The sequence below is a fragment of the Lissotriton helveticus genome (assembly GCF_964261635.1).
Source record: "Lissotriton helveticus chromosome 1_1 unlocalized genomic scaffold, aLisHel1.1 SUPER_1_unloc_31, whole genome shotgun sequence".
In the NCBI taxonomy this organism is placed as follows: Eukaryota; Metazoa; Chordata; class Amphibia; order Caudata; family Salamandridae; genus Lissotriton; species Lissotriton helveticus.
In genome coordinates, this window is record NW_027611672.1 from 48,823 (window position 1) to 193,001 (window position 144,179).

Below are 144,179 nucleotides of genomic sequence, written 5' to 3' on the forward strand. Positions count from 1 at the left end.
ATTCACAAGGGACAGCACCTGCACTTCTATCTTACACAAGGGACAGCACCTGCACTTCTTTTATTTACAAGGGACACACCTGCACTTCTTTCATTCAAAAGGGTCACACCTGCACTTCTTTCATTCACAAGAGACAGACCCGGCACTTCTTTCATTCACAGGGGACAGCACGTGCACTTCTTTCATTCACAAGGGACACACCTGCATTCTCACATTCACAAGGGACAGCATCTGAACTTCTTTCATTCACAAAGGACAGCACCTGCCCTTCTTTCATTTACAGGGGACAGCAACAGCCATTCTTTCATTCACAAGGGGAGACACCTGCACTTCTTTCATTCACAAGGGGACACACCTGCACTTCTTTCATTCACAAGGGGACACACCTGCACTTCTATCATTCACAAGAGACAGACCCGGCACTTCTTTCATTCACAGGGGACAGCACGTGCACTTCTTTCATTCACAAGGGACACACCTGCATTCTTACATTCACAAGGGACAGCATCTGAACTTCTTTCATTCACAAAGGACAGCACCTGCCCTTCTTTCATTCACAGGGGACAGCAACAGCCATTCTTTCATTCACAAGGGGAGACACCTGCACTTCTTTCATTCACAAGGGGACACGCCTGCACTTTTTTCATTCACAAGGGGACACTCCTGCACTTCTATCATTCACAAGGGACAGCCCCTGCACTTCTTTCATTCCCAGGACACAGCACCTGCACTGCTTTCATTGACAGGGGACAGCACCTGCACTTCTTTCATTCACAAGGGACAGCACCTGCACTTCTATCTTACACAAGGTACAGCACCTGCACTTCTTTTATTTACAAGGGACACACCTGCACTTCTTTCATTCACAAGGGACAGCACCTGCACTGCTTTCATTCACAGAGGACAGCACCTGCACTTCTTTCATTCACAGGGTCCAGCACCTGCACTTCTTTCATTAACAAGGGACAGTACCTGCACTTCTTACATTCACAAGGGACAGCATCTGAACTTCTTTCATTCACAAAGGACAGCACCTGCCCTTCTTTCATTCACAGGGGACAGCAACAGCCATTCTTTCATTCACAAGGGGAGACACCTGCACTTCTTTCATTCACAAGGGGACACACCTGCACTTCTTTCATTCACAAGGGGACACACCTGCACTTCTTTCATTCACAAGGGACAACCCCTGCACTTCTTTCATTCCCAGGACACAGCACCTGCACTGCTTTCATTGACACAAGGGACAGCACCTGCACTTCTTTTATTTACAAGTGACAGCACCTGCACTTCTTTAATTCACAGGGGACAGCACCTGCACTTCTTTCATTCACAAGGGACAGCACCTGAACTTCTTTCATTCACAAGGGACAGCACCTGCACTTCTATCTTACACAAGGGACAGCACCTGCACTTCTTTTATTTACAAGGGACAGCACCTGCACATCTTTAATTCAAAGGGGACAGCACCTGCACTTCTTTCATTCACAAGGGACCGCACCTGCACTTCTTTCATTCACAAGGGGCAGCATCTGCATTTCTTTCATTCATTAGGGACATCTCCTGCACTTCTTTCATTCACAAGGGACAGCACCTGCACTTCTTTCATTTACAAGGGACACACCGGCACTTCTTTCATTCACAAGGGACAGCACCTGCACTTCTTTGTGACGGCACCTGCACTTCTTTCATTCACAAGGGACAGCCCCTGCACTTCTTTCATTCACAAGGTAGAACACCTGCGCTTCTTTCATTCACAAGGGACAGCACCTGCACTTCTTTGTGACGGCACCTGCACTTCTTTCATTCACAAGGGACAGCCCCTGCACTTCTTTCATTCACAAGGGACAATACCTGCGCTTCTTTCATTCACAAGGGACAGCACCTGCACTTCTTTGTGACAGCACCTGCACTTCTTTCATTCACAAGGGACAGCACCTGCACTTCTTTCTTTCACAGGGGCCGCACCTGCACTTCTTTCATTCACAAGGGACAGCACCTGCACTTCTTTGTGACAGCACCTGCACTTCTTTCATTCACAAGGGACAACACCTGCGCTTCTTTCTTTCACAGAGTACAGGACCTGTACACTTCTTTCATTCACAAGGGACAACACCTGCACTTCTTTCATTCACAAGGGACAGCACCTGCACTTCTGTCATTCACAGGGGACGACGACACCTGCACTTCTTTCATTCACAAGACACAGCACCTGCACTTTTTTCATTCACAATGGAGCCACCTGCACTTCTTTAATTCACAATGGAGCCACCTGCACTTCTTTAATTCACATGGGACAGCACCTGCACTTCTTTCATTCACAAGGGACAGCACCTGCACTTCTTTCATTCACAAGGGACAGCACCTGCACCACTTTCATTCAGAGGGGACGGCACCTGAACTTCTTTCATTCACAAGGGACAGCACCTGCACTTCTTTCATTCACAATGGACAGCACCTGCACTTCTTTCATTCACAGGGGACAGCACCTGAACTACTTTCTTTCACAGGGGACAGCACCTGTACACTTCTTTCAATCATAGGGGTCAGCTCCGGCACTTCTTTCATTCATAAGGGACAGCACCTGCACTTCATTCATTCACAAGGGACAGCACTGGCACTTCTTTCGTTCACAAGGGACACACCTGCACTTCTTTCATTCACAAGGGGCAGCATCTGCATTTCTTTCATTCATTAGGGACATCTCCTGCACTTCTTTCATTCACAAGGGACAGCACCTGCACTTCTTTCTTTCACAGGGGCAGTACCTGCACTACTTCCATTCACAAGGGACAACACCTGCACTTCTTTGTGACAGCACCTGCACTTCTTTCATTCACAAGGGACAACACTTGCGCTTCTTTCTTTCACAGAGGACAGGTCCTGTACACTTCTTTCATTCACAGGGGACAGCACCTGCATTTCTTTCATTCACAAGGGACAACACCTGCACCTCTTTCATTCACAAGGGACAGCACCTGCACTTCTTTCTGACAGCACCTGCACTTCTTTCATTCTCAAGGGACAGCACCTGCACTTCTGTCATTCACAGGGGACGACACCTGCACTTCTTTCATTCACAAGACACAGTACCTGCACTTCTTTCATTCACAATGGAGCCACCTGCACTTATTTCATTCACAAGAGACAGCACCTGCACTTCTTTCATTCTTAAGGGACTGCACCTGCACTTCTTTCATTCACATGGGACAGAACCTGCACTTCTTTCATTCACAAGGGACAGCACCTGCACTTCTTTCATTAACAAGGGACAGCACCTGCACCTCTTTTATTCAGAAGGGACGGCACCTGAACTTCTGTCATTCACAAGGGACAGCACCTGCACTTCTTTCATTCACAATGGACAGCACCTGAACTTCTTTCTTTCACAGGGGACAGCACCTGTACACTTCTTTCAATCATAGGGGTCAGCTCCGGCACTTCTTTCATTCATAAGGGACAGCACCTGCACTTCATTCATTCACAAGGGACAGCACTGGCACTTCTTTCGTTCACAAGGGACACACCTGCACTTCTTTCATTCACAAGGGACAGCATCTGCATTTCTTTCATTCATTAGGGACATCTCCTGCACTTCTTTCATTCACAAGGGACAGCACCTGCACTTCTTTCATTCATAAGGGACATCTCCTGCACTTCTTTCATTCACGAGGGATGGCATCTGCACTTCTTTCATTCACAAGAGACAGAACCTGCACTTCTTTCATTCACAAGGGATAGCATCTGCACTTCTTTCATTCACAAGGGACAGCACCTGCACTTCTTTCATTCACAAGGGATAGCACCTGCACTTCTTTCATTCACAAGGGACAGCACCTGCACCTCTTTCATTCACAAGGGACAGCACCTGCACTTCATTTATTCACAAGGCACAGCACCAGCTATTCTTTCATTCACAAGGGACGGCACCTGCACTATTTTCAATCACAAGGGACAGCACCTGCACTTCTTTCATTCACAAAGGACAGCACCTGCACTTCTTTCATTCATAAGGGACAGCACCTGCACTTCATTAAATTCATAAAGGACGGCACCTATACTTCTTTTATTCACAGGGGACAGCACCTACACTTCTTTCATTCACAGGGGACAGCACCTGCTCTGCTTTCATTCACAGGGGACAGCAGCTGCACTTCTTTCATTCACAAGGGACGGCACCTACACTTCTTTTATTCACAGGGGACAGCAAATGCACTTCTTTCATTCACAAGGGAGACACCTGCACTTCTTTCTTTCACAAGGGACAGCACCTGCACCTCTTCCATTCACAAGGGACAGCAACTGCACTTTTCAGTATTGATAGGATACCTGTAATGGGAGAGTACGGCACTTCTGAGCAGCAAGCAGGTAGGCTGGAGAGTGAGTACCTGCAGTTCTGTAGTTCCCTTTAGAGCACTGTCAATAGAGGCAGGAACCTGATAGCATCAGAAATCTGGCTCTGCACTTTGAAGAATGAACGCCATGAACATAGGTGGAGACCAGGAAAAGAAAAGAGCAAATGTAGTGAAGGAAATTACCCCTCTAGTGCCACCCGGGTCAAGCTCGACCTCCTCTAACCTTCAAAGAATGAAGAGTTAATGACATAGTAGAGAATACAAGCAAACTAGTTTATTTATAAAGTACACTGCACTGGAATACAATCTGACCATCCTCCTATGATGGCTGATGAGGGACTGACTCTTACAGTCATAAAGTTACATTATGTATGTTGCGGAGTCCACAAAGACCTGCCTATTATGTAAAAACACTGGTAGCTGTCATAATACAATGGGGGTACAGAACATACGTTTCAATTCCACAGCCTGGCACAAGTTATCCACTGCCCATCCTCCCCACTAGACAGGTGGGAGAAGGCCTCTATGTGACAGAAAAGGCATGCATTAATAAGCACGATTTAACCTTTGAGAAATAAAACTTACCAAGGACCATTTCTGGTAAAGGTTTCAAGTAAAAGTTTTGATTATAATACAAAATGGCGTCTTCGAAAGCTAAAATGGTGGAACAGATGTCAACCTACCTAACGTAACATCTGTACTTAATAATTGCATTCGCCTACAGCAAGAATATATTATGAAATAGCTACTTAAATGCTAACATAATATCAGGTAAAATACGAGTAATATGGCAGTAATACATTTCAACTCTAACAGACCCTCCTTTTAGCATTTATTAGTTAACACGGACATCTTTATTCTTGCTATCAGGTAGAGGTTGTTACAATTCTAAAAGTAGAGACAATAGATGAATACAGGCGATAATATGTCAAATACGAATATATGTATATATGCATAGCATGCGTATGGAAGAAAATGACACTAAACATCAGTAGTACGAGTAACATCAGGAACAGAACCTGCAAGAGAAGTAGTTGAACCAAAAACACCCTCATCTATTTGCATAATAGTATCAAGCTTCTTTTGAAGCATTATAGTTGTATTAATATCATGAACTGAAATCCTTTTGGGAGAGAAATAAGTAGCACAGTATGAGTAGCATAAGGGAAGACACTGAATCAAGACACAGCAACAAATTAAAAGAACAATGATATATATCACCTTTTCTAGAATCCAACCCCAAACACCAAATAAAGATCAACTCAAATTACCGCTCCATTCCTCGAACGTTTTACAAAATGTCTAAAATATGCAGAATGATATTCCTTTCCTTATTCGTGATACCGACCACACACTGCTCTCCTATTAATGCGCAAGCACCACCGCTCTTAGCAAGAATAAAATCGACTGTATATCTCGTTTGCTCAGAGTATATGCACATACTGAAAGCACAGTCCTGGGCACGCATTGTACGAATATCTGTGGTCGACACCAGTATAATATGCAAATGTATTTAATAATGCAACAAAGAAAAACAGGTGTTTTGTCACATAAGGGAAGTAAACTGTGACTTCTTCAGGGCTGGGGAAGATACACAACATATAGTAAAATATTATAAAATCATAGAATTAGTTGTTGCCAAAACCAAGATAAACACAACAATATGGAAATGTGTATCGGGACCACCAATAGCACATGGAAACCCTAGGAAGAAAAGTGGACATACAAATGTAAATGTGACTTAGTATGGAGACAGGCCCCGTGGGGTAAAAATCGTGACTGCGCAACGGAGAGAGCAAAAGAACCATTGTGGAATGTTAATGAGAAACAATACTAACAAGCGGTGAATATTGGTTTTAGGGTGGCATCAAAAGGTGGTAACATGAACTGCAACGTAAATAATATACTTAAGCAAAATTACATGTTAATTCTTAACACAAACACACTAAGCTCGACATTCTATATGTAGCACAATGGAGAAAATAAGAGGAGAGACTCTTGAGCATTAGACATAATCAATGGCAAGCTGAGTAGGGGAACGGATGTAATGGGAACTAAAATTTATAGGGAAGAGACAAGTCATGCGCAATAGCTCTAAAAGGGAATGGAAGCACATGAGCCCAGAAGGGGGAGACTGCCATAGGATCAACTTGTAAAATTATAGTCCCGGACATATGTGTCCCTATACCATACGTGTGAGAATACTAACGTTGAAGGGAGGAGGAAGACAATACTTGTGTGGTGGTGCAGACACTCATACACTCTCATTCATAGTTAAAAGAAGAAGAGTTTCAACCCTATGGGGGGTCCCACAAATGCCTAAAGAAAAAACAGTTCACTACTGGAAGCTCTTAAACATCAGTTGTTTGTGATGTCATGGCCTCTCAGGGGCCGTTTCTCATGGGTGATGTGTTGGTCTACGAGTGTTTCAGTGGCAACACCACCTTCTTCAGGACCAATACTTGGTATAAAATGAGTCTCAAACAACAAACCAAAATGGGTTAATCTGTAGCTACCAAGCCAGTGGGGAAATAGTTTAAATTTCAACAATTCAAATGTGCAGCCTTTAGCAATGCCTCCAAATGTTGAAACAGTGTACTGTCTGTGCAGGGAAGCGAATTATTGTCCTATAACAGGCCTTTTTGTGTCAATTCTTTTGCACAAATGGGAGTAGAATCAAATGGCTGTATATGTTGCGCATCCTCTCGCCAAGGTTCTATCCGTAAAAAACGTTACCAGCTCCACTGTGTTTATTACCACGGACAGATGTCGGCAAAACTCCTACTAATGGGCTCTGTTCCGGTCCGGCATGCCAGTTTGAGCATGCCGAACCGGAACAGAGCTCATTAGTCCCATTTATTTTTTTGTGTGAGTGGCCCAAGAGAGGATCAGATATCTAGACAAAATTAGCCTTTCTATTGCTTAATACACTATAAATGTGATACCCTTTGGGGTATCACATTTATAGTGGAAACAGGAAACAAACGCAAATTAAAAGCACATTTTATTTATTCTCTAAAAACTGTTTAAATATATAATTTCCAGGTTCCACATATCTGTCAAAAAATATTTACACTTTCAGCCATTTAGTTACAAACTGATAGTGGGAAAAACACATGTTGTATAAAAACTGATACCAGAACCTTTTTACATTATTTTATGTTTCTTGTTTTTAAATCAGGCCGTCGACCTTTGAAGTGAAAATTATTATAAGGGCCTGACATCACTTCTTGTGACGTCATTGTGATTTGCATATGATAATGGGGGTATACAACCTTTACCACGCATCTTTTACCACGCAGTACCATTACAACGCAGCTTTTACAACGCAGACCATTACCACGCATTGCTGTGGGTGGCGCTCTAGGATAGGGAATACGTTTAATTTACTATCCAACACCTTCCCTAGTGTCCACGGGGACTGGAGTTGGAATGGTAAATTAAACTTTTCACTATCCAGCACCCCAAACAGAAATGCGTGGTAAAGGTTTGCGTTGTAAAAACCGCGTTGTAAAGGGATGCGTGGTAAAAGGATGCGTGGTAACATCATACATCCGATAATGGGCTCCTTCACTATTTTCCTTACTTGTGCCCTAAAAATAAACTATATACAATCACTGGTATTCAGCCCGTTTTTTCTGGTGATGTCACACTTTGACATGTATTCGGCTGCATCTTCTATTTTTAGGTGAATACAAATCACCTGCCATTCCCCCTCCTTCCATTTCTCTCTTTCTTTTTCTCCCCCTTTCTTTGTTTCTCTTGCTCTCTTTAGCTCGCCCCCTCTCTATCTCCCACACACTCCTGTTAGCTTTAGCTTCATGAATGTCACTTTCACTTCTGGCATTCATACAACATATCCTTCAGAACTTTTGAGGACAAGGGACAATCAGTGTGGAAGACGAGTTACTGGGAGTGCAACTGATTGTCCTAGCACATATATACTTTTGATGTGGGATTTCACTATTTCACCACATTCTTCAAACAGAGTCTGTTGCTTACAGTGGCTCAATTCTGGTAAAAATAAGAGTTTGGCAAGTCACCAAATGAATAGGGAGAGCCAAGTCGGAGAGGAGCCACAGGTCACACTTTGTTTTAAGGTCTGAGGCACGAGCTTATCCATCAATCGAAAACAGTCTGTAAAAGATGCAGCAAACGTTACTTAAAAACAAGGTATATGCTCTTTTATATCTAAAAATAGGTTATTTCTTGAACACCGGTGCTTCGCTTTAGTTCATTACATATACTGCAGTGGCATTTGTTAACAGTAATACATACATATTACCAATGAAGTTAACCATCTCCAGAACCTGTCCACTCTGGGTGTGTTGGGTTTATAGGTTTTAATCCGACAAATTAGCTGAAAGTACCGCTGTTAGTCCCAGTATTGTTCAGTGTTGCTTTTACAGGTAGTGTGATCAGGTGCGATTGAATGTTTTTCTTTGTATCTCTTCTTCACCAAAAAAAAATCAACAATGTTTCTTTTCTTTTAGTCCACATTGTGCTTGTCTCCCACTGTGTATCCTGATACATCATGTCGCTTTGCTATGTGTACGGAAGTGAACAATTACTGGACACAAACACTTTTATAATTCTGTAAATACTGTTATCTGTTTTTCTTCTTTACTGCTAGTCCGGTCTTCTATCATCTGGTATTTCAAGGTCCCACATAATTTGAATTTTATCTTTTTCCAGAATTTATTCCTCTCATAATAACTGCACTGTTCAGCTCGTTTATGTCCTCAGATGGGTCGATATTATTTTTGATGTTTTTAAGATCTTTTTGGGTTCTCTGCATCTCCAGGATTATTTCTATTGAGTTAAATGAAGTAGTGTATTCATTGAGGGTTGTGTGGAATCGAATTTTGATAAAAGCCCTTCACACTTTCAGTGCCCTTCTAGCTTTTCCCCTGTGTGTTCGCTGATGACTTTGTAGCTCTGATAATCGACTAAAACTTTTCCCACATTCATTGCACTTGAATGATTTGTCAGTTCGTTGATGATACCTTAATGCTGAAGAGAAGTTAAAACTACTGTCACATTCGCTGATGTGTTTGGATGTTTGATAAGTGACTAAAGCACTTTGCACATTCTCTGCACTTGAATGGCTATTCCCCTGTGTGTGTTCGCTGATGCACCCTTAATGTTGAGTAACAACTAAAAATGCTTTCACATTCATTGCAATGGTATGGTTTTTCCCCTGTGTGTGTTCGTTGATGTGTTTGTAGATTTTCTAATTTACTAAAGCTCTTCCCACATTCACTTAATGGCTTTTCTCCTGTGTGTGTTCGCTGATGATTTTGTAGGTGTGATGACTGACTGAAACACTTTGCACATTCACTGCACTTGAATGGTTTTTCTCCTGTGTGTGTTCGCTGATGATTCCTTAATACTGAAGATAAGCGAAAACTACTGTCACATTCACTGCAATGATAGGGCTTTTCCCCTGTGTGTGTTCGCTGATGTGTTTGGAGGTTTGATAACCAACTAAAACTCTTCCCACATTCATTGCACTTGAATGCTTTTTCTCCTGTGTGAGTTTTCTGATGACTCCTTAATGCTGAAGAGCTGCGAAAACTACTGTCACATTCACTACAATGATAGGGTTTTTCCCCAGTGTGTATTTGCTGATGACTATTTAGGTATGATAACTCACTAAAGCACTTTTCACATTCACTGCACTTGAATGGTTTTTCCCCCGTGTGTGTTCTTTGATGACTTTGAAGTTGTGATAATTGACTAAAGCTCTTCACACATTCACTGCACTTCAATGGTTTTTCCCCTGTGTGGGTTTGCTGATGTCTATGCAGGCTTGATAACTCACTAAAGCACTTTGCACATTCACTGCACTTGAATGGTTTTTCCCCCGTGTGTGTTCTTTGATGACTTTGAAGGTGTGATAATTGACTAAAGCACTTTGCACATTCACTGCACTTGAATGGTTTTTCCCCCGTGTGTGTTCGCTGATGTGCTTGGAGGTTTGATAACCGACTAAAGCTCTGCCCACATTCATTGCACTTGAATGCTTTTTCTCCTGAGTGAGTTTGCTGATGGTTCCTTAATACTGAAGAGCTGCGAAAACTACTGTCACATTCACTACAATGATAGGGTTTTTCCCCAGTGTGTATTCGCTGATGACTATTTAGGTATGATAACTGACTGAAGCACTTTGCACATTCACTGCACTTGAATGGTTTTTCCCCCGTGTGTGTTCGTTGATGACTTTGAAGGTGTGATAATCGACTAAAGCTCTTCACACATTCACTGCACTTTAATGGTTTTTCCCCTGTGTGTGTTCGCTGATGTGCTTGGAGGTTTGATAACCGACTAAAGCTCTTCCCACATTCATTGCACTTGAATGCTTTTTCTCCTGTGTGAGTTTGCTGATGATTCCTTAATACTGAAGAGCTACGAAAACTACTGTCACATTCACTACAATGATAGGGTTTTTCCCCAGTGTGTATTCGCTGATGACTATTTAGGTATGATAACTGACTAAAGCACTTTGCACATTCACTGCACTTGAATGGTTTTTCCCCCGTGTGTGTTCGTTGATGACTTTGAAGGTGTGATAATCGACTAAAGCTCTTCACACATTCACTGCACTTTAATGGTTTTTCCCCTGTGTGTGTTCGCTGATGTGCTTGGAGGTTTGATAACCGACTAAAGCTCTTCCCACATTCATTGCACTTGAATGCTTTTTCTCCTGTGTGAGTTTGCTGATGATTCCTTAATACTGAAGAGCTACGAAAACTACTGTCACATTCACTACAATGATAGGGTTTTTCCCCAGTGTGTATTCGCTGATGACTATTTAGGTCTGATAACTGACTAAAGCACTTTGCACATTCACTGCACTTCAATGGCTTTTCCCCTGTGTGGGTTTGCTGATGTCTATGCAGGCTTGATAACCCACTAAAGCACTTTTCACATTCACTGCACTTGAATGGTTTTTCCCCCGTGTGTGTTCGTTGATGACTTTGAAGGTGTGATAATTGACTAAAGCTCTTCACACATTCACTGCACTTGAATGGTTTTTCCCCTGTGTGTGTTCGCTGATGTCTATGCAGGCTTGATGACTCACTAAAGCACTTTGCACATTCACTGCACTTGAATGGTTTTTCCCCTGTGTGTGTTCGTTGATGTTTTTCTAGTTTTGATAACTGACTAAAGCACTTTGCACATTCACTGCACTTGAATGGTTGTTCCCCTGGGTGTGTTTGATTATGTCTTTGAAGGTGTGATAACTGACTAAAGTTCTTTGCACATTCAGTGCACTTGAATGGTTTTTCCCCCATGTGTATTCGCTGATGACTTTTTAGTTTTGATAACTGACTAAAGCACTTTGCACATTCACTGCGCTTGAATGGTTGTTCCCCTGTGTGTGTTCGCTTGTGTCTTTGTAGTTCTGATAACCTACTAAAGCTCTTGACACATTCACTGCACTTGAATGGCTTTTCTCCTGTGTGTGTTCGCTGGTGTCTTTGTAGTTCTGATAACCTATTAAAGTTATTGACACATTCACTGCACTTGAATGGTTTTTGTCCTGTGTACGTGTGCTGATGAAGCTTGAGTAGTGATAACAAATGAAAGCTCTTGCCGCACGTGTATGATTCTTCTTTCTTGGTTACTATCTCTGGGTCGGGTATATGTTTGTCTACAGCCCATGACTGTATTTCCTGATGGGCCAACATGGCTGACAAAGCACTTGTGTTTTTCGCACACCCTTTATATGCTTGTAGTATTTTGCACATTTAATTTCTGTTTTAACAGTAAATGCAATAGCCACCAAATATTTGTCACACTCCTAATACGCAGAAGGTGTCTTTGTAGGTGATTGTACCTTTAGATTGGATTATGGCTATGGACGCTTGTGAGTAAAGCTGTATCTTCCTTCTGGCCGGCGCAAATTAGGACAGTCTATTGTATTGTAGATACAAGAACTTATGTTTCCTTTACCCATCAGTTGTCTAGCTCCGCTCTGTTGTGCTTTTCTCTGGTTACTCTTGTTTGTCCAGAAAGAGTTTACAATTCACCTAGAGCACGGAATGATGGCTTGACATCATATTAGAAAACAGAGCACTGCAGTAATCACACCATACAGATCCCATGACCAAAGTTGGTATTGGACACTTGTTTATACAGGAGGTGGTTTGTTATTGTTGTTGCCTTAATTTTCCTAAGGTCATTTCTTCGTCTTGTGGCGTGGAGGTGCACAGCTCAACCTCTTATAATCACTGAACTGCCCTTGATGCTTCATCCGGGATCTGTCGGTTTGTGTGCAGGTTCCTCTGCCGCCGACTGCGCTGATGTTTTCCTGAATACTGTATCTAATTAATTCTGCTATTATTGAAGATGTACAGCATTAGCTTCATTATTGATGGTCATTTCATACATTCAAGGATGGGTTTCTGTTGGATGTAAAGATATTGAAAATTACTAAATTGAAACATAATGGAATGAGAATTCACAATGTTTAACTGGTTATAAAAGACATTTTGGGGGAGATTTACCAAATCTCCACGCAATGCAGAACAGCCTCCCCTGCGAGGCTGCGATGTACGACAGGGAGGGAGCAGGAGAGCACCATATTTATGGCTCTCTCCTTCCCTTTCCCTTGCTCTGGCACTGATTACAATGGGCCTGCACCATGCACACACCTTAGCACCAGAGCGCTAGGGTGTGTGTGTGTGAGTCCAGCATAGGTTTTGTACAGAAAGGACACCCTTCCTGTACAAAATAATTTTCCCGAGACACGAGGGAAAGCTTTTCCCACTTTGTATGCGTGTTGCACAGTGCAGCACGCATGCAAAGTCAGAAAAGGAAGGAGAAATGAAAGCATTTCTCCTTCCTTGCGCCTAGTTTAAAAGGGTGCAGTTTTCTCACGCTAAACCCAATCTACTGTATTTGGTAAATTGGGTTTAGCGTGAGAAACCTTGAGTGGTTGCATGGGAACGCCCATGCACCCACCTTGACAAGCCCTCATGGTGTGAAGTAATGCAAAGCAGTGATATGTGCTGCTTCACATTACTTTTACGCTATTAGGAAAAAAAGATTTTGCGCTGTTTTGTGCCACTTTTGTGACACAAACACGGCGCAAAATATTAATAAATCTCCCCCTTCTTCTTTACCGCCTTTGAAACTTAGCAAGGAATAGTTCATCATACACAGATATTTAACTAAAAGTTCTGTTGATCAGGTGACATCTTATTAATGTCTGAAAAGGAGGTGATTTACCAGTTTTTACAGACTAACTTAGCAAAGTAGAGGCGCTCTCGGAGCACCCAAGTGGTCGAGGTATAGCTTAAGATAGACGCATATGGTCAGGATTTCATTTAAACAACAATAGAGTTTAGAAAAAGAGATGGATCAGGCTGTGCTGCAAAATTTCCAGTAACTTTTTCACGAGGTATACAACAAAAGTAACTCCAGTCACACACTTCTTCTCGTTCTTTTCCTTTTTTTTCTTTTCTTTTTTATTGAGAATTCCTGGTACAAACATACATAAATACATTATATATTGTATCATTATCGAAAAAAGTGATAAAACCACATAAATATATTATGTATTGCATTATTATCGAGAAAAGTGATAAAACCGCATACAGTATAAATAGATTCAAAGCAAGAAACCAGTCCTTAGAGGCCCAAAATATACGAACAAACAGGAATGTTTCGCATTTCATATCAGCGGATAAAAGAAGCATAATTCATAATTTGCACCTATGAAAATCCGAGTTTTAATATTTCAACAATTCATTTTTATAATCTAGAGTCCCTCCACCTTTTGAGCGGAGCCCAAATATTCAAACCCATTTCCCGGACTTTCCTGCCCTTGTGCTTGTATAGGCAGGATTCAATATTATGCATCCCCAGAAGTCTGACTAACCACATCTGAAAGGAGGGGGCTGTGATATCCTTCTCACCAGCTGATAGGAGAATCCGAAGTATGGCAACAGAAATAAAACACCAGAGCTTCATCCTCTTTTTTCAGCCCCAGCTTACAATCAGTACCTAATAGCATCAGGGTAGGGGATAGAATAATCTTAACATCTAACAGCCCCTCCCAGAATTTCTCAATTTCCCCGCGGATTATGTTTAATTTCTCACAATGAAAAAATATATATAATATATCCGCAGGTCCTTCACTGCATCAAGGGCATCTATAATTTTCCCTGATACCCCACTCAAACATGTGCTGGTGTAAAATACAGATTAAAATGTTTTTTAGAGTACTGTGCCCTCAGGTTGGAAGAACAAAATACTTTTTGATTTAATAGCAGGGCTTTACCCAGATCTACATCTGGGTCTTCTAATTTTGCAGCCCAAGAGGTCTCAACTTTTTTCAGGTCATCATGAATACCTATCAACAAAAAGTTATATACCATTTTAATCTTTTTACCCCCTTTTAATAAGTAATCCAACAAGGTCTTACTGGCACCTAAGCAGATGTGTGGTCTTATGGCCAGCAGTGTTTGAGAGATCTGTACAAATTTAAACCATTGGTTGGGAGGGATGCCATACTGCTCTTGGATAACTTCAAACCCCATCATGGAGTCCCCTTCCATAACATCTCCTAGTTTTTTAACGGCATGCTGCTCCCAAAACCCCCAACTACTATCAATACTAAGCTGTGGAAACAGACTGGAGTTCCATATTGGCAGGTAGTGATTAATTTTAGGGATTGCCAGTGTCTTTTGCACAAGTTTCCAGACCCCCAGGCACTTTCAAGAACCTTGTACCGTGTTTTCCTATAATAGCGACGCTCTGTTTTCCGCAATAGCAGTCCCAAAGCCTCTCTGCCCAGTAACAATTCATATATAGAGGGTAGGTCCTGATTACCCCAAGGTGTATTAACCATGTTCATAGCTGGTTCAAAAAACATGGCCATCTGGGTCAACAAGCGTGTCCAATGATAAAACCTTAAATTTGGAAGTGCCAGCCCTCCCCTTTCCCACGGAAGAGACATATATTTCAGCGAACGTCTGACTTTACCGTACTGCCAAACAAACCTCATAAAAATTGATTCTATTGACTTAATCACCCCCTCCTCTATAAGAATCGGTATAGAGCGTAAAAGATACAAAACCTTGGGGAACATAGTCATTTTCAATACGTACACCCTACCTATCAGGGACAGATGCAACACATCAATTATTTTCAACTCTGCCGCTATTGATTTTATAAGTGGGTTAAAATTATCTTTGATAATTTGGTCTACTGCAGCATTTACCCTAACCCCCAAATATACTGCTGCATCCACATATCTTGTATCTACTTTGATTATATTGTTAGTGCAGATTATTTGAGTTTTACTCTCATTCAATAAATACCCCGACTGACTGCCATACTCTTTCGCTATTCCAACAAGATTTGGCAAAGCGTGATCAGGTTCTGGGGTAATTATGGCCAGGTCATCGGCGTATGCCAATCAAAAAATACAAAAAATATCCTGCGGTGAACATACAAACAGACAAAGAACAACTAACGGCTGCCTAGACTGATCAAAGAAATACGCAAAATTTGTACGGATTCCCATCACTCACCGGTCCCGGTGACATGCTTCATCATCTGGGTCTCCTTTATAGGGCTAACACTCCACCCTAGTGATGGAGGAGCCCAAGGATGTTTTCAAGGTATTAATAGGTACAGATGTGAGCAAGTATGATGTAAAGAGTGTATGGGAAAAAGATGCAGTGCAAAAAAAGGTGTGATGTGAATCTAAAATTGAAGCGGAATCAGACTGCAACTTTATTCGTATCTGAACCGAACAAACATTAAAAACCGTGCAGAAAGGGGTGGATTCAATAGATAACCGTCCATTCAAAAGAGTTGGTCAACATGTTTCAGCACAGACAGGTAGAAATGAACCTAGTGCTTTCGTCAGGACCTCTTGAATATAGAATGCTACTGAAATTCAACACATTGGTGTGATCAAGAGATAAACAAAAAAGGATACGCTGTGAGTGTAGCTTCTCACAATCAACATTCCTCTTGCCTCTTGGAACAATCTCAAAGGTATGGAGGAAAAGCCTCACCCCGCCTGGCAACAGGTCAGGGCGAAGGAGGCACCGCTCTAACCGTTGGTACCGTCGGGGAGGTCGGCGTATGCCATCAATATATTTTCAAATCCTTTAAAAACTACAGGCCTAATCTCTGCACAGCCAAGGATCCTACGTATCAAAGGAACGATATATAATGAAAAAAGTATCGGTGAGCAGGGACACTCTTGGCGCGTCCCCCTCTTGATATACATTTTTTCCGAGCTTTCTCCCATAAGTTGGACTCTGGCCACGGGATCATGATACATAGCCATAAAAGCACCCATAATTTTGGGGCCAAAGCCCCTGCCTTCCAGTATTCCCCACAAATATTTCCATGCAACGCGATCAAAGGTCTTTTCCGCGTCGAGGAGGATCATGGCCATCCGCCCCTGAGGCAGCATGGGCATCAAATAGTGTGATAGCACGCCTAATGTGGTCAGTTGTACCACGGCCCGGGATAAACCCATGCTGCCACGGGGAGACCAGACCGCCAATGTCCCCCCCCCAACCTTTTTGCCCAAACCTTTGCATACAGCTTAGTGTCCGCATTAATGAGGGAAATCGGTCGATATGACCCAGGGCACTCTTTTGGTTCCCCTTTTTATGGAACACTATTATGCTGGTTTCCTTCCAGGAGTCTGGTATTACTCCGGAACATATTATCCTGGTAAATAAATCCAGTAATAATGGGGCAATCTCCTTCTCGATGCTCTTATAAACCTCCAGCGGGATGCCATCCGGGCCGGGAGCCTTACCCACGGCTAACTCCTGTAGCGCTTCACAGATCTCACTCCTTGTCTAGATCTTCTCTACCCAACTTATCCAGCCTGGGGGTTTCCTTCCCCAAACTCTCCCCTAGATACAAACGTGTCAGCCTCCTCATTATATAAGGTTTGGTAAAGGTTTTTTAAAACTTTCAAGACGTATGCAGGTTCTGTGTAATTCCGTCCACCTTCCTGTATACTAGAGATTACATTCTTAACATTACCTTGCCATATCCGTAGTGCCAATGCTTTACCCACCTGCTCCCCTGTTTCATAGTACTTCCCCCTTGAAACCTGTCACTCACTGGTTACTTTCTGAGCTACCAATTTCTGAAGCTCTGCTTTAATAGCCACCATCCTCTGTTGGCTCTCCACGCCTTCCTTTCCTTCACCAATATCCCTAACGTGCTGTTCTTCTGCTTCTACTAACTGCCCAGTTAGTCTCTCACTATCAGCCCGATCCACTTTCCTCAGCCTTGCAGAGAAACTAATTATTTCCCCTCTCAAAGGGGGTTTGAAAGCATCCCAGACATTATTCCTCAGAGCACTAAAGCTGTTTGCATCAAAATACTCCCCCGTCCATTTCTTTAGATGTTCCACATACCTAATGTCTGCTAATAACCTTCTCTCGAAAGTCCATCTTGACTGGTTCCTAAAAAATAAATCCAGATCATAGTACAGTATCAGTGGACTGTGATCAGATATTACGTTCTGCAGTTTTCTGATGCTCACCTTTTTTTGTTCTGATAAAGATATTAAAAAATAATCTACTCTTGTATACTTCTGGAAGGGGTTTAAAAAATATGTAAAATCCGGATTATTGGGCTCCTTATCTCCCCAGATATCTGCGAACTCTTGTGATTTATTAAAGAGCTCAGAGCGGGGGCGTGGCTTGGCTTGGCGAGCGATGTGAGCGGACGTGCTCTGAGAGGGCTCCCGCTGCTGCCTGCTATCATCGATGATTTAAGCGGAGCCGGGGTGAACAACTGCGATCCCTGACCCACAACAGGGTTGTCAGAGTGCCAGGACCCTGGGGGCACGTTCCGGGATCCCTGACGGTTAGCTGCTTAGAGGAAACGTAGGGAGAGCGGTGCAGCGGCCAAGAAGCGGAGACCCGCCATTTTGTGTGCCCCTGCCTGAGTGACTCCGGCAGCCGATGACCAGACGCTAAGCCTGGCACTGGAGCAGGGCGAGTGAGAGCACCCGGGCTGGGGTGTGCGATCCTGTGGGCCGAGGGGCTGTGGATGTTTACTGGCCCCCGGGAGCTGATGGTGAACGGGGCCGGTGTGAACTGCTGGCGGACCAGAGGAGACGGCCCGCCATTTTGCGTGAGGGGGCACGGAGAGGCCTATGCGCAGGAGCCGGTAGGCGGGCGTCCCCCCAGAGCGTACAGCGACATTCTTCCTGCAGCAGAACGGCGGATGATAGGGTCTGTGGAGGCTTTGCAGCGGCGGCCCGCCACCCTGGGGAGAGCCGGGCCTCGGTGTCACGACTACATGGGAGATGCCGCCACAGATTAAGCGGTCTCCCTCCCTACAGCAGCGGCAAGGGGTAACAGAGACTCGGAGCGGGTGAGGTGCAGTGAGACCCCGGCGGGGGCAGCCACCTCCCGGGAGCTGGAACCAGAGGTGTCCTGAGGCCGGAGGGGCCTTGCAGCGGGACTACCATGTCTCTTGCAAGTGGCAGGTGCCTGTTGGCCTGTCCCTGGTCGAGCCCTCACTGGATCCGGGGGCTCCTGGGTGGCAGGCTGCTTTGTTGCCCTGTGAGCTGCTCCGGAGGACGGCTCGGCGGCGGAGGGACCCGCGACTGCAGCCTGGACGTGCCCCTGGTGGCCTCCCAGTGAGCGGAGCGTGGAGAGGCCCTGTAGTAGACGACGGCGAGGGACGCTGGAGCTGGGGCTGCTGCACTGCGGACGAGGCGGTCCTGGACGGGACTGGGACCGAGTTTGAGGCAGCGGATCCTGGCTGAGGGTGAGAGCCTGCTCTCTGGTGGAACTCTGAGGCGGGGAGCTGGGCTGGAGCGGATACGGACATTAAGGTGAGCGGTGTCAGTGGGCGGTGCGGCCTGCTGTCCTTGGGTGTGGGGCTTGCCTTGCGACGCCTGCTTCTGTGACAATTGGCCCATTGGTCGGGGAGGGAATAGGCAGCTTCTCGACCCTGGTGTGAACTTTTTGTGCTTTTGGGGGCTAGCTGGCCTGCGGATGGCCTGAAGTGAAGTGGGCCTTGCTGTGGGGAACTTGTGTACCTCGTTGGGGTGCTCCGCCCGCCCTATCACATAGACTTGCACGCTAGCGGTGGGACTCGCCACAACGGCCTGGATCGGTCACGGCCTGACCTGCAGCCGGACAGTAGGGGTGTGAAATCCGGGGACTGGGTGCTTTGACAGGAGGCGCTCTTGGAGGGGTTGGTGGGCCTCTTGTGAATGTGCAAACGCCTGATTATCGTCTGTGTCCCTGGGCTTGACTGCAGCAGGAGAAGAGTGTTTTTCTACGTGTTGGGGTGAGGGTTTACGCGCAGTGCACTGAACCAGGGAGGAACCTGCTGTCCCGTTGTGCCCCCCCCCTGCTTTCCCCGCCCTGGATAGTGGGAGTTATCTGGGTACTCTGAGCTGCGTCCTGGCCCTCACGGTGTTGGTGCGTCGGGTTCCTGGTGGCGGCTCGGGTGACCTCTGCACTTGATCTAGCATCCCGCGGGTGGTGGGGAGGATCTGCTGGGGCACTGAAGCGTGGAGAAGTGTGAAAGTGAGAGGGGGCCCTAGCCGGGATCCGTGCTGAAGCCTGGTGCCCTGGTCCGATACCCGGAGAGCTACAGAGATCACCCATAGATCTTGACTGGAAGCACGTGCAGCTGGCAATGACGCGCTCCAATAAAGGGAACAAGGCTGACCCGACTGCGACCCCCAAGGACAACAGGGTCATGGCAATGTGGGGGAAGGCTGGAGCTCCTGCCGCCGGCGAGGGCCCGCCTCCGGCCACGGGAGACTCCTTGCCGTCCCCACTCAGGCCTTTATGTCCACCTTCATGTCGGAACTGAAAACAGAAATAGGCTGCCTGCGGACTGAGGTGCATACCTGTGTGAAAGAATTGCGGAAGGAGGTCACGGACCTTGGGGACCGCATGGACGGGCTGGAGCGAACGATGGACCAGCGCACGGAGGACCAGGAACACCTGTGGCAGCGCCTGGCGGCCCTTGAGGAGCAGAACATTGAGCTCCAAGTAAAGCAGGAAGACCTCGAGAACCGCAGCCGCCGCAACAACCTCCGCATCCGGGGGGGTTCCTCTCGGAGAAGAAGGGGAGGACATCATGGGGTATGTGGCGCAGCTCCTCCACGAGGTCTGGGGTGATGAGAACGCCTCTCTGCCGGCTTTGGATCGCGCCCATCGTGTATCCGGGCCCGCGGGGAGGCCGGGGCTCCTGCCGGACATTCTGACCAGGGTCCACTTCTTCACCGAAAAGGAGGCAATCTGGAAGATGGCGCGGGACAAGCCAGGCCTGCGCTACAAGGGCCACAAGATTCAAATCTTTCAAGATCTGGCGCCCAACACCCTGAAGAGGAGACGAGCATTTCGGCCCGGGATTGAAAAATTGCGCAGTATGGGCATCGCCTATCAATGTGGGCACCCGTTTGCGCTAATATTCCAGTGGGAGTCCAAGCGTAGAGTCATGCGGTCCTACACGGAGGCGGCGCAACTCCTCCGCCTACCGACCACGCCGCCGGCGAGACCATCTCAACCCCATAGACGGGAGATGATACCGGCTGGACCGTCATGGACCACAGTGCACCGGCCACAGCGGGTCTCCCCTAAGCCCGAGCGCTCACCCTCTCAGACGAAACAGGACATCATTGCCCATATCAGATCCCTTGAGGGGGATAGGGAAGAATCGGGCGGGCGCTCCCCATCGCCATGACACAAGAGGTGCTTGCTTATCGCCCCCTGGAGAGGAGGTTTCGCACTCATTTCCCGGAGGGAGGGGATGTGCTGCAGGCCCTTGTGCACCATCTGGCTCCTGGCTTGAGGGTTGGGGTGGTAGCAGGAGCCCCCTGGATGTTAGATCCTTAGGACAGCCACAAACCCTCTTTCCCAAGGCCTACCAGGGGCTGCAGCATAGCTTTTGCCACCCCTGGCTGGTTCTTAAATTGACACAACTGGCTGATCACTCAGCTGGGCAAGTTGGTGTAATCACCTCTTGCTTAGATATAGTATACCTATGTCTAAACCTATATCTGGACACATATAAGCCTGTGAGCCACTCCTATGGAAGGCCCTATCAATTTTGAGGGCAGAGTGCGTTGTTTAATGTGAGATGGAGCTCGAGCATGAGCTGAGCCTGTCTGCAGCTGTCGGGAACAACTCCCTAAGCTGTTCCAGGATAATGCCATACCATATACTCTTAAGTGCATTATAATCCTCGCGGTTATATGTCATCTTCAGTTTGGCTTTATCAAAACATGTCGTGTAAGGTGTCATACGAATTGGAATACTATCCCCTCGACAACCCTGTCAATGGGGATAGCATCCCATCCCTCTAGAGGGAGAAGACATGTTACTTTGCTTAAACGCGGTTGATTTTTAAAAGAGCCTCAGATCCACAAAATGGATGCTTCTGCCACAGACACAAGTCTGACCCCCTGAAGCTGACCGAAATTCAGCCAAGGGGGCCTGGACAAAGGGTTTCCTGTCGCAGGGCGGTGTCACACCACCCCAGACAGGAGATAGTGGATTGTAGCAGGGAGGTTTGAAAGAAACCAGACACTGCCTGGGGAGCACAAGGCATCCCCTTGCATAATCCGGTCAAACCGGTTCTGGGGCACACCAGCCCCAGTCCCAGCGCGGCCAGGATCAAAGGAAAGGGGTGTAACCACCCCCTTCCTGGGTCCCACCCATAGGAGGGGACCTAGCAGGTAATCCAGCCCCCTAGATTGGTATAAGAATGGGAGCAGTGCCAATGCACTTCAGATTATCCCGATGAAACATAAGAAACAAAACTCTGGACCCTTCGACATCCTACTCGACGTAGAAGACTGAAGAATCTCCCTTGTGGTCAAGGAGTGACCACCCTGTGCAAACAGGTACCACCCAGCACCTCGATGTCTGCTTTGTTGCAGTTCCCGCCGGTACTCGAGCGACAGAGATCGACGAGATTAAGCTTGCCTGCCTTCCTACAGCCTGATCCACAGTCCCTGCAGAGCTGAGACCCGTGGAGGCGACCAGAAGCGTGGGAGCCGCCATCTTGAAAAGACCACGAGACGCTGACCGTGCAGCCCACGAGTGACCCTCGAAGCTGTACTCCGGGGTTTGAGAAGCCCCTACCCTGAGCCACTCTTGCATCGAAGCTCACCCCTCCACACTCGACGAGTGCTGCGTGGGGCCCTTCTGCTTATTTAGGCTCAACGCGTTGGCCTGGTCACTTGCCATCTGGCTAGTGGCCCCTGTGCCAACGAAAACCTAAAACCGACTTGCGATTCTGGTTGCTCCAGACTTGCACCAGCTCCCCTGAAAAAGAGCCCCCGCTCTGACCCTCCTGGTCCGAGTGAGAAGCAATCTCCCAGTCCTGCGTGGATTGCTTTTGCCAAGTGTTGTTTGCTCCAATCTTGAAGCCGACTGCGCCGACAGCGAGAGCCTACGTGGGACAGATCGTGACCTGCTCCTGGACGTCGTAGATGCCCCAGAGCCCACGTGGCAGCGGAGAGAAGCTCCTCGACAACCACCTGATTGCGCCCGACATTGCCTGGTTCCTTCCTGGTTCCACCCTGGTCACTGCTGAGTGACCCAGACTCTGTCCCCTCTGCTTTCAGGTACTTTTCTACTCTGATCCACCCTTGTATCACACCGGACACTTCCCCTTCACATCGCCTGCAGCATCTCCAGCTTCAAGCACCAAGAGCCTGTGTGACAAAACCCGACGCCACTTCGACCCTGTGCACCCACTTCCTGTGGGTGAGGTAACATTGCAACGCCGGTGTTCCCACACTGGTACACACCTCTAGGGTCTGTGTCTAAAGTTTGGTCCTTCTAGGTTCAGCGGAAGTATCTTTAAACTCACTTTGTGTAACTTTTACGCACCATTGACATTGCATTGGTGCAAGCGCACTTTACGTGCTGCACCCGAATCCCGCTGGCTTTTCCCGACTTCAGCATTGCTAGTCCTGACTGCTCCCAGCGATTCCCCAGGCCCTAGGCCTGACCATTGTTCGATTGGTATCTCTTATACCACTTTTTTAGTATATGGTTTGGGTGGCCCCTAGGGCTCATCCAAAATTGTGCAACTTCTATATGTTATAGTGTGCTTTTGTTTAAACGCTTGTGCCTCTCTACTCATAAAGAGTATTGAGGATTACTTTGAGTAATAAATACATATATTTTTATAATATATACTTGTGTGGTGTCCTTTCATTTGATATTACAGGATTGTGATTGGTAAAACAGCTCGCTTAACACGACCTCTTGAGTTAAAGCCTTTAAGGCTGCTTAGTCCATGCTACCATTAGGATAGCTTGTCTATAAGGTTGACTTACAAACTGACACCATAAAGATTGTTTGGACTGATACAAGGTGCCCTCAGAACTGAGGACATCATATATCAAGCCAACTTCTCACATTGGTGTGCAGCGGTGCGGATTTGAGCTTGCTGTTGTTTTACCATTGCAATCTTTTTATCAAATTGAAAGATCACATAAAAGTACTTAGGTACATATAAACAAAAGCTTAGCATATTTAAGTTCTACTGAACTTAGTAGTTGTAGAGTAAAGAGCTTAGCACACTTTGACTACAACTCACTAGCAAGGTACAGTAGGAAAACACTTAGTGTAGGTAAGTGCACCACTTACACCTCACTAGCAGTCATGTCTGATGTAGACCAAGCCACTGGCTCTCAGTCTGCAACGGTTGACCCCACCAAGGCAACTTCCAGCTATGACAAATTTAGCCATAAAGACTTGTCTGCCTTGTGCATTTCAAGAGGGCTAAAAAGGGGCAGAAACCCCACCATTCCTTCCCTGATAGCCATCCTAGAACTGGATGATTTGGAGACAGCAGATGAGGTGTCCCCAGAGTCAGGAGATGGAATAAAACACCCTGAGAATGTAGACTCCCAAGAGAAAGGTGAGGAGGAAGAGGATTCTGATACAGATCCTGAGAGGAGGGGTGACCAGGCAATAATAGGTAGGCTTAGCCAAGCCAATTTGAGCCTACATGGGAATGGAGAGGGCCAGCACCTCCCCAGATCCATACACCAGATTTTCCCAGGCAATAGGAGAGTGAGATCCCCTTCACAGGACTCTCACATTTCTAGTGTCTCAAGAGAATCACAAAGGGGAATGACACCAGCCCAGAAAAAGGAGCCTAGGGCCAGAATGAGGGCTGTCCAACTCCAGATAGAGAGGGAAGAGGTAGCCTTGGCCCAGGCTAAACTTGCTTTGGCAAGAGAGCAGAAATTAAGTGGATTAGACTCCACTGGTGGCAGCATAATTCCTAGAGAGAAAGACAGGTCCTATGACAATAGAAACCTGACAAAAATTGTGCCCCCCTACAAGGAAGGGGATGACATCCACAAATGGATGACTGCTCTGGAGAGAGCCTGCATGGTACAGCAGGTTCCTCAGGAACAGTGGGCTGCAATTTTATGGTACTCCTTTTCTGAGAAAGGGAGGGATAGGCTCCTCACAGTTAGACTTGAGGATGCCAAAAACTACTCTGTCCTGAAGAGTGCTCTTATTGAAGGGTTTGGCCTAACCACTGAGCAATACAGGTTGTTGTTCAGAGATACCCAAAAAGCACAGAACCAGGACTGGACTGATTTTGTTGATTGTGCCACTAAGGCTCTGGAGGGTTGGCTGCAGGGAAGTAAAGTCTCAGACTATACAGGATTGTACAATCTATTAATGAGAGAACAGATCCTTAATAACTGTCAGAACCAGCTATTGCATCAATACCTTATTGACTCTGATCTGACCTCTCCCCAAGAATTGGGAAAGAAGGCGGACAAATGGGTCAGAACAAGGATTAAGCAGAAACCCCAGAACCAAGGTGGTGACCAGAAGAAAACAGACCAGAAGGGTGGGAATCAGAAAGATAAAGAAAAGGACCAGAAGTCTTCATGCCCCCAAACTAATAATAAGGAGGGTGGTTCCCAAACTGGAAACAAAAAGAAGAAGAATGATGGCCCAAAGAAACCTTGGTGTAATACCTGCAAATCAGTTTCACACTGGGGCAGTGAATGCACCAAGAAAAATCCAGTCCCCACCACTGCAGCTCCTAAAGCACCTGCACCCCCTAGTACAGTCAGCAGTGGTGGTACACAGCCCAAGGGTTTAGTAGGGTTGACCCTTGGTACTGAGATGGATTTTGGCCTAGTCAGAGTCCCCACTCAGGCTGTTCTCCTATATGATGTGGACTTAGCTTTGTCCACTACTGTGAGTCCCAGTAACCTGGGCAAGTATAAGCAGACGCCTTTGATTAATGGGAAACTGGCCCAGGCCTACAGGGACACTTGTGCCAGTGTCACTATGGTGACACCTAACTTTGTGGACCCTGGACAAATTGTACTAGGTGAGAATTACCTAGTGGTCAATGCAAGCAATACCACTACTACTCATAGTGTGGCTGTTGTGAACTTCTCCTGGGGAGGGGTAACTGGCCTAAAGAAAGTTGTTGTGAGTGCAGACCTCCCAGTAGACTGTCTGTTAGGCAATGATCTGGAAAACTCAGTTTGGTCAGAAGTGGAGTACAGGACTCATGCATAAATGCTAGGGATTTCAGCTCATGTCCTTGCAGTGACAAGGTCTCAGGCTAAGAAGTGCCTTCCTGAACCAGTGGTGGATCTTGAAACAATAGACCAACCACAACCCAAGAGAAGGAGCAAAAGGGTTAAGGCTGAGCATTCCCACTTGCCCCAGATTGAGGATCAGCCTTCACAGGAAGCTGGTTCTGCAGTCCAAGAGGAGACTGTCTCTGAGGAGCTTGAGCCTGATCAGGTTGAGTTCCTGGGGACAGGGGGACCCTCAAGGGCAGATCTGGGGCAGGCCCAATTAGTTTGCCCTTCCCTTGAACCCCTCAGACAGCTAGCTGCTGCTGAGGCTGCAGGGAATGCTCAAGGTTCCCATAAAGTATATTGGGATGATGGCTCCTTTATTCAGAGGCTAGAGACCTCAAGCCTGGTCCAACCAGGAGGTTGGTCATACCTTTGCAATTCAGGGGCTTCCTTCTAACCTTGGCCCATGATATTCCCCTTGCAGAACACCTAGGCCAGAATAAGACTTGGGACAAGCTTGTTCCACACTTTCACTGGCCTCATATGTCAGAAAATGTCAAGGAGTTTTGTCGCTCCTGTGTCACTTGCCAAGCCAGTGGTAAGTCAGGTGGCACAACAAAGGCCCCCCTGATACCACTACCTGTGGTGGGGGTACCCTTTGAAAGAGTTGGAATAGACATTGTGGGTCCCATGGATCCTCCAACAGCATCTGGGCACAGATTTATACTGGTAGTAGTGGATCATGCCACCAGGTATCCAGAAGCAATTCCCCTGAGGACCACAACAGCTCCTGTTGTGGCAAAAGCCCTCATTGCAGTTTTCTCAAGAGTGGGCTTTCCAAAGGAGGTTCTTTCAGACAGAGGTACCAACTTCATGTCTGGATACTTAAAAGCAATGTGGAAAGAGTGTGGAGTAAACTATAAGTTTACCACACCCTACCATCCGCAGTGCAATGGGCTTGTCGAAAGATTCAACAAGACCCTAAAGGGAATGATAAAGGGATTACCAGAGAAGCTTAGGCGGAAATGGGACATCCTTTTACCCTGCTTGCTCTTTGCTTACAGAGAGGTCCCACAGAAGGGGGTTGGCTACAGCCCTTTTGAACTTTTGTTTGGCCACCCTGTAAGGGGTCCATTGTCTCTGGTGAGGGAAGGATGGGAGTTACCTCTCAAAAAGCCCAAACTAGATATAGTGGATTATGTACTTGGTCTCCGCTCCAGGATGGCTGAATACATGGAGAGAGCATCCAAAAACCTGGAGGCCAGCCAAGAACTTCAAAAAGCTTGGCATGACCAAAAGGCTGTTTTGGTTGAGTACCAACCAGGACAGAAGGTGTGGGTGTTGGACCCAGTGGGCCCAACAGCACTCCAGGACAAAGGGACTGGACCCTACCCTATTGTAGAGAAAAAGGGAGAAGTCACCTATGTGGTTGACTTTGGAACCCCCAGGAGCCCCCACAGGGTGCTCCATGTAAATCGTTTGAAAGCATTTGTGGACAGGGAGGAAATGAGCTTGCTCATGGCCACAGATGGGGAACAGGAGGAAGAGAGTGACCCTCTCCCAGACCTGCTTTCTCAGAACCCTGATGATGGTTCAGTTGATGGAGTAGCCTTGGCAGGCAGCCTCACTGAGCAGCAACAGGTGGACTGCAAACAGGTGTTGCAGGCCCACAGGCATTTGTTTTCACTCACACCCAGTCAAACTAACTGGTGCACCCATGAGGTGGACACTGGTGACAGTCTGCCTGTGAAGAATAAGATCTACAGGCAACCTGACAATGTCAGGGATTGTATAAAGGCTGAGGTGCAAAAGATGTTGGAGCTTGGAGTGATTGAGCCATCAGAGAGCCCATGGGCTAGCCCAGTGGTCCTTGTGCCAAAACCTCATACCCAAGATGGAAAGAGAGAAATTAGGTTTTGTGTGGACTACAGAGGTCTCAATGCTGTCACTAGGACAGATGCACATCCCATTCCAAGAGCAGATGAGCTCATTGATAAATTGGCTTCTGCCAAGTTTCTGAGCACATTTGATTTGACAGCTGGCTACTGGCAGATCAGACTAGCTGAAGAGTCAAAAGCCAAAACAGCATTCTCTACCCCCAGTGGACATTATCAGTTTGTGGTAATGCCCTTTGGTTTGAAGAATGCACCTGCCACTTTCCAAAGGTTGGTGAACCAAGTCCTTGCTGGGTTGGATGACTTCTGTGCAGCATATCTAGATGATATTGCTGTCTTTAGCTCCACCTGGGAGGATCACCTGATCCACCTGAAGAAAGTTCTGGAGGCCCTGCAAAAGGCAGGCCTGACTATCAAGGCTACCAAGGGCCAGATAGGGCAGAGCAAGGTTGTATACTTGGGCCACCTAGTAGGTGGGGGCCAAGTTCAGCCACTGGAGAGCAAGATCCAGACCATACAGGACTGGGCTCCTCCAACTACCCAGACACAAGTCAGAGCCTTCTTGGGCCTGACTGGGTATTACAGAAAGTTTGTGAAAAACTATGGGTCCATTGTGACACCATTAAATGACTTGACATCCAAGAAGATGCCAAAAAAAGGTTCAGTGGACAGTTAGCTGTCAAAAGGCATTTCATGACCTGAAGAAGGCCATGTGCTCTGCACCTATCCTGAAGAGTCCTGACTACTCCAAACAGTTCATTGTACAGACAGATGCTTCTGAGTTGGGGGTGGGAGCTGTGCTTTCACAACTTAATCAAGATGGTCAAGACCAGCCCATTGCTTTTATTAGCAGAAGGCTGACCCCCAGGGAGAAACGTTGGTCAGCTATTGAGAGGGAGGCCTTTGCTGTGGTTTGGGCCCTGAAGAAGTTGAGGCCATACTTGTTTGGAACTCACTTCCTAATTCAGACAGACCATAAGCCCCTCTTGTGGCTAAATCAGATGAAGGGTGAAAACCCCAAACTACTCAGGTGGTCCATTTCCCTACAGGGGATGGACTTTACAGTGGAGCACCGCCCAGGGACTGACCATGGTAATGCAGATGGTCTCTCCAGGTACTTCCACTTAGAACATGAAGAATTATATGGTCAAGGTTAAGTTTAATGTCCCTGCGTTTGGGGGGGGGGTTGTGTAGGAGAGTAGGGTCTGCTATCCTATGGTCACCCCAAATTTTTGCTTTTTGCTTCACTGGTTTTGGACTTACTGAGGCTGTGGGCCTGCTAATCAGACCCCCAACCTGCTGTTCTCTCTCTAAATTCATAATACATGTGCTATAGGCACATACCACAATTGGAAATGGACTCCTTGTCAGCCCCTTTACCATGCACTATAGGTGCTCAGGGCATAGGTGCCACCAAGGCCTACCAGGGGCTGCAGCATAGCTTTTGCCACCCCTGGCTGGTTCTTAAATTGACACAACTGGCCGATCACTCAGCTGGGGCAAGTTGGTGTAATCACCTCTTGCTTAGATATAGTATACCTATGTCTAAACCTATATCTGGACACATATAAGCCTGTGAGCCACTCCTATGGAAGGCCCTATCAATCCTGAGGGCAGAGTGCGTGGTTTAATGTGAGATGGAGCTCGAGCATGAGCTGAGCCTGTCTGCAGCTGTCGGGAACAACTCCCTAAGCTGTTCCAGGATAATGCCATACCATATACTCTTAAGTGCATTATAATCCTCGCGGTAATATGTCATCTTCGGTTTGGCTTTATCAAAACATGTCGTGTAAGGTGTCATACGAATTGGCATACTATCCCCTCGACAACCCTGTCGATGGGGATAGCATCCCATCCCTCTAGAGGGAGAAGACATGTTACTTTTCTTAAACGCGGTTGATTTTTAAAAGAGCCTTAGATCCACAAAATGGATGCTTCTGCCACAGACACAAGCCTGACCCCCTGAAGCTGACCAAAACTCAGCCAAGGGGGCCTGGACAAAGGGTTTCCTGTCGCAGGGTGGTGTCACACCACCCCAGACAGGAGATAGTGGATTGTAGCAGGGAGTTTGAAAGAAACCAGACACTGCCTGGGGAGCACAAGGCATCCCCTTGCATAATCCGGTCAAACCGGTTCTGGGGCACACCAGCCCCAGTCCCAGCGCGGCCAGGATCAAAGGAAAGGGGTGTAACCACCCCCTACCTGGGTCCCACCCATAGGAGGGGACCTAGCAGGTAATCCAGCCCCCTAGATTGGTATAAGAATGGGAGCAGTGCCAATGCACTTCAGATTATCCTGATGAAACATAACAAATGAAACTCTGGACCCTTCGACATCCTACTCGACGTAGAAGACTGAAGAATCTCCCTTGTGGTCAAGGAGTGACCACCCTGTGCAAACAGGTACCACCCAGCACCTTAACGTCTGCTTTGTTGCAGTTCCCGCCAGAACTCGAGCAACAGAGATCGACGAGATCAAGCTTGCCTGCCTTCCTACAGCCCGATCCACAGTCCCTGCAGAGCTGAGACCCGTGGAGGCGACCGGAAGCGTGGGAGCCACCATCTTGAAAAGACCACGAGACGCTGACCGTGCAGCCCACGAGTGACCCTCGAAGCTGTACACTGGGGTTTGAGAAGTCCCCACCCTGAGCCACTCTTGCACCGAACCTCACCCCTCCACACTCGACGAGTGCTGCGTGGGGCCCTTCTGCTTATTTTGGCTCAACGTGTTGGCCCGGTCACTTGCCAGCTGGCTAGTGGCCCCTGTGCCAACGAAAACCTAAAACCGACTTGCGATTCTGGTTGCTCCAGACTTGCACCAGCTCCCCTGAAAAGGAGCCCCCGCTCTTACCCTCCTGGTCTGAGTGAGAAGCAATCTCCCAGTCCTGCGTGGATTGCTTTTACCAAGTGTTGTTTGCTCCAATCTTAAAGCCGACTGCGTCGACAGCGAGAGCCTATATGGGACAGATCGTGACCTGCTCCTGGACGTCGTAGATGCCCCAGAGCCCACGTGGCAGCGGAGAGAAGCTCCTCGACAACCACCTGATTGCGCCCGACATTGCCTGGTTCCTTCCTGGTTCCACCCTGGTTCCACCCTGGTCACTGCTGAGTGACCCAGACTCTGTCCCCTCTGCTTTCAGGTACTTTTCTACTCTGATCCACCCTTGGATCACACCGGACACTTCCCCTTCACATCGCCTGCAGCATCTCCAGCTTCAAGCACCAAGAGCCTGCGTGACAAAACCCGACGCCACTTTGACCCTGTGCACCCACTTCCTCTGGGTGAGGTAACATTGCAACGCCGGTGTTCCCACACTGGTACACACCTCTAGGGTCTGTGTCTAAAGTTTGGTCCTTCTAGGTTCAGCGGAAGTATCTTTAAACTCACTTTGTGTAACTTTTACGCACCATTGACATTGCATTGGTGCAAGCCGCACTTTACGTGCTGCACCCGAATCCCGCGGGCTTTTCCCGACTTCAGCATTGCTAGTCCTGACTGCTCCCAGAGATTCCCCAGGCCCTAGGCCTGACCATTGTTCGATTGGTATCTCTTATACCACTTTTTTAGTATATGGTTTGGGTGGCCCCTAGGGCTCATCCAAAATTGTGCAACTTCTATATGTTATAGTGTGCTTTTGTTTAAACGCGTGTGCCTCTCTACTCATAAAGAGTATTGAGGATTACTTTGAGTAATAAATACATATATTTTTATAATATATACTTGTGTGGTGTCCTTTCATTTGATATTACAGGATTGTGATTGGTAAAACAGCTCGCTTAACACGACCTCTTGAGTTAAAGCCTTTAAGGCTGCTTAGTCCATGCTACCCTTAGGATAGCTTGTCTATAAGGTTGACTTACAACCTGACACCATAAAGATTGTTTGGACTGATACAAGGTGCCCTCAGAACTGAGGACATCATATATCAAGCCAACTTCTCACAGCTCTTTTCCTTCTTTTCTTGTTCTCTGCTACCTTGCCTTTTTTCTTTCTTCTCTTCTCCCGGGAGTGTGTGGGGGGGACTGTGGGTGGTGGATGGGTGTGGGGCGGGTCGGGTAACTGCTTACTGTAAGTGTGAAGTGGGTGGGGCGCATGCTCGGGGGCGCAGATGATCCACGACACGACTCAGACATGACGACACACACACCTAGCCCCCTGAAGGTGGTGACGCTCAATGTGAAGGGCCTGAATTCACCCAATAAGCGTAAGCAGGCGTGGCACTACCTCCTTGGACAGAACCCGACATCATATTCTTACAGGAGACGCACCTCATGCAAGCCGACACTAATCTCATGGCGCACCCTAGGTACCCTCTCCAGTTCTGGGCTGCAGCAGACACAAAGACAGCAGGCATGGCGATACTGTGCAGGGCTGGCATCAGGAGGGGAGGTGACAGGCCCTTTCAAGGTGGAAATGGACACTTCCTTAGAGTGAGAGTGGAGGTTGGGCACCGCCGTTTCAATTTGTGTACTATTTATGCCCCTAATCAGGCACAAGACCGCTTCCTCCAGGATCTTCTAAGGGAGCAGGTACCGCAGGGAGGCTCCTCACTCATCATGGGGGGTGACTTTAACCTGGTCTGGAACCCAGAGTTGGATCGCCGTGGAGGCTCCTTCAGTGATGCAGGAGCGATGTCCTCGGCGCTGTTCAAACAGATAGCGGATTTGGGGCTGTTTGATGCGTGGCGTTACTTCTCCCCGGACCAGAGGGACTATTCGTTTTACTCACATGCACACCGATCCTATTCCCGCATCGATTATTTATTCATTTCCCATTATCTCATCCGCGAGGCCCTCGGGGCTACTATGTCTGATATCTCACTTTCCAATCACGCCCATGTTGGGTTGGTCTTGCAGGACCCGTCCGCTTAACCGGCCTGGGAACGGAGATGGCACCTGCCGCCGAGCATTCTTCGGGATGCGGCGGCCGTGGAAGACATCAGGGGGGGCCATTGTATCCTACTTCGAGTGTAATTACTTGCCGGAGACGCCCTTCCCTGTAGTCTGGGACGCCTTCAAGGCCACGATACGGGGGCACATCACTTCTCTCTTGATTGCGCTGGCCCGCGAGGCGCGAGAGATAGAGGATAAGCTAACGGGTGACATAAAGGAGGCGGAGTGGCAAGACCAGGGTGGTTCCACCCTACGGTCGAGACGGCAACTGGCTAACCTTAGAGGACAGCTCCGGATGTTGCGCACGAATAGGGCGGAGAAGTCCCTCTTGACATTGAAACAGAGGTACTTTGAGGACGGGGACAAGGTGGGAAGACTACTGGCGAGAAGGCTAAGAGTCCGTGCTGCTAAAACGCATATAGCCAACATCCAACTGCCAGATGAGGGCAGAGTCATGACTGAAAAGGACAAATGTAGGGCTTTTAGGGACTATTACGCTGCACTATATAAGGAGGAGAAACCTCCCCCTAAGTTGGTGGAGGAAGTCCTAGGGCAGTATGAGGGGACGACGTTACACCCTCATTATGCGAAGAGCATGGAGGAACCGATAACTATGGAGGAGATGGCGGCTGCCGTTCGGGATCTCCCTTTGGGGAAAACTCCGGGGCCGGATGGGCTTCCACTATCCTTCTATCGCATGTTCCAGGTACAGCTCTGCCCCTATCTTCTCCGGCTCTATAACTCGGTTACGGAAGAGGAGGGGCCGTCCCCTGATATGGGATTGGCGGAAATCGCTTTAATCCTGAAGCCTGGGAAAGACCCTACAATGTGTGCGTCGTATCGCCCGATCGCCTTATTAAACACCAACCTCAAAATATACACCAAATTGCTGGCGAGGCGATTGGATCCTCATATGCCGGGCTTGATCAACCCCGACCAGGTTGGATTCATCCGCAATCGGCAGGGGGCGGACAACGTACGTAGGGTCGCACATCTCGAGGGGAAGGCGCGTCATTGGAAGATCCCAGCCTGTCGCCTGTCCTTAGAAGCGGAAAAAGCGTTTGACCGGGTGGACTGATTCTTCCTGCGAGCGGTACTTCACAAGATAGGGCTAGGCACAAAGATGATCACTAGGATAATGGCGCCGTACCTTACGCCACGGGCCAGGATCCGAGTTAATGGACAGCTAACTGAGTCGTTTGACATCGGTAAGGGGACCAGGCAGGGCTGTCCGCTCTCGCCCCTATTGTTTGCCCTGGAAATTGAGCCTCTGGCAGACCTGATTCGCCGGGCCCGGGACATCCACGGTATTTCCCTGGGCGGACAAAACAATAAGGTGGCACTCTTCGCGGACGATCTTATCCTCACGCTTACAAAGCCCCGTGAGTCCCTACCAGTAGTACATTCTGTGCTGTGCCTCTTTGAGCAAGTCTCTGGCCTGAGAATCAACCATAGTAAGTCCTGGGCTCTCAACCTCAGCATTCCGCAGACTGAAATCCCACATCTGGAACGGTTAGCCCCCTACCGGTGGATGTCCCAACATATTCGCTATCTTGGTCTACAGGTGACCCCCTCTCTGGACGACTGGACGCAAGTTAACTGGAGGGAGTGTCGGCGATCGGTCCTCGAAGATTTGCGGCGGTGGAGGCCACTCGTGCCGTCCTGGTTGGACAGAATCAATGCCATTAAAATGTCTGTCCTCTCCAAGGTTTTATATTTATTCCAGTGCCTCCCTACCCCCATCCCGCTTCACAGCATCAGAGGCTTGCAGCGTGACCTTACTACTTTCATCTGTGGGGGAGACGGCCCGCTTCTCCCAAGCTCTACTGTTGACGCCACGAGATAGGGGGGGACTGGCCTGCCCTGACCTGGTGGAATACTATTGGGCAGCACATCTTCGGTTTATAGTGGAATGGGGTGTGACCGAGAGTGAGCAAGGATGGTTGCACATGGACAGAGCAGTGACCGGGCGCACCATCTGGGATGTGGCATGGAAACATGAGACGGGGCGTCCCCCGAGTGCATATTTGGCGGTGCCCACGAAAACGGTGCTGGAGATATGGGACAGGGTGGCAGTACGATGGGGCCTCACGACCCTCCCCTTGCTGCACACCCCCATAGAGGGGAACCCATGTTTCCCGCCGGCCCACCATACTAGGGCCTTCCATGCGTGGACACAGGGCAACTGTGGAGTGCTTACAGATTTGTTTGATGGGGGCAGTATCAAGACCTTTGCCCAATGCAGGGAGGAATTCAAGGTTCCGCTCGAGGCTGGGATGCAGTATGCCCAGCTGAGGCACTGGGTGTTTGCAGATGGCACGTATCATTGTGGCGGGACATCCGCAAAATATATCATAGCATTCCACAGCAGGAAAATGCATATAAAGTCATGGCCCAGTGGTACTATACTCCTCAGCGCCTACACAAAATGTTCCCTGCTTCTTCCCCTGAGTGCTGGCGATGTAGATCGGCGACCGGAGGCTTCCTTCACATATGGTGGACCTGCCCCGCACTAACCCTCTTTTGGATGGAGGTTCTAAGCCACATCAGGGGGGTACTGGGGTTTCCTTTGCCTGAAGCCACTAGCACGCTGCTGTTGGGTGTTCGCCCTGCTGACCTGAAAGCTCTGACTCGGAGCGACTGGATGCTGACACTGCAAATGCTGGGGGCGGCCAAACAGCTCATTGCTCTATTTTGGAAAAAGACGGAAGCGCCGCCCATTACTGCATGGTTTGTCAGACTCTGGCATGTCATAACCATGGAGCTCTTCACAGCTAGACTGCAGGCTCGCGACACATGCTTTAAGGCGCTATGGCAACCTTTGGTGAAATATTTGTGTGAAGTAGAACATGCGCGCTACATACTTCCCAAGCTCCGGGCACTACGGCTTGTAGAAGATGCTGTGCCCCCCCCGACCCGGGCAGGCTCCTACTGTAACAGCTCCAGCGTGTAAGGCCTTTAATACCGCAGGTGCTACCAGTTGACCCGCTGGCCTAGGTACTAATACCCCCCTCTCCACTCACCCTCTCAGCCACACTCTGCACTTTCCTTCCTCTTTGGTCTCATCTCTTTGCTTATTCCTACTGCCTTCTCTGATCTGTTGCTATCTTCCCTGACATTTTGTTGAGGTTCGGACTCTGGTGGTCTATTTGTTCTGACCCCCTTGGCTCTCAGGCTACACCTGGTCCTAGAGGCCGGGTTTTCTTAGGCGCTGACTGTTTGATGTGCATTTGATACCATATGACGCAGCCGGCCCTGTTAGGTTGTAGGCGGAACGCTGTGTACAATGTAGTTGAATGAGGGACATATAACTGTTATTTATTGCATCACACTCTAACGCGGCCGGCCCAGAGTGGGTTGTAGTCTTAACGCTGTGTAAACAGTCAGCCTCTTGCCTGCCCCTTGTTTAAGGGGTAAAATAAAAAAAGATTTGACTTTAAAAAAAAAAAAGGCTCCGAGCCCAAAATACCCGGGGTTTCCGACCTACATAAGGGGACTGGCTTGTCAGATCAGCAAATATATTTAAATCTCCACACACCATGATTGGGATAGGCCAGCCGGCCAATTCCCTTTCCAAAAAATCGAACACCTCCGGATCATCCTGGTTAGACCTGTAAATCACACAAAGTGTACATCCCATTGCTAGCTCAACAACTGCCCATCTCCCTGAACTGCCTGCCTTATGTCGCTTAGCTCCACCCAAAGATGATTTAGCTAAGATTGCTACACCCCTAACTTTAGAGGCTTGCGTGGAGCAGGTCAGCATCTCAAAGCCTCTTATATTTAGCAGGTGTCTCTTTCCCCAGGGTAGATGGGTCTCCTGTAGACATAGCACGTTAATACAGTTTATGTTCACAAAGTGAGCTAGCCTTTGCCTCTTCCTCCAGTCATTTAGACCCCGGATGTTAATTGTACACATTTTAATGTTGCCCATGTAGTCGATTTATATTATCACCTTCAATCTGTTGTATCCGTACATCATATATATCATGACCAGATCCTACCACACAACAATCCCAAGCTATAAGGCACTAGGTTTTCTCATTTTTCCCATTTCCCCCCTCCAACCCCTCCATCCCCCACCCTCCCTCAGAGCCCCCCCCTCCCCTTCCACCCTACACCCACCACCCTTGTGAAGCACTCAGACCTAAGTCTGTGCATGTGATGTATACAGAAATAATGGGCTGGTCATTCTTAACGTAATCCAAAAAGATTAAAAGACAGAGGACCCCTTGCCTTCCTTTCTAGTTGACCACACCAAGCAAGCCATCAGCACAAATAGTCACATAAGGCAGCTAATCTTCAAATTCTCTAACCAATATATATTCAACAAACCGCCTATACATACGACATACCCTTAACTTTACCCTTTCAGCACCATCATGATTACTCTCTGTGGTTACCCACAGTGTCCAGGTATTCTTTTGCTTTTATTTCCAAGGAAAAGTATTTTATCTGATCATTGTGAATCACTTTGAGCTGCGCCGGGTTAATCAAATACACTTGGATATTCTTCTCCTGAAATGGTTTGATTAAAAGTCTTAACCTCCACCGTCGTTCTACTGTTGCATGACAATAGTCCGGTCGGACGAAAAAAGAGACCCCACCACTTGTCCTCCTTGACTCAGGTCTAGCCTTCTCTGCGATTGCCTGCCGCAGAAGAAATTTCCACAAGAATATCAAGATTGCCCGAGGTTTATCCTCCCCTCTTGATGCTCGAGCCTTGAATGGGGTACGATTATATAGGCCCTGGTGTCCGACCCTTCCGCCCACTCCGGAACCCCCAACACCCTGAGATTATTTTTCCTCTGTCTGTTCTCAAAATCTTTCAGTTTCCACTGGATATCCTTAATTTGTGCATTTTGAGACTCTACTTGAGTAGAGTCAGCGGCCGCTTCTGACTCTGTTGCAACAATCCTTTCCTCAAGGTTCGAAACCCTGTCCCCCACAATAGCAAAGGCTTTGGATAACTTTCTTACAACCACCTGCATCTTTCTCATTGCTGCCTGTGCCTTTCGGCTATCGTGTCGCATTTCCTCCCTATGTGAAAGGATGGCCTGGTGAATTATTTCCAGAATGGGAGGGGGGTTGCCACAATTTCAGTAGAAAGTATACCAGTAATTGGGGTGGCGAGTGGGGTAGTAGAAGAATAATCCCATTTTAAGTCTTTTCCTCCTCAGCCGTATGCACCTGGCTGATTATTGGATCTCAGAGTGGTTACTGGGCGGTCTGGATCGCTATCCTCAGGGTCTGTGTCGAGATTGCTATCCCCTAGAGATGAACTCCTGTCATCTTCGGACCACTCGGCCCTTCAGAGACAGAAAAGAAGCAGTCGCTAGGGTCTTTATCAGGCTCCAAGCCCTCTTTATCTTGATCACCAGGTAATACAGCCAATAAACTCTTAGCGCTGGTGCACCCTCCACTGCAGCATTCTGGAGCTCTTCTATGTCTTCCAACACTTCTGTTACAATCAGTGGTACACACATATTTTCAGCATTTTTAGCCAGCTCCCCCATATTATCTGGGTTTTCATCTCTTTCAGGGTTTGCCCTAGTGGCATTTCAGGAAGTTCCAATGCAGCCTTTAGAAAAAGTGGTTAATTTATAGCGTTTGTAACGTTTGTACCATTTTGGGGAAGGGTCTGGGCTTCAACAGAGCTCACCTCAATTTCTTGGGCCTTACTTGCAGTTTTCTGTGGAGGGGGCGCCTTCGTGGTCATCTCTTCTTCAGCCCCCATTGACTCTGCTTGTGGGGCCTTGCTGCGAGTCAGCAGCTCTGCTATCGTTGGGCCGGCTGGCCGGTTCTTACTCGCAGCCCCGCCTCTGCCGTTTCTCTGCGGAGTTGGAGTCGGCGTTTGCACTTCCTGTACATCGCCCGGCGTTTTCTCCGTTGCTGCTGCTCCTAAATCACTCGAACTTATGGCCGTCTCTCCTCGCTGCTTACAGGCTGCCGCCGCTGCCTTCGCCTCCGTATTTGCTGCTTTTTGAGCCATTACTTGATCTTCACACCGCTGAGCCCACAGGTGTAGCAAGTACCTGCAAACAGAGTATTCCAAGTACCGTCGCCCAGATCCAACCACGGCCGCCCAAAGAGAAAGGTGACTCCTCCGGCGTCCCAGCATATGAATACAGGGTAAATCTTAAGGTTCCAGCTTTAAAAAAAGCCTTTTGTTTCCTTGGTTTAATTGGGCGATTTTCAGTGCCGCACTGGTATGTTCGGTTTTCGCCGATTTTTCCTTCAGCGGGGTGTAAACATTTCCTTAACCTGACCAGCCCGCCAGTGCTGTAGTCGACCTCTTACATGGTCGCCATCTTGCTTCCGCCAGTTAGCCCGGCCACTGACCCGTCCTTCTCGTTCCTTTCCCATTCACTTAAGATCATCTCAAATACCAACTCCTGTCTTTACCTTGCTGTTCAAAAGCCACCTTAGACACTTTCAACACCTTCCTTGGTTCAAACATTTCTGTTTTATTCTAACCTGTAAGATTGGAACATTATTGTGAGTTGAGCGGGGTTTCCTATCGCCATAGCATCTGTCCTTCTCCCTGAAACTAGTGCAGCTTACAACGCTCGGTCCTGGCCCTGAAAGACAATTTAAAAAGCAAGTCTTTATTTCTTCCTAAAGTAGATAACGTTCTGTAAGATGCAGCTCCTTCCGGGCCTTTTGTGTCAAACGGATCAAGGGGTTCACTGTAAGGCCATCCTTTACATTATAAGCGCAGATAAGGCAAACAAACGTTGATTCATATAATTTAATATTCAATGATATCAGTCATTTAGTACTTATAGACCTCCTGGCGAGATTTCTCATTGCGGGAGGTCGCGGCAGGTTGCGACCATTCGAGTGTAGAAATCTGCCATTCTCGTTGATGAAGCTGCCACTCGATTAGAATGTCAATTCGAGCAGCAGAAAGCAGCAGCGCCCTCTGGTGCAACGCCTAGTGCCGTTTGTGCTGATTTTACAGTGCAGGACAAACTCCTGCCACAAAAAATCAGTGCGAGCAGTGCAACTTAACAAACTCTGCCACTTGTGGAAGTCCGCAGAGTGCGGCAGAGTTTCCCTCGCACTTCCTGGAGTTCTGCGGAGTAAAACTCTGTGAACTACACCAAAACATGACAGATATCCTGTATGCCTTATTATAATTGCCACAGGATGTAATGCATTTTTATTGGGGCGGGCACGATACCTGTCACGTTTGTGTTGGAATAAACCATCCGCTGAAATCTAAATCAGGCCTTTGGTGTACATTGTGTCCAGTGTGGCTAGCTGTGCCTTGTGCAGGTTGTCCTTCCAACTTTTTTCTGGGTTTATAGAATCTCAGAAATTAAGCGCACTACCTCGTGTAACCGTTGTGGGAAATTATATAGGAAGTAAGTTATGGTGCGTAGGAGCGAACGGTAAAACCCTTAACCGTTCAACAGTAGAGTCTAAGGGGCTCCACAACACATCAACACAGCAATGCTCCCGCACACAAATACACCGGGTATAACATAGGTAAAATCAGGTAATATGTGTATACAGATAAAGCCAAGTAAACAGTTGCAGGAATTCCAGTAAAAACTTGAAAGTGGGTAGTTTATTATGGTCCACAACCAGCCGTCACGTGTTTCGTCGTGTGTGGTGAGTCACACGACTCTTCAGGGCTGGGAACAAAAAACAAAAAGTGTGGGTCTAGACAACGTCTAGAGTACATCAGTGTGTACAGCACATCATTATAGCGACCATTAGTGACTGTAAGTGTTGCATGCCACCATCTACATTGTGCCGCTATTTACCTCTGATCATAGAAGGGATAGAAGTGATTCATGGTGTCAAGCGTGACTTGCTATACGGGAATGGAGACAGTTACAGCTATGCATGAAATCACTAACCTCTCTTTTTTATATCTAACATATAGTACAACAAATTTACATTTCGGTAGTGAGTAGTTGGTCATGAGACTGAATTTAGAAGATAGAACATGTGCTGTAATTAAAAGAAGACAAATCCAACTCCTAAGCGGTCTCACCCTAGATGTAACAAAGATTGTGATAGTGGGGTGAACTTCCTTCTAATACAAATGTGCCAGGTCAAAAAATATAAAAAGGGTGGTTACATGCAAATTTAATGGTGCACCTATGTACTGGAACGAAAATGGTGCACAAAGCGGCCAAAAACATGAAAAGCCACGCGCCTACCTTGTGGCACAGCCTATCGATACGTAGGCCCAGTCAAGAAGGATATAATGTGGGTAACATTCTAGGTAAGAAAAAGAGTATGTGGTGGAAATAATGAGAATGCGAGAAACATATGTCAGGGGCAACATGTTTCTAATTATTTTAAACGAAGTGTTCTTACCAGTAGAATTCTAAATAGAACGCGTAGACGAGAATTTTCGTGGTCGGTAAACCACCAGAATACGATTAATTGACGTCAGTGGAACAACACAGCCAAAGTGTGTGGCTGTGCAGTGAGAAAACTCTGTGTGAGAAAGAGAAATTCTCCGTGTCACTAGTCTGTAAACGTGCTAGTCTACCATGGGAAGACTCTTCAATATCCTGTATTGCAAAATTGAAAGAAAAAAGTACCTTAACACATGTTAGTGTGTCTCTGTACCGGGAGGGGATCAGCTTTAGTCAGCATATGACTTATAATACTGTGGCGTTTCCGTTAGAACAATCTAGGAAAAATAGGGAATCAGAGCGATTGTTAGTTTAACGTTCCCTCATTCAAAACCGGAGGTGATTGTGAGTTATACGCTCCAGTCTGCAGATAACGTAAAGCTTTAGGTAAAAGGGGGTTCTAGCTAGGAAAACTCACCAGCTACGTTGTATTCCCCCTCTTGTGATTCCCGGTCGCCGTCTACCACGTTACGGACACGTGACCGGGCACAGGAATTCATATTTCTATAGTAGAACTCATGGAAGACTAGACCGCAGTCCTACATACGCTCTGTGAGAAAGCGTCCGCCATGATGGAAGACTGGGTTACTGGTTAACGTGAAGCCTGAATAATTTAAGTAATTCAAAAGCGCCTATTCTCAAGGAAAACCCAAAAGTTCTGCGAGTAATGCATGTAGGAAGGGTTAGATTTATGATATACAATGGTGGAACCAATTGCGATAAGGAACGTTCAAATTCTTAAGTCTACGTGAAAGTGTGTATTATAAAGCCCGAATTACGCAAAGAGTTACCAGCGTGCGTCGGTTCTTAGTCTTAAAGTAGGGGTGTGCAGAAGCTACAAGAAATACATGTCTGTATTTGAACAAACGCTGGTACTGTTTAATGTGGCGTTGCGTCGATAGGTGTTTGTCATACATAGTGTACTGTGTTGTAATTGTCCACGCCTTACACCCTGGGGACTCCAGTGACATTATTCCAATTCAGTAAATAATACAGTTCGAGTACAATAAAAGTTTTTCATACATCACAGTTAACCCAATAGCACCCCAAGGACAATATATTACTCCTCCTTGAGGGCAGCTGGCCTAAGGGATACTATGCTCATATTATGTCCGTGTATAATGCAATTCTTAAATAGTAAGTAGACTAAATATATCCTTAAGAGCCATATGTGGCTGTATGAATCGTCAATGAATGCTTCCTGAATACAATTACATATTATTCACAGTGGATACAGAGATTTGAAAAATGTACGACCACCCTCCCAGAGAAAGGTAGACTCAGTTTCCCAAAAAGAATTGTAATTCTTGATCATAATTCAGCCCGTGTTCCACGTACTGCAAGCGCATGATCCACATAGCTTCTTTACGTCTTAAAGTAAGTTCCCTGTTCCCACCTCTAATATTCGGTGGAATGACATCGATACCAAAGAAACGCACTTTGATGTCGTCCTCCAATGGTTGGCATTCCGCTATATGCAAAGCCACTGGGTATTTAGGGTCTCTTTTTTGTATCGCCCTCATATGTTCGGCCAGTCTATCCTTCTGAGCCCTGATGGTGCTGCCAACATACTGTTTACCACAGTGGCATTCTATGATATATACCACAAACTTGGTCAAGCATGTGATGTTCTGTTTGATGTCATGGGTGGTGTTGTCAAAACCTTTAAAGATTTTAGTTCCGTGTTTCCCCCATCTGCACATAGAACAGAAGCCACATCGAAAGAAACCCATGCTTTTAGTTGTAAGCCAATTATGGGCCGTTGTGCTAAGGGGAACTGTAGGACTAAGTTTGTTCCTTAGTGTATGTCCCTTTTTATAGGTGATTGCGGGTGTGGTAGGTAACCAGTCCTTCAGAACCGGATCAGCTATGAGGAGGTTCCAATGTCTGTTGAAACTCTTCCTCACAGTTTGATGCAGAGCGTTAAATTCTGTGATTAATCTTATTTGTCTGTTGGAGGATACAGGCTCCGTGCGTTTCTTCAAACAACCTGGTCTGTCTATACGTCTTATTCTCTTTTCAGCACTCACTATTGACTCAATAGGGTAACCTCTTCTCAGAAATCTATTCTTCATGTTGGTAATGCATTTGTCAAATTCCGTCTGTTCGCTGCAATTCCGTCTGGCTCTGAGGTACTCGCCATACGGAATTGATTTTATTTGGTGTTGTGGATGAGAACTAGATGCATGCAGGATGGAATTGCAGGAAGTAGGTTTTCTATATAGTCTACTATGCAGTTTGTCATTGAGGTAAATGGACTTTCTCTATCTGTCCTAACTTAAGATGTTAATCATTGGTAACATCAATCCCCTTCGGACAAGGTCCTCCATTTTGCTATGAGAATGTAACTCATCCTGCGCAGACACAAACCCTCTAGTCCGTATTGCATGAAGCTGGATGGTTCTCACCCAAAAGAAGGCCCTCCACAAATTGCTGACATTTTTTTAAACCCCCTGGACAGCCGTGACAACACACAGACCAACTACACTCCCTCAGGGATCACCAGTCCATCTGCCAAGATCAAGACTCAGATCTTTCAACCTTCTCTGTTACTATCTTTGGAAGGGTCTGTCTCTGAGATTCGTGGAAGCTCCACACTCATTGAGATCAGAGTTGCTTTGTAAAACCATCTCATGGAAGAAAATAACAATAAGTGACACGCACTGCACAGACGTGTAAATAAATCTATCATTTTCATTCCATGTACCATTGTCTTACTGCTGATGTTTTGACATGGATGTTTTGCTGCCTATCAAAGCAGCTTCTTCCTTCAAAATCTTACTCACAGTTTGTTTTCCATCATACCTACTTACCTATGTACTGTTTCTGACCCTACGACATCTCTGGCTGACATGCTGTGCTGTCTGTTGCTACATAAATAGGAAATAGATTGCTCCTGCAGGAAGAGTGCAGTATCCTTGCAGTCAGATGCACTTGATTGGAATAAAAGGTGCCATGTTTTTTAGAAAAGCTGCAACTATTAGAATAATAACATACCAAAAGCAGCACATACAATGCGATAACACAGACCGGGTACTAGAAAAATGTGACGCAAACAATGCAATAATACAGGCCAGGCGTTGGGACAAATCGACGCAAACAATCCAATAACACAGACCAGGCACTTGGATTGAAGCAAAAAACATAGGCCAGGCACCGTAAGAATCTGACGCATGCAATAACACAGGCCTGGCACTAGAAGAACCTAATGCAAACAATGCAGTAACACAGGCGGAGTACTAGACACAAGCAATGCAATAACACAGGCTAGGCAGTAGGATCGATGCACACAATGCATTAACACAGGCCGGGCACTAGACGCTAACAATGCAATAACATGGGCCAGGCACCAAGAGAATCTGATGCAAACAATGCAATAACAAGGGCCAACCACTATGAGAATCGGATGCAAACAATGCAATAACATGGGCCAATCACTATGAGAAAATTATGCAAAAATGCAATAACACGGGCCAGGCACTGGGACAATCTGGCGCAAATGCAATAACCCAGGCCGGGCACTAGACGCAAACAATGCAATGACACGGGCCAACCACTATGAGAATCTGCTGCAAACAATGCAATAACACACGCCAGGCACCAGAAGAATCTGATGCAAACAATGCAATAACACGGGCCAGGCACCAAGAGAATCTAATGCAAACAATGCAATAACAGATGCCAGGCACTAGAAGAATCTGATGCAAACAATGCAATAAGACAGGCCAGGCACTAGAGGAATCGTGTGCAAACAATGCAATAACACAGTCCAGGCACTAGGAGAATCAGATGCAAACAATGCAATAACACAGTCCAGGCACTAGGAGAATTTGATGCAAATAATGCAATAACACAGTCCAGGCACTAGGAGAATCAGATGCAAACAATGCAATAACACAGTCCAGGCACTAGGAGAATTTGATGCAAATAATGCAATAACACAGTCCAGGCACTAGGAGAATCAAATGCAAACAATGCAATAACATGGGCCAGGCACTAGGGTTGAAGCAAATAATGCAATACCACATGCCAAGCAGTAGGAGAATCTGACACAAACAATGCAATAACACGGGCCAGGCACTAGGAGAAGTTGATACAAACAATGCAATAACTCGGAGCAGGCACTTGGATTGAAGCAAATAATGCAATAACATGGGCGAGGCACTAGGAGAATCTGATGCAAAAAATGCAATAACAGAGGCCAAGCACGAGGAGAATCTGATGCAAACAATGCAATAAAACAGTCCAGGCACTATGAGAATCCGACAAAAACAATGCAACAACACAGGCCAGGCACTAGGATTGATGCAAACAATGCAAGTACCCAGTCCAGGCACTGGAAGAATCTGATGCCAACAATGTAATAACACAGGCCAGGCACTAGGAGAATCTGATGCAAACAATGCAATAACACAGACCGGGTACAAGAAGAAACTTATGCAAACAATGCAAAAACACAGGTCAGGCACTAGGAATGATGCAACAATGCAATAACACAGGCCAGGCATTAGGAGAATCTGATGCAAACAATGCAATAACACGGGCCAGGCACTTGGATTGAAGCAAATAATGCAATAACACGGGTGAGGCATTAAGATAATCTGATGCAAACAATGCAATAACACAGGCCAGGCTTTAGGATTGATGCAACAATACAATAACACAGGCCAGGCACCAGAAGAATCTAATGCAATAACACGGGCCAAGCACTATGAGAATCTGATGCAAACAATGCAATAACACAGGCCAGGTACTAGGGGTCAAAGTAAATAATGCAATACCATGGGCAAGGGACTAGAAGAATCTGATGGACACAATGCAATATCACAGGCCAGGCACTAGGAGAAGTTGATACAAACAATGCAATAACTCGGAGCAGGCACTTGGATTGAAGAAAATAATGCAATAACACACGCCAGGCACTAGGAGAATCTGATGCAAACAATGCAATAAAACAGTCCAGGCACTATGAGAATCTGACATAAACAATGCAACAACACAGGCCAGGCACTAGGATTGATGCAAACAATTAGTCAAAGGGGAGATCCCTGGAGTCGAATTGATGCAAACAATGCAAGAACCCAGTCCAGGTACTGGAAGAATCTGATGCCAACAATGCAATAACACAGGCCAGGCACTAGGAGAATCTGATGCAAACAATGCAATTCCACAGGCCGGGTACAAGAAGAAACTTATGCAAACAATGCAAAAACACAGGCCAGGCACTAGGATTGATGCAAACAATGCAAGAACCCAGTCCAGGTACTGGAAGAATCTGATGCCAACAATGCAATAACACAGGCCAGGCATTAGGAGAATCTGAGGCAAACAATGCAATAACACGGGCCAGGCACCAAGAGAATCTGATGCAAACAATGCAATAACGCAGGCCAGGTACTAGGGGAATCTGATGCAAACAATGCAATGACATGGGCCAGACACTAGGGTTGAAGCAAATAATGCAATAACATGGGCAAGGGACTAGAAGAATATGATGGACACAATGCAATAACACGGGCCAGGCACTAGAGAATCTGATGCAAACAATGCAATAACATGGGCCAGGCACTAGAATTGATGCAAACAATGCAATTCAAACAACAGTGGTCCCATTAAGCAAGAATAAACACAATGAATAAATATAGACACAGTCATAGCTATATTGATTGTGACTAGGCACTAGGACTGAAACAAAATAATGCAATAACACGGGCGAGGCACTAGGAGAATATAATGAAAACAATGCAATAGCACAGGCCAGGCACTAGGATTGATGAAAACATTGCAATAACACAGGCCAGGCACTATGATAATCTGATGCAAACGATGTGATAACACAGCCCAGGCACTATGAGAATCTGACACAAACAATGCAATAACACAGGCCAGGCACTAGAATTGATGCAAACAATGCAATTCAAACAACAGTGGTCCCATTAAGCAAGAATAAACACAATGAATAAATATAGACACAGTCGTAGCTATATTGATTGTGACTTGTCCAGCCGGACAGCGGTCTAGTATTTACTTATAGATGATTATTAAGAATGTTACACAACAGTTCACAACGTAGGGTACAAGCCTGCACCCAACTTAACACATGTGTAACTGACATACAGTGACAAAACTAGAACAAAAGGGCTTGTAGGCAAGAGCGTGAGGTTTGAGGTACCAGAATTTGCACAATGTCATGGTACATCAGAACATAACTTGACATGTAACTCTCAACACAGCAGAATCAATATAGCTTTTTAATCTTCAAAATCTTTGTGCAGTGTCAATAAACTGTGATATAAACAATAAATGACATTTCACAAAAAATCTACATAATCTTTCTTAGTAGTATACAGTTGCAGTAGCCCTTTTGGTAGCCCGATGCATTTCGAGTCCCTTAGGACTCTTCCTCAGGGGCATCAATGATCCACACAGCACACCCTGCCTCGTTACCATAGAAGACGAACACAACCGCGTTTCCGCCTCTTTGCCAAAATACCAAGTTATATCTCGGTGATCGCGCTCGTGCTTCCCGTCTACTCCACTTCTTTCCAATATCAGATATTCGTACAGATACTCGATGTCGTAATAGATCAAGGACTTGGCTTTAGTAGCGCAGTATCGAGGGTGGTGAGTCTGCAGAGAGTCAAGGAGTTAATGCAGGTCGAACAGGGCTGTAGCCTGTTGATACAAAGCTAAAATTGGTCGCTTACCTATTTACGGAACAAGGAGGCACAGAGCCGACAGTGCGGGCAAGTGGAGTTCCTGTGTTCGTTCGCGCTGGCGTGATAGCCTGGAAGGCAGAATGGGAAGGGGTTAGGATGGCATGAGAGGGAAGGGGGGAGGAAGAGGGGGATACCACTAGGAGGTAGTGGAGCTTACCGGGTTCCGGGTGGGAGCAGCGGTGCAATCGCGGTGTCCGTAGATGAATTCTCTACATTGAGGTGGTGCGCGAGGCATTATATTGCCAGTGATAGGTGCCGGGAGACCCATGTGATCCGGAGTAAAAAGCGGAGAGGGACTGGCCAGGGTGTATGAACCAACGGTGGTGGCCATTTTGGAACAGTCAGAGGTAGGCAGCCAATGAGAACCACTGTAGGGAACCTAGAGGGGGTTGGTGATGAACCCGGGGCTTGGATTGGAGGTAGTGGTGCAAGTGGGCATGCCTGGATGAGTGGGTGGCCATCTTAGGGTGGTGTCCGGATGTGTTGAGTCCTGGGACTCGTGACATGAATTTCAATAATACATACATTCCGAACAGAATTAAGGAGAGGAAAACGGTTATCGTAACCTTGCACAACCTACAGTGGTAAGTACACAGCCTTGTAAAATTATAACCGGTGTTGCCATTTGCTTCCTGGGATGATGGTAGCTGTTCATATTGCTGCCGAGTTATAGTCTATTAGATGCTCACAATTGGTATACTTGTAAAAGTTCAGAGTCATAGGCTAGGGAGTCTAGAGCAAAGTGTTCCAATCTTCAAGTAGGTTTAGACCTGTGTTGAGGCTATCAGTCTTCAAAATCCATTTAAGTTCCTCTTTGTTAAGGATTCTTGACTTATCATCACCTCTGGGCGGCAATTTGATAGCAGTGATCACAGTCCATCTGATATCATTCTCTGAATGTCCTTTTTGGGTGAAGTGCCCGACCAAGGGAGCATTGGCCGTCTTGCACCTTAATCTGCTCCGGTGTTGTGAAATGCGCAGTCGGATTTGCTGTGACGTCTGACCTATGTACAGCATGTTACATGGGAAAAAGATGGCATACACTACATTACATGTATTACAATTAGTTAAGCCCGTCAATACATGTCTCAGATCTTTATACACACATTCCTTGCATTCAATAGTGAATTCACAGGCCACACAATTTCCACATTTGGCATGACCTGTAAGGGGTGTAAGGGCCCAGATGTCATTGAGAGTGCAGTCAGGGTGGTTGGTGACGGGCAAGGCAGCGTGAACCAACTGATCTTTGATATTTTTACTTTTCTTAAAAGCAAAGAGGGGCGTGCCTAGTTCTAGAACGCCTGCATTCAAGACATGCCCGTTTTTTTGATTGACTTGCGAATTGCATTAGAGACTGGAGAGAAAGTTGTAACACAAACCAATTGTTCAGTGGCAGTTTTAGGTTTCGGTTTGTAACTCCCCTCTTGTTTCCACAGCCATCGGCGAATACAGCGAAGCAGCCCGAATGGTACCGGACGGGTGAGGTGTTTAGCTGCGACGAAGAAGAGGGTGACTACACCTTTAACTGGGAGTGTCCTGCAGGTACTGAAGAGGTGGAGTCCGGCTCTTTAAATACCGCCCTTGACTCAACACAGGTGTGTCTGTACACCGGAGGAGCGGACAGTGAGAAGAGAGGCGGAGGAGCGGTGGGAAGCGATCGAGGAACAGAGTATGAGTATCGAGGAGGAAGGTGCGACGAGAGCGGGAGAAGAGGAGGCGGAGAGAGTTGCGGGGAACCCGAGGAAAGGAGAGGAAGAGGAAGGAGCGGCGAGAGCATCGGAGCGGGAGAAGAGGAGGCGGAGAGAGTTGCGGGGAACCCGAGGAAAGGAGAGGAAGAGGAAGGAGCGGCGAGAGCATCCGAGCGGGAGAAGAAGAGGACCAAGGCGACTACAGACCCGAACCACCAGCTGAGAGGGAGCATGAGCAGAGGAGAGATCCGCAGGCAACACAGGAGCCAGGAGGCCACCGGCACCGCGATTCGCCCAGCCGCTCGCCTGGAGGCGTGTGGCTACTCGAGGTGCGTAACTGTTTCTCGGGCCGGGTTGGGAGGAGGAGGGGTAGGACTGCCCCGTAAGTCATCAAGCCATTAAGGGTCATCTGTGGGCTGTCTCGGGCCACATTCACTGCCCTCTCCCTTTTAGTACTGGGTTATCGTTTCTCCTCACCCCCTCTCCTGTCAAACTACGTACAAAGAGTCTGTACCTGATACGTGCCTCTCTTTTGCCTTGCATGCGGCGACGCTGGAGCCCGTAGATAAAGTCCGGGGAAGGTGCCTGAGAGAGAAGGAGGTGTGTCCAGCAACACGGCATCGTCGTTCCGAGAGAAGCCGATCACCTCGACGTACATCCAGTCGTCCTACCTGCACTGATCGCTTGTTCATGAAAATAAAACCTTCATTAACAAAAACCCGACTGTTGCCATTTCCTATCGCCCAGAGTGATCCGAGCCCAAGCCTTACAGTGGTGGAGAATGCAGGCAGCAGCGCCATCTGTTTAACAAAGATGGACGAATTACTACAGCAACTGGTCAAAGGGCAGGAAAGACTAGAATGGGTGATGGAGCAGCAAATACGGTCCGCGGACGCGGACAGGGAGATCATCAAGGCTGCGGTGACGGCCCATGCCCTTGACCCCACGATAATCAGCACACCGGTAACAGGAGGAGGGGCTCACCAAAACCCTAGTGGCGTAGCTTTATAGAAGTATCAACCAGGAGAAGACGCCGATACATTCCTCCTCAATTTCGAAAGAGCAGCGAGAGCGTGTGGATGGCCCGTGGTGAAATGGCCATTCTTTTTGGCACCTCAGCTTGTGGGAGAAGCTCAGGCAGCCTATCAGGTAGCCAATCCCAATGGAGATACCTCATACACAGACATTAAGAGAATTATCCTCGATCATTTGGGATTGGACCAAGAGGCTTATCGTTTACGATTCAGAAAGGAGAAAGGAGTACCTGGCGAAACCCCTAAGACACTTTTCGTCAGACTCAAGATGGCTGCCGATAAGTGGCTTACCCCCGCTGTGTGTACAAAGAAAGAGATAATGGACAGGGTATACCTTGAGCAGTTCTTGGAGTCCCTTCCCTATGCCTCTCAACGGTGGTTGAGACAGCACCGTAATCTCACGACCGCACAAGCAGTGGAAATGGCAACCACCTTCTCACGAGCCCAGCCTCCCCCATGCCCAGTGGGAACCCGAGAAACCAAGACTTCCTGCCAGAACAGAAAAAAAAAACCAAGGATACCGGAACCAGTGAAACAACGCACCTGGAGATCAGATGCTCCTGTCCACCAAGGACCGCAGTGCTTTGATTGCGGCAACTGGGGACACATAGCAAGATTGTGCCCCCGGAGAAAAAACTTAGAAGAACCGATGGAGGTCGGATACTTACCGAAGACCGTGCTATACTCCGCCGAGATGGGACAAGCATTCAGAGTGAGTGTGGGGGTGAATGGGATTTCCATCAAAGCTCTACTCGACTTTGGCTGTAGGCAGTCAGTGGTGCAGACCTCCCTTGTAAAACCCGAACAGTTCCTACCCAGAGAGATCGTGAACATAAGATGTGTTCACGGTGATGTGAAGCCATACCCTGTTGCCCAACTACCTCTCGTTCTCAAGAAGGGTGGGCCTCAATCTGTCAAAGTCGGAGTGTTGTCTTCCCTACCCGAAGACCTCATCATAGGGACTGACAACCCTGCTTTTCTAGAAATGTTCGATAATAGCCTACCTAAAGAAAAGAGACGGCCCAAGCCCGTGTCAGCACTGTTGTCCTCCGATCCATGGGTGTTAGACAGAAGTTTTAGATTTTCGCAAACAAACGATGCCACATTATTCAACGCATGGGAAAGTGCACAGCAAAACCAAGGTCGTAGTCCTCCAGTATACCCCAGGTTCTACATAAAGAACGATTTGTTGTACAGACAAGGGCAGAAGGATGACCCAGAACAGCTTTTGGTTCCTGTAGCCTTCCGGGAACAAGTGCTCTTTTTCTCGCACGCTCACCTAGTAGCAGGACATACAGGAGCCGAGAAGACCACACAAAATATTTTGAGACATTTCTATTGGCCAGGCATATACAAAGATACTATGATATACTGTCAGACATGTGAGACCTGCCAAAAAAGGAACATGACCCGCCCGGCAGCCATCCCTTTGCAACCCTTACCAATCATCGGCACCCCGTTCGAGAGAGTAGGCATGGACATTATAGGTCCGCTACCGAAAACCAGAAAAGGCAATCAATATGCCCTGGTCATGGTCGACTATTCTACCAGGTTTCCAGAAGCATTCCCCCTGTCTAGTACCATCACCAAGCAAGTCGCAGATAAGATGTTGGAATTATTCAGCCGAGTGGGATTCCCCAAGGAAATCCTTACTGACCAGGGGACCCCATTCATATCACGCCTTATGAAACAAGTATGTCAGTTGTTGAACATCCACCAAATACGGACCGCTGTCTATCACCCGCAAACAGATGGGCTAGTTGAGCGATACAACCGCACCTTGAAAACGACTCTGAGAAAGATGCCAGAAGTGAATGGTAATGAATGGGACCAAATCCTGCCTCTAGCACTATATGTTATCCGCGGACAGAAACAAAGTAGCTTGGGGTGTTCCTCTTTTGAGCTCCTGTATGGGAGGCAACCTCGGTCTCTACTCGACATGACCAAGGAGGCGTGGGAGAATGAAACACCAGAAGAAACAATGAAAACGCTCGAGTGCGCACAGAAATTACGATCCAAACTGGGCAAATTAAGAGACCTGGCCTATACAAATCTAGAGAAACAACAACAGAAACAAAAGGGATTCTATGACAGAGGAAAAAGATGGAGAAAACTGCAAAAAGGAGATTGGGCATTGGTGCTGTTACCATCGACCACTCAAAAATTTAAGGCAGAGTGGAGCGGCCCATATCTAGTAGTGGATACCATAGGGAACACCAGTTACAGACTTCAGGTACAATCCAGGAAACAGCAAGTATATCACATAAATATGCTGAAGAAGTGGTCCGGGCCCCTCCCACCAGAATACACCTGACCTCAGTCCCCGAACTGCCACAACAAAACACTCTGGAACAGCTGGTAATAAACGAAGAGCTCATGGATCACGAAAGGAAAGAGTTACAGGACATGTTACAAAAGCACGCTAAAATCTTTTCGGACCTCCCTGGTAGAACCAACCTAGCGGAACATAGAATAGAGACCATACCGGGAAAGATAGTTAAAATAAGGCCATACCGTATCCCTGAAGCGCGAAGGAGAGCAATACAACAAGAAGTTAAAGATATGTTGGACCTAGGCGGCATCAGACCTTCCAGAAGCAATTGGTCCAGTCCGATTGTTATGGTTCCAAAGCCGGATGGCTCACGCCGATTTTGTATGGATTTCAGGGCCCTGAATTAAATATCCACCTTTGATGCGTTTCCCATACCACGCATCGACGAGCTGATAGAAAAACTCGGAGAAGCCAGATACATAAGTACCATAGATCTCACTAAAGGATACTGGCAGGTGCCGCTGCGTGAAGAGGATCGGCATAAAACGGCTTTCTCCACAGAAAACGGACATTACGAATTTACAGTGTTGCCCTTTGGGCTCCATGGGGCCCCGGCCACATTTCAAAGATTAATGACCCAAGTGTTGAAAAACATTTCATCATTTTCATCAGCTTATTTGGATGACATAGTGGTGTTCAGCCCCGACTGGAATACCCACCTGGAACATTTACATCATGTTTTTGACACCCTCGAACATGCAGGCCTCAAGATCAATGCAAAGAAGTCGCGGATGGCATACCAGAAAGTGAAATATCTGGGTTATTTCCTTGGCCATTGGCTCATAGAGCCGCAAATAGAAAAAATCAGAGCAATTGCTGACACGCCATTTCCATGTACCAAGAAAGAAATTTGTGCCTTCCTATGCCTGGTGGGATATTATCGTCGCTTTATCCCACAGTTTGCGCAGATAGCAGCCCCTCTTACGGACTGCCTGAAGACGGAATTTAAACAATCGGACCTTTCAAAACCCAACGTTGCTGCTAGAGAGGCATTCCATAACCTGAAGAAGATGATAACGTCTGCCCCTGTATTGTCCTCGCCGGATTTCGTACGTCCCTTTTCCCTACATACCGATGCCTCGGATTATGGGATTGGCGCGGTGTTGTCACAAACAGGGAAGGATGGGCTGGACCACCCCATCCTATTCGTCAGTCGCAAACTGTTCCCTAGGGAACTCAAGTATCCCACGGTGGAGAAGGAGTGTCTGGCAATCAGGTGGGCCGTGGACAAACTGGCATACTATCTGGAAGGTCGCACGTTCGACCTATACACTGATCATGCCCCCCTCCTATGGATGGCACATAACAAATCCAATAACGCCCGTGTCATGCATTGGTTCCACGCGCTGCAGCCGTACGCCTTCAACATACGGCACAAAAAGGGTCTATGTAACACTGGGGCGGACTACTTGTCACGTCACCCGCTTCCCGACCGGAAGCGTCCAGGGGGGGAGGTGTGTAACGGGGTTGCGGGGTCTGAGTCCCTGAAGCCTCGAAGGGAACACTCATGGTATGACCCTCCCCTCTTGTTTCCACAGCCATCGGTGAATACAGCGAAGCAGCCCAAATGGTACCGGACGGGTGAGGTGTTTAGCTGAGACGAAGAAGAGGGTGACTACGCCTTTAACTGGGAGTGTCCTGCAGGTACTGAAGAGGTGGAGTCCGGCTCTTTAAATACCGCCCTTGACTCAACACAGGTGTGTCTGTACAACGGAGGAGCGGACAGTGAGAAGAGAGGCGGAGGAGCGGCGGGAAGCGATCGAGGAACAGAGTACGAGTATCGAGGAGGAAGGAGCGACGAGAGCGGGAGAAGAGGAGGCGGAGAGAGTTGCGGGGAACCCGAGGAAAGGAGAGGAAGAGTAAGGAGCGGCGAGAGCATCGGAGCGGGAGAAGAGGAGGCGGAGAGAGTTGCGGGGAACCCGAGGAAAGGAGAGGAAGAGGAAGGAGCGGCGAGAGCATCGGAGCGGGAGAAGAAGAGGAGCAAGGCGACCACAGACCCGAACCACCAGCTGGGAGGGAGCGTGAGCAGAGGAGATATCCGCAGGCAACACAGGAGCCAGGAGGCCACCGGCACCGCGATTCGCCCAGCCGCTCGCCTGGAGGCGTGTGGCTACTCGAGGTGCGTAACCGTTTCTCGGGCTGGGTTGGGAGGAGGAGGGGTAGGACTGCCCCGTAAGTCATCAAGCCATTAAGGGTCATCTGTGGGCTGTCTCGGGTCACATTCACTGCCTTCTCCCTTTTAGCACTGGGTTATCGTTTCTCCTCACCCCCTCTCCTGTCAAACTACGTACAAAGAGCCTGTACCTGATACGTGCCTCTCTTTTGCCCAGCATGCGGCGACGCTGGAGCCCGTAGATAAAGTCCGGGGAAGGTGCCTGAGAGAGAAGGAGGTGTGTCCAGCAACACGGCGTCGTCGTTCCGAGAGAAGCCGATCACCTCGACGTACATCCAGTCGTCCTACCTGCACTGATCGCTTGTTCATGAAAATAAAACCTTCATTAACAAAAACCCGACTGTTGCCATTTCCTATCGCCCAGAGTGATCCGAGCCCAAGCCTTACACGGTTCCAACAAGGCTTCACATAGACAGTACCATGCCCTCTTCAAGGCATTACGTACTAAGCGTCTGGGATATCCTATGGACATTAGTTTGGTGCTTAAGGTCTTTGCCTCATTAAAGTAATCAGTTTTTAGGAAGCAGTTCCTCCTGATTCTTAAAAATTGTGAGTATGGAAGGCTGTCCCTCAGGGCACGTGGGTGGTTGCTACTGTAACTGAGTAGTGTATTGCGTTCCCTTGGTTTACGGAACAGGCTGGTGATTAGCTTCCCATCAGTGTGTTTAATCAATAGATCGAGAAAAGGGATGCATGTTTTATTGTGTGCGATAGTGAAGGGCAGACCATTACAATTGTTATTGAGCCAGTGGAGAAAGGGTGTGAGTGATTCCACTGTGTCTTTCCAAATAAGAAAAATGTTGTCTATGTAGCGTTTCCAGTGACTTATGCCTGAACGAAATGGGTTGCTGTCAGATAGAATGGTGTCATGCTCCAATGAGTCCATATAGAGGATAGCCAGGTTTGGTGCAAAAATAGCCCCCATGGAGGTGCCACGCACCTGTTGGTAGTATTGTTCTTCAAACGTGAAGAAGTTACGAGTCAGACGGATCTCTAAAAGTTGCAAAATCAATAGTGTGGGGATCGAGTGTGGTCCGGGTCTTCGTCAAGTATACGTTCCATAACCATGAGAGAGTCTCTCTGGGGAATGTTCGTATACAGGGATTCCACGTCCATGGTACATATAGTTTCAGAGGAGGGGACAAATGGTAGGTTTTCAAAAAGATTGATCATGGACATAGTATCCTTGATATAACATTCAGTGACAGGTACGAAGTCCTTCAGAAAGTAGTTGACGTAATTACCCAGTGGTTCGAGGACCGAACCACACCCGGAGACAATGGGGCGTCCCGGAGGGTCTTCCAGTCTTTTATGAATCTTAGGGAGAGTATAAATGACCGGGGTTCCGGGAGTTTTTACATTGAGAAAGTCGAATTCATGTTTGGAAAGGAAGCCTTCGTGGAGTCCTTCATTAGTAACTTGTCTTATTAGTGTTTGTAACTCTCTAGTGGGGTTGGTGGGGAGTTTACAATAATGATCTGTGTTAGATAATTGACGTAGTAGCTCTATTTTGTAAGAGTCAATCTCTTGGTGCACAATGCCACCTCCTTTATCTGCCAGTTTAATAACAACTTGGGAGTTTTCACGTAATGAGTTGATGGCAGATTTTTCTTCCAGAGAAATGTTGTAAGGGATAAATAAATGTGACTTAGCTAGGCGTGATGTTTCTTTCAGGATCAGTTTTTCAAAAGTAATAATTTCATTTGGGATCATGCTTGCAGATGGCGAGAAGGTCGATGGTGGTCTAAAGGGAGTGTTGGATTGTTTGGGGGTGCCTGGATGTAATGAAAAAAATGTTTGGAGTCTGATTTTACGGAAAAATGTAAGTAACTCTGATTGTAAATCTAGAAAATTTGGGTAAGTGGTGGGGACAAAAGAGAGTCCCTTGCTCAAAATAGATATCTCTTGGCTAGAAAGTGTGTGTGAGGACAGATTGAAAATGGGAATATTCATGGTGTTACTTGTGGAGACGGCAAAGGGGTCTACCACTGGTAGAATTTGTGTCTCGTCTGTCTCTCTCCAGGTGGGTTGTACCATCTGGGTTGTTGCTTCAGCCTGCTTCGTTTTGAGGGTATATTATGCACTGATTCACTTCTGCCCTCACAATTCTTCGTTCAGGTTGTCACCTTCTATTACTAGATTATTGTTGCGCCGCAATTTCTTGCAACATAATTGCTGCACCATGTATGACTGGTACTTTGCTATGCCGAGTATTACAGATTTGTTCATAGCTCCACTTGACAACTTGACAACGGATATAAAACCTCCTTTGTGGGCCTTCGTTACCAAATTCCCTCCCCGTATGTATGTGAATCCAACACTGCTATGCACCGACTGTGCATGGAATGTATCTTAGCACATATTATTATCGTTTATGCACAGTCCGAATACCCACAACTGTGTACCTCTGTCACCCACTTTCAAATAATGTAGGCATTACCATCAGCATGCAAGTTAGCATTGTTCTGAAGAGAGGCCAATGATTGGAAGAGCATCTAGTCTGCAAACCATTATATCTACTGACTCACTGTGAGGAATGCGTACTTCCATGAAGTTGTCGCCTGTAATCACACAGAATGTAACTAGTAGCCATGCCATGGTGCCAATAATATGCTGTGGACAAGTACAGAAAGTCAAGACAATCAGAGTTAGAGGTAGACAGTGGGGTGGGGTGGGGTGGAAGATTTATAGAGAAAAATAGAAGCAAGTAAGAGAGAGAAAGAATACCGGGACTCCGCTACATTATGCTCCCAAACAGAGCATTACACGTCCGTGATTGTTCAACAACTTTGAGCAATGTTTGAAATTTTTAGGACAATAAGGGCATGGTGAAATTACGCACCTTCGGCCACTGGAAGTGACAGTGACTGACTCATTCAAGTGTATTGCATGATTTTATTCACTTTATCTGTTTAGAGTTATTCACAACATTTTGGTTTCTTTTGTCACACCAGAAAAGTTATATCTTTGAACTCATAGACTCTGTTGTAAAAATGGCTTACTCCAGCATTGGCCTTTCCCCAAACCAGCACATAGAGCACTGAAATTGTCCCTTTTCAATGCAGTAGTGATTTTAGCTAATTCATTCCAAAATTGTGCTTTAAATGCACTTTTGAATTAATCTTTTTCTAAAATTTCACAGGGCAGGGGACTCTCCTATCAAAACCTTACTATGAGGAAGGCTCCCTTGCTGAAATTCAGATCGGGTAGTACACCTGACTTGTAGCAGTGCCAGTTGAGGATATGGGTGGAGCTAGTAGAGTAAGCGGGTGTATCCAGTGGAGGAAGCGGGTGGAGCCGGAGAAAAGTAGGTGTCGCCCCGACAAACATTTGAGCACCTGCACTTCATATTTTACAAATTAAGCACTGTGTACACCTAATGTGTGAGCATCAAGGATAATACATACAATTTGAATTAAGACTCGTAGTATCTGTTCCAGGAAGAAAAACAGAAACAAATGCAAGTTTGTACATATTGCCTGCCTACCTTTCATATGGGCAGGTGATGTCAAATCGGCGCTGAAATCAAAGTACTCCTCGCAAGTGATGCAGGTGCCCTTAAAGGAAATATTAAAATAGTGCTTACATCTAATGTGGCTAAATAAAACACATCAGTTATCTCACTTATGAGAAAGCATCATTAAATGGTAAAATAAAATGGTAGGAAACACTCGTGAGCTATGGACAATACAGGACAGACAACACATTTAACATAAAAAGTATCCCACTACAAGAAACTACTTATTTTTAGGAAATAATAAGCCTCCTGATCAACCCGGGTGGAGGGGATTGTAGTAACCCTACAGAAAAGAAGCATACAATGTGTTGTAGGTAGGAGGGAAAGAATTGCCATTAACAGACCCGAAGACACGGAGGGGAGATTGTGTTAAAAAAATGCTGCAAAAGTGGCATTTCAAACACCTTTGTCGATTCCTGTAAGGAAAACATTTTTTACTTGGCTTAACACTCTTACGGCATGGTGACCTACTCGTTCCCAGGGCAGACCGAATCTTAGCATGTCTGTTACCCGTTGCGAGTTGAAATAGTGAAACTAAAGCTGAGTCATGCTCACGTGTAGTAAAAGGCTGGAGCGTGACCTCGTTTTTTAACATGGCCGTTATAATACGGCAATAAACGTGCGCCATGTTGGATGTATCGCCCAGTTCTTTTGAATTACGCCTACATCCCCCAGAGGGCCAGGCTCCTGCACAGCTGACATCGCACCAGGGGCACGATAAAAAGCCAGCGGCCCTCCCGCAGCTCGGGACGAACACCGGACAGGGGGCTTTCGCAGTGCAGCCTCCGCTGCTGCCGTGAGGTGAACTGCTCTTTCCACGGCACTTTCCACCATTCCTGGCCATGAGGGCAACGGCCCAACAAACGCCTACATCCCCCAGAGGGCCATGCTCCTGCACAGCTGACATCGCGCCGGGGGGTGCAATAAAAAGGCAGCGTCCCTCCTGCATCGCGGGATGCGCGCACGCCAAGGGCGGGCCCGTCTCTGCCCGTCACAGGCCGGAGGAGGCTGGGCTGGGCCACTCTCCTTGGCAGATTCCACTGGCTCCAGCGAGGTGAAGAAGATAGTGGGTGAGCCTTTTAATACCGCATGTACCCCCACGGACCTGGTGGTATAGACTCTGAGATAGCAACCAGCTGGACCCCGACACAGTGCTGTGTGACTGAGATGGTGATAGGCAACTATTGCACTGCTCCACCCATGTTCAGACTGAAGTGGGCCACAAAGTAACTAAAATCTCCGGTCTGTTAGGGGGCACGACTAAATAGGGGACTGCTGTGGACAGTGAAAAAAAGGCATAAATTGTGTTGGCTGGTGTCCCCCCCTTTCACCTCTAGTCTTAACTGGGTGTAAGAACCAAGTGACATGTAGGGGGGAAAGGGAAGGTCCCAGCAGAAACAAAACAAGCTGTGCTCCTCCACCACCACAAACATCAATAGACAAAATGCTGCAGAGGGCTATTCGGGTGGTGAATACTGAAATTCCTCGTCACCCCCTGGACAGGCCTCACCTCCTCTGGACCCCTGGACAGGCCTCACCTTCTCTGCACCTTTATACAGGCATCCCTTCCTCTGCACCCCTGGACAGGCCCCACCTCCTCTGCACCCCTGGACAGGCCTCTCCTACTCTGCACCCCTGGACAGGCCTCCACTTCTCTGCACCCTGGACAGGCCTCGCCTCCTCTGCACTTTTGGACAGGCCTCCACTTATCTGCACCCCTGGACAGGCCTCTCCTCCTCTGCCCCCTGGACAGGCCTCTCCTACTCTGCCCCCTGGACAGGCCTCTCCTACTCTGCGCCCCAAGACAGGCCTCGCCTCCTCTGCGCCCCTGGACAGACCTCGCCACTTCTGCGCCCCTGGAGTGGCCTCTACTCCTCTGCTCCCCTGGACAGGCCTCACCCCCTCTGCACCCCAGGACAGGCCTCTCCTCCTCTGCACCCCTGGACAGGCCTCACCTCCTCCGCACCCGGAGCCTCACCTCCTCTGCACCCCCTGGACAGGCCTCGCCTCCTCTGCACCCCTGGACAGGCCTCTCCTCCTCTGCACCCCTGGACAGGCCTCACCTCCTCTGGACCCCTGGACAGGTCTCACCTCCTCAGGACCCCCTGGACAGGCCTCACCTCCTCTGCACTTCTGGACAGGTCTCACCTCCTCTGCACTTCTGGACAGGTCTCACCTCCTCTGCGCCCCTGGACAGGCCTCACCTTCTCTTCCCCTTGGACAGGCCTCTCCTACTCTGCACCTTTATACAGGCATCCCTTCCTCTGCACCCCTGGACAGGCCCCACCTCCTCTGCACCCCTGGACAGGCCTCTCCTACTCTGCACCCCTGGACAGGCCTCCACTTCTCTGCACCCTGGACAGGCCTCGCCTCCTCTGCACTTCTGGACAGGCCTCCACTTATCTGCACCCCTGGACAGGCCTCTCCTCCTCTGCCCCCTGGACAGGCCTCTCCTACTCTGCCCCCTGGACAGGCCTCTCCTACTCTGCGCCCCAAGACAGGCCTCGCCTCCTCTGCGCCCCTGGACAGACCTCGCCACTTCTGCGCCCCTGGAGTGGCCTCTACTCCTCTGCTCCCCTGGACAGGCCTCACCCCCTCTGCACCCCAGGACAGGCCTCTCCTCCTCTGCACCCCTGGACAGGCCTCACCTCCTCCGCACCCGGAGCCTCACCTCCTCTGCACCCCCTGGACAGGCCTCGCCTCCTCTGCACCCCTGGACAGGCCTCTCCTCCTCTGCACCCCTGGACAGGCCTCACCTCCTCTGGACCCCTGGACAGGTCTCACCTCCTCAGGACCCCCTGGACAGGCCTCACCTCCTCTGCACTTCTGGACAGGCCTCACCTACTCTGCACTTCTGGACAGGCCTCACCTCCTCTGCGCCCCTGGACAGGCCTCACCTTCTCTTCCCCTTGGACAGGCCTCTCCTACTCTGTACCCTTGGACAGGCATCCCTTCCTCTGCACCCCTGGACAGGTCTCCACTTATCTGCACCCCTGGACAGGCCTCCACTTATCTGCACCCCTGGACAGGCCTCCACTTCTCTGCACCCTGGACAGGCCTCGCCACTTCTGCGCCCCTTGAGTGGCCTCTACTCCTCTGCTCCCCTGGACAGGCCTCACCCCCTCTGCACCCTAGGACAGGCCTCTCCTCCTCTGCCCCCTGGACAGGCCTCACCTCCTCTGCACCCCTGGACAGGCCTCTCCTTCTCTGCACCCCAAAGACAGGCCTCACCTCCTCTGCACCCCAGGACAGGCCTCACCTCCTCTGCCCCCTGGACAGGCCTCTCCTACTCTGCACCTTTATACAGGCATCCCTTCCTCTGCACCCCTGGACAGGCCTCCACTTATCTGCACCCCTGGACAGGCCTCCACTTCTCTGCACCCCTGGAGTGGCCTCTACTCCTCTGCTCCCCTGGACAGGCCTCACCCCCTCTGCACACCAGGACAGGCCTCTCCTCCTCTGCCCCCTGGACAAGCCTCTCCTTCTCTGCACCCCAAAGACAGGCCTCACCTCCTCTGCACCCCAGGACAGGCCTCACCTCCTCTGCCCCCTGGACAGGCCTCTCCTACTCTGCACCTTTATACAGGCATCCCTTCCTCTGCACCCCTGGACAGGCCTCCACTTATCTGCACCCCTGGACAGGCCTCCACTTCTCTGCACCCCTGGAGTGGCCTCTACTCCTCTGCTCCCATGGACAGGCCTCACCCCCTCTGCACACCAGGACAGGCCTCTCCTCCTCTGCCCCCTGGACAAGCCTCTCCTTCTCTGCACCCCAAAAACAGGCCTCACCTCCTCTGCACCCCAGGACAGGCCTCACCTCCTCTGCCCCCTGGACAGGCCTCTCCTACTCTGCACCCCTAGACAGGTCTCACCTCCTGTGCACCCCTGGACTTGCCTCTCCTCCTCTGCCACCTGGACAGGCCTCTGCTCCTCTGCACCCCTGGACAGCCTTAATCTCCTCTGAACCCCTGGACATGCCTCACCTCCTCTGCACCCCTGGACATGTCTCTCCTCCTCTGCACCCCTGGCCATGCCTCACCTCCTCTGCCCCCTGGACAGGCCTCACCTCCTCTGCGCCCCTGGACAGGCCGCTCCTCCTCTGCACCCCTGGCCATGCCTCACCTCCTCTGCCCCCTGGACAGGCCTCACCTCCTCTGCGCCCCTGGACAGGCCTCGCCTCCTCTGCGCCCCTGGACAGGCCTCGCCTCCACTGCAACCCTGGAGTGGCCTCTCCTCCTCTGCACCCCTGGACAGGCCTCACCTCCTCTCAAACCCCTGGACAGGCCTCTCCTCCTCTGCCTCCTAGACAGGCCTCACCTCCTCTGCACCCCTGGACATGCCTCTCCTCCTCGGCACCGCTGGACAGGCCTCTCCTCCTTGGTACCCCCGGTCAGGCCTCACCTCCTCTGCACCCCTGGACAGGCCTCTCCTCCTCTGCGCCCCTGGACAGGCCTCTCCTCCTCTGCCCCCTGGAGAGGCCTCACATCCTCGGCACCCCTGGACAGGTCTCTCCTCCTCGGCACCCCCTGGACTGGCCTCACCTCCTCAGCACCCCCTGGACAGGCCTCACCTCCTATGCACCCCTGGGCAGGCCTCACCTCCTATGCACCCCTGGACATGCCTCTCCTCCTCGGCACCCCCTGGACATGTATCTCCTCCCCGGCACCCCCCGGACAGGCCTCACCTCCTCTGCACCTCTGGATAGGCCTCACCACCTCTGCACCCCTAGACAGGCCTCGCCTCTTCTGCACCCATGGACAGCCCTCTCCTCCTCTGCACCCCTGGACAGGCCTCACCTCCTCTGCACCACTGGACAGGGCTCATCTTCTCTGCACCCCCATGGACAGGCCTCATCTCCTCTGCACCCCTGGACAGGCCTTACCTCCTCTGCACCCCTGGACAGGGCTCACCTCCTCTGCACCCCTGGCCATGCCTCACCCCCTCTGCACCCCTGGACAGGCCTCACATCCTCTGCACTCCTGGGTAGGCCTCACCTCTTCAGCAACCGGGGAAAGGCTTAACCTCCGCTGGAACCCTGGACTGGCCTCACCTCCTCTGCACTCCTGGACAGGCCTCACCTCCTCTGCACCCCTGGACAGGCCTTGCCTCCTCTGCACCCCTGGACACACCTCTCCTCCTCTGCCCCCTTGAAAGGCCTCACCTCCTTTGCACCCCTGAACAGGTCTCTCCTACTCTGCACCCCTGGACACGCCTCACCTCCTCTGCACTCCTGGGTAGGCCTCACCTCTTCTGCAGCTCTGAACAGGCCTCAGTTCTGCACCCCTGGACAGGCCTCACCCCCTCTGCACCCCTGGACAGGCCTCACCTCCTCTGCACTCCTGGGAAGGCCTCACCTCTTCTGCACCCCCCTGGAAAGGCTTCTCCTTCTCTGAACCCCTCTGGACAGGACTCTCCTCCTCTGCACCCCCCATGGACAGGCCTCTCCTCCTCTGGACCCCTCTGTACAGGCTTCACCTCTTCTGCACCACCTGCACACACCTTACCTCCTCTGAACCCCTGGACAGGCGTCATCTCCTCTGCACCCCTGGACACGACTCACCTCCCCTACACCCCTGGACATACCTCGAATCCTTTGCACCCCCTGGAATGGCCTTGCCTCCTCTGTACCCTTGGACAGGCCTCACCGCCTCTGCATCCCTGGACAGGACTCACCTTCTCTGCACCTCTTGGACAGGCCTCACCTCATCTGCACCCCACGACAGGCCTCTTCTCCTCTGCCCCCTAGACAGGCCTCTCCTCCTCTGCACCCCTGGGCAGGCCTCAGCCCCTCTGCACCCCTGGACAGGCCTCACCTCCTCTGCCCCTGGACAGGCCTCACCTCCTCTGCGCCCTTGGACAGGTCTCACCTCCTCTGCACTCCTGGGAAGGCCTCACCTCTTCTGCACCCCCTGGAAAGGCCTCTCCTTCTCTGCACCCCTCTGGACAGGACTCTCCTCCTCTGCACCCCCATGGACAGGCCTCTCCTCCTCTGGACCCCTCTGGACAGGCTTCACCTCCTCTGCACCACCTGGACACACCTTACCTCCTCTGAACCCCTGGACAGGCGTCATCTCCTCTGCACCCCTGGACACGACTCACCGCCACTACACCCCTGGACATACCTCGAATCCTTTGCACCCCCTGGACAGGCCTTGCCTCCTCTGTACCCTTGGACAGGCCTCACCGCCTCTGCACCCCTGGACAGGCCTCCGCCCCTCTGCACCCCTGGACAGGCCTCACCTCCTCTGCCCCTGGACAGGCCTCACCTCCTCTGCACCCCTGGACAGGTCTCACCTCCTCTGCACCCCTGGACAGGCCTCACCTCCTCTGCCCCCTGGACAGGCCGCTCCTCCTCTGCACCCCTGGACAGGCCTCACCTCTTCTGCACCCCTGGACAGGCTTCAGCTCCTCTGCACCCCTGGACAGGCCTCACCTCCTCCGCACCCTGGAGCCTCACCTCCTCTGCACCCCTGGACAAGCCTCACCTCCTCTGCACCCCCCTGGACAGGCATCACCTCCTCTGCACCCCTGGAGAGGCCTCACCTCCTATGCACCTCTGGACAGGCCTCACCTCTTCTGCACCCCTGGACAGGCTTCAGCTCCTCTGCACCCCTGGACAGGCCTCACCTCCTCCGCACCCCGGAGCCTCACCTCCTCTGCACCCCTGGACAAGCCTCACCTCCTCTGCACCCCCCTGGACAGGCATCACCTCCTCTGCACCCCTGGACAGGCCTCACCTCCTCTACACCCCTGGACAGGCCTCTCCTCCTCTGGACCCCTCTGGACAGGCTTCACCTCCTCTGCACCACCTGGACACACCTTACCTCCTCTGAACCCCTGGACAGGCGTCATCTCCTCTGCACCCCTGGACACGACTCACCGCCACTACACCCCTGGACATACCTCGAATCCTTTGCACCCCCTGGACAGGCCTTGCCTCCTCTGTACCCTTGGACAGGCCTCACCGCCTCTGCACCCCTGGACAGGCCTCCGCCCCTCTGCACCCCTGGACAGGCCTCACCTCCTCTGCCCCTGGACAGGCCTCACCTCCTCTGCACCCCTGGACAGGTCTCACCTCCTCTGCACCCCTGGACAGGCCTCACCTCCTCTGCCCCCTGGACAGGCCGCTCCTCCTCTGCACCCCTGGACAGGCCTCACCTCTTCTGCACCCCTGGACAGGCTTCAGCTCCTCTGCACCCCTGGACAGGCCTCACCTCCTCCGCACCCTGGAGCCTCACCTCCTCTGCACCCCTGGACAAGCCTCACCTCCTCTGCACCCCCCTGGACAGGCATCACCTCCTCTGCACCCCTGGAGAGGCCTCACCTCCTATGCACCTCTGGACAGGCCTCACCTCTTCTGCACCCCTGGACAGGCTTCAGCTCCTCTGCACCCCTGGACAGGCCTCACCTCCTCCGCACCCCGGAGCCTCACCTCCTCTGCACCCCTGGACAAGCCTCACCTCCTCTGCACCCCCCTGGACAGGCATCACCTCCTCTGCACCCCTGGACAAGCCTCACCTCCTCTGCACCCCCCTGGACAGGCATCACCTCCTCTGCACCCCTGGACAGGCATCACCTCCTCTGCACCCCTGGACTGGCCTCTCCTTCTCTGCTCCCCTGGACAAGCCTCACCTCCTCTGCACCCACTCAGGCTCAGCAGCAGGAAGAGACCATGAATGCCAGGGGGGGGGGAGGGGGAATCTGATCCTTGGATTAATACATTGCAGCCACCTGAGCAGAACACTGTCCAGGCTCTCTCCTCCTCCTGGGGGGGCAGATCTGGGGTCTGTGAGGGGGGGGATCTGTGATTGTCTGTAGATGGCGGTAACTGCTCACCAGACAGGGCTCCTTCCTCCTCCGCTGCAGGCTGCACACACCAGGAGAGGCCGGAAATGATGTCACCACGGTTGCTGTTGCTGTCTCTGCCGCCGCTGACCCGGAAGAGGAAACCATTCTCCCTTTCATACAGCGTGCAGCTTAGTGGATTTCACCAGCAGGCGAGGAGCGCCCTCTGGTGGCCGCTGATGGAACTGCCACCCAGGCTCCAGCAGTGAACATATTTCACGCAAACAAGCATTTATACCTGTAAAGACCTGGGATTTCAGATGTCACAGATGTGAATGTTTTTAAGGGTCAGACACTTCAAGAACAGGGCCTCACAATTTGCTGCTGTAAAAAAGTATTTATAGCTTCTCTTCAGATTGCATCTTCCAAACACTGACGTAAAGGACTAATTTAAGTCTGTCTGTATTTCAAAGAATATATCTGTATTTCAATGAATATATCTGTATTTTAAAGAATATATCAGAATATCAGTCAGTTTTCCAATTAAACTGGGCAGCTTATTTATTCTTTTAAATCATTTATTTGCAGTTTTTCAAATCCCCAACGTACTAGATATCAAAGTAAACAGAGGTAAATACCATGGAGTTTTAAACACCAGATCAGTGACAATGAGGCATAGATCATGTGTCAAAGCGACAATTGAAGGAACAGCTTATTTCCTATTTTCCTGCGTCTGTGGCTTATTCCTTATATTTAATTCGGTTTTATATCCTCAAACAAGACTAAATTGTAGGTTCTAATTAGGTTTTGAGTTCCTAGTTTAAGAGCACAACTGTCTCCTAAAATATTAAGATGGCGGCCTCTTCCAGGCTTTGTTTTTTTGTATCCAGTAACCACCATCCTCTCATCAAAAAAGATTCACTGACAAAAAATAAAGCAATATATCTTTGAAACAATGAATTCCTAAGATAGGGCAACCAAGTATGAACCAGACATTTCTCACACAGTTTACATTGTATCATAAACATGAGTGGGTATTACTGGCCTGAAGAACAGGGCAGGGACATTTCACTACTCTAAAATATTCTACTCCTTCACATAGACCCCTATATCATAGTACGCTCGTCATCAATACACCGCTGATTAGTGAGTGCGTCAACTCTTTGTAGCATTGTCATTCAAGCAACCTTGAGTGCCTCGACAGCGACATTAATTTGGACGTGCATATATCAGAGCCTTCAAGCGTCACTCATCGCGAGTGACACTAACACATTTGGAGGTCATGCTGAGGTCTCACACACACCTGGCCCATTCTTCCAAACTATGGGGATTAACTAGAACTTCACACATGACTATTCGGCACAGAGCAGACCCTCTGTCACACATTTTGGTGCAAAACTTTTCTCATATTTCACCATGAGTACTGCACACAGTTCAGTAGAATGTTACATTGAATGTCTATTTTAGTGAGACTTGGTTGTAATTTTATCACTTTACATGTGTGCTGATCATGTCTATAAATTCAGTAATGTGTCTTCCTTTGGAATTGTCAAAGTCAAATGTTAAGTGACACCACTCCCTGTGTCTTTTTTAAATACCTCAATTCTCTATTGATTTTTCATATTCAATGAGCATATTACAGGGATGGAAGTTTATCGATCCAGTAGAGTCCAAGATACTGTGTAAACTAGAACTTGTGAGAAGACATTGAAAACAGGAAAAACAATAAATGAAATAACCCCTCTAGATAGAGGTGATGTGGCTCAGAAAACCCCCAGATGATCAGGGAAGGAGGATGAGGGAGAACACGAGGGGAAGGGACACGGGAACAGGAAAAAAAATTGTCAGGGTGCCAAGCCCCATGGTCGCCCCCAAAAAGCCAACTCCCACTACGAAGGCCATAGCCAGCTAACTGTTACAGTGGTGGGTTAAATCCTGGAATACTGACATTTTGTGAAGCAAGGTCAGTTGCGGTGCCACCCCTAGGTTGGTCATCAAGGTATCCCAAATGGAGCCCCAGTAGCACAAAGCACTGTACAGTCTGCAGGAAATGTAAAATATCACAGGCGACTGCGCCACACCTTCAGCACGTCCAGTACTTGGAATCGTCTGCCGTATGTGCTTTATAGATCCACTCCGGCGTCCAGTTCCAGTGGTGTAGGGACTTGAAATAACTGAATTTCAACCTGACCTCCTGGAGGAAACTGCCATGGTCTTTCCAAAAGTCGTGTCCGTCCTGCTCGGACAGTGAGAGGCACAGCCTCTGCTCCCACAAACAGCATACAGTGTGGGCAGTGGTGCTCGAAAAAAGGCTGTCCATAGTGGTAACATACAATCCCACCATAGTGTCCTTGAATCCTTTCCTCATCACGATATAATGCAACATTGGGTCAGTCTCTAGATCGTAAGGGGGAGAACCCAACATGTGTCGCAGGCTCTGCATGAGCTGTCGGTACTGTCAGTGATGCGATTGTGGCATCCCATAATCACGCATGAGTGTAGCAAAGGGGGCCAACTCACCGTCCCCTACTATATCGTCCACAGAGCGTATCTCTCTGGCCCTCCACTGTGTAATCGGAGTTGAGATCATACTTGGCCCCAAGCAGCTCCTTGAGAAAAGCAGGTGTCAGCAATGCGTTATACGTCTGAGCCAGGTGAAGCAGGAGGTCAGTCAACCAACGCTGTTATGCCTCACAGTGGCACTTATAGGCAGCCAAATCATTCATCAAATTACCTCTAAAAGGCCTTCCTGCCCTCCCACAACACCTGTGCAGAGGACATGGACCCAATGTTTTCCTCCATTACTGACACCATCTGTGCTTGTTTTCAGGGGCTTTATACCATGCTGTGTACATACGTCAAAGGACCTGAGGGGTTTGCAACAATCGAAGTTTATGGTCGAGTAGCAGAAGATCATGATCAGAGGTACTGTTTGGGAGGATCAAGGTGTAAACGTTTGCAATGGATGCAGGAGGTGAAAGTATAGTCTGCGTCCCTCAGGTGAGTCAACCACCATGGCTCCATCAAGGCATGAACATCAATAATGTCAGAGAGGATGAACCGGTCGCAGGGCTGCCTGGTGGTATGGTTTCTGGACTTGTCAAGGTGCCATATTCCCGCACCCCCCTCATGAATACCCCGGCTGTCCAAAGGAGAGCAGGAGTTTGGTCAGCCGCCGGGGCATAGATAAAGCCCACACACAAAGACTCTTGACAAAAATATATCTGCCCTGGGGGGTCCCGCCACGTCCACAGTGTGCAAACCCCCAGGGATTTGGGAAATAAGATGTCCGACCCACTCTCTCTTTGTTCTAAAGGAGTAGATGGATGTGGAAGGGTAGTTTGGATCCTGCTGGCATGTAGTACCGTACTCATCCAATCCCTTCAGAGTTTATCATGTTCAATAGGTGACAGGTGTGTGTCCTGGAGCAATGCTACGTCAAGGCCGTGCATCTTCTGAAATGAGAGGAGTTTCTGTCTCTTGATAAAATGGGTCAGGCTGTTGTCATTAAGGGGCATATTTACAAGGAAGTGGTGGAGCACTGTGTTGGCCTCCTTGGCTTAACGCCACGCTCTCCACTTCTGAAATGCAGGACTACACCGTATTTACAAGAATACGGTGCAGCCCTACATTTCTCCCTGTGCTGGTGCTGAATTTAGCTGCCTAGCGCCAATGCAGGCAGCCTTGCACCATACTGCAAGGTTGCCTGTGTTGAGGGGAGCAGGCCTGCCAAGTACCACGCATCAGGGGTTAGAGTAACACATTTCAATGTGGTGGTCTGCATCACCGTACTGAAATGCAAAGTCACACATTTTTATGGCTTTCTGAGCTGTCAAGTGCTGGAGCGCTGCTATAATAATTAGAAGTCAAACTGAGCAGAGCTGGCAGCGCACATTTAGGGGTCCTGGTTTAGCTACATTCAGGAATGGCACTCCGATCCGTCACGTGGGACATCCTGTGATTCTGGACAAATCATTCAATATCCCTGTGCCTAACAAAAGTGGATGTGTGCATCTGTAACGCAACTGGGGCTCATATAAAGCACTATGATCTCCGATACCTTCGGGTCGAGTGCGAGGTTAATAAAACTCCCCAAAAAATGCAGGGGACATTCCTATTCCAACTCTAATGCTAACCCTATAAAGCACCCTACAACTTAAGGGCTCCTTACACAAAGACGGACGGTAATCCAAGTCACAGGGTTTCAAACCCACTACTTATTGAAGTAAGCCTAAAGGAGGTTCCCGCGGTGCCCGACCAAAAGAACAAGTGGAGGCCAAGTTGCGTGAAGTTTGGGTGGTTTCCTACGGTCAGCTCTAACTGCAGTGATTTAGGGAACACGACTCTTCCCCCTTCAAGCGTTTGATACCAGCCGCTGTACTAGTAGTGTATGAACTGTCTATAAATTATTTTAAGGGACTGTGCAACCCCCGGTCATAAGCACTTAATGCCCATGCTCTTCCAGAACAAGGGCTGCCTGTCCCCTGTGGACACTCAGCATTTCTGGACAGGAACCGGTTACATTTCAGCTCCACGCGGGACCAAACTAGTCCTCGTGTATCTCTAGGACCAAACACTCTGGTACCGTGATCGGGGTAGATCAGCAGCCCTAGTTTTGTTGTTTATGCCTGAAGTGCTCCCCCTCATGTCTGCTAAAGGTGGGTTTATGAGAGAGAGTGTATTGTTCACTCGCCATTCTTTTTTTGCAGAGTTTTATATAGTGCGAACTTGACCCGAATCAGGTATCAGAGCGCTTTACATAGCACCAGTCACGTTACATGTGGACACACATTAATTTTTGTTAGGCATAGGGAGATTAAGTGATTTGCCCAGAATTACAGGATGTTGGCCGTCGTTACCGAGACTCGAACCCAGATCCCCAGGTCTGAGGTTGAGCGCCCTAGCCATTAGTCCAACTCCGGTCCCCCACACCCTCTCCATTCACCTACAGATGATGCGGGAGAGGGTGTAGAATAGGTTGGGTTTGACAGGTATGAGGTATGGCTGACCTTTTCCATGGAGCAGCACTGTTAGCTGATAAATGTACACACTCTTGCTAGCAGTACTAACACGGCCACACAGGGCTTGGCATCCCTTTCACCGTCACCATTCCTTTGTAAAGTTTACATGTTTCCATTACTACAATGTTTTACATCTCAAACCTTGATTTCCAAACCTGTGCTGAACATACTCAGCCAGCAGCCCATCTGGACATGGGAGGAGGGGGCCTGATCCAGTCACTTATTGCAATTGTGAGGATGATTAAGTGGTGATAAACAGGTTTGACATTGAAATCCATCGGCTTTGAGTCTATGTGCCCTCCCCTTTAAGATTTGACTAACCAACAGTGTTACATCAGGCCCCTCACACCTCTCCCATGAGGAACACCCTAGACCAGTGGTCTTAAAACCTTTTAATGCCACGCTCCCAACTCCACAGCGATCGTCGGGCTCCCCTCAGAATTTTTCAAACTTATTCTATTCAATTGACAATGTTTAAATATGTCTAGACTCATTTAAACATTGCAGTTAAGTACTGTTTTAAGAATGCAATCAAACACATGATTGACAAACATACTATTCTGGTCAGGCAGGCTTTAATATAGCCTTATGGCGCACTGACGAGGGCATGCGTCTCAGGCCTGTAACAGGGTCAGGGCCTTTAACGACCGGTGTATCCAGAGGCAGAAGGGCTATAAGGCAATTAGAAGATTACACCCACTAAGGGTAGAATGTTCTAAATTAAAAAGAGAAAAACATGAAGACAAACATTGGGATGATGGTGCTCCGGACTTATACCAGCCATTACAAGCCCGGCGCTGCTTTAACGGAGCTCCCAACATTCCAATGTTCTAATAATGGGTACAAATACCCACAGTGTGTTTATTCGAAGTGGGGGTGGGGGTTTTGAAAAAAAATTGGAGTCCCGTCCCTTTTGACACATACTCCTAGCTAGGATATAAACAACAAAACAGCTTAAAACATAGCACTCTTAGCAATATAATGCTTCTTTTGACCAGAGCCTAGAGCCCCACCTGGGTTCATCTCAGCACCACCTAGGAGGGCCCACCCCCCAGTTTGAGGCCTCCTGCCCAAGACATACATTTCAAGCATTCTCAGATCCTAACAAAAGTGGATGTGTGCATCTGTAACGCAACTGGGGCTCATATAAAGCACTATGATCCCCGATACCTTCGGGTCGAGTGCGAGGTTAATAAAACACCTCCAAAAATGCAGGGGACATTCCTATTCCAACTCTAATGCTAACCCTATAAAGCACCCTACAACTTAAGGGCTCCTTACACAAAGACGGACGGTAATCCAAGTCACAGGGTTTCAAACCCACTACTTACTGAAGTAAGCCTAAAGGAGGTTCCCGCGGTGCCCGACCAAAAGAACAAGTGGAGGCCAAGTTGCGTGAAGTTTGGGTGGTTTCCTACGGTCAGCTCTAAATGCAGTGATTTAGGGAACACGACTCTTCCCCCTTCAAGCGTTTGATACCAGCCGCTGTACTAGTAGTGTATGAACTGTCTATAAATTATTTTAAGGGACTGTGCAACCCCCGGTCATAAGCACTTAATGCCCATGCTCTTCCAGAACAAGGGCTGCCTGTCCCCTGTGGACACTCAGCATTTCTGGACAGGAACCGGTTACATTTCAGCTCCACGCGGGACCAAACTAGTCCTCGTGTATCTCTAGGACCAAACACTCTGGTACCGTGATCGGGGTAGATCAGCAGCCCTAGTTTTGTTGTTTATGCCTGAAGTGCTCCCCCTCATGTCTGCTAAAGGTGGGTTTATGAGAGAGAGTGTATTGTTCACTCGCCATTCTTTTTTTGCAGAGTTTTATATAGTGCGAACTTGACCCGAATCAGGTATCAGAGCGCTTTACATAGCACCAGTCACGTTACATGTGGACACACATTAATTTTTGTTAGGCATAGGGAGATTAAGTGATTTGCCCAGAATTACAGGATGTTGGCCGTCGTTACCGAGACTCGAACCCAGATCCCCAGGTCTGAGGTTGAGCGCCCTAGCCATTAGTCCAACTCCGGTCCCCCACACCCTCTCCATTCACCTACAGATGATGCGGGAGAGGGTGTAGAATAGGTTGGGTTTGACAGGTATGAGGTATGGCTGACCTTTTCCATGGAGCAGCACTGTTAGCTGATAAATGTACACACTCTTGCTAGCAGTACTAACACGGCCACACAGGGCTTGGCATCCCTTTCACCGTCACCATTCCTTTGTAAAGTTTACATGTTTCCATTACTACAATGTTTTACATCTCAAACCTTGATTTCCAAACCTGTGCTGAACATACTCAGCCAGCAGCCCATCTGGACATGGGAGGAGGGGGCCTGATCCAGTCACTTATTGCAATTGTGAGGATGATTAAGTGGTGATAAACAGGTTTGACATTGAAATCCATCGGCTTTGAGTCTATGTGCCCTCCCCTTTAAGATTTGACTAACCAACAGTGTTACATCAGGCCCCTCACACCTCTCCCATGAGGAACACCCTAGACCAGTGGTCTTAAAACCTTTTAATGCCACGCTCCCAACTCCACAGCGATCGTCGGGCTCCCCTCAGAATTTTTCAAACTTATTCTATTCAATTGACAATGTTTAAATATGTCTAGACTCATTTAAACATTGCAGTTAAGTACTGTTTTAAGAATGCAATCAAACACATGATTGACAAACATACTATTCTGGTCAGGCAGGCTTTAATATAGCCTTATGGCGCACTGACGAGGGCATGCGTCTCAGGCCTGTAACAGGGTCAGGGCCTTTAACGACCGGTGTATCCAGAGGCAGAAGGGCTATAAGGCAATTAGAAGATTACACCCACTAAGGGTAGAATGTTCTAAATTAAAAAGAGAAAAACATGAAGACAAACATTGGGATGATGGTGCTCCGGACTTATACCAGCCATTACAAGCCCGGCGCTGCTTTAACGGAGCTCCCAACATTCCAATGTTCTAATAATGGGTACAAATACCCACAGTGTGTTTATTCGAAGTGGGGGTGGGGGTTTTGAAAAAAAATTGGAGTCCCGTCCCTTTTGACACATACTCCTAGCTAGGATATAAACAACAAAACAGCTTAAAACATAGCACTCTTAGCAATATAATGCTTCTTTTGACCAGAGCCTAGAGCCCCACCTGGGTTCATCTCAGCACCACCTAGGAGGGCCCACCCCCCAGTTTGAGGCCTCCTGCCCAAGACATACATTTCAAGCATTCTCAGATCCTAACAAAAGTGGATGTGTGCATCTGTAACGCAACTGGGGCTCATATAAAGCACTATGATCCCCGATACCTTCGGGTCGAGTGCGAGGTTAATAAAACACCTCCAAAAATGCAGGGGACATTCCTATTCCAACTCTAATGCTAACCCTATAAAGCACCCTACAACTTAAGGGCTCCTTACACAAAGACGGACGGTAATCCAAGTCACAGGGTTTCAAACCCACTACTTACTGAAGTAAGCCTAAAGGAGGTTCCCGCGGTGCCCGACCAAAAGAACAAGTGGAGGCCAAGTTGCGTGAAGTTTGGGTGGTTTCCTACGGTCAGCTCTAAATGCAGTGATTTAGGGAACACGGCTCTTCCCCCTTCAAGCGTTTGATACCAGCCGCTGTACTAGTAGTGTATGAACTGTCTATAAATTATTTTAAGGGACTGTGCATCCCCCGGTCATAAGCACTTAATGCCCATGCTCTTCCAGAACAAGGGCTGCCTGTCCCCTGTGGACACTCAGCATTTCTGGACAGGAACCGGTTACATTTCAGCTCCACGCGGGACCAAACTAGTCCTCGTGGATCTCTAGGACCAAACACTCTGGTCCTGTGATCGGGGTCGATCAGCAGCCCTAGGTTTGTTGTTTATGCCTGAAGTGCTCCCCCCATGTCTGCTAAAGGTGGGTTTATGAGAGAGAGTATATTGTTCACTCACCATTCTTTTTTTGCAGAGTTTTATATAGCGCGAACTTGACCCGAATCAGGTATCAGAGCGCTTTACATAGCACCAGTCACGTTACATGTGGACACACATTCATTTTTGTTAGGCATAGGGAGATTAAGTGATTTGCCCAGAATCACAGGATGTTGGGCGTCGTTACCGAGACTCGAACCCAGATCCCCAGGTCTGAGGTTGAGCGCACTAGCCGTTAGTCCAACTCCGGTCCCCCACACCCTCTCCATTCACCTACAGATGATGCGGGAGAGGGTGTAGAATAGGTTGGGTTTGACAGGTATGAGGTATGGCTGACCTTTTCCATGGAGCAGCACTGTTAGCTGATAAATGTACACACTCTTGCTAGCAGTACTAACACTGCCACACAGGGCTTGGCATCCCTTTCATCGTCACCATTCCTTTGTAAAGTTTACTTGTTTCCATTACTACAATGTTTTACATCTCAAACCTTGATTTCCAAACCTGTGCTGAACATACTCAGCCAGCAGCCCATCTGGACATGGGAGGAGGGGGCCTGATCCAGTCACTTATTGCAATTGTGAGGATGATTAAGTGGTGATAAACAGGTTTGACATTGAAATCCATCGGCTTTGAGTCTATGTGCCCTCCCCTTTAAGATTTGACCAACCAACAGTGTTACATCAGGCCCCTCACACCTCTCCGATGAGGAACACCCTAGACCAGTGGTCTTAAAACCTTTTAATGCCACGCTCCCAACTCCACAGCGATCGTCGGGCTCCCCTCAGAATTTTTCAAAATTATTCTATTCAATTGACAATGTTTAAATATGTCTAGACTCATTTAAACATTGCAGTTAAGTACTGTTTTAAGAATGCAATCAAACACATGATTGACAAACATACTATTCTGGTCAGGCAGGCTTTAATATAGCCTTATGGCGCACTGACGAGGGCATGCGTCTCAGGCCTGTAACGGGGTCAGGGCCTTTAACGACCGGTGTATCCAGAGGCAGAAGGGCTATAAGGCAATTAGAAGATTACACCCACTAAGGGTAGAATGTTCTAAATTAAAAAGAGAAAAACATGAAGACAAACATTGGGATGATGGTGCTCCGGACTTATACCAGCCATTACAAGCCCGGCGCTGCTTTAACGGAGCTCCCAACATTCCAATGTTCTAATAATGGGTACAAATACCCACAGTGTGTTTATTCGAAGTGGGGGTGGGGAGTTTGAAAAGAATTTGGAGTCCCGTCCCTTTTGACACATACTCCTAGCTAGGATATAAACAACAAAACAGCTTAAAACATAGCACAGTTATCAATATAATGCTTCTTTTGACCAGAGCCTAGAGCCCCACCTGGGATCATCTCAGGACCCCCTAGGAGGGCCCACCCCCCAGTTGGAGGCCCACTGCCCTGGACATACATTTCAAGCATTCTCAGATCCTAAAAAACAAATCACATAAGAGCTGACAGAATGTGAGTGAATGAATGAATCAAGATTTATTCAGGAATTAATTAATATTTCACGAAATTGATATAGCAATAGTACAGAAGAACAAGTAAACAACTCAAATGCAGTTTAACAACAACTAATCAATTCATAAGCACTGGTAGGAAACAAGGAACTGGTGGATCAAAGGATAAGATACGTCCAACGTCTAAAACTCATTAAAAGTTTGATTAAACATTCAAAGATACATAAACTGACTAAATAGATTCCATGGTTAATCACGCCGCTAGTTAAATCAAACTTGCGGAAATAGGCTACCAGCAACATCCTCCAACTTATGGGTGATAGGAATTTTTAGGCTAATGAAGTCACTTTTTGACCTAAAACTCTATAGTTTATTTGTGTCATACTGTTGGCCATTTACTACAGAACGTCCAGATCATCTGAGGTTAGGAGGAAAGTTAGAGTCTCACAGTAGCTTTCTTAAAATTCTTTTTTTTTCATTTTAAGGGCTTTAATACAGTGAAAATGTATCTCAATACATAACTGTTGGCAAATTGCTGCTTTGTTATCATTTTATCCGTCCCTTCAGAGTAAGCAACTAGGTGTTTCAGAAATGTATGACCTTTTTATTCTGTACACTGCAGTAAAAGCTAGGGACAGTTGTCGTGTTCATCAACCAAACTACCTTTTAAATTAGTTTGAGCATACTGAGTGCCCTCCGCCTAGATTGAGAAACCAGTTCTCGGTGAACACCCACCATGCCATACAGGACAGGTAGGGAGTCATCTTTCTTTACTTGAATATCATTGGTTCGCAAAGCCTTCCATACCAAAAGTGCCATGGTGGATGGAACTCCGGCTCTGTGGCTGTGCTATGCTCTTTCTAGCATTTTACGGTAACTAAAGGTTTAATTTCCAAGTTCTGAAAGTGACCTCGTCCTAGTATACCGGACATTGACCGAGTGTGCTAGCCTGTATCTCAAACCAGCTTCATAGGTATATCAGCTAGCACCTGTTTTAAAGTGAACCAGGGTCAGAAAAAGGTTTACGCAATCAAAAGACCCAAATACAATAATTTTCATATCACAATTTTTTGTGTCAAATGTTTTGGTTCTCTAAAATTTCTAAATGACTCGGCCTCACTAGTAATTATATTCAATTGTATGAATATTTAGATATGGTGTCCTGGCTTTAGAAGTACTGGAGTGAATATGTGCACAAAATGAGGACATTTTAACACAATTCCTTACACAGATTTGAGCTGGATACACTGTGTGATGACAGCGATCCTCGTGCCATTCATCCACACTCGAGCTCATCAGGTAACAAAGACAATCATCAGTACAGACTACTTACTTATCCCTATCGTGGCTCAGTCCAGGAGGGCTTTCAGTTCCATTATAGTCAATTATACATTTAAAGTTAAGCTTCCGTAGGACTATGGAATGATTATTCCCCAGAGGAACCCACAGAATTCTCTTTTACAAGTTACATACGACAACAGTTCAAGCAGGTGCTGCTCAGTAACACCAGCGGAGGGCGCCATAGATTGCTTTTGCTCGAACTTTAGCACCGTATGTTCTTAAAGGGGCTTTGAGGAACAGCCTTCCTTCCATACTATGAAAAAAGCTTGAAACAATCGGTTAGTCCTGGACACAGGAAGACCAACATTCTGGATATGATTGTGGCATAAAGATTTCGACAAAAAGCCAACCCTTAAATAACCATAGCTTTATAACTGTTCACCCTTACAAGGTGCTCACAGCTTTCTGAGAAACTCTTTGTACTTTGGCTCCTTTATTCCACGTCCATCACAGATACGGTGGTCTAGATATAACACAATCTAACACCCAGTATATAAAGTTGCACTAAATAAGACCCTTAAAAAAAGTCTCTTTGGAATATGACAAATCTATGTCTACATCCCTCTTGTAGCAGAATACTTACAAGTACTGAACATTTTATGACATTTTTATGAATTGTTAACAAGGGGAGTGCCAAGCCACAGACATATTTTTAACTTTCCTAAGAGATGATACATTGGTTGGACAAAAATGACTGAATTGAAAGAAGTGAAGCCCAGGTCTTTGAATCACAAGTAGCACTTATCTCTCTATTAACACACAAGAGCTAGTCCCATCTCAAAAAAACCTTGTCAGTCATGTGAACACCGAAAGCAGAGCCATTCTAAGAGCAGTCACACTGTTGAGACAGGACCCCTTTCTAATGGCACCTCTGCCAGACTCCCTGCTGACAGCAATCACGCTGTCGAGACAGGACCCCCTTCTAATGCCACCTCTGCCAGACTCCCTGCTGACAGCAGTCACACTGTCGAGTCGTGAACCCCTTCTAATGCCACCTCTGCCAGACTACCTGCTGACAACAGTCACACTGTCGAGACAGGACCCCCCTCTAATGCCACCTCTGCCAGACTCTCTGCTGACAGCAGTCACACTGTCGAGACAGGACCCCCTTCTAATGCCACCTCTGCCAAACTCCATGCTGACAGCAGTCACACTGTCGAGACAGGGCCCCCTTCTAATGCCACCTCTGCCAGACTCTCTGCTGACAGCAGTCACACTGTCGAGACAGGACCTCCTTCTAATGCCACCTATGCCAAACTCCATGCTGACAGCAGTCACACTGTCGAGACAGGGCCCCCTTCTAATGCCACCTCTGCTAGACTCCATGCTGACAACACAAATTATCTTGAGTTTAGGGGCGCAATATCATTTCTTTACAATCAGCAGTAAAATGCCAAAATCCAAATCATTTTTTTATTCTATTACATATCTTAAACACATGCCTTTCTTTTTAATATGTAAAACGTACTCATTATTGTGTACATTTTATAGCATCGTGATTGGTTCTACCTTTATATTATTTTTATACAATCAATTTTTTTTTCATTTCTTTTGTGGAACAATCATGTCAAAATCGAGCTCCATTAGCCATCAACAAATCGTCGTCCAAGAATGTAAAATGGTAATTTTGCTTAACTATCACACAAACAGTGTCAACTATCAGTGACTTTTATAAATGATTTCTCACACTCCTGAAGAGAAGCCGCGTGCTCACCCTGTCTATCACACAGCATGCAGGTTGGAGACTTTCATTAATATTCTGTATCTGGTGAACAGACACCGTGTGCTCAGCCTGGCTATCTCACAGCTGCAGCTCTGAGACCTTCATTATTGATCCTGCACTCTTCTGAAGTGAAGTACTCAGCCTGGCTATCACACAGCTGCAGCTCTGAGACCTTCATTATTGATCTTGAACTCTTCTGAAGTGTGCTCGGCCTGGCTATCACACAGCTGCAGCTCGGTCACCGTTATTAATGATCCTGCACTCTTCTGGGGTGAAGTACTAGGCCTGCCTATCAAACAGCGGCAGATCTGTGACCTTCATTATTGATCCTGCACACTTCTGAAGTGTGCTCGGCCTGGCTATCACACAGCTGCAGCTCCGTGACCTTCATAATTGATCCTGCACTCTTCTGAAGTGAAGTACTCGGCCTGGCTATCACACAGCTGCAGCTCAGTGACCTTCATAATTGATCCTGTACTCTTCTGAAGTGAAGTGCTCGGCCTGGCTGTCACACAGTTGTAGCTCTGCAACCGTCATTATTGATCCTGCACTCTTCTGAAGAGAGGCTGACGTCTTTGTAGCTTTGAAAGTTGACAAAAGATCTTCACACATTTACTGCAATGACATGGCTTTTCACGTGTGTGTTTGCTGGTCAGTACTTATATATACATAACATCTACTTCTACATTCACTGCATTTGAATGATTCCTGTGTGTGTTTTCTGATGCCTTTTTTGACCTGAAATATTTATGAATAGTAATAAAACCCCCCCTTTTTTTTCTTATCTTTATCTTTTTTAGAAACTTGGCTGTGAATGGAGCACAAATGTATATCACGGATAGAAGATATTGTTACGAGCACAACGCAATCCACAAAACTATATACACTAGAGATATGAGCACGGATCTATATCGAATCTTAATATAGATACCACATTTCAATATTGATTTCCCATCGGTAAAACGAGTAGAAGGGGTGATACTCTGTAGGTAAAGAGTACATTATTTTCGAAGGCCGTAGAGTTTACAACCACTAGTCTCTTTAGTCTCTGCTTTCAAATGTGACACTCTCAGACTACTGACCGTAGAAAGGAATTAGGATATATAAGGATATGGGAGTAGTGGCTAGCTAAATAGCATGCAAGACGGGTTCGTCATGGGTACTATACCTGACCGGATTCGAGCTCTCTCTCCTTCCTTTCTTATCTCTTACTATTCTTTTTCACTTAATAATTCTTTTTGTTCCACTACTCAGCATCTACTGTCTGTCACTTATGAATCGTTTCCTTCACCAGTCGGACATTGTCTCCTCCATGTTCTTTAAGTTCCTTTGAACGCAGTATGGAATTGGGGTACTATACCCTTCATTGTCTTAAAATGTAAACATTAATGTAATTTGCTGCTTTATACCACACACCTTGGAAATGTGCCCTACACTGTTAAACACAATGTTCCTTTTACATTAATTTATTTTTGTAATGGCGCATTTGGGAACTCTGTGTGGCGTTAAACACAGAGTCTCTCTTCCCTTGTTATTATTTTGCTCACTATATTGCTTGCAAAATGTCCGTGGTGGTCATGTGACCAAAAGCCCGTGTGCTCGAAACGCGTCTGTTTTTGTGCCCAATAAAGAAATTCTAAATCGTACCTGGCTGGTGTGGCTTGTCGTCCCTTCGTTCAGCGGGAGGATCGAGTGGATATATATATATATATATATATATATATATATATTACCTACTGGCGGTCGCCAGTAGGTATATATAGTTAGGATTTTTTCCCAATGGGATTTTTGAAAATTCTATGTCTAATAACTTTGGCGTTTGTGGACGGAATTGGCTGAAATTTTCTGGAAAATGGAACATTTTGTTTCTGAGCAGCCCCTGAAAATTTGGGGGGGGTTTGTCCAGGGGGGGCCGAGAAAAAAGGGGGGTCCCAAAACGTGTTTTTAACATTGAGTTTTCCATAGGGCGGTTAGCCTCACTTTTAGCCCGAACGGCTGAATGGATTTGCACGATACCTGGCTAAATTGTAGGGACTGGTAGCCCGATGTGCCTTTTGTAGGTCTCAATATATGTGCTGCAGTGGATTTTGAGAAATTAACGTTCAAAAAAAGATATATATCTGTAAGCGCGGACCGGGCAGCGCCCCGGTTCGCGGACCTTAAGCGTACCGGAACTTCGCGTAGCGAAGCTGATTGGCTCTCCGGTGTCTGTCAACATTCTAAACAGTCCGGAGCGGCCGCCATCTTGTCTCTCGGTAGGATCGAGAGACAAGAGGAGGCCAAAACAAAGGGGGAAATAACTATAAGGGGGCATAGTAGATCCTCGCTGACCCCCTAGGTTTAATGTGGAGGTTTTAAAGGGGCCTCGCGGGGCAAAAAAAAATAAATTTTTTTTTTGTTTTTTTTCGTGGTTAGCGCCCGGTCCGCGAACCGGGAAGCGTTCTGGGGAGCGTACTACAATGAAAAATGAATGATAGTCTTTTCAAATGCTGTATGTTAATTGATTGTTGGATTTTTTGATTATTTTTTATTTCCTTTATCTTCCCAGGGAGCGACCCGGTACGCGAACCGTTGAGCGCCTCGGTTCGCGGACCTTAAGCGTTCCGGGAGTCCACCATTTTGTGTTTCGGTCGAATTAAGATACAAGATGGAGGGCAAATAATGTTCGGAATGGGTAGAAGGGGGCACGGTAGAGTTATCTTGACCCCCTAGGTTTTCTGAGGGTGGCTGAGGAGGTTTATATGTGCGAAAAAAAAACATTTTTTTAAAAAAAATTCGCGAGGTTAGCTCCCGGTACGCGTACCGGGTAGCGCCCCAGGGAGCGTACTTTGTTGAAAATTAGTGAAAAAAGTTAGAGTAAAATAATAATTGTGAGTGATTAGATGTAGGGTAGCTCTGAGAAGAGCTTTTGGGTTTATGGTACATTTAGGTACTTATAAGTAGGTACCAATGCACATTCTTAAATTCAGAGTGAAAACTCTGTTGCCCTCATCTGAGAAGTGAACTCCATCTCCTCTGTAGATATCTTGCATGTAGTAACGCAAGTTATTGTTGTACAGGGAGCCCATTCCATGGTCTCTCATGTAAGCTGAAACAGATTTGTTTACATGCTTCCTCGACTTCTCAATTTGTGGACAAAATTGGTTTGACCACCTCCATTTCTGTCTTTGGCATATATTTGAATATACCAAGGCAGTCTGAGGAAAAAGTGCCATTAATTGCTCAAAGGTGTCCTTTAAAAGCATTTCCAGACCTACACCAGTCAAAGTGCCCAAGTCATTACCTCCACAGTGCACAATTAACAGGTCAGGTTTTGGCAAATGCATAAAGGTTTTCACCAATGGTATCAATTGGTGACATTTTAATCCTCTGTGGCCAAACCACTTAATTTCCACATCTTGTAAATTGAGGTTAGGTAAATTCCTGCTTTCAACGTACCTTTGAGCCCAGTGAATATAACTATGACCAACAATCCAGACAGAAAACATGGTGAGAGAAGGTTCTCCTGCAGTCAGATGAAGTGTGGCAATGAAATGGCAGTTGAAAAAATGAGAGTGTAAAATGAAAAAAAAACTGTGGAGTTTCTGTGTTCATGAAGCAGTAACAGTGATTGGTGGATTTTGATTGATGAAAACAGAAAGTTAGGGTGCACAGATGTGTTCTTTGAAAGATGTATTTTGAGTGGTCAATAAAAAATCATTAAATGAAAGAATGCACTGGATATGCAGGTGCACTGAGAGTTCAGAGTTCAATTGCAACATTGTTGTGTGAACTTGCAAACACCAGAGTTTTTCCAAGAGGTGGTTGCTATGGAAAATAGGCAGAAAGGGCAGAGGGGGAAGGGTTTTCATTTGAAAAAAAGTGAGGGAAGAGTTTTGATTGGGTGACATGAGAAATATGTGTGAAGAATTACAGCATTTCTGTGCTTTTGATAGCTGCAGACTGTGGAGTGCATACCTTTTGCTCTGCTGAAGACAAATTGGTGTGTTTCTTAGACTGTTTTCAAACTCAAAGTATTTGCTAAGGTGAGAAAATATTTCTTTAATTTAGATAGAGAATAGTGTGCTTTAAGGAGAAAATTATGATTTATGTGGCGCAAATTGCTTGTAAATATGCTCTCACATGTGTATGGAAAATTTTGATTTTGAATGTTTGTGTTACATAGCCATGTTAAAAGTGACCCAACCATGCTGGAAAGCCAATCAAAAAATGCTTTCATGTGTTTTAATGACATTTTAAGTCATTTTCCCATGTGCAGTGTTTAGAAATTATGATTTGAAAATCGTTTTTGGGGAAAAGGAATTGTTTTTAAATTCATGACAAGGACATAATGGTGTATGCTTCTTTATAAGGCAATTGACTGTCCCTGATGTTATTTTTCTCATTTTAGTGTAAGACCTTTCTCTGTGGCGCAAATTGCTTGTAAATATGCTTCCACATGTGCATGGAAAATTTAGATTTTGAATGTTTGTGTTACATAGCCATGTTAAAAGTGACCCAACCATGCTCGAAAGGCAATCAAAAAACGCTTTCATGTGTTTTAATGACATTTTAAGTCATTTTCTCATGTGCAGTGTTTTGAAATTATGATTTGAAAATCGTTTTTGGGGAAAAGGAATTGTTTTTAAATTCATGACAAGGACATAATGGTGTATGGTTCTTTATAAGGCAATTGACTGTCCCTGATGTTATTTTTCTCATTTTAGTGTAAGACATTTCTCTGTGGCGCAAATTGCTTGTAAATATGCTCCCACATGTGCATGGAAAATTTTGATTTTGAATGTTTGTGTTACATAGCCATGTTAAAAGTGACCCTACCATGCAGGAAAGCCAATCAAAAAACGCTTTTATGTGTCTTAAGGACAATTTAAGTAATTTTCCCATGTGTAGTGTTTTGAAGTTATGATTTGAAAATCGTTGTTGAGGTAAAGGAATGTTGTTAAAATTTATGTGCGCCATATGCCCCCAAATTTCTTTTTTAGGGTTGCAGCAGGGTGTTCTTGAGACACCCCTGCACCTTTGGAATAAATTCCTAATTTGTGATGAGCAAATTGTTAATCGCAAATTGCACCTTCATTTATATGAGCCTCCTAGCCCATGGAAATGAATGGGTAAAATAGCAATTAGCAATTTTCTCATCGCAAATTAGGAATGGTAAAGAATCGCTAATTATTCCTTAAAATTTGCTTTTTTGGAAATGCAAAATAGTTATATGATACATATGGCGGTTGATGTCTAACAAGATAAGAAGCTTATGGATTCATTTATGGTGACTGGCGCAATGAAGTAGACATCACTTACTTCATTGGTAGAGCTTTACATGTATTATCTCCTCTGTATTCTTCATCAAGCGTAACTTTAATCTGCAATCCTGAGTAGGCCTCACTTTAAACAAACCTCTGGATAGGCTACATCTTATTTTTATCCTGTATTAATCATTTAAAATGCTAGGGACAGATTTATGATAGGTGTATACCTCTTTTGTGCCACTTAGAAAACATTGTCCATGGGGAAATGACTTAAAATGTCCTTAAGACACATGAATGTGTTATTTTAAAACGTTTGCAATTTTTTTGGGTCACTTTCAACATGGCTATGTGACTGAAACAGTCAAAATCTAAATTCGCAATGCACAGGTGGGAGCATATTTACAAGGAATGTGCTCCATGGGGAAAGGTCTTATAATGTAATATGGGAAAAATGACATCAGAGACACTGAAATGCCTTATAGAGAAGCATACACCATTATGTCCTTGTCATAAATTTGCAAACCATTACTTTTCCCCAAAAACGATTTTCAAATTATATTTTGAAAACACTGCACATGTGGAAATGACTTAAAATGTCAATAATTCAAAATTTGCGATTCCTTAAATGCAATGTATCAAAAAAAAAATATGTCAAAAATGATATTAAGGATTTGGAAACTACCACCAACTTCTAGTTTGTGGTAATTTGCGAATTCTTTTCAAAAAGCATTTTTTTCAACAAAAAAAAAAGGTCCCATATGACGCCCATACATGCCCTTAGGGCATGTAGGTGTGCCATATGCTCCCAAATTTCTTTTTCAGGGGGTGCAGCAGGGTGTTCTTGAGACACCCCTGCACCCTTGGAAAAATTCCTAATTTGTGATGAGCAAATTGCTAATCGCAAATTAAACCTTCATTCATATGAGCCTCCTAGGCCATGGAAATGAATGGGTAACTTGCAATTAGCAATTTGCTCATCGCAAATTAGGAATGGTAAAGAATCGCTATTTATTCCTTAAAATTCGCTATTTAGAAAATGTAAAATATTTTGATGATACATATGGCAGTTCATCTGTAACAAGATAAGAAGCTTAGGGATAGATTTATGATGACTGGCGCATCACCAGGGATGTGACAGTCATCCTGCGCCGCTGTTCCGCCACCCATGTTGTGCTGCATTTACAATGCGGCGCAGCATGGGACAAAAACGGCACAGATGCGTGACGCATCTGTGCCGTAAAGGTGGCGCATTGCTGGAGTTGTATCGCAAGTGCGATGCAGCTCCAGCAAGGCTCAGGGGTGCCCCATCTCCACAATGCTGCGTCAAGACCTATGCCAGCTTCAAGCAGGCGCAGGGTTTTGACGCAGCTTTCTCCTATCTGATTATAAATGCGGCACACCATGGGTGGTAAAGCAGTGGTGCACATTAACTGGTGCATGCCTGGGGATGTGCCATTTAATATAAATCTGCCCTTTAACATTTAAGTATGTGCAGGGGACACAGAGTCGGTGAGGCTTATCCAAGGTTAAGAAGAGATGAGTCCTGTTCAGTTAAAAATTAGACATAGGCTTCACCTGCTCAGCATTGCTGGACATGGCTAAATAATAGCTGCAAAATGTTAATCTTGTTAAACAATTTTACTATTATAATCTCTGAGATTTGTTTCTTACTCTGCAACATCTCATTGTTGTTATCTTTCTTTAAAGATAAAGACAACCTCAACATGAGCGACAATCTGCAATCAGTTGATTTTGACCTCATCATTGAACTTGTAATTGAAACATCAGTGGATGTTGATCCTTTGGATGATTTAAATCCTGAGGATGAAGAAGAGCGTGATGAGGATGCAGATTTGTCCGAATTATATGATATAGGATGGGAAGCTGACCTGCTTGAGCCTTTGGAAATATAAACATTTATTTTTAAAATTTATAATCAATAAAAAGTAAAAAGGTAAACCGTTTAATTTAAAAAATAAAGACACCTTCAAAAACAGGTTATGTGTAGTGTCTTCAATAAAATATTAAAATATGCTCATAAAATTAGATCAGATTCACATATAAAATAGCATAGGTAACATAAATATAAATGTCATTTCTTTTCTGGTATTTCTGTATTGTAAAATTGCCAATGACTAAAAAATCTTCAAATTAAAATGTCAAGTAGTGTGTTAAGTTTTTGATCACTGTTACTGATTTACTGTTTGGTAATAATGTTTATTAACATTTTTTATTATATTTTTCCACAGATTCAACTGCAGATCATTTCAAGATTTCACCATGCCTACAATACAAAGACAGATAAAGGCTGCAAAACGTCAAAGACAGCAGGTGAAAAAAAAAACGCAGCAGTCCTCTAACAAAAAGATTTCTCAAGCCACGAAGAAAGCACCGGGTAAGAGCTCTAAATATTTCATAAGAAATATTTGTAATAAAAAAAATATTACTACAGAAAATGTTTCAGTCCATAAAACGAGAAGGAAATCAAATGGAAAGAAAAGGACAATGAAAAATGTTACTGCTAGAGCAAGAGATAAATCTGTGCATGATAGTAGAAGGAAACAACAGTTTAGGGAGATTCGTAAACGAATGTTCCGCAACAGGATAATTGGCAATTTGTTAAAAAATATTAAGAAAGGTCAACAGAAACTAGTTTTTTATAAGAGAAAAAAAAAAGTTGAGAAAGTTATTGATCAGGCATTTGAAATTAAACGTAAGTTATTTATTTTGATAATCAATAGAATTAGGAAGCTAAACAAGGCAATTTTTGATTTCAAAAGAAATAGTAGATGGAAGAGAATAGTTAATCGTAGTAATTTTTGTGAAGTTTTTTCTGGAGAATGGATGCATAGTTCAAGCTGTGAGGCATTTTTTAATGAGGAGAGTTATTTCCAGGATAATGATTTGGTGCATGCAGTTGACACCAGTGGTCGTGCTTATGAAGTGAAAGATGGTTGTCCAGTTGAAAAAGAAAAACTTGTGACAACAGAGGCAGAAGAGTTGTTAGGTAATGAGGTTTTAGGAAGACGTGCTAAGGGTCCTGTGTACACCTGGAAGTGTAGTAGTATTTGCAGTGTGCGACAGGATTCCATCAATTTGCTTTGTGATTTTGTACGGTCATTTAACAAAAAAAGTTTGAAGCAGAAAATGATGTTGTTGCAAGAATTAGATCCTTGCAGAGTAAGAGAAGTGACAGGTTTGCATGGTCATTCACTGGCTTGTCTTTCCAGGAGAGTATGCCAGAGTGTTTTTCATCATTTCAGGATGCTAGCAGTGCATCATAACAAAGTGAGGAAATTAGTTAGAATGTTGTATTATGCTAAGAGTCCAGCAATTATGCTGAAACAATTATGCGCTGCTCTTTTGCATGGTTCTGAAATAGATGTGAAGAATATATGTGAAGAAATTGAGTTTTGTTACTTTGGAAGTAAAGAGGAGAATGTTGAAATTGAGCAAGAAGTAGAGGGTCATGTGGAAGATAGTGTACAGGTTTCCAGTACAGATAATTTCCAGAGGGAAATTGCGACGTTTGACGTGAAATCAAGTGAGAGGCCTAATTTCACTTGTGTGTGTTGTAGACGCACTTATTATAAGAATCAGACTAAGTTAGTGGATTTATATGCAAAAAGTGAAAGGGAAAATAATAGTGAATGGAAGGATTTTGCAACATACTTGATGGTAGAAAATTGTTTTGATTTGGGATTGGATCAACGTGTGTGTACTTATTGTTGTAACAAATTAAAACAAAACCAGATGCCTGCTAGAGCAGTTCATAATAATCTGGAATTGGTTGAGATTCCTTCTGAATTGAAGGACTTAAATACTTATGAATCTATTTTGATTCAAAGTATCCATCCCTTTCAGGCTATTGTAAGAATGGAGCCAAAGACAGGGAAATTGCCTCCATCAGATTTACAGAGAGGATTAAAGGGAAGAGTTGTTTATTTGCCTCTAGATTTCAAGAAAAACATTAACACAATTGGAGTAGAAAAAGTGGAAGAGGAACCTCTGGTTATCTTAGTTAATGGGGTTCCGACAAAGAATAAGAAAATATGGCAAGATTTAGTAGATGTTAGGAAAGTTAAAAAGGCAACATTGTATTTGAAAAAAAAAAAAAAATACTATAAGAATGTATATGTTGCAGAAGAGGAAGTAAGTGAGGAAGAGGATAGCGATTTGTGTGCTGGTCAAATTGAGAAAGTAGAACCCTCTACTAGTGAAGAAATATATGAACATTATAGTGTTCATCCTTTGCATTCCAAGGAAGTCATGGGGAATGCTATTGAGTTGTTTCAAATGAAACAAGCCAAAGGGAGTCCCATTAGTGTTTGGGAGGAAAGTTTGGAAGCTCGGTGTTTCCCACAGCTTTTTCCAACAGGTCAGGGAGGAAGATATGATGAGCGACCTCATCAAATTCCTGCTTCTGAATACCGGACTTTGCGATTGTATGCAGGAGATGCTAGGTTTCGACAATGCATTCCTTATTTGTTTCATCTCCTGTTTGAAAGCGATCTGTCTGGACTGTCATATGCAGTGAACCACATCTTGAAAAGTGGTATACACATGCAAAACATCTCGGCAAGTGATTTTATGGATAAAGTCAATGTCCAAGATAGTATTTTGGATTCTCACCTGATTAATCTCATGGCGTGTCAGCGTGGTACTAATGAGTACTGGTACCGTCGTCATGGTGATTTAAAATGTATGCTGAGGAACTTAGGTACTCCCACATGGTTCCTCACTCTGAGTTGTGCCGAGTATGGCTGGGAAGACTTACTTCAATTTCTACGAGAGGCAAATGCTAACGTAGATAACATCGAATTCAAGACACCCGGAGAACTGTGCTCTTTGGATCCAGTCAATGTATGTAGGTACTTCAATCATAGATTTGAAGCTATGATGTCTTTCATCATGAATAAGAAGAATCCACCTCTTGGAGAGGTGTTGGATTTTTTCTGGAGAAAGGAGTACCAAGCAAGAGGTGCTCCTCATATACATATGTTGCTGTGGATCAAGGATGCACCTAAATTTGGAACGGATCCAGAAGACTCAGTGATGAGTTTCATCCAACAGTATTCTACGTGTGCTGTTCCAAACGCAAAGGAGAAGAAAAGCCTAAGAGAAAAAGTTCTGCGTTTCCAAAGCCATCGATGTGGAAAGTACTGCCGTCGTAAATTCCGAAACAAAGACAAGTTCTACACCAAATGTCGTTTCGGTTTTCCACGACCGGTGATTTCTAAAGGAAGAGTAAACAGTTTGATGTCTTCGCTGCGACATAATGTGATGAAGAAATCACCTAAAAACACATACAATTTGAAGAGGAACGAAGAGTCCAAGTACATCAACGACTACAACCCGGTGATTTTGTCCATGTGGAATGCTAACATGGATATACAGTTTGTGGCTGATAACTGTATGGCTGTGGCTCGGTATGTGACGTCTTACATCACCAAAAAAGAGAAGACAGAATTGAAGGATATGTGGGAGGACATTTCCCATGAAAAGAGCCTCAGCAAGAAGTTGTACAGTTTCAGTCTGAAAATGTTGTCGCATCGAGAAATCGGAGCGTACGAATGTTCTGACCGGTTGTCTTCAGCAAGTCTCTATGCCAAGTCCAGGAGTATCGTTTGGGCGAGTCTTGGTCTTGCTGCAACGCGTAATCGAGTTCTCAAACCTGTGCGGGAAATTGAGTATTTGGCGGAAAAGGAGCCAAACAGTACCGACATTTTGAAGACAAACATGTTGGATACATATTATCCAAATCGAAGCAGTCACCTCGAGAATGTTTGTCTGTATGAGGTTCTGCAAAATTACATATTCAAGAGGAACATCAAAGAAGACACTGAGAAAGGAGTGTATGCTGTAATAGGAAGTGAGGGATGTCTGGTCAAGCAAAGAAAATGCCACTTGGTAAACCATCGAAAATTGAGTGGCGAATCTCCTGAAAAAAAGGAGTTTTTCTATTTAGCACTTTTGCAACTTTTCAAGCCTTGGCGTGCAGAAGAGGAACTGCTTGGAGATTTCCTCTGTTACGAAGACTCTTTCAATGCCGCCAAGGAGACCATAGAATGTCCTGCTTTTCCCAAATATGTAGAAATGTTGAATGCGGAAATTGAGCAGGAAGCAACGATTGCAGCCGAGATTGCCAGAGACAGTTCTCAGGACAGTCAGAGTTCTGCTTCATTGAGTCAGGATCCACTAGGAGGACCTCTTATCGAAAATGAAGCTGCCACTGCTATGAATGAAGTGGAAAGAGCCATGGCACATGCTCAAGAGGATGCGGTTAACTTAGAAGAGTTGGAAAGGCAACTCAACGTTGAGCAGAGGAAAATATATGACGAAGTTACCATGCAAATTGATCATGGATTAAGTCATGATAAGAAAGAGTGCTCATGTACGTCGTTGAAGCCTGTCCGACTGTACGTGAGTGGAGAAGCGGGAACTGGAAAAAGTTTCCTCATTAAAGCAATTTCATGCTATTTGCAGGAAAGGACAGAGTCATCGCTGTCTTGTGTTGTCACTGCTCCAACTGGACTGGCAGCACATAATATTAAAGGGATTACTTTACATCGTTTACTGATGCTGCCAGTGGAGCATGACAACAAATTAGAATATCACAAGCTATCTGGAGATGCTTGTTTTGAAGTTTCAAGAATCTTGAGGAAAATGAAACTTCTTATCATTGACGAAGTAAGCATGGTTTCCAATGTCATGCTTGCCTTTGTGCATTTGAGGATGCAAGAAGTTCTCAAAACAGAGTATGATGTGTTATTTGGTGGCAAACACATCATTGTTTTCGGAGATCTTTTGCAGCTGACACCAGTGAAAGGGCAACCTGTGTTCAAAATGCTCACGCATGAAGATACCAGGAAGTGCCTAGGCAGCATTGGCAACGTCAATATATGGTTAAACTTCAATTATGCTGAACTGCATGAAAATATGCGTCAGGCGAAGGATGAAGTTTACAAGACTATTCTACAAGATGTTAGAATTGGAAAAGTGACCGAGCATGGGAAAGAAGCTTTACATGCACGATTACTGTCAAATTTATATCCAGAACAAGATGTTGTGCCTGAGAATATTTTTCAGAAAATTACTGAAAAGAAATCTGGAATATGTTTGATGCCAACTCTTGCAGAATGTGCCAAATTTAACAACAAAATGTTGCATTTAGAAAAGCAAGAGATTGTGAAACTGGAAGCTATTGATAGAGTAGAGCATATGGGATCAACAATTATTTTGTCTGAGAATCTGAAAACAAAATTGGATTCATTAGAGAAGAGTATATCTAAAACTGCAGGTTTTGAAAAGACTCTGAATGTGTGCTTGAACTGCCGTATAATTTTAAGAAGGAATTTACATGTTGAAAGAGGTCTGGTAAATGGATCAATGGGTAATGTTGTTGATTTTGTGAAATACAGAAATAGAGATGGAATTGAATTTTTAAAAATTAAATTTGATGGCATTGAGGAAGTACAGCTAATTGCTCGTTGTTCTGCTAGATTTTTGCTTGTAAAAGACTTATATGTTCGCCGTAAGCAGTTTCCTGTTTGCTTGGCATATGCGGTGACAATCCATAAATCGCAAGGTTTAAGTGTAGACAGTGCATTGGTGAATATTGGCAGTTCTGTGTTCAAGGAGGGTATGGCATATGTGGCATTGTCACGAGTTAGAACTTTATCGGGATTGTACTTGATTGAGTGTGATGTCACAAACATTTGTGCAGATCTAGATTGTGTTAAGGAATACAATAGGTTAAGAAGAGAGTATGCGCCACATTTGCCTCAGTTTCCTTTGTTTGAGAAACGTCTGGTAGGCCGGAAACGAAGAAATGAGAACAATACTGGGGAGGTTATAGCAAAAAGACAAAAAGTGAATGAACCTAAAATTACAAGCAGAAACAAAAAGGATTCTGTTGAAGATGTTGTTGGTTTTCAGTTTGAAAACAGTTCTGGTGTCAACTGCTATGCTAATGTAGTAATTAATGTTTTGTTTTCTCTAAAAAATGTAAAAGAAGAGATTGTGGTCAATTCTGATCAAAGATTTTGCGGTTTGTTAAATTCTGTGTTAGAGAAATGTACCACTGATAGAAGAAACATAGAAAGTGTGTCTGAAATTCGAAATCTGTTAGACAGATGTTCAGGCCAAACACAATTCTCTCAAAATATTCAGCAAGATTGTCAGGAGTTTTTAATGTATATGCTTGATGTATTACATGCTGAAGGTGTAGATGTAGATCAGCTGTTTGGGCTTTCTTATCAATGGCAGCATGACTGCGAGAACTGTATGATATCAAGTACTACTAGTGTAGACTCAGAAAGATTTATATATTTAACTTTGCCAGACAGTAAATCAGTCTCCTTTAATAAGCTAGTAAAAGCTGCTAATCACAACATGGAGTGTAGCCAATGTAAATCTGAAATGATGTCCACATTATTTATACGAACATATGGCCAGTACGTCATTTTAATGTTCCAGCGATGTAGGCCTGATGGAACAAAATTGACAACTTTAATAAAAAAATTTGTAGCTTCGCAGTTGTCAATAATAGGAAGGACTTTTGTAACTACAGCAATTATATATCATGACGGCCCTTCAATATCATCAGGACATTACACAGCTTATTTAAAGTCTAGAAATGGCTGGTCATTCTGCAATGATTCTGTTTTAATTTTCAAAAAAAAATTGCCGTATGACCTTAAAAACTCTTACCTGGTGTTTTTAAAACCAAAATTTTAGGGAAATAATCTCGGGATGTGCTCTGTGGAATTTCAAGAAGTTCTAATGGCTCCTACACAATTTGGCCTTGAGGATAAGTGTAGTTCAGAGACATAACTTCTAATCATAGGACTGGACATCATGGAGATATATGTGCACTTTGAATGAGTTCAGAAAAACTATTTCTTTTTATAAGCTAATTGAAGCAGCCAATCAAAACATGGAGTAGAGGGAATGTAAGTCTGCAATGCTGTCTACTGTTTTACATTGCTTTGTGATTAAAAGTGATGTAGAGAATTAAATAATTGTTGTAGTCATAGAGGTAGTGTAAGTCTGCTTCATATTAAGCAGTATCAGTGTCATAGGAAATGTAGAACATGACTGAGCAAGAAGGGGAAGATATTACTATTCCAGGATTGTGAAAATGATCTTCAACATTTTAATTCTGAAAGTTGCGGAAATGCCAAATGATGGGATTGGCTTACAAGAAATCCAAGAGTTATAAATGGCTCTGACTAGATTTGGCCTTGTGGAAAATAGTGGTAGAGAGCAAGAAGTCATTTATTGCATGTAACGTGTTTTTAAAAACGATGGAGGTTTTCTTTCAGAAAGTGGCGGGCTGAAAGTAATAACAGCACAAAAGAGTGTAAGCTGTTCATAGGACATCCTTGGACGTCATGGAAAGTAAGTTAACTTTAAGGAGTTCTGAATTTTGATTTCTGATGTTGTATGGGTTTTTTAAACACAATCATTTTGATTGTGTTTTTTTTTCCCCGCTGTTACATGATGAATACCTTCAAGTCACTGTTTTTAGTGAATTTTGATACATTCTGAGAACAGCAAAAATAAACCATTTAACATGTATAATTAATTCGGTACTGTTTGCATTTATGATGTATATGTAGAACTGTGTAGGACGCATGGAGAAGGTGAGGCTTCTGTAAGTGTCAAAGTTGTTGCATGCAGTGCTGCACTTCTACGTATTCTTTCATATGCTGGACTACATCTGCACAATGAGATACCTAAGCAAAGGAAACACAAGTGATGTGATTGTGAAATGAGCAAAATAAATTGCACATATTTGAATTACATCACCTGTGTTTCCTATCATTATGAATCACATTGTGCAGATCAAGTTTAGGTCTGTCCAGGGAAACATAGGAGGTTTCTTCTTTGTTGAAGAGTGCAGTGGACATGACTCACTTCATTGGTAGACTTTCACAGATATTATCTCCTCTGTACACTTCAACAAGTGTAAATCTCATCTTGAACTCTGAGTAGGCCTCACCTCAAACAAATCTCTGGATAGGAGACATGTTATTGGCATCCTGAAGCGACACTTTTCTGAAACAAGAGCAATGCAAAAGATGCACCATGTTTTAAGATAGGCCTCACTTCATCTGCATCAAGATACTGTTAGTTTAAAATGTATATCTTTAGGACTGTGTAGGGGACCTGGAGAAGCAGAAGCTTCTGTCAGTGTCAAAGTTGTTGAAAAACTATTTGTCCTTCAATCTTTTCCCTTGTCTTTTGTAATTTTTAAATACATGTTTTAATATTTTTCAAATGTTGGTTCTCTCTTTCACAGATTGAAAGTATAAAAATAAAAAGTGATTAATTTAACGGCAATTATAAGGTAAATAGTTGTACTCTTTTCGTTACATTTCTATCACATTCACCTACTATTAGATCCACTGCTTCACTTCTTTAACCCTCAGTTTCCTGCCTTTGCTACTTTCCTCATTCCTTTCTCTATTACCTACTTACTCAATGCTTCCACTCTTTTTCTCAGTCCCTCTGTTCTCATAGTTCCTCAGTCTTGTTCACTCACTCCGTCTCTATTACTCTTAGTGTCTGTGAATTACTTTCCCACCTTTTTTTTTGGACCGCTTCCCGGGAAGTGGCCCGGTTCGCAAACCAGCAGCGTTACGGGAGTCCACCATTTTGTGTTTCGGTCGAATCAAGATACAAGATGGAGGGCAAATAATGTTCAGAATGGGTAGAAGGGGGCACGGTAGATGTATCTTGACCCCCTTGGTTTGCTGAGGGTGGCTGAGGAGGACCATAGTTCTTCACTCTTGTTCATTCTCTCTGTTTCTATTAATGTCACTGTTTATGACTGATCAAAAAAATTTTTTTAAAAAAAAGAACAGTAACTATAAGGGAAGGAAACTGACAGTTATGTTAAAAGAAAGACAGCTATAGGGAGTAAACTAAGGATACTGTTACCCGCAATCCACTGCTGTTGATGTTACTGACCATGTCATGAATGATGTAATATGTGACATCATCAGCAGTGGATTGTAGGTAACAGTATCTCTTGTTTACTCCCTAGAGCTGTCTTTCTTTTCACATAACTGTCTGTTTGCTTACCTTATACTTACTGTTCTTTTTTTTTAAAAATATTTTTTTTGGTTAGCTTCCGGTACGCGTACCGGGTAGCGCTCCGGGGAGCGAACTAAGAGAAATAGAGGTTGGCAGAGTTCCAAATATTCTACCAATTTTTTTATAATGGGGAGGTAGTTCTGAAAAGAACTTTTTTTTTATGTTTTTGTTGTTTTATATTTTTTTTAGTATTTTTTGAACATTTTTTTACTTTTTTTGTATTTTCTGAACGTTTTTAAATTTTTTTTGGTTTTTTTGGGGGGGGGGAAACAAAAACGATCCATTGTAAAGGGCTCAACAGGAGCAACAAAAAAAAAAGAATTTATTCTTTGGGGCGTCTCGGACAAACATTAACATGATTTTGAATAGCTCTCATAATCAAAATGATGCTACTTTCCCTGTAGCAGATGAAATCGCCACAGTGCACGCACACTTGCTTGACGTGCCCAAACAACATTTGGATGTTTGGGATCATCTCCCTCGCCTCTGGTCCCGACACCTCTGGAACAACCGATCTTCTTGCCATTGGGAGGGGATTTTGTTGCTCATCACGTAGCTGGGCAGCACTATAATTATTTGGGTGCCACCTACTCATATGCCGATGCATAGTGTGATTGCCGTAACTGTATTTTTTTTCAGTTCCCCTTGACAATCTATCACCGCATATACGGCAAAACACGTAGCGTGCATTCACTTTTTTTTGCCCCTCAGGAATTCTATAGAATTGCCAAATGTAATTCTCCTTTCGATTGTACCTCCTGGGCTCCTCTGGCAAAAACCTTGGCTCTTCCTCCTCTTCCTCCTCTTCCTGTTCTTCCTCTTCTTGCAAAATTACTTCAGCAGGTGGTCCTCTCTTTCTTGGATTTGGTGGGTTAGAACCAGCTGAAGCTACTACTGAAGCCATGTCAAAGTGTAAATAAAGTGTCTTTCTCTCACCAAGATGAAAGTCAGAGTGAGGAAAGAAGGAGGGATTTTCATCATTTGGGAAAAGCAAAAGTTGTAAACCAATGAAAAGTGTTCATTTTAGATCACATGACCTAGTATTACATCATTAGGAAACCAAAAGTGAAATGAACCAATGAAAAGTGTTATTACCGAGTCACATGACCTGCTGTGTTTACGTTACGCGGTCGGCGCCGCGCCGCGGATCGCTTCCGGTTCGCGTACCGGTGCGCTTCCGGGTACGCTAACGTAGCACGTAATATGACGTATTACGCGAGAACGCGAAACGTCATGCTGACGCGACGCGTCACGATGTTGTTTTCTAACGCGAGAGGTGCGCAAACGGAACGTTTACCGGTTCGCGGACCGGGTCGCGCCTCCGGATTGAGCTAACGGGAAGCTAACCGGTTCGCGTACCGGGAGCGAAACAAAAAAAATAATTAAAAAAAAATTGTATTAAAAACATGTAAAAAATATTTTTCTATTTAAAGAAGAATACATTGTAAAGGTTTTGATATTAGCTGTTAAAAAACCAATGAAATTCACTGAAAAAACCATAGGTTATAGACCATATATAGTTAGGAATTAGCATTTACAAAACCTTGAAAATTCACTGAAAAAACCATAGGTTATACACCATATATAGTTAGGAATTAGCATTTAAAAAACCTTATTTTACTCACACAAAACCAATGAAATTCCATATATAGTTAGTTGTACTAACTATATATCACGCACCCGCAATCCACTGCTGATGATGTCACATATTACATCATTCATGACATGGTCAGTGACATCACTGATGACATCACTGATGACATCTCAAATGACATCACTGATGACATCACTGATGACATCTCAAATGACATCACTGATGACATCACTGATAAAATCTCATTTGACATTACTGATCACATCACTGATGACATCATTCATGTGATAATAAGATGAACATCTTCAGACTCTAATATAACCTTAGATACACTCAGTGTAAACAGACACTCACAGACTGTCACTCATCCATGGAGTTTCTTACACACCTAGTCAGTCATGCAAAGAATCAATCACAGCTCCATTTTCACAACTATACAGTTATACACACCTTACTTATTCAAACATATACTAAAACATATTTACTCACTTATACAATCCTGGATACAAGAGCACAATGATCCATACAGCCACTCACATATTCACTGGCTCTTATGCACAGTTATTTATATATGTCAACTCTCACATGTACTGTATTTTACATATGTACTTAGTTTGACATGTAGCACTGAGATATCTATTCACTCACCCATACAGTCATGCACACAGTCAACCGCCCATACAGCTGTTTCCACATGCACTTTTGAACCCATACATCTATGCACAGAGTCATACACCTCCCAGCCACCCACACACACACTCAGTATCCCATACAAATGCTTGGGCAACCAATCAATAACCCATATAGTTACTCATATAGCTACTGATCAACACATGCAGCAGTTTACAGAACAACAGACATAATGATGCACAAATTAAGACAGTTTAGTCACTAACCCATGCACTCAGTGAGACACATTTAACCACTCACTCATACAGTCAGTCATGCACCTACTAAATCCTTCATCCAGACACTTATACATCCACTCATTCTTAAATATGTAAGACATATTTTAACTTTACAGAAAAATACAGTCACTGGATGTTGTCATCAGTGATGTCATCAGTGATGTCATTTGAGATGTCATCAGTGATGTCATCAGTGATGTCATTTGAGATGTCATCAGTGATGTCATCAGTGATGTCATTTGAGATGTCATCAGTGATGTCATCAGTGATGTCACTGACCATGTCATGAATGATGTAATATGTGACATCATCAGCAGTGGATTGCGGGTGCGTGATATATAGTTAGTACAACTAACTATATATGGAATTTCATTGGTTTTGTGTGAGTAAAATAAGGTTTTTTAAATGCTAATTCCTAACTATATATGGTGTATAACCTATGGTTTTTTCAGTGAATTTTCAAGGTTTTGTAAATGCTAATTCCTAACTATATATGGTCTATAACCTATGGTTTTTTCAGTGAATATATATATATATATATATATATATACACACGAAAACTCCTCCACGCCACTTCCAATCCACACGGACCAGCGAGGCGTTCACACAGGAGACGGACCACAGGATCAGTTACAGGTTTTCTTTATTTTGGCAGATACAGCTGGAAAAAGTGCATTACGCGTTCCGGGCAACGCAAGCCCTTGCTCACATGTGTATATATCCATTGTCACATTCCTTGCACTTGAATGGTGTTTACAGTGTGTATTCGTTGATATTTTCTTAATGTTAATGATTCACTAAAGCTACTTTTACATTCATGGCAATGATATGGTTTTTCCCTAGTGTGTGTCCTCTGATGCTGTTTTAGTTGTGATAATCGACTAAACCTCTTCAAACATTCTCTGCAATTATATGGTTTTTCTCCTGTGTGTGTTCTTCGATGGTGATTTCGGTCTGATAATCGACTAAAGCTCTTCATACATTCCCTGCACTTGAAAGTTTTTTCCTGTGTGTGTTCGCGGATGAATCCTTAATGTTGAAGATTCACTAAAACTACTTTCAGATTCACTGCACTGGCATGGTTTTTCTCCAGTGTGAGTTCTCTGGTGCCGTTTTAGGCTTGATAAATATATAAAGCTCTTCCTACACCCATTGCACTTGAATGGGTTTTCCCCAGTGTGTGTATTCTGATGCTGTTTTAGGTCTGACAATCGAATAAACCTCTTCTCACATTCACTGCACTTGAATGGTTTTTCTCCTGTGTGTGTTTTCTTATGCTGTTTTAGGTGTGATGATTGACTAAAGCTCTTCAAACATTCACTGCACTTGAATGGTTTTTCCCCTGTGTGTGTTCGCTGATGAATCCTTAATGTTGAAGAATTACTAAAACTTCTTTCACATTCACTGCACTGGAATGGTTTTTCCCCTGTGTGTGTTCGCTGATGCTGTTTTAGGTGTGATAATTGATTAAACCTCTTCACACATTCAGTGCAATTATATGGTTTTTCTCCTGTGTATTCTCAGATGGTATTTTAGGTCTGATAATCGACTAAAGCTCTTCAAACATTCACTGTACTTGAATGGTTTTTCCCCTGTGTGTGTTTGCTGATGAATCCTTAATGTTGAAGATTCACTAAAACATCTTCCACATTCACTGCACTGGAATGGTTTTTCCCCTGTGTGTGTTCGCAGATGTTGCCTTAATGCTGATGAATCACTAAAACTTCCTCCACACTCACTGCACTGGAATGGGTTTTCCCCTGTGTGTGTTCGCAGATGTTTCCTTAATGCTGATGAAACACTAAAACTTCTTCCACATTCACTGCACTGGAATGGTTTTTCCCCAGTGTGTGTTCTCTGATGCTGTTTTAGGTCTGATAATTGAATAAACCTCTTCTCACATTCACTGCACTGGTATGGTTTTTCCCCAGTGTGTGTTCTCTGATGCTGTTTTAGGTCTGATAATTGAATAAACCTCTTCTCACATTCACTGCACTGGAATGGTTTTCCCCCTGTGTGTGTTCGCAGATGTCTCCTTAATGCTGATGAATCACTAAAACTTCTTCCACATTCACTGCACTGGAATGGTTTTTCCCCAGTGTGTGTTCGCTGATGCTGTTTTAGGTGTGATAATTGATTAAACCTCTTCATACATTCAGTGCAATGATATGGTTTTTCCCCTGGGTGTGTTCGTTGATGTCTTTTTAGGCCTGATAACTGAATAAAGCTCTTTACACATTCAGTGCATTTGAATAGTTTTTTCCCTGTGTGTGCTTGCTGATGGGGTTTTAATATTGATGACAAACTAAAGCTCTCACTGCATGTGTCTGAGACTTCTCTCTTGGTTAGCGTCTCTTGCTCTGGTATATACTTGTTTACATCCATTGACTGTACATCCTGAAGGGCCAACATGACTGGTAAAGCACTTGTGTTATTCTTGCATTCCCTGTATGAGTCGTATTTTGCACGTTTGTTTTACGATTAAAGAATAAAGTGCAATGTCACCAACTACTTTCCAATCTCATAACGTGTGTAAGGCTTCTTTGTGGGCGATTGTGTCTTTAGACTGGATAATGGTTCTGCACGCTTGCGGGTAAAGATTCCTTGTCCTTCTGGTCGGTGCACACTGGGACAGTGCTCTGTATTTTAGACAGCAGAACCCTTATTTCTTTTAACCTTCACTTGTCTGACTCCACTCCGTTGCGCTTTTCAATGCTTGCTGTGGATTGGTCTGAAACAGTTTGCAATGCACCTTTAGCACAGAATGGTTGCCTGGTGTTATTTAAGGAAGCAGAGCACTGCTGTAACCACCTCATACCGACCTCTTGATCAAAGCTATTATTGGACATGTTAACACAAGAGGAGGTTTATCAGTGTTGTCTTCATTTTCTAGAGGTTATTTCTTCGTTTTGAGGCATGGAGGTGCACAGCTGAGACTCGTGGAATCACTGAATTTCTCGTGTCCCTTGTCCCTTCTTTCAGGATGTCTCAGTTTATGTTCGGGTCCGGCTGGCTCTGACGGCACTTATGTTTTCCTGAATACTAGAACTCAATATTTCGGACTTCGTCTTTGCAGATTTACAGTGTTATCTTCCTTATTTTGAAACATTTCGTACAATCAAAGATTGTTTTCTGTCAGATGTAAAAAGATTTAAAATTACTTAAAGGGAAACATAACGGAATGTGCATACACAATTTTTAATTGATTCTATAAATATCTCTTAATTACCATTTTTGAAACTTATGAAGGCATATTTAGCCATACACACAAATTTACATAAAAGTTGCTTTGAATATGTCACATCTTACTTATTTCAGCAAAGGTGTTCATGAGTAAGTTAGTAAAAAAAGGGCGCTCGCATAAGACTCATACACTAGTTACAGCTTTAGGTAGATGCATGTGGTCAAGGTTTTGTAAAACAAGAACAGCTCTTTGAGTAAGAGATGTGAGATGGATCAGGAAGACTTGAGACAGAAGGGTGGACATCAGGATGTTGCGCCATGAATCAAATATTGCTGCTGGCAGAGGTGCCTGGCTTCATCCACTACACCCACAATATGCAGTAGAGCAGCAGTTTCATGATTGTATTTACTTTGTGGTTTTACTTCTCTCAAATATTTTTTAGTTTGTCAGTATTATCCACCGGGGTGGGAATTCCCTGAATGGACTAGGCGATTGAGCTGTCCTGCTCTGTTGTTTAGTTGCCCTACCTCTAACTTTAGAGCTTGAGATAGCACACCAGCCTGGCGGCCTGCTAGTAGACAACTGTGGTGCATCAGCGTAGCAAGAGCACAGATGGTGCGCCAAAGCCAAAGCCTGTTAGCACCCTTTCACCTCTGGATCTTGCTCAGCACCCGAAATAATCTTAAAAACATCTCTTAAGTCAAACTGCTCTGTCCATATACCCTGCACCTCTGCTGCCCTCCACACAAGGAAGGGCCTGTTCTCAAATGTATTCACCTGCACCTCACATAGGTGCAGGTGCATAGACCTGCTTTCAACATTCCTTTTCCAGCACAAAACCTGCAAACAACATTTTCTAACCATGTAATTCCCATGACTTTTCATGGATCCCTCCTCCTTTTGTTTTGTAAATATAGTTTTATTGGCATTTTTCATCAAAGGGAACATCTTGTACCACAGTACAGTTATGCTCATCAGTCCCATAATACAACATAATCAATGATAGTCATGCCGTTTATGCAACAAATTCTTCATACCCACCCCCCAACGGCCCTCCCCACCCCTGACAGTGTGCCCCGTTCAACTCATACAAATGCAACAACCATGAGTACCCTCCTTCGAACAATGTGCTCCATCATATCCAATAGTATTAGGGGGACAACGTCCGTGTATGCCCACCAGTCCTGCGCTAAGAACCAGTCCGCTGCAAAAGCGGGCTACCCATCCGGTCCCCAGCTCTATAGCACTTCCTCCTCTTCATCACTCGAACTATCCACCGGCCGCTGCAGCTCTGTCACCAACGCCTCCCATGCCCTTGCCACCTCCATTGCCTTGTCGTTATCTAGTCGCCTGGCCTGTTGCAGCCGGAGAGAGCTCTCAGCACGCGCCCAGCGCAGGAAGCCCGCCTTCCATCGCGCATAACTGGGGCCACGGCACGATTTCCAATGTAAGGTGAGTTCTCGTTTGGCTAGAATTAAGCCCAAATCACAAAACTTACTAGTGACTTTTGTCCGGGATGTGCGGAAACCAGAGCAACAATCAAGCGCCCATGTCTACCTCTATCCGTCGATCCGTGACAGCGTTCAAACAAGCTACCACTGCGATCCAATAATCCGCTGGCGTTGCGCATGACCAGAACATGTGGGTGAAGTAAGCCCCGTCCGTACCGCATCTTGGGCAGAGGGACGTGGCGCCCCCAAAGTATTGTGAAATCTTGACCAGTGTCAGATACGCTCTGTGAAGTGTGAAAAACTGGACCAATTGGAACCTGGCGTTCCGCGTGCCCTACCAGGCGCGCCAAACTAGTTGAGGCCACGTTGTCTCAGGGATGGGCCTCCCAAGATCCAGCTCCCATCTGCCACGCAGCCCGTCCAAAGGTAACATGGCCTCTGTCGAAAGCCTCTGGTAGAGACAGGTAACGGCTTTGAATGGATCCCTCCTCCTACTCATGCAATTCAACATCACCTGTACAAACCACTGTGGCCAGATTTAATGGAACAATCCTGAGGTGCGCTCATTCTTTCCACAAGATGGAGAATGCACCAGAACAGCACACACTGCACATAAGATAAAGATAAAGTGCCTTCTGCGACTCTCACATGCCCGGCAATGACACAGTCCCTACACAGCTTTCACAAAGGGCCACAAGCTTAGCACTGCTTTTCAAATACACACAAAATGCCACAGGCACAGCTCAACAATGTAAAATAAAAGTATTGCACAGTGTGAAATGCACCGCCAAATGATCCAACGTGTGCAGCATGCCACCAAGGTTCTTTACTATCTCAACTGCATTCTACAGCAGCAAAGTTTGTTGTCACCAAAGTGTTCTTCCTTTGAAAAAGGTGCTATGCATGTGGTATTTGTACAGCACAAACTTAACCTAAAAGAAGCTGAGCTCCCTATCGGTCCAAGGCAGGGACAGAGTCAACGAGTGATAGGTGAGGCAGCTGGATAGTAGATTGTTACTGCATTGTGATCGAAGAGCCTGACAGTACCAGAGTGTGTGATAATTCCTCAGAAGCTTTTCCTCTATGACATGTAAGAGCGGGTCCAGGCCAAGATCAGACAGAAATAAAACATTTATAGCTCAGTAATATTCTGAGATATAGAAGCGGAAAGTAGGATGCTGGCTTCCAATAACACAGCACTGAGCACTCCACCTCAGCCAATCTTTAACGATTGTTTGAAGAACAGAGCAACAGGAAGGTGTTTTAAATGCCGACCATTAACCTTTCACCAGCTGCACACGGGGGACAGCATTGGATAGACGGAACGCTGTGCTCCCGCAACCGCTCAAGTCATGCATACAGACGCTACAACATGTTGTCCTGGAACTCTCGATTCCAATTCACACAATCTAACTACACACATTACAGTTAACTCTCCCCCCACCGTATCAAGTGTGTGTTTCCTGATTTGACACCAGAGTGCCCGCGCTGTAAACTGGCTGACGCCGGTTTCTAAAATATGGTGTGGGAGTGCTCACCACTACAGGTGTCATGGCTCGAGGTTACAGCCACCACAGCTGAACTCGCAGACCATACACTGTCAACTACCCCTGAATCCTGCCTGCTAGGCCTTCACCCTAAAGCAAAGGGGGACAAAGACTTACACTGGTTCAAAGACCTTGCATACATAGTTTTCAAGTGACAATAGCACCGTCTTGGAAAGCGGCCTCTGTGCCAGACACTAAGAGGCGGCTGCATACTCCACTGCACAGTGCACGAGCAGAGGCCAACACACTACACATGCTACTCTCTAGAGGAATGCGGAGAGCGGATGGGGGTGTGGGAAAGTAGGATCTGCTTTCATGGCTACCCCCACTTTTTCCTGGATTCATGCTATTTTCCTGACCAGCCTGAATGAGATCCTGCTAATCTGGTCCCCAGTCACTGTGCTTCTTCCTAAATTGGGTATGGTGAGCACCTTGGTACATTCCTAATTGGCTGCTGGTGTACTCTAGTAAGTCCCTAGTATATGGTACCAGGTACCTAGGGCCTAGGTACTCCAGCGGACCACCATGGGCTGCACCATGTGTTATGCCACCCATAAGGGACCCTCCAAACTCTGACCACAGGCCTGCCATTGCAGCCTGTGTGAGTTGGTACATGCACCTTTCACGAAAGATATGTCTCCTTATATCCAACATCACTGCACTTGAAACCTATTAGTCACCCCTTTAGCAGGCCTTTCAGTCCCAAAGGCTGGGTGCTTGGTTCCGAGTGTGAGGGTGGCCCTGCATGAGCAGACAACCCCTACACACCCCGGAGTCCATTCTCCAGGTATTGTACGTAAATCAGCCATTATGATATAGCGAGACCATCCCTAACCTGGCTGGAAAGAACATGTGTGTGTTTGGTATCAGACATGCTGGCATCATACCCCAACACCGTATCTGGTGTTGTAGGTATGATTCCACCCATGGTAGGGCTCCTACGGGATGTATTCCATGCTCTCGGGACCGATCTAACAGAGCCTGACAGCAACCTAGGCCTGCTGCCTACCACAGACAATATTCTGCCCTCCTGCTGCTGGGCCAAGCCCGAGCAGGGGAAGGTAGGACAATCGGTTTTCTGTCACAGGGACTATCTCCCAGACAAGAGGTAATGTATTAGGCAGGGGTGGGGGCTACTGCCAGCGCCACATAGTCTGCTGGAAGGGCACATTTGGTGCCCTCCTTGCATACTCCAGTTCAAACTAGCTCAGGGAGCTGTTAGTTCCAGCGCTGGCGCGAACCTGGACAAACGACATGGGAGTATCCTCCTCAATGTCCAGCCCCTCCTCCGAGAAGGACCCCTAAATGATCCCAACGATCACCTTCAGGTACTTAAGGACTTACTTGTGGGTGGGTCCCTAGATTCGTCATGGGATTTGAGTCCTGTTCAAACCATCTGGACATCGTGACCGAGTCAGACTGACCGCCTCAAACTTCGTTTCAGGAACAGAGAAGACTTTGTCTGCTCAGGACCTCTTCGTTCTGCGAGTTGCTGCACCATCAGTGTCTGTGCTCCATACAGGAATCTCCCTTGGAGTGAAGGAATCACTCCCCTGTGTCTGCAGGCACCACAACACAGCTGACGCTCCTACAGACTCCAACAGGTTCAATAACATACAAGACAGTTCTACAACGTCTTCAAGCCCTGCACTGTTTTCAGACCTAGTTTGAGGATCTCTCATCGACACTGCCCGAACCGAGTCTTTGTGCATTTCGTCAGCTGTATTGCATTGAGTTAGTGAGTGTCTGTAATAAATAACTATCTTTGTTATAACTACACTGTGTGGTTCTTTTTCACTTAATCTACAGTACCAGATTAGATACTGGTGAAACAAGCTGCTTTACACTCCAGCTAGACTAAGCCTGAAGGCTCCTTTCCACGGTTACCACTTAGAGAGATTTCTAAGGTTGTCCATATAGGAAGGTGGAATCTGACTGCATGGTTACCGCCACTTTTTGCCTGGTGTTTTGCTGGTTTTTCGATTTAGTTTGAGTGGGATCCTGCTAATCAGGACCCCAGTCTATCTGCTTCCTCAACGCTGGCCGCTAAGAAAACAGTGGCTGTGGCTCTCATACTATTGCGGCTGGACTACTGTAATAACCTCCTCGCAGGAATCAATAAAACCATCCTGAGGAGACTACAGGTAGACCCGCACGCAGCAGCTAGACTGGTCCAAGGGCTTCTGCGTAGAGCATCGGCCTCGGCTGCCCTGAACACCCTCCACTGGCTCCCAGTTCATAAAAGAATTTTGTTCAAACTACTACTGACGACTTTTAGAGCACACCGTCATTTGGGCCCGATATATTTTCAGCAAGATTCAAGCATGTACCACTGCAAGAACGCTATGACCTAGGGCTGCAAGCTTGCTCAAAGTGCCAGGCTTCAAATTAGTAACTAGAGGTGGAAAATCAGCCACCGTACTGGGAGCAAAGGCTTGGAACTGTATGCCAAAGGAACTTAGAGTAATTGAACAGGAGGGGCAGTTTAGAAAGGCATTAAAGACATGGATCTTTGTAATATATGATGCCTGCTTCCTAGACCTAATCTAGCTCTTATTCTACACAATTGATCCTTGTCATTTACAGCGCCAGGAGACTCTGTTAGGAGTGACAGTTGCGCTATATAAGACTCTCTTTTCATTTCATTTCATTTCAAATTGGTTCTTCAGGTACTTTAGGTACACTCAGATTGAATTCTGGGGTACCCTTTTAAGTCCCTAGTATATGGTATGATATATACCAGGCGCATAGGTACCCCAGATGCCTCTCAGGGGCTGCAGTATGTATAATGCCACCCCTGGGAGACCATTCAAAATGACACAACAGGTCTGCTACAGCAGCCTGTGAAGGTGGTGTACTCACCCCTTACTTACATATAAGTTCCCTATATCTATCCATATTACTGCACATTTAAACCTATCAGTCACCCCTATGGCAGGACTTATCAATCCTAAAGGCAGGGTGCTGGGTTTTATGTGAGAGGGTGCTCCTGCATGAGCAGAGCCCCTCTGCAGCCTTCCGAACCTCTATTCCGCGGTTGTTTGAGAAACAGCCAACCATTTACTCTTAAGTGCATTATAACCTCGCAGTAAATGCTAACTTTAAAACGCCTGCATGGAAACATACCTCCACACCAGTAACTGGTGTGGGAGGTATGGTTCCACCCTCCTAGAGGGAGAAAGATGACAGCACCGATACCAACTTTCTCGACCCTGGCATCACTAGATGGATGCTGCCAGCCACAGACACGTGTCTGCCCTCCTGCTGCTGGACGAAACTCCGGCAGGGGAGGCTGGACAATAAGTATCCTGTCACAGGGAGGTGTGACCACCTCCAAGACAAGCTTTAGTGTGTTGGGGCTGGGTGGGTGCGCTATGAGAGTGCCTTGATGTCTGCACTGGGGGCACATTTGGTGTCCCTGTGCATAGTCCAGCTCAAAACGGTTGCAGAAGCTATCAGCCACGAAAAGTTATCTGACACGAAACTGGACAAAGGACATGGGTGTAGCCACTCTTCTGTCCTGACCCTCCCATAGGTGGGTCCCCAGAGTTTGTCCCATCCCTTCCTTGGGTATCAAGTAGGAACCCCTGGCTACAGGACTTTAGATATTACCTGGACTAAACTCTGCTACAGAAACCAAGTACCTTTTGACTATCTACCCTTTGCTGGACAACTGAAGAATCTCCCTTGGTGTAAAGGAGTTACCCCCCTGCAAGGCAGGCACCTCCACGCATATGACCGGTTTGCATCTACGCAGCTCCTGAAGGACTCAGAAGATTTTGCATCACAGGAGGTGGGTTCCTAAGCTTCCCCGAGGCCGACCAGTGCTCTCAGCAAACCTGAGACCTGCAGCCCTCTTGGGGACCGTGCAACCTGAATCCCTAGACACCATGCACATTTGCAGCAGCATATGCTTTTTGGTGATCCCTGAGGCTGTGTTTTTGGGCTACTTGTAGTCCACGCCCGAGCAGTGTTTCCACCGAAGATTACTGGCCTATACTCCACAAGTGTTCCATGGGCTGGTATTTTGTGATTCCTGTCGTGGTCCCTTCACGATCCCTGGTCCGTTCCACCTGAGCGTCCCTGTGAAGGTAACTTTGACTTTCCGTGGGCTTTCCTGGTTTCTCCAAAAGTGCCCTGACTCTCCATAGCTTAGGGAGACGCCAGGACCTTGCTGGTCCTCGCCGATGCATCTTTTCTCAAATGTCATGGGTTGCAGTTACCAAGGCTTGTTGGTCTCCAGACCCCCCAGCACTCAACATCCTTCATGGAACAGCTCGCCTGCGCACTGTGGTCATCATCGACGTCTCCTGGTCTCCGTAGCAGAAGAGTCAAGCTTCACCTCTTCGCACCTGAAACACCCGACATCGGTGGGCATTCGTCTACGGAGCCCCTGGTCACTGGCAAGTGACCCAGACTCTGTCTCCTCTGCTTTCAGGTTCTTCACAGCTCCGATCCAGGCTTGGATCACACGGGACACTTTTCCTCTTCACGGCAGCAGCATTTTGCAGCATCACGCCATTGAAAACAACAAAGATTCCCAACACCATTTGACACCTATGCACCGGCTTCCCTGGATTAGGTAACACAAGTACTCTGGTGCTCACATGGGTGCTGGCCTTAGAACCTTCTAAGTTTTAAAGGGTTTGCTCAAAGTCCTCTCCTGAGTATCCTTATTCATTAAAATTCCACCCGCGACTTTCCCATAGGATTGTACAGAGCTCTTGGCTGTGTACTCACACTGCAAGCGTCCCTTGTGGGTCCCCTCTGTCAATACCTTGGGTGGTTTCTTGGGGTCCCAGCGATTCTACGTGCTCCAGGCACTGTGTCTAGTCAAATCGTGGTTGTTATACCACTTTCTTAATATATGGTTTGGTCTCCCCCTGGGGCCCACTGTGTATTGTGCTATTTCCTGTAGTTCTATTGCTTTAATATTGTGTGCCTTGTTCTCTAATCTCATGAAGAGGTTAGTAGAGAGTGTTTAGAAATAAATACCTATATTTTATATACCTTGTGAGGTTCTCCTTTCATTTGGTCATTCAGGAGGTTATAATCTGGTAAACCAAGCTGCTTTACATTCCTTTGAGACTTAGCCTGAAGGCTGCTCTCCACAGCTACCACTAGGATAGCTTTCAAGAAAGATTGTCTTTATCCTAATCATCAATAAGGGTCGTTTGGACTGGTGCATGGTGCCCACTATAACTAGTGGACAGCATATACCCGGCCAAATTTTCACAATCCAAACCACAGGGTGGTCTAGATTGGTGCTGCACTTAAAAAAGTGTTCACCATATACCATGCCAGCCTCTCACAGGGGGGAACTGGGATATGTATATCTTTAACATAGAAGCCAAGAATGATATTCGACCCACATTAAGAAACTACATCTGCGACCTCATGAATGCAGCATTTATATACAATTGTACCCAAGTCTGATGTATATCCCCCTGTTCCTGTGATCTCTGTTCCCCTTGTATGATGTGGCCAGGAGCCGCGCTGGCAGATGGCATGGATTAGACATCATGTTGCTCTACCCTTATGAGCTTCCTGCAACCTCCCGTTACACCTACTTCCTTATAATTGACTGTTTTATCGCCGCCCTGTGCCACTCCCTTTTTTGGTTATTTGGGATAGTTTGCGCTTAGGCAGCCGTACCTTTTTGTCCACATAAGGTTCCACCCCTAATTAGAGCCCTTTTCTTCCAACATCCGGAGGATTCTAAAGGTACACAAGGTTTGTTAGATTCTCCTAGAGGGGACGAAGAAATTAGGGAAAATTCAGCAATTTTTTTTTTAATGGGAAAAAAGTGCGGCATTAGACAGCGTCAGTTTTTTCCCTGCAAATGGTTTCAATGAAGGGTCTGTGGTGATAAAATCACCATCTTCCCAGCTTTCAGGAACTGGCAGACTTTCGTCAGGACACCAACATTTCCTACACTGTTTTGGCATTTTACTGGGAAATAGCCTATTTTTTCTATTTTTGGTGCTTTCAACCGCCTTCCAGTTAGTGGTAGAAATGGGTGTAAAACCAATAATGGATCCCGGAAAGCAATAGATTTATGAAAAAAGACTTAATTTTGAATTTAGCAAGGGGTGAATTATGTAGATCCTTCAAGGTTTTCCTATAGAAAGTAACAGTTGAATTAAAATATATTGAAAATGAGTTCAAAACAACAGTCATTTGTGCCTACATTTTCATCTGTAACTTCTTCTAACTATGCTAGATTTTTTAAAGCAGTATACCGTTATGTTTGCAGGACCCTTCTGTTAGCGGGGATATATCAGGCTTGTAGGTCCACCAAGTACCGAGATACCCAGAGCCAATACCTGAGCTGTAACTTGCAATGGTTATTCATTGTGTACCGGGGAGACAGCAATTAATTTGGTAAAATATATAGAGAGAAAAATAGGTATCAAAGAAACGTAGATATTTCTCATATTGGGAACAAGATAAGGAGTTTTGAAGCAGTGGTTATTTGCACATCTCTGAATTTGTGGGTAGCAATGCCAGCATGTGAATTAGGGGGCATTTTTCAAAATGTATTTTTTACCCACTGTGTTATATTTTCGAAGGCAGAAATGCCTAGAAAACAGCTGCTAATAACACTTGTTCTACTATTCTGGGTTCCCCTAAGTCTACCGATAAAAACGGTACCTCACTTGTGTGAGTAGGCCTAAAGCCTGTGACAGGAAATGGGTCAAAATGCAACATGGATATTTTTTGAAAACTAGATACCCAGGGGAATCCAGGATGGGGGCACTTGTGTGGCTATCACCAGGTTCTGTTACCCAGAATCCCTTGCAAACCTCAAACTTTGTAAAACAAAAAACATTTCCCTCACATTTCTGTGATGGAAAGTTCTGGAATCTGTGGGGAGCCACAAACTTCCAACCTCCCAGCATTCCACCAAGTGTCTCGATAAAATTGGTACCCCACTTATGTGGGTAGGTTTAGAGCCCGCAACAGGAAACGGTCCAAAATAAAAGAAATGTGGTCACATAATTTTTTTGCAAGGAAAACGGACCCTTCTTTCGCAACGTGCCTACCTGTGGATTTTAGACCCTAGTTCAGCCGGCACGAAGGGAAACATAGCAACAGGAAATTGCCCAAAACGTACTGTGGAGACTTCAAAATTATTGATCACAAAAAGACATGGTTTTGCGAGGGAGTCACCTGTGCTTTTGGTCACAGGCTTGGCAGCCATCTAGGGAAACCTACCAAACCCAGACATTTCTGAAAAATAGACACCTGGGAGTGTCCAGGGAGGTGTGGCTTGCATGGATTTCCCAATGTTTTCTTACCAAGAATCCCCTACAAACCTCAAATTTTGCTAATCAAAATTATATTATCTTCACATTTCTTTTATGAGGTCACCATGCCGGCACAAATTTCCAACCACCCAGAGTGCCCCTTAAAATATAAAAATGATACCTTACTTGTTTGGGTGTCCAATGCAGAATCGCCTAAAAAAATAAAAAATAAAAAATAGGGTGCTTAGAGCTTGCTGTGCTATTTCCTCAGTCTCTACGTTTTTGGCCTTTCCCAGTCGCAGACCCTTGGCCACCCAAACAAGTGAAGCATAATTTGTATTGGGAGACCGAGAGGAATGCCGGGTGGTAGGAAATTTGTGCCAGCATGGTGTACCCACACAGAACTGTTAGAAAAATGTATTTGTTTAGCTAAATTTGAGATTTGCAGGGGATTCAGGGTAAGACAACATTGTGGAACCCATGCAAACCACACATCCTTGGACTCCCCGGGTGTCTAGTTTTCAGAAATGTCTGAGTTTGGTAGGTTTCCCTAGATGGCCACCGAGCCAGGGACCAAAAATGCACTTGCCCACCTTGCAAAACAAGGTAATTTTGTGATAAATAATTTTGATGTCATCACAATGTGTTTTGGGACCCTCCCTGTCGCAGGCCCTTAGCCTTCCCACACAAGTGAGGTAGCATTTTCATCAGGAGAGCTGGGAGAACTTTGGGTGGTAGGAAATGTGTGAGGGCTTGGTAAAAAACTCCCTTCGCAAAAATAGGTTGTTTTGTGATCACCAGCGTTTTTGGGCCCTGGCTTGCATGCCATCAATGGAAACCTACTAAACATAGACATTTCTGAAAACTAGACACCTGGTGGAGTCCAGGGATGTGTGGCTTGCATGGATCTCCCAAAGTTTTCTTATCCAGAATCCGCCGCAAAGCTCAAATTTAGCCAAAAGGTCACATTTTCCTCACATTTCTGTGTGCCAAGATTGTGAGATCACTGCCCGGCACACATTTCCCACCACCCAGAATTCTCCTCAGTCTCCTGATAAAAATGATACCTCACTTGTGTGGGTGCCCAAAGCAGAGTCAGCCTAATAACTTATATAAAAAACTGCCCTTTTGGACCCTCTTTGGTCCCCCACAGTGTTTCATTTTATAAGTTTTTAGGTTCTCTGTTTTGGGCGCCCACGCAATTGAAGTATCATTTTTATCAGGAAACTGAGTAGTACGCTGGGTGGTGGGAAATTTGTGCCAGCACGATGATCCAACAACTTTTCCACACAGAAATGTGAGGAAAGTGTGACTTTTTAGCTAAATTTACGTTTTGCAGGAGCTTCTGGGTAGTAAAACGCTGGAGGTTTCAAGCAACCAACACCCCCAGCCAAGCGCCATCCATGCACACCACCAGCCAAGCACCATCCATGCACACCACCAGCCAAGGACCATCCATGCACACCACCAGCCAAGCGCCATCCATGCACACCACCAGCCAAGCACCATCCATGCACACCACCAGCAAAGCACCATCCATGCACACCACCAGCAAAGCACCATCCATGCACACCACCAGCCAAGCACCATCCATGCACACCACCAGCCAAGCACCATCCATGCACACCACCAGCCAAGCACCATCCATGCACACCACCAGCCAAGGACCATAAATGCACACCACCAGCAAAGCACCATCCATGCACACCACCAGCAAAGCACCATCCATGCACACCACCAGCCAAGCACCATCCATGCACACCACCAGCCAAGCACCATCCATGCACACCACCAGCAAAGCACCATCCATGCACACCACCAGCCAAGCACCATCCATGCACACCACCAGCCAAGCACCATCCATGCACACCACCAGCCAAGCACCATCCATGCACACCACCAGCCAAGCACCATCCATGCACACCACCAGCCAAGGACCATCTATGCACACCACCAGCCAAGCACCATCCATGCACACCACCAGCCAAGCGCCATCCATGCACACCACCAGCCAAGGACCATCCATGCACACCACCAGCCAAGGACCATCCATGCACACCACCAGCCAAGGACCATCCATGCACACCACCAGCCAAGCACCATCCATGCACACCAACAGCCAAGCGCCATCCATGCACACCACCAGCCAAGGACCATCCATGCACACCACCAGCCAAGGACCATCCATGCACACCACCAGCCAAGCACCATCCATGCACACCACCAGCCAAGCGCCATCCATGCACACCACCAGCCAAGCACCATCCATGCACACCAACATCCAAGCGCCATCCATGCACACAACCAGCCAAGCACCATCCATGCACACCACCAGCCAAGCGCCATCCATGCACACCACCAACCAAGCACAATTCATGCACACCACCAGCCAAGGACCATCCATGCACACCACCCGCCAAGGACCATCCATGCACACCACCCGCTAAGCACCATCCATGCACACCACCAACCAAGTACCATCCATACACACCACCAACCAAGTGCCATCCATGCACACCACCAGCCAAGCACCATCCATGCACACCACCAGCAAAGCACCATCCATGCACATCACCAGCCAAGGACCATCCATGCACACCACCAGCCACGGACCATAAATGGCTTCAATAAAATATCGACTCAGAATAGTTTTGATAAATTCATTAAGAGTAATGATATTATCTGTCTGCAGGAGACTTGGCTGTGTGACGATACCAGAGCAACCCTAGTTACAGAAGGTTTCGTCCAACACTATAAAGCAGCAAAGAAAAATACTCTGGGGAGGCCATTAGGGGGCTAACTAACGCTGAGTTCCACACTGATAGCTATGAAGGTTCAGAATTTGAAACTACATTGTGATTGGGCATTAGGCTGTAGGTTCCTACTGCAGAAGTCGGATCCCTGCTTTGATGGAATATGTATTATAAACGTATATATACAGAAGGGAAAGGACAATGAATAGAAGGTGAATTTGGGAAAACTGAAAGAAGACATAAAGTCTGTTAGCCTAGAGTATCAGAAGGATATATTATTGGTGTTCGGTGATTTTAGATTAGACACCTCAAAGGGTGGATAATTGGCACAAGGAATTTTTAGAATCTTATAATATCGAAGTAGCCATTTTCCCTAGAGGAGAGATCTCGCCACAGGATGCGACTTTTACTCAGCTGATGGGTTCACTGGGCATGGTATGCGTAAATGGAAGAATGCTCTGTGCTGTGCACTCTAGCCATGCTCTGTGCACTCTAGCCATGCACTGTGCGCTCTAGCCATGCACTGTGCACTCTAGCCATGCTCTGTGCACTCTAGCCATGCACTGTGCTCTCTTGCCATGTTCTATGCACTCTAGCCATGCACTGTGCACTCTAGCCATGCACTGTGCACCCTAGCCATGCACTGTGCTCTCTAGCCATGTACTGTGCTCTCTAGCCATGCTCTCTAGCCATGCACTGTGCACTCTAGCCATGGACTGTGCACTCTAGCCATGCACTGTGCACTCTAGCCATGCACTGTGCACTCTAGCCATGCACTGTGCACTCTAGCCGTGCACTGTGCACTCTAGCCATGCACTGTGCTCTCTTGCCATGCACTGTGCACTCTAGCCATGCACTGTGCTCTCTAGCCATGCACTGTGCACTCTAGCCATGCTCTGTGCACTCTAGCCATGGACTGTGCACTCTAGCCATGCACTGTGCACTCTAGCCGTGCACTGTGCACTCTAGCCATGCACTGTGCACTCTAGCCATGCACTGTGCACTCTAGCCATGCACTGTGCACTCTAGCCATGCACTGTGCACTCTAGCCATGCACTGTGCACCCTAGCCATGCACTGTGCTCTCTAGCCATGTACTGTGCTCTCTAGCCATGCTCTCTAGCCATGCACTGTGCACTCTAGCCATGCTCTGTGCACTCTAGCCATGGACTGTGCACTCTAGCCATGCACTGTGCACTCTAGCCATGCACTGTGCACTCTAGCCATGCACTGTGCACTCTAGCCATGCACTGTGCTCTCTTGCCATGCACTGTGCACTCTAGCCATGCACTGTGCACTCTAGCCATGCTCTGTGCACTCTAGCCATGGACTGTGCACTCAAGCCGTGCACTGTGCACTCTAGCCATGCACTGTGCACTCTAGCCATGCACTGTGCACTCTAGCCATGCACTGTGCACTCTAGCCATGCACTGTGCACCCTAGCCATGCACTGTGCTCTCTAGCCATGTACTGTGCTCTCTAGCCATGCTCTCTAGCCATGCACTGTGCACTCTAGCCATGCTCTGTGCACTCTAGCCATGGACTGTGCACTCTAGCCATGCCCCGTGCTCTCTAGCCATGCACTGTGCACTCTAGCCATGCACTGTGCACTCTAGCCATGCACTGTGCACTCTAGCCATGCTCTCTAGCCATGCACTGTGCACTCTAGCCATGCTCTGTGCACTCTAGCCATGGACTGTGCACTCTAGCCATGCCCTGTGCTCTCTAGCCATGCTCTGTGCACTCTAGCCATGCACTGTGCACTCAAGCCGTGCACTGTGCACTCTAGCCATGCACTGTGCACTCTAGCCATGCACTGTGCACTCTAGCCATGCACTTTGTACTCTAGCCGTGCACTGTGCACTCAAGCCGTGCACTGTGCACTCAAGCCATGCACTGTGCACTCAAGTCATGCACTGTGCACTCTAGCCGTGCACTGTGCACTCTAGCCATGCACTCTGCACTCTAGCCATGCACTTTGTACTCTAGCCATGCACTGTGCACTCTAGCCATGCACTGTGCACTCAAGCCATGCACTGTGCACTCAAGTCATGCACTGTGCACTCTAGCCGTGCACTGTGCACTCTAGCCATGCACTCTGCACTCTAGCCATGCACTTTGTACTCTAGCCATGCTCTGTGCACTCAAGCCGTGCACTGTGCACTCAAGCCATGCTCTCTAGCCATGCACTCTGCACTCTAGCCATGCTCTCCAGCCCTGCAGGCATCCAGGCCTGGTTTGAGCAGAGGGAATCGTATGCAAATTGTCCAACCTCCAGCACTCACCTTGGTAAGTCAGTACCGAGTGAAGAGAGCCTTAGACTCAGCCCTTGGGCTGCGCTTTGGCAGTAGCAGGGGTTGTATTGGTTGTATTGAATGTATCCAAAGCTTGAGGAGATGTCAGATTGTTCAGCGCATTAGAATCATTAATATTTCATGCAGCGCTGTATTAAAGGTGACAGATAAAGCATTCACAGGAGTGGAAGCTTCTGGAAGGCTGGCACAGCACAAAGGATCCAGTTTACAACCAGTGACAGTCAGGAGCGCCCGCTGAGCCGCGCATTGAACCCGTGGACGGACGGCACCCGCATCTGCAATATAATTACAATACAATACAATATAAAGCTCTGCAAAAAACAATTTAAAAAAAAGACTGTGAGCCCATCTTTGAATGTCATTCCCTCACCTGGGGTGGTTTGGGTGCTGTGGACCCTGCTGGGGTCAAAGCCAGGACTGAACCATGAGCGCGGGGTAGAGAGGGCCTGATAATGGGCACCTGCGCATGCGCTGGAGATAGACACTGCCTCCTACAGCGTGACGCGGTGAAAGACGGCCTGATGGATGAACAACTGCGCATGCGCGGAGGACAGACACACTGTTAATACAATGCAACTCCGGGAGTCGGTGCAAGAAAGTTTTCTTTATTTCGTTCACAGCGCCGGCCCCGACAGCACGGAGCGCAGGAAGGGGCCATAGCTCAGGGCCAGGACAGGTGGGACGGGGTCCGCGCAGGGACAAGAATGAATGAGATACAGCAGCTGCCTCCCGCCACGGAGCACGCGCTGAGATGTATTTCTGTGCAAAGCTTCTCTATGGGAATTTGGTGTCTCTCCTCTGCGCAGGCGCAGTGAGGCTGAGCGCCCTCTGTCCAGGGCAGTTCACAGTCTGTACCCGTGCCAGGTCCTAACTCGGCGATAGGACGTCGTGTCTTCGCCCCGCACATGCGCAGCTGTGACGCGCGGTCTTTTAGACGCCATGTTTTTTTCGAACGCGATGGTGGCTCGTGTAACGGCGTGAGATTGCGCGTCACTCGGAGGGGGAATAACACACCGGCTCCCTTCTCACAGCCCCCGGTGCCCCACCTCTCCCCAGGCCCTGCAGCCCCCACTGAGCGGTGATTAAGGAGAAGGGAGGAGACCTCAAAGCGCCCAGCCAAGTGTGTGTGAGGTTTAAATAATATTTTTATTGGCTTTTATGTTTAAAAAAAAAAAAAATGTTTGTTGTTATTTATGAATAACAAAAGAGAGACCCTGCCATCGCCATAGTCAAATAGTTCCATATAATCCCGTCCCCGTGGGTGGTTTTGTGGTCCCAGGTGATCCTGGGGCCTTATTTATGAAAGCCTTGCGCCACCGATGCGTCACTTTTTCCCATGTTAAAAGTGACGCACCGGCGGCGCAAGTCCTTCATAAATAAGGCCCCTGGTGTCTGATTTCTGGTGTTCGTTTGGGCCTCGCGCACTCCGGCCGTTCTGCCACATCCTGCCCGTGAGAGCCACAAACAAGGATCCGCTGCAGGGGCGTGAGCCCGGCTGCAGCGATCCCCGCTTCCAAGCTCCATTGGCGTGATGTTTACCTTCTACTGTGTATGTCATGCGCTTTACAAGTGAATGAATGATTGATTGATTGATTAGGTGGATCAAGAGAAGTAAAGAGAGGTCAACAATGTGTATTGTCACAAAGAGGCATGGCAGTCCTAAAATAATCAGCGGGAGGGGAATTCCTCCTTTCGGAACTAGGGCCCTCACACACCCAGCCAGCTAGGTGCCATGCTTCATCATTGGGGCCTGCTCCTCTTTGGGTCGTCACTGCAAGACCTGATGGGCACCCAAAGAGGGCCTCTTAGGTGGTGATCTTTTGTCCTTTGCCGTTTGGTGCAGTGGAGGTAAGGGACCTAAAAAGTGGAGGTGAGATGTAATGGAAAGTGATTAAAACAGGTTGGGTAGTGCAAAGACTGACTTTTATTCAAGTTGGCTCCCCACCAGGTTAAAAGGAAGAGTGGCGACTCTCTGAACTAATAGTTTGGGATAACTGCGCTCTACTCCTGAGGGGTCGACATGTTTGATGCCTCATAGTCTGGAGAATCAGTGGCGATTCATCAGGACCTAGTGAAAAACTATCAGTTCGAATGTTACTGCATATTGTGCTGTGTTTTATGTAGTTGGCTCCTCATATGCAATGCATTATTTCGCTCTTCTCGTTGAGTCCATTGTCGGTTGTGCCCAGACCTAGGATAGTTTTTGCTTCGAAGCGCGATAATATGGAATCAGTGCAACATCCTTTTACATGTTTTAGGACTGTCCATTTTATGTCTTGTGTCCCATGTCTTTATTTCTTCGCAATGTCGTACCATGGGTGCATTCTGGACTTTGCATTTAATTCTTGATCTGTGTTGAGTGATTCTCTTTTTTTACTGCCTGAGTTGTTTTACCTACGCATGCAAGCAGGCATGGGCATATTACACAATATATTACATTGGTACTATTGTAATTTGTGAATTCTTCATCGATGATACTTTTGCCTCTGTATTCAAAGTTATCTCCTTCGATGGTACTCAATCATGAGATGCAATTTCCACATTGGTGGTGTCCTTTAATGTGAGGTAGTGCTAGCATGGTCTGTATGAAACCTTTGGTCTCTTCACCTGTGTATTGGCACGTACCAGTTTGTCTTCGATGTTTTTGACAGCTGTCAGGGGCCTCTGTTGGTTGCTGTCTTAATTCACAGAGTTTACCTTGGGCTGGGAACAAAAGTCTGATCCAAGGGGTGTACTGATCCAGATCACTTTTGTTTGCCATGGTGGTACTGTCTGCCACCTGGGATGTATCTGTGAACAAGTTACGGTTAGCTGCTGCACAGATGAGAAGAGTTCCCCGTGGGTCAGTTCAGTGTCTCAGGAGAGTGTAGATAGAGATATCCAACTGAGTTCAAAGGGGCATAGAACTGATGATTGTCTCTGACGTAGAGGGCCACTGTCCATGTTCTTTCACCTAAGCATGTAATCAGATGTAGTATTGATATATAGGCAATCAACGAGGCATCAGTTTGGTCCATTCATGATTGATTTAATGCCTTCGATCCATATTGAGATAGTCTTATTTAAGAACACCAAGTCGCTTATTCTTATTAAGAGATGCAATATCAATAAGCTGGTAATCACCATCGCATCCAGTCAGATAAAATCTTGAAAGGATTATTGCCTTGGATAAGTACTAGCGTGTAGTCTCGTCGGGTATGCAAGGCCGTCTATCCGATCTGATAGACAGACGGCCTTGCATGCAACGGTGATTGCCTATATAATCTATCCTACATCTGATTACGGAAATAGCACCTTGGTGAGCTTCCCTGCACCTGCTTCTCTAATGATTGCTGCTCCTGTGTGGGCATAGGGTAGGCTTCAGTGAGCTCTTACCCCTTCTTCAGCCCTGGTGCCTTTGTGCCTGCTGCACTAACAATAGATGTGCCCATGTGCTGTGTAGTGTTCAACCTACAAGGATACAGAACACTAAAAAGGCCTTTGCTGCAACTGTCCAGCTGACCAGTGGCATGGACTGGACTGGTCCCGGCTGTTGGTCCTTGACTGAGCCCATATGAGGCTCTAAGTGCTTCCCTGAGGTCCTGGGAGGCTATAGAAGTGCACTCCTATTATGGAAGAAGACTTATCGGACTAAAGTCAAAAGGTAAAATCTTTGACCAGACTTCCATCGCGGTCGCCATCAATTTACGCCTAGGTCTTCCGCAACAATGGAGTATCATTGGCACCTTGTGATTCTTGGCACTATCGCTACTTGAAGCGTTACATTTCATATCTCAGATTCCACTTATTGGGTTTTGTCATTTTAGTGTTATTTTGTTCATTACATTTTATATTATTTTTCTATTTTGTTTTTTTATTTTTATTGTTTTGCATTTTGACTTTTACTGTTTTGGTTTCTGCATACATATTTTACATATAGTCCTATGCTAAGCCTGCCTGTTCCGTGTCTTAGGTACCAGGGGGTTGACTCCAGGTTACTTTTAATGGCGTTGAGAATTCACTCTGACAGGGGTAGTGATTTTTCCTCTTTTACCACAAATAATAATTCAATTTCTTGCAGAAACTAGCAGAGAGTTTTTAGAAATTATCTGCAAATAGGCAGTTGATAACCTACCAGGGTTGAAGCACTTGGAATATGGGACGAGTATCGTGCGGGAACAGAACCTCTTCAAAATTCAGTTTAGAGATGAACCAAGCTTCACGCTTGAACGTCACAACTTTTTAAAACAAATATATTGCAGCTCTTTGCATTTTGACAGCCCCAAGCAAATTTGAGAACAGAGTGGATGTATGTAGCAGAGACGAGTTTGTGTTTAACTGTTTATCTAAGAATTTGCAGGAGAGATTACTGAGCTGCAGGAACCCAACTCTCCCCGAGAGGTGAACATTCCTAAAAGCATAGAGCGCTACACGCTTCCATCTAGAACACTGATCTCTGGGGAGGGCGCATCACCAGTGAGTCGCATTCTTGGGACTGCTCTGGGTTGTTCTGTGAACTCCAGAAACCGAACAAAAAGGAATTGGGCTGAGAAACCTCATCATGGCAGTTGTTACGAATGAATGAAATTAAATGAAATGTCAACTTATAAAGCGCGGTTGCTGCCCTGGGGCGTCCAAGCGCTAGCGACCAGCTGTAAAATTGCTTAAAAGGCAGAAAAAAGAATTAGAAAGGAGCATTAAACAGAAAAGTCTTCAGCTGTTTCCGAAAGGTGGAAAGGTTTGTATTGGACTTGAGTTGAAACGGGAGTGAATTCCACAGCTTGGCGGCGTTGTAAATAAACATCCTGCCGCCAGCTCTTGCCTTTTTTATTCTGGGGACTATAGCCTTACATGCCTGGCTAGAACGAAGGATTCTGCTAGGATGATACTGTGTTGCTAGGTCCCGAGCAATGGCCGGTCCCGTGTCCCAAAAAGCTTGGTGGAATATACACATCGCCTTAAAGGCGATTCTTTGTCGCACTGGAAGCCAGTGCAGGCTGTGCAGACCAGGTTTGGCTGACAGCCTGCGCGGCAGCTGGAGCACGGTGCGAGCCGCACAATTTTGCACAATCTTGAGCTTGCGCAGTGTATATTCCGGAAGGCCAAGATAGAGGACGTTGTTAGAATCCAAGCTGGACTGAATCAAACCCTGAATGGCTACCTGCTTTGCCTCCACCGGCAGAAGAGGAAGAACTTTCTTCAGCATCCTTAGGAGGCCGAAGCAAGTAGACGCACGTTTTGTGGCCTGAGTGTTAAAAGAAAGGGTCTTGTCTAGCCAAACCCCAAGGCTTTTTATATTGTCCTTGGGTATTGGGGGGGTACCAAGACATGAGGGCCACAAGGGGTTGACAGAAGTAAGGTTAGTGGGACCCAGGAGCATCAGCTCCGTTTTGTCCCCATTCAGCTTAAGGAGAGAGGAAGTCCCTTTACCTCCTCTAAGCATTTTGCCAGACCACCTGGGGATGGCAAGCACTGCTCCTGCGCCAAGGAGACCACTAGCTGAGTGTCGTCCGCATAGGAGATGATCTTGATGCCAAACGGACGAACAACCTCAGCCAGTGGTCTCATGTAGATGTTAAAAAGCGCAGGGCTTAAAGAGGAACCCTGCGGGACTCCACACTTCAGTGGCCTGCTTGAGGATACGGAGTCCCCATCAACAATTTGGAAAGACCTATCACTCAAAAAGGATTTGAACCATAGCCATGCTCCGCCAACTATTCCGACACTCGACAGGCGTCCCAGCAAGATGTCATGGCTGACCGTGTCGAATGCCGCGCTTAGATCAAGGAGGATCACTGCCACTGACCCTCCCTGATCCAAAATCTTTCTGGTTGCCTCAGTGACTGCCAGCAGGGCGGTCTCTGTCCCATGTCTGGGTCTAAAGCCCGTCTGGGTAGCATCTAAAAGTTGGTTGTTCTCAAGGAAATGCACCAGATGGACGTTGATGTGCCTCTCGAGAACTTTGCTTACCCAAGGGAGCAGAGAGATAGGACGATAACTACTGAAGTCACCGGGTCCAGATTAAGTTTTTTTAGCAGAGCACGCACCATGGCCCGCTTCCAGTCAGGCGGCACGATACAGGAAGTAATGGAGGCATTTAGAAGGTTCAAGATGGTCGGCAAAATAACCTGAGGTGCCAGCATCATGATTTCTGGGGGTGCTGGATCACATGGAGATCCGGATTTTACTTTGCTGGCTATGGAAGCTAAAGATTCAGGGTCTAGTGGCGGAAAGTTATCTAGCGTAATAAGAGATTGGGTTGGCATATCCTCCCAGATTGTCTGGTCCTGGGCTATGGGCCGTGGTGCTATAGAGGGGAAAAAATAATAGATTTGAGTGACTTTCTGAGAAAAGAAATCTGCCAAGTTATTGCAGTGGGCTGTGGATTTGTCCAAGTACATGATAGGGGAGGGAAGTTTGGTCAACTTCTTCACTATTTGGAAGATCTCCTTGGCTTGGACTTAGCTTGTATAATTTTATCAGCGAAGTATATAGATTGCGCAGATTTGACCTCAGCTTAATAGCTTTTAATTGCCTCTCTATATTGGACTTTATCGTCCAGTGCGTAGCCTAAACGCCAGCGTCTTTCCATTTTCCTACATTGGCGTTTCTTATCCCTAAGGAGCTCTGAGTACCAGGGGGCAGTTTTTAGGTTTCGCTGGAGGGCGGAGCTCTTAGCTCCGCCTCCAGAGAAATCTCTTGATTTTATTAAGGACTCTGGAATACGCCCCCCTGTCCCATTGGCTAGCTCCATAAATGGAGGCTAGCCATTGGAACAGAGATCTGTCCGTCAAGGCCGGACCAGATTCGGGGGCGTTCCCGAGATTTTTTCCCAGGGCGGAGTTACGTTTTTTCCCGTTCCCTCCCCTTTCACTGATGCGCTGTCCATTTCCGCCCCCCCCTCGCTGTCCTGTGCACGTTTCCCGCCGTCCGTGTCCTCTCCCGCCGTCCGTGTCCTCTCCCGCCCCCTCCCGCCGTCCGTGTCCTCTCCCGCCCCCTCCCGCCGTCCGTGTCCACTCCCGCCCCCTCCCGCCGTCCGTGTCCACTCCCGCCCACTCCCGCCCCCTCCCGCCGTCCGTGTCCACTCCCGCCCCCTCCCGCCGTCCGTGTCCACTCCCGCCCCCTCCCGCCCCCTCCCGCCGTCCGTTCCACAGGTTCCTCAGGTTCGAGGGCAGAGCGTTCCAAGGATTACCCTGGCATCCTGCCAGCCTGCAGACATCCACTGGCTGCCATCACCAAGACACCGTCTTTTGAACTCGGAGAAAGGCTCTGTTAGGCATCATTATTTAAAGCCGGGGTCACGGAAAGCACTTAGACCTCTGAAAGTTCTAATTAAGGGATTAACATTAACTCCAGGAGGACGTTGTCATTTTTTGCTTTTTTTTTGTTAAATAAACGCTCAGTCCCTCAATTTCCTCTGCTTTGATTTCGTTTACTGGAGACTAAGTACATTCTATGGTGCATAAACCAAGCAGAGACTTTTGGTAGGTTAGATCAGTCTTGATAGCTACTTCCTGTTCGGCCGACGGATGAGACGACGTGGGTGAGAGCAGCGAGGAGCTAAGTGTTTTTTTTCTTTCTTTACACCCCTCCCCCTCCCCCTCGCCTCGCCACCCCAGATCTGTGCCAGCCACCACTGCTGAGGAGGCCAGGCATTCGCTAGCTGTTAATCTAGTAACAGTAGGAGGGACTCATCTATTAATGTGGTGGAATGTAAAGGAGAATGCATTCAGTAAATCCCAGCCCTCCCGCCGTCCGTGTCCACTCCCGCCCCCTCCCGCCGTCCGTGTCCACTCCCGCCCCCTCCCGCCCCCTCCCGCCGTCCGTGTCCACTCCCGCCCCCTCCCGCCGTCCGTGTCCACTCCCGCCCCCTCCCGCCCCCCGTGTCCACTCCCGCCCCCTCCTGCCATCCGTGTCCACTCCCGCCCCCTCCCGCCGTCCGTGTCCACTCCCGCCCCCTCCCGCCGTCCGTGTCCACTCCCGCCCCCTCCCGCCGTCCGTTCCACAGGTTCCTCAGGTTCGAGGGTAGAGCGTTCCAAGGATTACCCTGGCATCCTGCAGACATCCACTGGCTGCCATCACCAAGACACCGTCTTTTGAACTCGGAGAAAGGCTCTGTTAGGCATCATTATTTAAAGCCGGGGTCACGGAAAGCACTTAGACCTCTGAAAGTTCTAATTAAGGGATTAACATTAACTCCGGGAGGACGTTGTCATTTTTTGCTTTTTTTGTTGTTAAATAAACGCTCAGTCCCTCAATTTCCTCTGCTTTGATTTCGTTTACCCTGGTGGCAAAACAGTGAGAAACAGAAAACAATAGATACTCTTTTTTGCATCGCCAACCATAGTTACAAATCCTTACAATTAAATAAACGCTCAGTCCCTCAATTTCCTCTGCTTTGATTTCGTTTACCCTGGTGGCAAAACAGTGAGAAACAGAAAACAATAGATACTCTTTTTTGCATCGCCAACCATAGTTACAAATCCTTACAACCCCTCCAGAAACGACAATGCCTTCTTTTTCTTTCAGATTTGAGCTGACCGATGGTAAAACCGTATTTTTGGTAAAAAGGAGTTTTTGTTCCATTCCATGTAAAGTGTGGGTTACTTTGTAGAAAAAGTGGTGGTGCAACGTCAAGGTTGTTAGAGCACAGCCAGAGCTGGAGACTAAGTACATTCTATGGTGCATAAACCAAGCAGAGACTTTTGGTAGGTTAGATCAGTCTTGATAGCTACTTCCTGTTCGGCCGACGGATGAGACGACGTGGGTGAGAGCAGCGAGGAGCTAAGTGTTTTTTTTCTTTCTTTACACCCCTCCCCCTCCCCCTCACCTCGCCACCCCAGATCTGTGCCAGCCACCACTGCTGAGGAGGCCAGGCATTCGCTAGCTGTTAATCTAGCATCAGTAGGAGGGACTCATCTATTAATGTGGTGGAATGTAAAGGAGAATGCATTCAGTAAATCCCAGGCATTAAACAAGCATTTACAATGCAAAGGTTTCACCTTTGGAAAAGTTTGAGCTATTGGCATTGTAAATGACAAAATTTGTATTTATGTGTTGGTTTTGAAAACAGATAAATAAATGGCATTGTAATTTACATTGCTAATAGCTCTAACTTTTCCAAAGGCGAAACCGTTGCATTGTAAATGCTTGTTTTAGAACGTTTCAATGTAATTTTGCTAAGGTGTAGAGTGGCATCGATGGACTGTGCAATCCAGTCTTTAAATTCCGGGTTGGCTACACATGGATCCTCATTGTAGGAGGGCTGGCCCATCTCAAGTCTACTGGTCCATAATTCGACTGGTAGTTTGGCCCAGCTTCTAGCCCTCCTTACGATAGATCTAGAAGGTACTGCCTTGGGTATAGTCCAGGTGAGAGGCACCAATAGATGGTCGGTCCAAGGGAGGGGAATTGGCAGTCCCACCGCGATCTCTGTGCAATTACTAAACACAGGGTCCAGCAAGTGGCCTTTAATATGGGTGGGAGCCTTTACTCGTTGGACTAGCTGTAATGCTGCTAGATCATCTATAAGTGACATAGCAGTATGGTCCAGGGCGACATCAAAATGAAAATTAAGGTCCCCTAGCAAAGTAAAGTTAGAGGCGATTCTGGCTCGTTCTGCTAGGACGGTCGGAAGGTGGCTGTGGAACTGTTTAGAGGGTCCCGGGGGGCGATATACAACAGCACCGGAAAAGCAGTTGTTAGGGGAAAATTCCAGACTGAACGCTAGACTCTCGCAGTCTGGAATTTATTCAGGGATGACTCGACAGTGATATTGTTCTTTATATATAATGGCTAGGCCTCCTCCTCTCCCCTCGGGGCCATCCCGCCGCGTAATTTGAAAACCCGGGGGAAGGGCTGTCGCTATATCGGGGTCAGAGTCCGTCGTAAGCCATGTCTCTGTGAGAAAGACTGCATCTGGCATACGTTCTTCCAACAGAAGGGCGAGTTCTATCTTGTGTTTCGGAAGGGATCTACAGTTCAAAAATAGCATGCAATAGTCCTGCTTCGCTTCCTGAGGCTGCATCGGTTTAAGGATCTCTTTAGACCTTGAACAAAACGCTGGTGGCTCTGGGGCATAAAAAGGGTTCGAACAGCAACCAGGTCCTAAAGGCCTCATACTGTGAAGGGATTCCGCGCTATAATACCTGGGTTTTGATGGCTGCGATGAAGGGGGTTGGCCCTAAGCCCGGTCCAGGTGCGGACGGGTGCAGACGGGCTTGCCTTTGGCGCGCCGCTGGCGTGCCCGCTGTGCCCGCCCGCTGCGCGGTCGGGGAAGCGTCATTCTTTTATCCTCAGTGGAGGAGGGCGTGAAGCGTCCTACTGCTGGACCGCTACCCTATTCCTCCCACCAAGATGGCGTCCCCCCTCCTAGCCTTCTGGCGTCAGCACCTAAATCGGCTGTACCGGTCAAGGAACGTCTGCGAGGGGCCTCGGTACGACGTAATTCTCCCACCGAGGGGTCAGGGATGAGTGCTGATAAAAATGAGCGATTAAAATATTTATAATGTTTTAAAAATATTTTCAGCAAATCAATGTATTAAATGCCCGTGGGCAACAGAGATAGCATAAAGAGCCCCCGGCTTCTGCCTCAGGGGAGAAAAAAAGCAATTCTAAGCCAACACGACAAGACGGCCCTTAAGTAACCTGGGCGGGCGGGAAGCATCCTACTGCTGGACCGCTACCCTATTCCTCCCACCAAGATGGCGTCTCCCCTCCTAGCCTTCCGGCGTCAGCACCTGAATCGGCTGTACCGGTCAAGGAACGGCTGCGAGGGGCCTGGGTACGACGTAATTCTCCCACCGAGGGGTCAGGGATGAGTGCTGATAAAAATGAGCGATTAAAATATTTATAATGTTTTTAAAATATTTTCAGCAAATCAATTTATTAAATGCCCGTGGGCAACAGGGATAGCATAAAGAGCCCCCGGCTTCCGCCTCAGGGGAGAAAAAAAACAATTCTAAGCCAACACGACAAGACGGCCCTTAAGTAACCTGGGCGGGCGGGAAGCGTCCTACTGCTGGACCGCTACCCTATTCCACCCACCAAGATGGCGTCCCCCCTCCTAGCCTTCCGGCGTCAGCACCTGAATCGGCTGTACCGGTCAAGGAACGGCTGCGAGGGGCCTCGGTACGAAGTAATTCTCCCACGAGGGGTCAGGGATGAGTGCTGATAAAAATGAGCGATTAAAATATAATGTTTTAAAAATATTTTCAGCCAATCAATTTATTAAAAGCCAGTGGGCAACAGGGATATCATAAAGAGCCCCCGGCTTCCGCCTCAGGGGAGAAAAAAAGCTATTTTAAGCCAACACGACAACACGGCTCTTAAGTAACCTGGGCGGGCGGGAAGCGTCCTACTGCTGGACCGCTACCCTATTCCTCCCACCAAGATGGCGTCCCCCCTCCTAGCCTTCCGGCGTCAGCACCTGAATCGGCTGTACCGGTCAAGGAACGGCTGCGAGGGGCCTCAGTACGACGTAATTCTCCCACCGAGGGGTCAGGGATGAGTGTTGATAAAAATGAGCGATTAAAATATTAATAATGTTTTACAAATATTTTCAGCTAATCAATTTATTAAATGCCCAGGGGCAACAGGGATAGCATAAAGAGCCCCCGGCTTCCGCCTCAGGGGAGAAAAAAGCAATTCAGTTACAGGTGTGGGTTTAAGGCACACGTGGGAAGTAATGGGAAATGCCCGGATCAAGGACAGTGTTGCAGTGTTGGGGCATTTTCAAGCAGTATGAGTGTATGCACTACTGTAAAAGTCTGCACAATTGATGTTAATGAGGAAGAATGTCCCCAGAGGGAATAACTTAGTTTTAGCCATTGATGCCATAGTTCGTTCCACCTTCATGCGACAGGTAATGTGTCCCTTGTGTATCATTCATGCTGGTGCGGTGCTGTTAAATGGAATGGCGGATTCAGGACTACCCATCAAGATTTTGTGTGATGTAGCCTTTGATAAAACTAGAGCCGTGAGAAACAGCTCGCCAGCTCCAGTATAAATCCCCACACCTTAGGTGAGCAGGATATCGATATATACTGGATTACTTTGTTAGTCTGCTGGAATGATTGGGTAAAAAGATTCACTCAAAAATGTATGTATCTATCAATGGAAGGTAAGGGATGGAATGGCAGAATCAGACTAAGTTGGTTTCGCTATGAGGCCGGTTCCTGATAATCCAGCGGTGTTGAGTGACATGCCTGTATCGAATGTAGATTTTGATGCCAATGACATTAAGAATACTTTACTACATTCTCCTGATGTTTCCCGAGTGGGTGCAGTGAATGGGTTGAGCATTGTATCAAACTTAAAGCTCAGGCAGTACCTCTCATTCATAGAGTGCGCTATGTTTTTCTGAGGTTACGGAGTAAGCTTACTGAACTCTTACATGATTTATGATACCAAGTCCTCTGAATGGTTTCATCAGTTTTTATTGTCCAGAAGAGGTCTGGGGGCATGCATCTTTTAAAGTTCACCGACCACAGCCCTTTGGTTTGAACCCTTAATGGTGTCAGTAAGGCCCCTGTAAGGTTGCTAAGGCTGTTTTTAAAATTACAACTTTGGCATCAAATTAGTACACAGAGACAGAAACTACAGGGCTGGCTGCTTATCTAGAAAGCCACTTTTGGGTAGTTTGGTCACGAGGATTTGGATGTTCATGAATGTTTGTGGCAGCGGTGTTAGACGCTGTCCATGATGCTGCTTGTGCTGACCCAGGAGTGGTGCCAGTTCACAAGGACTTCACAGATGGTCTCCCCTGGGACTGGTGCTTAAGTGCTGAGGTGTTTGGGTGTGCTCAAGTGGTGGCAGAGCTAACTGTGGCTCTGTCTATGTTGTGAGACCCGATTCTTTTGTTCTACTTGGGAAGCTGAGACCATGCTTGTTGAATATTCACCCAATGTGAGTGGTGAGGTCCGCATTGCAGGTCTGCCTGAAGTTATGATGCTGCCGACAGTAGCGTGTCTGCTAAAAGCGATGGCGTGACTGGTGGAACTATAAAGCCAAATAAAAGAAAGTTATCTTCCGACACCACAGTCTTCGTGACTGAGACCAGTAATACTGAAGACTTTGAGACTCACAGCTGTAATTTGTCCTTTCAGAGCGTTATTGCTGCAGATGGAGTGGAGCCCAGAAGAAAGCACATTACTAAGGTACCAACAAAGTTTAATATTTTTCAATTGTATTAACTGTTTCTCTTTTGCAACATTTGGAAATGCATTTTCTAGTTTTGTGGCTTTTTGTTTCGTTTTTTTTTGTAGGCTGTTACCTTTTGTTTAAAGGGAATGATGTTGTAGTGTGTGACCTTAATGCTGCAGTTTGCATTTCATTACCATCATTTGCTTACCCTGGAGAATCTCCAGGGTGCAGTAGGTTTGCTGTTCCAGAGTTCTTTCTTCAGCTTCTGGGCAGTTGTCACTCTGTGGCGGTCTGTGGTCCTGTTTCTCTGCTCTTCTTGTAGTAGCTCCTATCAGACTATGGACTGTTCCCATGAGGCACAGGGTCAGACTGATTTGCATATGGCCATGTCTGAACTGGGGTGGCAGAGTGGGCTAAAGAACGGTGATGGATTAAACCCAGATCTGTTGACTGGGTGTGAGTGTTTGATTGGTTCAGATGCTCCGTCCATCACCACCCCCTTTTTTACTGCTTTTGGCCGCCATAAGTGTGGCAGGGTATGCTCAGACGTTGAGTCCCTTGCTCACTTTGCCACTGGATTCAAGCAAGCCTGGCTGAAGACGGCTGGAATGCCAGAAACTGGTCCTATGAAGCTTGATTCCGGTCCACGGAAGGCATGGCTTGGCAGTTCGGGCTGGACTGTTCCCATGAGGCACAGGTTCAGACTGATTTGCATATGGCCATGTCTGAATTGGGGTGGCAGAGTGGGCTAAAGAACGGTGATGGATTAAACCCAGATCTGTTGACTGGGTGTGAGTGTTTGATTGGTTCAGATGCTCCGTCCATCACCACCCCCTTTTGTACCACAAGGTCAAAATCAGCCACTGGCTTTCATCAGTAGAAGGCTAATCCCCAGGGATCAGCGTCGAAGTGCCATTTAGATGGGTGCCTTTGCTGTGGTTTGGTCCCTTGAGAAGTTTAATTCAAACCTGTATGGCTCTCACTTCCAAATTCAAACCTTCCACAGGCCTCTCCGATGGTTAATACAAATGAAAGGTGAAAATCCCAAATGGCTAAAGTAGTCCATCTCCCTACAGGGAATAGACTTTGAAGTGAAACAGAGACCTGGGACTGCCAATGCAGATGGACTTTCCAGGTTGTCCCATTTAGACGATGTTAAATGTTACGTTATGTTAAAAATACTTATAAAGCGCACGCACACCACAAGGTTTCAGGGTGCTGCGGACAAGGAAATCCTGCCCCTAAGTGATTCATTCATAAGCCTGGCGAAAGAGCCAGGCTTATGAATGAATCACATTCACATGCATTTTAGGTCAATGCGCAAGCGCATTGACCTAAAATGCGCGTGCACATTATCAAATCGCCATCTGTTCCCCAGCAGCACTCCTCCCACACCTTTGAAGTGAAGCTTAGCTTCACTTCAAAGGCCCCTGCTGCTTCACACCCTCATCGCCGCTCTCCCCGCTCTGCCCCCTCCCCTGCCCGCCGTGTCGCATTTCTCCTCCCCTTCTCTGTCTTCCCTCCGTCTTGTTCAAACAAATATGCTTTTGTTTCACCTTTTCCTGTAAGATTACTTTGATTAGTGGTAGTAGATTTCTTGGACTTTTTATTTCCTGCAAATTAACTGAAGTGATAAGATCTCATTGAAGCAAGTGATCGCGCTATAGCAGTCTGTCATTGCATTTCTCCTCCCCCCCTTCTCTGCCTTCCCTCCGTCTTGTTTTTTTTTTACCCGCTCCGCCCCCTCCCCTGCCCGCCGTGTTGCATTTCTCCTCCCCCTCCCCTTCTCTGCCTACCCTCCATCTTGTTTTTTAAACGCAGCGCTTACAAACATAGACAGCATACACAAAAGCTTTCTCAAAATACAGCATGAGAGAATTCTTCACACACACAGACACACACACGCACTCACACACAGACACACACACCCATGCACTTGCAAACAGACTCACATGCATGCACTCACATACACACACCCACATGCACACCCAGACACACACACACACACACATGCACATACACTCACACTCACATGAATACTCCCACTCAGACACACACGCACACAACTAGCACAACTAGCGGCATCCTCCCCTGCCCGCCGTGTCGCATTTCTCCTCCCCCCTCCCCTTCTCTGCCTTCCCTCCGTCTTGTTTTTTAAAAGCAGCGCTTGCGAACATAGACAGCATACACAAAAGCTTTCTCAAAATACAGCATGAGAGAATTCTTCACACACACAGATACACACGCACACACTCACACACAGACACACACACGCATGCACTTGCAAACAGACTCACATGCATGCACTCCCACATGCACACTCAGACACACACACACACACATGCACACACACTCACACTCACATGAATACTCCCACTCAGACACACACACACACAACTAGCACAACTAGCGGCATCCAAGGAGTGTTATGTTTTCCCATCACAAGGAAAGCATGTGCAGCATATTTTCTGCCACATACGAGAAATATCACAAACTCTTGCGTAGGATGTATTTTTATGTAATTTTGTATGCTAAAGTACTCAGAGAATAGAAGAGTAATTAAATACTTAGTTCCCCTAGAGCTTTGACAAGGGCATTCTCTGCCTTTTCCAGGAGCAGTTAAATGTGTTTCTTCTTTGCCGCTATGCACCCACACAAATGGCCAAATAGCTGCTGCCGATTCACAATTAATTTGAAAAAAAAAGTCTCCGTAAGTCAGGAGACAGGCAGGAAAGGCTACAAAAAGAAGGTAGCAAGCCTCACCTGGCAGCAGTGTATTAAGGGGAGCTATTTTTGGTTCATTAAAATGAGCGATCACGCACTAGTGGCCCGTGACCAGTTCTTTGCCTGGATAACCTTGATCCAGCTTTTGCCCATGACCAGGATTATGATGCATCAACCGTCTTGTTACTTGCCACTAACTTTACCAAGAAGTGGGCTACACTATGGTAACATCACTCTGTGCTTTATGTTATCTTGGATGTCAGAGAAACGACAGCCTTTCCCCTTTTAAACCAGCTGGCTTCATTGCCAAGCTTGTTTCCTTAGTATTGGGACAGCGGAGGTTCCTAAGTATTGAGGACTCCCCAAGGCTTTATGCAGCTCGGTTTCATGTAAGATGAGCGAGTGAGTAAATACTCCCACTCAGACACACACGCACACAACTAGCACAACTAGCGGCAGGCTGAAACACAAAGTAAATAATAAATAAAAAACAACATGTAATCTTTGACAGGGATTACACTGCCACTGACAAAGGTAAACAAAAGTTAGCTCAGGATCTGCAACACTGCATGTTCTTCTCTTCGCTCAAGTTTGACTTGCAACTGTGGGGAGGGGGCGGTGTATTCGCCAGAGCACTTCCACCTCATAATCTGGAAGCATAAATCACCCCGCCCTCCCTCTCCCCATTGTTCGGCTCCCATTTCCTGTAAAGTTCAATTCACAGTTTCTGTATTTTGTGGTCGCCTTTACATAGTGCATTACACAGTGAGTTACAGCCCTCAGTTCACGACAGGCGACACTGTTTCAAGCTGTTTTCAAGCTTTCAAGCTTTATTACAAATCACAAAAAAGATGTTAATATTTCACTTCTGTTCTTGGATTTTCGTCACAATAAAAAACACTGAATATAATCTTCACAAAAGTTATTTACAAAAGTTTAAGATATTGCCATTACAAATTAAATAAATTATTTAACAAATAATTTAACAAAAAAAATAAAAGCCATTGTTATTTGTAATATTAATACATCTAAGTCACGTAAATAAAAAACATGTTGCATTACAAATGTTATAGGTGTCACATTTGCAAAAGTTATTACTATTAGCATTGTAAATGACAGAGCTATTAATTTAGCTATTTTAACAAACGCATAAATAAAAAAGAATTTAATTTATAAGACCAATAGCTCAAACTTTCCTAATGCGAGACCTATTGCATTTTCAATGCTTGTTTGGGATGACCACCACCTCAGACATTCTTTGGTCCTCTGGGAGACACCCTTATTTTCAGGCAGTCTGAAACCTCCTCTGGAGGTACTCCTTGATTTTATCCATCATGCTTTTATATAATTCTATGGGGAGCTCATCAGGCCCCGTCGCTTGCCCTGCTTGCAAGGTTCTTATTGTCTTATTTATTTAGTCTAATGTCAAGTCTTGGTCTAGTGCGTCTCGGTCCTCATTCGTTAGCATTGGCAGGGTCAGGTCTTTCAGGAAGTCTCTCCCATTATTTCTGTCCCCTTGTAGTCAGTGTCCTCAAGGATCACTGGTTTGAATTCATCCTATAGCACGCAAGCTGATTCAACAGGCCGCCCGTTCTCCTTAAAATAGAATTCTGCTCTATCTCTCATACGAGCTTTGACCGTCTTGTCTTTTAAATATCACGGACCAACCCTTGGGGGTAGCATGAAGTCCATAACCGGACCATCGAGTTGCACCTCCACCAGCGAACGGTCTGAGATTCCCCCTGCTATGTGTGTAGCGGCTCTAAAATCAACTTTATGGACAGTCTGGGTGAAAAGATAGTGCAGGCATGCCAGACTACCATGTGCTGAAGACAGGTGCGTCCGGTTCTGATACCCTCTTCCCCTCTAGGGGCATTTAGGAGTATCATGAATATAGTATAGGGTCAGTTCTGTCAGTCCAGTCACCCCAATGCGTGTATGCTCAGTCGTAAGTGTCTTACCGTTTCACAGGATGAGTCAGTCTTATCTGGGTCTCTTTCCTGTTTCCCGACACTTGAATGGCACGCCCGAAGACTCGAGAGAGCAGTGACCCACCAGCAGGCTTTTGTGGAGCGGTTTTGTCCTGGATATAGTGCTGCATTCAGTAGGGCACCCACTCTGTCTTTTCTTTGCAGTTGCCTGAAGATCATTAGTCCCAAGGTAGCAGCCACACCTGGCCTGTCGGTAAGTGCAGCCCCCTCTGGAGGCCCGACCGTCAGCAATCGAGGCCACACTGTGGCTGGCTGGACCACAGGCGTGAGCTCAGACAGGGTGTTCGACACTGGAGTAGTGGTAGTCCCTCATGGGCCTCTGACACAGAGTAGTCAGAAATTCAGCAGCTAAAGGCCCAACACATGCGCTCCAGGAAGTCAGTAGAGTCAGACTCTGTTGTGTTAGGAATTTGGCAAATGCAACCTTGAATGGGCCTGTTGGCAGCACACATTCGTCCTACTGGGCCTCAACAATCATGTTGTTGTAGAGTTTTATTTTCTGCCTTGAACTGTTGGGAGAGTCTTGGGGCGGGGGGGGGGGGGCATCCCTCAGACTAGCTGGTCCTGCTGGATGGCTTTCCGGCCCGCCCTACAGATAGCCTTGTCCTCCTGCTGGACAGTCAAACTCCCTTCCCTTTCTTACCAAACAGGCAGGCTTCTAGGCAGACTTTTAGGCTCTCCATTAAGTAAGTCAGCCTGCAGGTGATGTCCCTTCAACTTAGATAGACTGTCAGGCTGACACCATCCCTGGTGTCACAGCAGGCACCTGGGTACTTTGTAGAGCACATTATTCCTTGGTAACAGAGGACTTCGAACTAGGGTATAAAAGAGGGATAGATGGTCCCACTTGTATACACAACTGGCAGGCAGGAGATGCAGTTTACTCTGTCGCACTCTCACATTGCATTTATGCTACGCACACCGACACCCTAAACATGCACTTGATGTTAGCGCAAAGTCTGGGCACAGGTATATAAATGAAGCATTACATGGTTGTGTCAGTAGGAAGCCACTTCACTGAACATGATGCAAAGATCTCATCAGGCTATTGATCCTTACAACAGGGTGCATTGCCACCACCGCTCTAGCTGTTAAACCCATGACAGTCCTCTGCCTTAAATAAGAGCACACTTGGTGTGACCCTCCAGGTCACAGGACCTGTCCAAGACCTCTCATAGTCCCTTGTTAGAAGTTGCACAGTACTGGAGTGGCAGAAAAATCTCATGTAATTGTTTTGTGGTACATTTACCCCAGTAACGTGCAGTTACAAGTTTAACGCCAAGGACTGGGGAGTTGCCACGAGGAACAGACTCTTCTGCCTGTCAAACCACATGCCCTTCACTATTTCATAGTGTTTTCCTGCTTTTATTTACCACTTGTTTTAAGCAGGTGGTATATATATGCATGTGGTTGGTTGGGGGGAGATGGGTGAAGCAGGGGAGGGAAGAGGAAAGCATTTTCTAACAGAGGGAAGAATTGTGTGTTTCCCCCAGTTAGTAAAAAAACAGCATAAGTTATGTTATGTTATGTTATGTTATGTTACTATTTTTTTTATATAGCGCGCAGCGACTCAAAAAGAGTATCCTGGCGCTTTCACAGCGAGACCTACAGAAAGTAACACAACACGACAATAAAACAGCAAGAAATAAAATAAACCAAAAGGGGACCTATAAAGTAAACAGCCACGTCTTGAGACCCTTCCTGAAGGCCAACAGACTAGTAGCACCACGAAGTGACAGCGGCAAGGCGTTCCACAACTGGGGGGGCGCGCAGACCAAAGGAGCGGCCTCCGATACGAGCTTTCTGGACGCGCGGCACAACAGCCAGAAACTGTGATTCAGATCTGAGCGCCCGGGCCGGGTGATAAAAGGACAGTCTCCTTTGGAGATACTTCGCCCCTCCAGAGTGTAAGGCCTTGAAGGTCAAAGTCAGCGCCTTAAAAATAATGCGGTTGCGAATAGGCAGCCAGTGCAGGTCCTGCAAGAGGGCCGACACCCTCGCTCGCCTATTTAAGCCAAAGATGGCCCTCGCCGCCGCATTCTGCGTCACCTGAAGGCGCTGTAACAGGTACTCCGGCAGGCCCAGGTAGAGGACGTTGGCATAGTCCAGCCTGGACCCAATCAGAGCCTGCACAGTCAGCTTCCGATGCTCTTCCGATAACAAGGGAAGGAACTTTCTAAGAGTCTTCAGAAGACCAAAGCAGGAGCCCGTCACTCCCAAGATCTGGGCTCTCATTGACAAACCCTTGTCCATTTTTACCCCAAGATTTTTGGCAACTAAAGAAGGGGAAGAGGGCGGAAACATATCAATGGGCCACCAGCCATGCCAGTCAGGGTCAGACGCACACCCGAAGAAGAGCACCTCCGATTTCTCTGGATTGCACTTGAGGCCACTCGAATGAAACCATCCGAACACAGCCCCAAGGCAATCCCGGATGCTCTCCCCGTTAAAATCTCCTCCCCTCTCACAGGAGAAGAGGAGCTGAGTGTCGTCTGCATAGGACACGATCCGGGCCCCGAAAGACTCCGCCAGAGCCGCCAAAGGGGTCATAAAGATGTTAAAAAGGGTCGGGCTCAAAATCGAGCCATGAGGGACCCCGACACCCAATGGCGGCATCACAGCAGAATCCGGCGGGGTCCAGACCGTTTGCCGGCGGTCGGCTAGGAATGACACAAACCAGCTGAGCACCGTCCCCCTGAGGCCTATCTCGTAAAGTCTCGAGAGCAGGCGATCATGGGGGACGGTGTCAAACGCCGCCGACAAGTCCAACATGACCAGCATGGCCCTACCTCCAGAATCCAAAACTCCTTTGATATCTTCCGCCACCTCCAGAAGTGCAGTCTCAGTACTGAGATTGGGGCGGAAGCCTGATTGGGAGGGATGCAAAAGCTCATGCCCTTCCAGAAATTTGGAGAGCACCGCTTGAATGTGCTTCTCCACAATTTTCATCAGGGCAGGCAGGAGAGAAATTGGTCTATAACTGACCAAAGCCTCCGGATCCAAGCCAGGCTTTTTCAACAAAGGGATCACCATAGCCTGTTTCCAGGCTAATGGGACCAAGCCTTGGCTCAGTGATAGATTGAGTAATGGGTTGACCAGTGGATTTAGGACTTCCGCCATTCTAGATAGAAACTTTGCCGGACAGGGGTCCAGCGGCGAGCCGGACTTAAGAGCACCCAAGAGTCCTAACGACTCGGCGGCTGACAGAGGCGGGAAGACTGCCAGCGACGGGCCAGATGCAACAGCCAAGTGGAGAACCTCCCTTGTGCAAATTGCACCTACAGGCTCCGCCCGATGGAAAGAGTCCTGGATCAGCTTAATCTTGTCAGTAAAAAACTTGGCAAGGTCCGCAGCCCAGGACTTAGAAGGCATATCATAGGCAACACTCGAACGAGGGGCTGTAAATTCCCTCACAATGGAAAAGATTTCCTTGCAGGAGTTAGAGGCAGCCTCTATTCTCCCTGCAAGGTAGACCCTTTTCCCAGAACGAATGTCCCGTTGATAAGCCTTCACCGCCGATGTATAACGCAGCTTGGCCTCAGGATCGTATTGGGCACGCCACGCTCTTTCCGCCGCCCTGCAAGCCTGCCGGGCGGATGCCAGTGTCGCCGTAAACCAAGGGGCTGAAACTCGTTTCGAAGTAGAACGAGGGGCCATCACTGGGGCAAGGTCGTCAAGTCTATCCACTAGCCAACCCTGCAGGACTTCCAAGTCCTTCTCGAGGTCACCCGTGCACAGGCACGGATGCTCCAGCGCTGCCTGCGCAAGCATTGCCGGTGTCACAGAGTGGTAAGCCCGGCAGGCTCGCCGCTGTAGCAGAGACCCCATATTAGCAGGTCTCACTGCGCCTTTAACCAAAAATTTGGCCAGCCAGTGATCAGACCACAGCACCGGGATTATCTCCTTCACCTCGAGGGGAAAGGTGGAAAACACCTGGTCCAAGGTATGCCCTTTCCTGTGGGTGGGTCCCACAAGAAACGGCAAGAGGCCCAAGGGGGCCGTGGCCTCCAAGAGTTTGGTGGAATCCGAGTCATCTGGAATATCCATATGGAGATTAAAGTCTCCAGCGACGATGCATTGAGCTGCATTCAGCACCAACCCAGATAAGATAGACTCGAAATCTTCCAAAAAGGTGCCCAAAGGGCCAGGTGGTCTATACACCAACAAACCCTTGAAAGATTGGTGAGGTGCCAAGGTGATAACAAAAGCAAGGGACTCAGAGCCCCGGATGTCATCAATCGGTAAGATGGAACAAACCACACTTTCCTGCACCACCAGGGCCACACCCCCGCCCCTACCCGTAGATCTATCCTGCCTATAGATGTTATATCCAGGAGGAATGGCTGCTGCCACATCAGGGTTGGAAAAATCCCCCAACCAGGTCTCAGTTAGCATGAGACAGAGGGGCTTATCCACCTCTAAGAGGTCATAGATCTCCTGCGCATGTCTAGCAAGAGATCTGGTGTTTAACAGCATGCAAAGATGGTCAGCATGCTCAATCGGTCTCTTAGGGGGGGTAAACACGGTACAGCTCGGACGCCAACCGCAACCAGGACAACAGCACCTACCCCTAAACCGACCAGGAAAGACGGTACGGCAGCCCTCAAAAGGGGGAGGGGGAGGGCGAAGTGCGCGTAACTCACCAGATGTATAATGGCGCCGAGAAGACACAATGCCGGAGTCAGACGATGGAAAAGCCCCGACCGCCGCCCCGCCCGCCTCCGGGACGCTGACGGGCGCAGACGGGCTGGACTCTGGCGTGACTCCGGCGATGGTCCGGCGCAACCGCTGCGCGTGACCGCTGCGCGTAAGCATCGCTCCTTAATAAACTGTCCGTCGCCTGCGCCACTAGACCGCCCCACCCGGGCCCCACACCCAATATGGCCGCCACTGAAGCCAAGGCTCCCACAGCCAGCCCACAGGAGACCGGGACCCGCAAAAACGCGGTGAGTCAACGATTATAGTGCAAGTGAGGGCGCTCAAGTTCAAAGGCACAAATACACAAAATAAACAATATGCCAGATAAAAAGCGAGTTTCTTTTAAAACGCGCTGCGAAATTGCGCATCAGTAAAACACAGCGCCTGGAAGCGCTCTCGAAGGTCTCGCGCCCGCTAGCAATTCAGCGGGACCAAGAATGGCTGCTTCTGCTGCACCCAGAGTCTGGTGCGTCATTTCAGTAAAGATTTTCTGTCTGGAAAAAAAGTGTGTCCTATTTTTTTTTGCACCCGGTACATCCAGGTGCAGAAAAACCTAACAAATGATAATCAGATGGAATAAAATGAACACATGAAAGTATGCCTTAATTTCATTGCCCTTGATTCATACTCTGGACCATAGTTGAGGGATAGGTCTAGGCATAGTCCTCGCAATACACAATAGATTTGCGTCCGGCAGAGGACAGAACTCAAAAGTCAGGAAACCAGCTACAAGTAGGTGGTAACTCAGGGCAGGGGAAAACGCCTGTTGTCCGTGGAGGAGAAATTCCCATCCCATAAATCTACATTAAAACTTAATTAATAGTATTCTTTTTTAAATATCTGTTTGGTGCCAGTCCATATGACTTTAATGTCTGCCTTTGGGATTCTATGTTACAAGTCCATAGGGTACATGTATCCTTTTGAGCTTAATAAATTCTACAAATCCTCACTCATCCAAGTACTCTCAAGCTACCATTCTACACTCTGCTCTGTCTGAAGAACAGCTCAACATTTTCAACATTCTGCAATTCTGCATTGATTTGGCTTGTAAATTATTTTTGTTGAAATCTACATGTATTAACTATTTAATTTTAATACTATAGGTGATTGAAATTACGCATGAAGAAAGCAAGATTTAGCACCAGGCAATTGAATGTTAGTGCCATAAGAAGAATTATTTGGAAAAACTGATGGACATCCAGCATTCTAAGTTTAAACAATTTCCAAAACCTAGGTGTGGCGAGGAAGTGGGAGCTGAGGAAAGTACTATACCTGTAAGTGAAGTCTCTAATTTTGCATTTCATTAACCCAGAGCAAAGTCATATCTGTGCACACAGCATCAGGAATAATGCCAGAAAGACCAATCACAGCATCCTCATCTGAAATATTATCAGAAAGACAAATTGCTGCAGCATGACGGAATAACGTTCATCTAAAGCATCATCTAATTCCAGACACTGCAAAAAAGAAAGTTATAACAAAAGGTTTCTCCTGCAGACCATCAAAGAAAAGACGCTAAAAGAAGACTCCAAAGCTGACAAGCAAACAATCAAAATATTGGGAAATCACCTTTGTTTAACAACCGTTTTTAACCAGTTACGCAAGTTTGAGACTATCTGCCTCTGAATAGAACACCACGACCCACTCTGCTCACTCTGGCGAAAACCTAAAAATCCACCACTTTATTGTGTTCATGACCATCTCAGAATGTTTCCTTTTTAATGTATTCTGTTCTGTAATTCTATGTAAATCGCCTCGACATTATCTGTTGTGCAGGAGTGATGTGTAAAAACTGATTAAATGAGCACCATTGCGCTATATCTAATGTAAATAAATTCTCGTCTTCAGAACTACACCTTACACCAAACATAAAAAGGGTAAAAGGAACTGATGCTCTTTGACTCGTGATCCACAATAGTACTGTGCATTTTCTAATGTTCTCAGTTACTGCCATTACATCAGTGCAAAAAGGTACTTCTCAGTTTAATAATTAAATATCAGACTAACACCTTATTACTGTATTGCTAAGAACCTATACAAATAGATTTGAGAAAAACTTCAGTCACAAAATAAGTTGCTGCCGGAGAGGCTATAACCAAAAGACTATTATCTGCTAGAAACATTTTGACAGGTGTTACAGGGCTGCTTCTAGACATATTTTGCTCAATTCAAGTGTAAAACACACAATTTCTTTTAGAGATAAATACTGAACATTATCTAAACAAGCCCGACTCTAAAATCGGGTTCATTCTTACCGTGGCATATAAGGAAGAGAAAATTAAATGTAACTCAAGGAATACACCTTATAAAAACACGGGCTGTGAGAACAAATTCAGTGTTCAAACCCACCTTAATCAAAGCAAAATAACCCAAGTTGGAGAAAAAAGTTACCTGTGCCAAGAAAGATTCAGCCATAAATCTCATCTCACTGAATTTGAGAGAATGCACACTGGGAAAAACCTCTCTCAGTGCAAAGTATGCCAAAAAAGTTTCAGGCGTAAATCTTATCTCACTGAGCATATGAGAATCCACACTGGGGGAAAAAACTCTCCGTGCAAAGTATGCCAAAAAAGTTTCAGGCGTAAATCTTATCTCACTGAGCATATGAGAATCCACACTGGGGAAAAACCTTATCAGTGCTCTGAATGCCAGAAAAGGTTTCGTAACAAACCGAGTCTATATCAACATGCATTAACCCACTCTGCAGAAAACCCTTACCAGTGCGTTGAATGCCAAAAAAGTTTCAGCCGTAAATCTTATTTCACTGACCATATGAGAATCCACTCTGGGGAAAAACCTTATCAGTGCTCTGAATGCCAGAAAAGGTTTTGTAACAAACAAAATCTTTCTCGACATGTATTAACCCACTCTGTGGAAAAACCTTACCAGTGCTCGGAATGCCAGAAATATTTCAGTGACAAAAGAGGACTCACTCTACATACAAGGACCCACACTGGAGAAAAACCGTATCAGTGCACGGATTGCCAGAAATGTTTCAATGACAAAAACATGCTCACTCGGCATAGAAGAACCCACACTGGGGATAAACCTTATCAGTGCACGGATTGCCAGAAATGTTTCATTGACAAAAACAGTTTCACTCGGCATAGAAGAACACACACTGGGGAAAAACCTTTTCAGTGCGCTGAATGCCAGAAATGTTTCAGTTGCAAAAGCAGACTCACTGAACATACAAGAATCCACACTGGGGAAAACCCTTATCAGTGCTCTGAATGCCCACAACATTTCAAACTTAAATCACTTCTAACTGCACATTTGAGATTCCACACTGGGGAAAAACCTTATCAGTGCTCTGAATGCCAAGAAAGGTTTTGTAACAAGCAAAGACTTTCTCAACATGCAATGACCCATTCTGTGGAACAACCTTATCAGTGCTCTGAATGCCAAAAAGGTTTCAGTGTAAAAAGTACTCTCACACGGCACATAAGAATCCACACTGGGGAAAACCGTTATCAGTGCACTGAATGCCACAAATGTTTCAGTCAAAAAGACCGCCTCACTCGGCATACAAGAACCCACACTGGGGAAAAACCTTATCAGTGCTCTGAGTGCCAGGAATGTTTCAATGAAAAAAGACATCTCACGCTGCATATAAAAACCCACACTGGGGAAAAACCTTATCAGTGCCCTGAATGCCAGAAATGTTTCAGTGACAAAAGAAGTCTTTCTCGACATACAATAGCCCACACTGGGGAAAAACCTTATCCATGCTCTGAATGTCAGAAATGTTTCATAAACAAACACAGTCTCACTCAGCATATAAGAACCCACACTGGGGAAAAACCTTATCAGTGCTCTGAATGCCCAAAAGATTTCAAACTTAAATCACTTCTAAATGCACATGTGAGATTCCACACTGGGGAAAAACCTTATCAGTGCTCTGAATGCCCAAAAGATTTCAAAGTTAAATCACTTCTAACGGCACATGTGCGATTCCACACTGGGGAAAAACCTTATCAGTGCTCTGAATGCCAGAGATGTTTCAGTGACAAAATGAGACTCACTAAACATACAAGGATTCACACTTGGGTAAAACGTTATCAGTGCACTGAATGCGACAAATGTTTCAGTGAAAAAAGCAGTCTCACTCAGCATATAAGAACCCACACTGGGGAAAAACCTTATCAGTGCTCTGAATGCCACAAAGGTTTCAGTCAAAAAAACAGTCTCATTCATCATATAAGAACCCACACTGGAGAAAAACCTTATCAGTGCTCTGAATGCCAGATATGTTTCATTAAAAAAAGAAGTCTCACTCAGCATAAAAGAACCCACACTGGGGAAAAACCTTATCAGTGCTCTGAATGCCACAAATGTTTCATTGGAAAAAACAGTCTCGCTCATCATATAAGAACCCACACTGGGGAAAAACCTTTTCAGTGCTCTGAATGCCAGAAATGTTTCAGTGAAAAACGCAGTCTCACTTACCATATAAGAATCCACACTGGGGAAAAACCT

At 46.6% G+C, this 144,179-nt stretch overlaps 2 protein-coding genes across 3 annotated transcripts in view; one reads left to right on the plus strand and one right to left on the minus strand.

Annotated features, from left to right (window-relative positions):
- Positions 1 to 7,820: 7,820 nt before the first annotated feature.
- LOC144805869 (uncharacterized) lies at positions 7,821 to 101,482 on the minus strand. Of its 2 annotated transcripts, none has more exons than XM_078672350.1 (3): positions 100,238 to 101,482; positions 99,888 to 100,173; positions 7,821 to 11,780 (listed from the first exon to the last, which is right to left on the minus strand). In XM_078672350.1, exons 1-3 carry the CDS (start codon positions 101,076 to 101,078, stop codon positions 9,464 to 9,466), a joined length of 3,444 nt encoding a protein of 1,147 aa, XP_078528476.1. In that variant the 5' UTR covers positions 101,079 to 101,482; the 3' UTR covers positions 7,821 to 9,463. The 2 variants fall into 2 exon arrangements, with proteins under 2 accessions (XP_078528476.1, XP_078528475.1); XM_078672349.1 differs by lacking the exons at positions 99,888 to 100,173; positions 100,238 to 101,482 and adding exons at positions 58,519 to 58,588; positions 66,280 to 66,347 and having other exon boundaries at positions 7,821 to 12,766.
- Positions 101,483 to 141,967: 40,485 nt separating this feature from the next.
- LOC144805877 (uncharacterized) overlaps positions 141,968 to 144,179 on the plus strand; it is a 7,456-nt gene continuing 5,244 nt past the window's right edge. The window contains exon 1 of the mRNA XM_078672363.1: positions 141,968 to 144,179. This exon is cut by the window's right edge and continues 5,244 nt beyond it. Within this exon, the coding sequence (XP_078528489.1) occupies positions 142,143 to 144,179 (2,037 nt within the window). The 5' untranslated portion in view covers positions 141,968 to 142,142.

Bases quoted from the DNA above. Each gene is read 5' to 3' on its own strand.
- LOC144805869 (XM_078672350.1), bottom strand. From the start codon at position 101,078: ATGTTGGCCCTTCAGGATGTACAGTCAATGGATGTAAACAAGTATATA. The intron at 100,174-100,237 runs GTGAATGTTTGA...AATACACAGGAG, and splicing joins GGAAAAACCATTCAAGTACA to AAAAACCATATAATTGCACT. The intron at 11,781-99,887 runs GTTTATTCGATT...ATGTGTCAAGAG, and splicing joins TGCAGTGAATGTGAGAAGAG to CTTTAGTAGGTTATCAGAAC.